Here is a 144,179-nt window from a genome sequence, read left to right on the forward strand (position 1 = left end):
TGGAATGGTCAGGGTTCTCTGGTTCAAATGAACCGATCATTAACTGGGAATGGTTATGTTCGGCTACTCGGGGACCGTTTGCAGCCATTCATGTACTTGATGTTCCCAAACAATGATGGAACTTCCGTGGATGATGATGCGCCATGTCACCGCACTACAGTTGATCGCGATTAGTTTGGGGAACATCATGGACGATACGAACGAATGATCTTGCATCCTGCCAGCGACTCTGCCTTTTGCCGAAAGACCAATTTGATGACTCATTTGATGTTCTACCCTTACAGCCCTCGCATTCTCCCAGTCAGCCAGAGAACTCAGCTCACAGAAAAAAATACAGTTATTACCACCGTATACAAATTAAATGGAGAAGTACTAATTACACTCATAATCGTTGGAGTTGGTTGCAGTTACTTACATACTTTCATACTTCGCTTGTAATTTGAATTGATTTAACAGTCTAATTTGAATGGTGGGTTATTAATCGGGTTGCGGAGCAGTTTTGGTAAAACTGTCCTGTAACACTGTAAAATAGCGATGGGTGAAGATATCTGTATATCTAAATATCTATTTTTTCGAGTAATATCGATATGAGTCTCCGATAGACACTACTGGCCATTAAAATTGCTACACCAAGAAGAAATGCAGATGATAAACGGGTATTCATTGGACAAATATATTATACTAGAACTGACATGTGATTACATTTTCACGCAATTTGGTTCATAGATCGTGAGAAATCAGTACGCAAAACAACCACCTCTGGCCGTAATAACGGCCTTGATACGCCTGGGCATTGAGTCAAACAGAGCTTGGATGGCGTGTACAGGCACAGCTGCCCATGCAGCTTCAACACGATACCACACTTCATCAAGAGTAGTGACTGACGTATTGTGACGAGCCAGTTGCTAGGTCACCATTTACCAGACGTTTTCAATTGGTGAGAGATCTGGAGAATGTGCTGGCCAGGGCAGCAGTCGAACATTTTCTGTATCCAGAAAGGCCCGTACAGGACCTGCAACATGCGGTCGTGCATTATCCTACTGAAATGTAGGGTTTCGCAGGGATCGAATGAAGGGTAGAGCCACGGTTCGTTTAACACATCTCAAATGTAACGTCCACTGTTCAAAGTGCCACCAATGCGAACAAGAGGTGACCGAGACGTGTAACCAATGGCACCCCGTACCATCACCCCGGGTGATACGCCAATATAGCGATGACGAATACACGCTTCCAATGTGCGTTCACCGTGATGTCGCCAAACACGGATGCGACCATCATGATGCTGTAAACAGAATCTGGATTCATCCGAAAAAATGACGTTTTGCCATTCGTGCACCCAGGTTCGTCGTTGAATTTACCATCGCAGGCGCTCCAGTCTGTGATGCATCGTCAAGGGTAACCGCAGCCTGGTCTTAGAGCTGATAGTCCATACTGCTGCAAACGCGGTCGAACTGTTCGTGCAGAGGGTTGTTGACTTGCAAACGTCCCCATCTGTTGACTCAGGGATCAAGACGTGGCTGCACGATCCGTTACAGCCATGCGGATAAGATGCCTGTCATCTCGACTGCTAGTGATACGAGGCCGTTGTGATCCAGCACGGCGTTTCGTATTACCCTCCTGAACCCACCGATTCCATATTCTGCTAACAGTCATTGGATCTCGACCAACGCGAGCAGCAATGTCGTGATAAGATAAATGGCAATCGCGATAGGCTACAATCCGACCTTTACCAAGTCGGAAACGTGACGTTACGCATTTCTCCTCCTTACACGAGGCATAACAACAACGTTTCACCAGGCAACGCCGATCAACTGCTGTTTGTGTATGAGAAATCGGCAGGAAACTTTCCTCATGTCAGCACGTTGTAGGTGTCGCCACCGGCGCAACCTTGTGTGAATGCTCTGAAAAGCTAATCATTTGCATATCACAGCATCTTCTTCCTGTCGGTTAAATTTCGCGTCTGTAGCACGTCATCTTCGTGGTGTAGCAATTTTAATGGCCAGTTGTGTACAAACTATCGACACATTGATTAATCCACATCAAATACTGAGCATCGAAAGTGATATTTTTATTATGTGTCTTTTCTTGACTCATAGACACTATAGGTCTCACCTGCAGTTTTTTTGCCCATTCCAGCTACTACCAGTTTTTGCAATCTTACGATGGGATTAATTAAATTTCATATTCAACATTAAAAATGAGCGCCATATTTCTACATTAGCGTATCTGTGCTACATGTTCATTAAAGCTTGTTACTTCTGTGTTTGATTTTTACCATTGCACATTATAGGTACAGGTGCAAAAAGCTCATGTTTGGTGAAAACACTGTATGAGGATGGTGGGTAACAGCAATCTCTGTTCCCAACTATGAGGCAGAATGTACACTCCTCTTACTCGTGAGTGCTTGGATCAAAAAAAGATAGACACTGTGTAAAAGTAACGTGGGCTCGGCTGAAAAATTACACAAATTAATGAACTGTTATTTGATGGAAAATGGATTCATGTTGCCTGAAATGTTTATGGTAAGCACAGTACCATGTGTACCGGTATGAAATGAGCGTTTTTTTTTGTGAAAATGAAACACTAATTTTGAATTGAAAAGTAAAACATTTTATTCAAAGTACTGACCATTGCTTTCTATACATTTTGACCACCTTTCTGGCAATTTGCGGACACCACGCCAATAAAAATGTTCGTCTTTTGAAGCAAACCAATCAGAAACCCAATTTTCGACTTCTTCGTAGGAATCGAAGTGTTCCTCAGCCAATGCGTGTCCCATTGATGAAAACAAATGGTAGTCGGAAGGGGTCAAGTCTGATAAATACGGCGGATGGGGTAGCAGCTCACAGCCAAGTGTTTTGATTGTATCCTGAACCAGTTTTGCTTTGTGTGCAGGTGCATTGTCGCGTAAAAAAATTACTTTGCCACGTCTTCTGGCCCATTCTGGTCTTTTTTCGATCAATACATAGTTCAGATTGATCATTTGTTGTCTGTAGCGATTAGTATTCGCAGTTTCACCGGGTTTTAGAAGCTCATGATACACCACACCTTTCTGATCCCACCAAACACAGAGCATTGTCTTCTTGCCGAATCGATCTGGTTTTGCAGTCGATGTTGATGGTTGTTCGGGATTAACCCATGATTTTCATTTAGGATTCTTAAAATATAACCATTTTTCATCGCCAGTAATAATTCGATGCAAAATTGATTTTCTATCGTTTCTTTGAAACAAAATTTGACAAATGGTTTTTCGGTTTTCCATCTGTCTTTCATTCAATTCATGTGGCATCCATTTTCCACACTTTTGGATCTTTCCTATAGCTTTCAAACGGTCAGAAATTGTTTGTTGTGCAACATTTAGCATTGCTGCCATTTGCTTCTGACTCAAAGTATCATCTTCATCCAATATTGCTTGCAATTCGGCGTCTTCGAACTTTTTTGGTGGTCTTCCATGTTGTTCATTTCTTACATCAAAATCATTATTTCGGAACCTTTGAAACCATCTTTTGCATGTTGCTTCTGATAGAGCATGATCACCATATGCCTCGACAAGCATTCGATGCGACTCTGCAGCATTTTTTTTTTCAAGTGAAAACAAAAAATTAATGCTTTCCGCAAATCATCAGTTTCTGGTACAAAATTCGACTTTGTTAACACGGTGAAAGCATATGATGTTGTTTGTTCCATGATTGATGTATACTAAATATCTTTGACAGATGTCATACCAACCAAACAAAACAAAAAGATTAAGGCTCATTCACAACAAATGTTCCTATCGACACATTTGTATCTTAACGCTCATTTCATACCGGTACAACTGGTATTTCATGTGCAGAATACGTATCAGAAGTGTTATTTCATGTGCAGAATATATATCAGAAGTGTTATTTCATGTGCAGAATATATATCAGAAGTGTTTCACTCCCGAGACTTCTCTCGCGTAGAAACACGCCAAAAATATCAATACTGAAAAATATCGTTATTTTTGTCTAGGAAGTATCGACGTCTTCTATGTCGATAAAATATGTATCGATATTTTTTGTAGAATCTGCGCATTTCTTAAGGAAACTGAGGGAATATGTGTAGAAATGTAAACATCTTTGCGAAAATCTACTAGAAGTGGGGGTCATACTCCCTCCCCGTCCCCATCGGATTCGCTGCTCGTTGTGGCTTGCACTCTCCACGCCCAGTGACCCCCGCCTTGTGCTAACTGAACCGAGCAGACAAACGACCACAGGGCGTTCAGGGGGCGTGGCGGCCTTGCTCAGAGGCCGGTCACTGCCAACCGGATACCACACACCGGCGCACCGCGCTCCGGAGCTGTGGCAACACTGCTATACTGGCGTGGCAATTCGTTCCGGCCTGGAACTCAGACTGTCAAAGAGGGGCTACGTGCAAGGATAACAATGTGGTCGACTAACAATATGTTCTACTTCTTTCTTTAGAGGTATGTTTTCTCACCAACTGTTTCGAAATGATAGACTTTCAAGCCTCCTCTAGGACGAAGTAGCTAGAGACAGAGCACTAGCTCATTTCGAGAAGGGTGGAGGAAGAGAGGGAAAATGTTCAAACGTTCAAATTTGTGTGAAATCTTTTGGGACTTCAAACGTTCAAATTTGTGTGAAATCTTTTGGGACTTAACTGCTAAGGTCATCAGTCCCTAAGCTTACACACTACTTAACCTAAATTATCCTTAGGACAAACACACACACCCATGCTCCAAGGGAGGACTCGAACCTCCGCCGGGACCAGCCGCGCAGTCCATGACTGCAGCGCCCGAGACCGCTCGGCTAATCCCGAGCGGCGAAGAGAGGGAAAGTGGCCTACTTTGACACAACCTTTGCGACGATCGCCAGATGATCAAGGAATACGATGGTAAACGTAAGTAGAGTTACACAAACATAAGTAGCGTTACAAAAGGTACGGAGTATATAGCGTCAGTCACCCAAAATTCGCTTTTGGCTCAGTTTATTGAGAGAGCTACCTCTGGTGGGTACGAATCATAAAGCGGCTTGCATCTTTTTATCAAAACAAGTGGAAGGGAATAAAAACACCCACGCCGAAAAAAGTGAAATAAGTCGAAAACCGCAATTTTTACTTTGTCATTGAGAAATAAGTGCAAAGTACCCCAACAAGCATGAGAAATGTAATGGAATTAACTACCAACAGTACTTAGTTGAAAGCTTACGCGAACTCGTACTATTTCAAAGTGAGTTTTGTAGAATTAATTTTTTAAGTCGAGTTTTCTCAATTACTGCGTTATTAAGTTATGTCGCTGTTCTCGCCGAGATTCAATACGCAGGAACACCTAATTTTAAAAAAATCGCCAGCAAACAAACATAGCAGTGTTATAACCTAACAAGGCGCTGCAGTCATGGACTGTGCGGCTGGTCCCGGCGGAGGTTCGAGTCCTCCCTCCCACAGAAATTAAAGTAAGCGATAAATCACAACCATATATTTGCAACAATTTAGATAATTTAAATACACTGCCAAGAAACACTACAGGTCTCCAAAGAATTTTGCTTTTGCTATGTAGACCACTGATGATGCAGTAAGGGTAGGTGAAACACCTTTCTTTATAAATAAAATAAACATGCTATTGCAAAAGGCGGAATTTTTCTTACCTACATGAGAAACATAAGTGAATGTTGGTCAACAGTTGAGTTGTCTTAGATTAACCAAAAATTCAGTCTCGAAAGTTTGACAATAATAGTTGGACTACAAACTCGTGTTACAATGGAACTAGCGTGAAATAACCGAGTGGAACTTATGTTTACATGGTCTTTCTCTAACATTCATGCTGTTCTTGATAGTTTCAGATATATTCGCAGTGGTTTTCATTACTATTCAAGTTCGTTAGGCAATGTTGGAAAACTTGAATTGGCACACACTGAAAGACAGAAAAGAATTACGCCGTGAAAGACCACTTATAAAGTTTCAAGAAACTTTTTTAGTGAAGAGTCTAGAGATATTCACCAGCTCGATATGTACCGCCTCCGTAGGGAGCCTGAATACAAGGAGAGTAACTACAGCAGACACACAGCTATTTACGTGCTTTTTTTTCCCAGAACGAAAAGGAAACATACCGTACCACGCAGTAACCTCTTTCATATACTTCCCAGCGGTTTACGGAGCATGTGTATGGGTGTAGACTTGGATACATAAATAGTAAAGAATGGATGTATTATTCGAAGTTATCAGTGCCTTTAGTAACTAAGTCACGTGGCAGGTAGACGCATCCAACAACAACCTTTTGTCGATTTGTAACCGCGATGATGCTTACCTCAGGTAATTTAAGGTTCTTGTCTACCGTTACAAATACAAAACTTTCCATCCTATGAAACCTGCATCAACGTTAACCAGCTTTTTGTCTTTCTCCATTCGTATATGGGGCAAGGATACAATGGCTCTCTATAGGCCTCAGTACGAATGCAATACTCTCTTAACTTATTCTCATCGTCATTTATGAGAGAACAGGATCGGAGCAGCAGAATGTTCGCAAGGACTTTCTCTAATAGCAATCCTCCGAACTTACGAACCTCGCCGTTCTTCCGAAGATTCCCATCTTTGCTGTTTCAACATACCTGTTAACTTTCAAGTAAGTTTTATCGACCTCTTAACATTCCTAGGAGTGCGTTGCTTAAATGTCTGTCGCCAAGACGACTTGAAAAGGACCCAAACGCTTCCACATCTTGCTATAATTCCCTGTCGTTGTTTGAAATAGCGTCTGCTTACGCCAGCCAGTGTTATGGATCCAGATACGCTGCTGGCCATTAAAACTGGAAGAGTAGCAAGTAAACAAGTTTTACTTAATGCGTGTGTGCATTATAGTAAGTGCTGTATCCACTTTGTAGTACATTCCCCCACACATGCTACAGGCCGTACAGTCAGCTACCCCGGCAGAAGGAATTGCGTAAACGGCTCTCATCAAAATAGAGACATATTCCTTGTTTGTCCTGGGTTGTTTACCATGGCGTTATATGTTACCATGTGAACCCCGCCGACAGGCAGCGTGTCTGTTGCAGCAGAGAACACTGTCGCCAGGACACTATTTTGCGATGCCATGTCACGTGTCCTGGCAGCACCACACAGATGTCCATCTGCTCCCAACGATTCAGGCCGCCGCTGAACCGTTCGATGTCAGTTACGCCCCACGCATCAAGTCGTCAGCACCAGCCTCCTCCTGGTCGCATCAGCATTTCAGTTCTAACACTAGCAGCTGGCAGTACCAGCAGTTTGGTCACAGTGCTCCACGTCGGCAGATCCGGTTCATTTTGTGCTGGTCTGCACCAGCAGCTCATCAACCATCATATGCGGGCAGTACTGTAGCAGTAACATCCGTGGCCTTCGAACCGCTACCTACCACGATTCTGGGGATTATTGTGTAGGCACATCGCAAACAATATCACAGGAGAAATATTTCTGTTGTATGTAGTTGTGCGGATATTCATCCTAGGTGTGAGGTAACGGGCGAGTTGAGACGCCCTAAAAAAGTTCGGAGTTGCCATGGCCGCGCCGGGGCCGCTCGGCAGGCCGTAGCTCGTCAGTAGCCGTGTGGTGCCAAACCTTAGCCGGAGCAAGAGGTGTAACCCCAGCGCGTGGTCCAGGCCAACCGCATGGCTGGGAATTTCATGTTGACGCTGTGACGAGGACTGTGCTTTGTGTCAATGAAGGAGATTTTTATGCCGGGAGTGCCGAAGATGGCGGACTTTGTGAAACCATAATGGCAGAAATTTCACAGTTCATGTAAAAATTAATAATGGCCAGAGGAATCGTGTTACCTTAAAAAGAAACATGTACATTACCATTATTTGCACGACGATTCTGATGCTGTAATCAGTTCTTCAATATCTTTCTTAGTTTAAAGTTTAGTATCTGACTGTAAATTATACAAGTAACACCCAGCAACGAATTTCCAAAATCTAAACAGTTCATCCGATTTTGTCGATCGACATGTCTTTAGAAAACGAATAGTATAAACCGAAATTAGTATGACCTAGAGGCATTAACTTGAATAGTACATGGGTTATTGGAGGTCAAAGTGGCTGATTACATTTGATCACATCAGGCCGTAAGTAACCCACAGTTACACGAAAAAACGGTAGCAGTATGCTTATCAATATATTTATTCGTCTATGTCTCTGTTTCTATCCGATATATACTATTCATGAAGAAATTGGTTAAATATTTACTGTGTTTTAGAAAACACAGTAACATTAGGCTACTAGCCTACCTTTTGTTTCTATTCCTTTCATATATGTTTATTTGATTTGTTTATGTATTTAATAATGTGTGTTAGAGAAATTTTATGGTCCAGCTGTAGGAATATTTATTTAATTTCAAGTTATTTAAATGTAAATCCAGTATTTCGTATGTGTTTCAATATGTTTGTGAGTGTGTGTTGGCTTGAAGACATGGTGGGAGCGCTCTAGCCAGTCACATTGCTCCTTAGTGGGGAGACTGGATGGAAGTGCTGGACAGGGAGTGCTGGGGGATGAGGCGCGACGGAGAGTCACGGTAAAGACTTGGAGAGTGGAGGAGTTTGCCCATGGTCGCGGGAGATAGAAATATTTTGTAATGCCGTCTTGTGCACTTGTGAGACTTCCGTGGCTTCTGCAGCGAAGACGTAGTATGCGTTTAGAAGGTAATATCTCGCGAGCTATGTTGTTGTTCATAAATAATTACGTGAAGTAAGAATCTATTGTTTCCCTGTTATTCAACTTATATTTTATTTAATTGCTGGACCATCGACACCAATAAGTGTTTGCAGTAATGAACGGTATTCTTAAAGGTACTTCTGCTATCGTACTCATCATTTAAAGTCGTTAAAAATAGTACCTGCAGATTTTATCTAATTGCAATCTTTCGTTCATAAATTTATATGTTACATTAAAAATTCGCAATTGCCGAGTGATAGGAACCTTCGACCATTCGATTCATGTGTATATTCATATTATATACTGTAGACTCAGCGGTATTTGGCTTGTAATGCGGTAACTACATATCCCAGCCCCTAGGCAACGAAACCAACCAAAACTTTTAATATTTCAATTCTGACTCTGAGGGTACGTAGTTGAGGGCCACCATCACCTCATTTTCTATTTGAACGCCCGTACAGGACATTATAATTGAGTTTCGTTTTGTTAAAATGATCACTCCTCAGTACGAGTATACTTTAGGAGGAACAGAAGTGAGTAAATTTACAGTTTTCTTTTTAGCGGCATAGGTGGTGCGAAATTTGAGTTACCACCTCTCCTAGCGACAGTGGCTCTAATACGGGTGGTCATTGGTCTATTGACACTCGGTCAACATGGATTTAGAAAACATCGTTCTTGTGAAATACAACTAGCTCTTTACTCACACGAAGTGTTGATTGCTGTTGACAAAGGATTTAAAATTCATTCCGTATTTCTAGATTTCCAGAAGGCTTTTGACACTGTACCACACAAGCGGCTTGTAGTGAAATTGCGTGCTTACGGAATATCGTCTCTGTCATGTGACTGGATTCGTGATTTCCTGTCAGAGAGGTCACAGTTCGTAGTAATTGACGGAAAGTCATCGAGTAAAACAGAAGTGCTTTCTGGCGTTACTCAAGATAGTGTTATATGTCCTTTGCTGTTCCTCATCCAAATAAACGATTTAGGATACAATCTGAGCAGCCGTCTTAGGTTGTTTGCTTATGACGCTGTCGTTTATGGACTAGTAAAGTCATCAGAAGATTAAAAACAAATTGCGAAACGATTTAGAAAAGATATCTTCGTGGCGCGAAGATTGAGAATTGACCCTAAATAACGAAAAATGTGAGGTCATCCACATGAGTGCTAAAAGGAATCCGTAAAAATTCGATTACACTTGTTTTGTATGAGTCAAATCTGAAGGCCGTAATTTCAAGTAAATACCTAGGAATTAGAATTGCGAGCAATTTATATTGGAAGCAACACATTGAAAATGCTGCGGGGAAGGCTAACCAAAGTCTGCGTTTTATTGGCAGGACCCTTAGAAAATGTAACATATCTAGTAAAGAGGCTGCCTGCACTACGCTTGTCCGTCCTGTTTTAGAATACTGCTGCGCGGTGTGGGATCCTTATCAGATAGGATTGACGGAGTATATCGAGAAAATTCAAAGATGGCAGCATGTTTTGTATTATCGCGAAATGGGGGAGAGAGTGTCACTGAAATGATACAGGATTTGCTGTGGATATTATTAAAAGAAAGATGTTTTTGGTTACGGCGTAATCTTCTCACGAAATTTCAATCACCAGCTTTCTCCCCCGAATGCGAAAATATTTTGTTGACGCCGACCTACATAGGGAGAAACGATCACCAAAATAAAATACGGCAGTTTACCAAAATCTGCGATACTATATTTTTCCGAAATATCCATTCTACCTGCTGTTATAAAGTACAGGGTTCATGTCTACTGGACTAACACGGCTTACTAAACTGTTAACGCAAATTCTATACTTCGATAACGATTGAGAAATATGAAGCTGGTATCTGTACAGATACCGGGACTCGAACCCGAATTTCCTGCTTATTGCGAGCGGTCGCTTAACATTTCGAATAGCCGAACAAGCTTCCCATTTGTAGCTTACTACACACTAGCGTCCCCTGTCAGGTATGGGGCCTGTGAGACGATGACGAATGCGTTCTGGCAGCGTTGGTTTTTCTCGAAACCTTCACAAGTGGACACAAGTGGACACCCCTACATTGAACCAGGACGCGTCTGGAAAAGACAGTGTGGTGTCATTCCTGTAGTCATTGTTGGACTGTGAGTGCACATCTCTCCACTGTTGTGTCAGGGGAGCCTCAAAAATGGTCGGGGTGCTGACAGTCCTTGGTGCTCCAGAAGTCGCCCTTCTGTCGATGTGGATACTTTTCTTGCTGCAAACAAGCCCATTTCTTGACTCCAAGTGCATGACGTAACTGTACGATCATGTATGGCTGAGCGAATAATGTGGCTGTCCTCTCGAGCGCTAGTCGTGTGTGGCCGTTGAGGCCTAGTATATCGTTCAGTATAGTACTCTTGAACTTATTCATTCCATATTCTCATGAGAGTCGTGGGATTCTGACTAAAGCGTGCAGCAATAACGCAAAACGATAAACCACAATCTCGACAAGTCACGCTCTTGCTACTGTCGATTTCTGAGCTGGTGGACATTTCTCCTTACAACAAACCGACAATCAAATGCGACTCGGAATGAGAAACTCGCTGCGTAATCTTTCCTAGTACATAGACTGTAGGTGGTTTCACAACAAAACATGTATATTGTGCAACACAAAGGACCACATTTTTGAGAACCAGTAATTATCTCCCATAGTGACGTGGAGCTTTGAAATTTGTCTCAAAGGCACCTATAACCTTCCTCCATAATGGTGCAAAATAGTGGCGCCCTGAGATGTCAGCCTCGGGCTCGGCATCGCTCCATACAGCTAGGTGTCGGCACATGCAAGAAAAGGCCAGAGTTCAGAAGTCCATGTCAGGTGTACGATGGGCTACTGATGTCACTTTGGCACCAAATTTCACCAGAATTCTGTCCAACGTAACGGTGAATGTTTCACATGATGGACAGGTCGTCGCACATTCTCTAATCCACATTTCATTCATCTTTTGACACATCCACAATGGAAGTCAGAAGCACGACGCCAGTGTTGCAGTCGCACAGTTTTCTTTTGGTTGGTCGAGGAAAACATCTCAGACACGTTCAAAAATGGTTCAAATGGCTCTGAGCACTATGGGACTTAACATCTATGGTCATCAGTCCCCTAGAACTTAGAACTACTTAAACCTAACTAACCTAAGGATATCACACAACACCCAGTCATCTCTCAGACACGTCACTGGTGATAATCGATAGACAAAGCTTCAGGGGCTGGCAGAAAAGACGTAAATGGGGCAGTGATACCCACACATATCGCAGTCGAAAACAATTCACAGTACGATGCGCAGCAGGACGACGTTCTTGACAATCTTTGACGCTGCTAGCAACCCCTGTCGTTTGAGACCCTTCTGTAAGGACACTGTGGATCAGCGACACCACTGAACTTGAACACACCGCTCTGGAGTGCAATGGGACTGCAATTTTTGCTCTGATTTACAGAGTGGAACCACTAGGAATCGTTCAAAACCAGTCGACGAAATTTGAAAGCGGTCCGGCGCAATAAAGGGTGTTTACACTTTTTCAGCCCTCCTGTGGCGTGATTATGGAGGGTTTCAACGTTGACTCATGCGTGAATAAACGACAAAGTTTCCCTCTAAGACCCCCAGATTGGCAACACCCTCAGTGCCAACCACCTACCTTTGTTGCGCACTTTAGAAATGTACCTGTATTGAGATAACCTGTGCCAGGAGTCCTGCGAGCCTGCAGGCAGGCTACACTGCTGCTCTTGCGCCTGCTAGCAGTCTGCAATTGCCTAGGCCTCCATCACAGATTTTCTGTGCAGGTATGTTTCTAAAGTGCTCAACGAAGGCAGGCAGGTGGCCCGAACATGTTTTCAAAGTGAGTCTCAGAGGGACCCTTTTCCATTTTGGTCACGTAAGTGACTATGTCGCTAACCCCCATCACCTCCCCCCCCCCCCCCCCCCTCCGCCCCAGTGATCATACCACAGGAGGGCGCGAAACAGTAAGGCTGAAAAAGCATAAACAGCGTTTGCAGCGTCGGATCACATGTGCAGGGAGGAGACCCCCCAAGAGGGATCATTGCTGATAAAATTTTATTAAATAATTTTTCCATTCATAGTGTACGGCCGTAGCCGGCTTGGGCATACTGTGGTGGAAGGTGCTGGCCGGAAGACCGTGGTCGGCACATTCCTGCCACGTGCTCCTCGGTCAGACTCTATGTAGTCCCACGGGTTGGTTGCGCTGACGAGGGTACGCTACTAGCAAGGCGCGTTGGCGGAATCAACCATCCAATCAGAGACCAGTCGTGTGATCACGTGGGGACGCGGCCGGGAGCGGCGAGGGCGGCTTGGAAACAGCTCCGCCGCCTTATTAGCTCCAGACCTCGGTCCCGAGTAGTCGTTCCTCTAGCCTCTGCCTCTCTCCTTAAACCTACTGATGAACAGACGGCAACCCCTCTTGGAGCTGATCGGCCCTACGTAGGCACCCATGTACCATCGTTACATGAATAAACAGGGTCAATTCAAACTTCATTACTTTTCATTTTCATTTCCTGACCTCTATCCTGACGAACACACAATCAAATTTCATCGAATGGTTCTGAACGGCCCAAAGTTGTTCCACCTGTCTATCAGAGCAGAAACCGCAGTCACGCTATGCTCCAAAGAGGTGTTATCACATTCAGTGCTTTGACTGGCCCATAATGTCCTTAAAAGAAGCTTTGAAGCGTCCGTGGGTTGTCAGCAGTGTCAATAGTTTTCGAGTACTGGTCCCGTTGCTCATGGCACTGCGAACTGTCGTTTTCGACCGGAAATGTGTGGGAATCAACGCTCCAAGGGAAGGGGTCATTTCATTGACACTATTTGTGCCACCTCATGAGGTCTTTTCGTGGCGATACTAAGCGTTGGTATGTCTCAAATGTGTTCCTTGGCCACCCTTAAGAAAACCGCGCGATTTCAACGCTGGACGTCGCGATTCCGACCTCCAGCACGGAGGCGCCAAAAGAAGGCATGAAACGTGAGCAGGATGAGGTGCGACGACTACCCCATCGTGTGTCACACCCAAGGTTGCGTTGAGCAGAATTTTGTTGAAATTTGGTTCCAATGCGACATCATTAACACAACTACCAGGTCATAAGAACTTCCGAGCTGAGGCTTTTTTTTTCCACAAGTGTCGACACCATGCTGTCTGATGTGTCGCCCAGCCCATGAGTGACGTCACAGGGCGCCATGCTTTTGAACCATTACAGAGGAAGGCTATAGGCATCTGGGAGCCAAATTTCAATCTATGTGTCGCAATGGGAGACCCTTCGAAAAACTGATCCTTCAGTTTTGTTGCACATTGTAGAATGCCTTACACCAGTTTGGAGGTTGGCGCATGCCGTATCCATGGTGTTGCAGTTATAGTGGTGAGCAGAGCATTAATCGACCCGCATATTTACGATTTCTGACACTAGTGTATCAGTCCCGTACTCTGGATCGCACGTTAACTGGCAGTCACGTTTGGATAATTATTAACTGTCAAGGAGAAGCAACAGCAGCAATCTATCTACATTTGCAACCTACTACATGGTACATGCAATGTAGTGGAGGGGTGGTTTTAGTGATGATTCAGAAATTGGGAAGCATACTGCCATGTCATTGTTCAGCATTGAAGTTACGGAAAAACGATAAAATTGCTAAAATTGATCGCAATATCGACTGTGGCGCTTATTACAATACGTCGTCACATATCAACAGTATATTTTCCATCCCATCTGTCCACTGGTACATTGTTGATTACTACATAATGACTGGCTCATGTCAATTGTTTGAGGTGGAGAGTCTTGTTGGGAGAAGCATCTTCTGCGTGAAACAGTGATCATGTACAAGACTGCAATATATGGGATCAATCAAAATTGAACACCTAGACATCTGCTACCATGTCACTGTGGATGATGAGTTTAAATGTTGAGGTCATAAACCACCTTCAGGGAGCAGTTTAGCATGCCCCACAATGCCAAAAACTCTTCCAGTTTCTAAATATTGAGACGTCTTCCACATTTTTGTCAATGATAAGCACCACCTCTGTCTTTCATTTCAACCATTATGTGTGTTGTGGGAGCAGCATAGGTTACACCATGCAATATCCGGCTTTTTGTGAGAGTCAATCGATCGAAATGTCTCAATGTCGGTTTAGCACCTGACCTCTGCGTCGTGGTGAAAAAAAAAAAAACAGACTCTGCGGCAGGGTATGTAGCTGCAATGACACAGTGCTTGGATGTGTTATAGCAGAAAAAACAATACATCAAACTGTTTACGAAAGAACAACACAGGGACCCTCTCCTGTGATTGATAGTATGTGGGATATGGTCCTTCTACACTACAGACGACGATACTTTACACCGATCTGTGCAAGTGACTTTGATCACAGGCCATCTGCTCCAGTGGATTGACATCTGTATATTAAATAGGATCACCACATACGCTCGATGCCAGAATGCAACAGTACTTGTTTTCGATATACTGGATGAGAGGGACGCAGTGATATCTTATCAAGTACTGTACCGGCTGATGTTAGCGGGGTTTTTATAGTTCATGATGTTTCTCTGTTTGAAGGTACAAAATAACGGGGATATAGACAATTTTTGGATGACAGACATAAATTCACCCTGAGCGATTCAGATCTTCTTCGGACTGTAGTGCCTATATGGAGTTTGGAGACACACCACACTGCAATAGCAAAATCCTCATCCTTCTCTCAGTTCCTGTATGATGTGTAGTCTTTCTAAGTTTCCTGGTAAGAAAGACCACCAAAACTACTCATACTGTCTTTCCTACTACCTCGTGTTGCAGGAGAATACTTCGTTTGGCATTGGCTTTACACACTGTACACGGTTGCTGGAGCTACGACAATATGTTCCCATTTCTGCCGAGTGGCTTCCCTGTCACTACTTCAGGTGATAGTACTACACAAATACCGGCCTTTAAATTACCAGATGCTTGCTGCAAAAGGTCGCTTATGTCGAAGGTAGTTACATAACGGATCTGGAGAGCCGGTTTTCATTGAGGAATCTGAGTAGTAGCCCATATACCGATGCTGCAGTTAACGTGGAGGAGAAAAACCACTCAATTACGAGACGAACTGGGCGCTCTGTCAGTGAATGGAACTACAAGAACACTGGAACATTAAAAGCTTTGCTTCATTAAGAACTTCCCAAGGATTTATAGACTACGACTGTCAGTGTAGAGGCACGTTTGACCAGTAGAACAAAGTTCGTTATACAGGATGGCGAATGTTCCGTTGTCAATTGTGCGAGTGTGGCTTGTCCGTTCTTTATTTTATTTCGTTTTACTTTTTTTTTATTGTGAGCTGAGTTGTAGACCTGTTGCTTAATGATTCGACTGCACTATACAATAGTATTATATATCTTTCGTAACGTAGTTACAGGATTGTTTTAACTGTAGCTCATGAATAGATGATGTGCAAGAAAGGACGCTGATTCTGTCCAATGACATTCGTTGATCTTGTGTCCGCCTCCGTAGCGTAGCGGTAGGGCTACCGCCTATCACGCAGGGGGCCAGGGTTCGCTTCCCGGCAGGGGAGTGAGTGTTGTGTGTTTTTCAACATCATTTTCATTATCATTGACTCGCAAGTCGCCGAAGTGGCGTCAACTAAAAGGGACTTGCAATACGGCGGCCGAACTCCCCGAATGGGGCCTCCCGGGCATTAATGCCAAACGATCATTTCATTTTTTGTTGACCTTTTTGCGTATGGTTGTGAGCAACGTTTTTGGGATCACGGTGTGTGTGCTTGAAAGAAGATTTTTTTTGTTCCGATTTATTAACCAGTTGCAGATATTGTTTTAATGATCGACTGCATTGTACAGTTAATTTGTAACATAGATGATAACATTTTAACCAATATTCCTTCCTCTTTAGATTTTACTACATAATGTCCGATATAGTCTCTTGCTTTTTGAGATATATTTCTTCTAAATTCTGCGGCAAAATTCTGCACATTTTATTAAAAAGAATGTATGTATTGAGGATACGTGAACTGATGTTCAGAAGTGACATCTAGCGTGCGAGAATGCAAGCATGTCCGTCGTCGCCGGACAGCAGCATGGTTAGTTTTCTTAAAGCGTCCACGTGTATGGCGTAATGAAGTCCACGGTAAGCTACTTAAAATTTGCTATTTTTTGACGTAGCTTGTGTGTTTATTGAATGTGATTGTGCCATCAAAACACGCAGTGACACGAACTGTGTAGCAAACTGCGTCTACTCAGGTAAGGAAATGTAGTCATGTTCGCTCATACTGAATTATAATTCTGTAGTTTACGTAATTTGGAAACATTAAGTTACCTCTGTGTGATTATGTGTAGGTCCGAAGATGGTAATCTTTGTCCGAAATTAATAACGTGATTTATAAACATAGAGTGTCCGTGACTGCATTTATAACGTAAGTTCATATGTGTGTTAAATCTTATGGGACTTAACTGTTAAGGTCATCAGTCCCTAAGCTTACACACTACTTAACCTAAATCATCCTAAGGACAAACACACACACCCATGCCCGAGGGAAGACTCGAACCTCCGCCGGGACCAGCCGCACAGTCCATGACTGCAGCGCCTGAGACCGCTCGGCTAATCCCGCGCGGCAACAACGTAAGTGTTCTATATGTTTTCGATATTTAATGTTCGCAAATTCCCGTTACAAACTTTAGTACTTGTAGAGGGAAGTAAGTACATAATATTTTGAACAGGAACCCATCTCCGGAAGCATACCGTTTCCATTCTACGACGGTTTCAATTCAGAGCTCTAAATCGTCCACGTGTGCTGACGGAAAAAGTCTCAGTTGCTTATGCTAGTCTACAATAGCGTAGTTAGGGTGACGTGTGCGACGTCAGACGGTCACCTGATACCACTTAACGTCTGCCTTGCTGTGAGACCACCGCACTTCTCACGTGCGCTTCGGAGACGTCTCAGAAGGCGATAAGGTGAAAGAGGGGCAGGCCGAGGTGGTTCAACCGCTTGGCCGCCGTGATCGTCGGCTTAAACTCCTACGTAAAGTTTAATTTACGAGAATCCTTAAGAGAAGATCCACTGGCACGAATTCTGGTCGCTGCACTAGAAAGTGAAGAGACACCAGGTGAGATGGAGAGTGTGTACCACAATTTGATTTGTAGGTACAATGTCGGTAACAACTTTGATGGTCGCCACATCGAGCCGCTGTTGTAATGCGTCAGTACTGTTCTGTACGTACAATATACTGGGTTCTTCTTTGCTCTGGAATAATGTAAACACTAATGTTTAAGTGTTAATACAAACAAATGCGCTTAAGTGGTAAATGGATGTTTCGTAATGTTTCCTTTCGTATAGTAACTGTACTGACAAGGGAACCTCCCCATGACACCACCCTCAGATTTCGTTATAAGTTGGCACAGTGGATAGGCCTTGAAAAACTGAACACAGATCAATCGAGAAAACGGGAGGAAGTTGTGTGGAACTATGAAAAAATAAGCAAAATATACAAACTGAGTAGTCCATATGCAAGATAGGCAACATCAAGGACTATGTCAGCTCAGGAGCGCCGTGGACCCGTGGTTAGCGTGAGCAGCTGCGGAACGAGAGGTCCTTGGTTCAAGTCTTCCTCGAGTGAAAAGGTTAATTTTTTATTTTCAGTTTATGTGACAAACTCTTATGTTTTAATCACTTTTTTGGGAGTGATTATTACATCCACAAGAAAACCTAAATCGGGCAAGGTAGAAGAATCATTTTACCCATTCGCCAAGTGTACAAGTGTGGGTCGACAACATATTCCTGTCATGTGACGCGCATGCCATCACCAGTGTCGTATAGAATGTATCAGATGTGTTTTCCTGTGGAGGAATCGGTTGACCTATGACTTTGCGACCAAATGTTTTCGGTTCCCATTGGAGAGGCACGTCCTTTCGTCTACTAATCGCACGGTTTTGCGGTGCGGTCGCAAAACACAGCCACTAAACTCATCACAGTGAACACAGACGTCAATGAACGAACGGACAGATCATAACTTTGCGAAAATAAAGAAAGAAAACTTTTCACTCGAGGAAAGACTTGAACCAAGGATCTCTCGTTCCACAGCTGCTCACGCTAACCACGGGACCACGGCGCTCCTGAGCTCACACTGTCCTTGATGTTGTCTATCTTGCACATGGACTACTCAGTTTGTATATTTTGCTTATTTTTTCATAGTTCCACACAACTTCTTCCTGTTTTCTCGATTGATCTGCGTTCCGATTTTCAAGGCCTATCCACCGTGCCAACTTATAACTAAATCTGAGGGGGGTGCGATGGGGAGGTTCCCTTGTGAGACACGTCTAATTCAGTTCCCCAGGCAGAAGTGCGTGAGTTAAACATCTGAACTGAAACTGTCTTGGAAGGGAAACGGCACTTTCGGACATGGGTTCCTAATCAAAATATTATGCACTCGCTGCTCTCTACAAGTCTTAGATGTTTGTAAAGGGAATTTCCTAAGACCCCGTAGATGAATGAGTTATTAGATGGGAGCAACAGTTGGACGATAGTAAGCAAAGGGAGACTTGGATATTATTTCCGCTCGGTGTAGTGACAGATGACTCTTCTTAAATGTGGATAGATGTAAGCTAATGCCTATAACAAAGAAAAAGAATCAGAGTATCTGAGTACAAGATTAATGGTGAACATTTTGAGCTCGTCACATCATATGAGATATTCCTGGGTAATACTGAGAAGCGATATGAAATGCGTCGGCCACTTAAAATAAGCACATGTTGGACAAAATGAAACTATCCCGGAAAATATTTCGCCTTAACGTAGCCAACCCGACTTTCATCATCTGCTCTGGGATGCGAATGATGTAAATTTGGTTGCCTATTTTAGGGCGAGTTAAACATTTTCCGGGCCAGTGTATTATGTAAGGCGAATAGAAGACCTAGACTGAATGGGTCCGAGAAAGTAAAGAAGATAAAGTACAAGACACAGGGGTGATCAATGTCGGAGTATTGTTCCAGGTTTGAAAACCTTATGAAGCAGGCATGACAATAAAACATCTAACAATGATCACAAATGTGCTGTTAGGATCGTGACAGGTCGTTATAAATTCATGCTTGGGGTACTTAAATGGGAACAATTATAAAACTGACAGTGTAGTTCTTGCGGAAAACTGTTGGATAAATTTAGGAGAAGACTGTGCGACCATTATGCTACCAACAACATATCCCGCACACCGATCAAGCTCTGACTGAACAGAGATATGTAAAACTGTGATGGAACTAGACGGGCGTAGGTGATACCATCTATCCTTAGACACTTGTACATTTCGAGGTCATGGCTGGAAAAGTAAGTACATTTGACATGTAATCGATAGTGGTGCATTTTATCGCCAGAACACCAAATGAAGTACATGATCTCATTGATTATGCCACCCTTGTGTGAAAGTCAATTGTCTTGTTGAGAAGTATAATGTCAAGGCGGAAGAAAAGAGCGATGAATGCATAAAATTGCACGTTATCTTCTGTGTTATTGACAATTACCAGATTTTTTGGGGGGGAGGGGGTGAAGGGGGGGGGGGGGAGGGCGGCTATCGTCTCGCATATACACTCCTGGACATTGAAATAAGAACACCGTGAATTCATTGTCCCAGGAAGGGGAAACTTTATTGACACATTCCTGGGGTCAGATACATCACATGATCACACTGACAGAAACACAGGCACATAGACACAGGCAACAGAGCATGCACAATGTCGGCACTAGTACAGTGTATATCCACCTTTCGCAGCAATGCAGGCTGCTATTCTCCCATGGAGGCGATCGTAGAGATGCTGGATGTAGTCCTGTGGAACGGCTTGCCATGCCATTTCCACCTGGTGCCTCAGTTGGACCAGCGTTCGTGCTGGACGTGCAGACCGCGTGAGACGACGCTTCATCCAGTCCCAAACATGCTCAATGGGGGACAGATCCGGAGATCTTGCTGGCCAGGGTAGTTGACTTACACCTTCTCGAGCACGTTGGGTGGCACGGGATACATGCGGACGTGCATTGTCCTGTTGGAACAGCAAGTTCCCTTGCCGGTCTAGGAATGGTAGAACGATGGGTTCGATGACGGTTTGGATGTACCGTGCACTATTCAGTGTCCCCTTGACGATCACCGGTGGTGTACGGCCAGTGTAGGAGATCGCTCCCCACACCATGATGCCGGGTGTTGGCCCTGTGTGCCTCGGTCGTATGCAGTCCTGATTGTGGCGCTCACCTGCACGGCGCCAAACACGCATACGACCATCATTGGCACCAAGGCAGAAGCGACTCTCATCGCTGAAGACGACACGTCTCCATTCGTCCCTCCATTCACGCCTGTCGCGACACCACTGGAGGCGGGCTGCACGATGTTGGGGCGTGAGCGGAAGACGGCCTAACGGTGTGCGGGACCGTAGCCCAGCTTCATGGAGACGGTTGCGAATGGTCCTCGCCGATACCCCAGGAGCAACAGTGTCCCTAATTTGCTGGGAAGTGGCGGTGCGGTCCCCTACGGCACTGCGTAGGATCCTACGGTCTTGGCGTGCATCCGTGCGTCGCTGCGGTCCAGTCCCAGGTCGACGGGCACGTGCACCTTCCGCCGACCACTGGCGACAACATCGATGTACTGTGGATACCTCACGCCCCACGTGTTGAGCAATTCGGCGGTACGTCCACCCGGCCTCCCGCATGCCCACTATACGCCCTCGCTCAAAGTCCGTCAACTGCACATACGGTTCACGTCCACGCTGTCGCGGCATGCTACCAGTGTTAAAGACTGCGATGGAGCTCCGTATGCCACGGCAAACTGGCTGACACTGACGGCGGCGGTGCACAAATGCTGCGGAGCTAGCGCCATTCGACGGCCAACACCGCGGCTCCTGGTGTGTCCGCTGTGCCGTGCGTGTGATCATTGCTTGTACAGCCCTCTCGCAGTGTCCGGAGCAAGTATGGTGGGTCTGACACACCGGTGTCAATGTGTTCTTTTTTCCATTTCCAGGAGTGTAGTATCGATACTATGTTTACAGAGCAGACACTGAACACGCTTTTTCATGAAAGACTGTATGTCTTCTATCGAAGTGATTCAACAAGAAATTGAGGTTGAAGCAGGGGACTTAGGGAAGGCAGTGAAAGGTGTGGACGGGGCCTAACCAGTTACCGTTGGGTGCACAGTAAACAGGTACACTTTATTTAAGGAAATAACTTTTTAAAAATAATCAGTTTTTTAAAAGAATGACTGTAACACAAGCTGCACTGACGGCTGAAGGCCTTATTACGAAAGAATTAAAAATTATTTGTCGGCTGAAGGCCACAAGCAATAGGAATAATTTAAACAAAATATTATTTTTAAACAATTGACACAATCAGAGCAAATAAAAAAGGGAGTGATCCAGACAGTGCTCCAAGGATCGACCTGAGAAAAAGTCCCTACAAGTGCGTAAGCGGTGAGACAAGCAGCCAAGAGTTATGCTCACTTAACGGGATGGCAACTCAAACTAGGGACAGCTTAAACGCCGACCAACCCTCTTACCACATCCACCTAACATCTGATAACCAGTACAATGATGGAATAATTCAGGCGAGGGCGAAGTGACAGACAGCACTGCGTCTGCACAACCCGGCTTTTAAAACACCGAAAGGCAGAAGGAACCACTCCGCAAATGCAGTACGTAGACAGCGTTAAAATAAATATCATTCAAAGACACTAATACACACGGACCCGCGAAAACAATTCCACCACCAATCCAACAATGCTAAAACCAGTCACCGTGGAACAACAAGCACGAGCCACAAGTCGACACAAACACATAAGGCCCTGATGCGGTCGGGAGACCAAATACACGTCGTCCAATGAGACGACCGACCGAACGACCAACCAACGGTCGTTACCGCTCAAGTCAGGCAAGGGAAAGGTGCCGGAATGAATCGTCGACTGACAGTTTATTGCCATGAGGTCACTTCCACACACACACACACACAAGTGGTGGTTGTACTACTCGAACATAACGATCCATTCAACTTAAGCTCGCTGAATCCGGACCACATCCTTCCATCGCACAGTGCATGTATGGCCAGCTGTCCCGGCGAGTACTGGCGCTGTGCAGACCTCACTGCTTCTCCGTCCTAAGCGAACTGCCTGACACACGACGACCCGGAAATACTAGAGGTCGCTCCACAGATACTACCACAGTACTTGCTATCGATAAGCGCTGCTGCTGCCACTGACGCACAGACAAAGCGAGCAAACGTAGTGGCGCCAGTGAACAAACTAAGAAAACGAGAGGTGACAGTCCCAATACACGACGCCAACCTGTCAATGGCACCAAGGCAAGCCGGAGCGCGGCTCAGTGAGTCATCTGTTCCCACGGTCCAGGCACGATGTTGTCATGTCCGCTGTAACCGGTATACTGTCAGTGACGTTTGGTCCAAAAAGGAGTCGCATGCTGTGTGGCTGCATTTGACTTTTGTTACACTGTGCAGAAAACAACGCGCCTCGAAACAGCTACGTCTTCTCCAGCATTATTATTTTTGAAACTTCCTGGCAGATTAAAACTGTGTGCCGGACCGAGACTCGAATTCGGGACCTTTGCCTTTCGCGGGCAAGTGTTCTACCAACTGAGCTACCCAAGTATGACTCAGGCCCCGTCCTCACAGCTTCACTTCGGCCAGTACCTAGTCTCCTACCTTATTATTTTCCATTTACGCTAAAATGGTCATCTATTCTTGTTGAAAGAGTGGTCAAGTTTTCGTTTTCTGTAGAGGACATGACATCCTCCATGTTGCTATGTAATGACGAATCATATGAAGAACACAAATTTTAACCAAGTGTCACCAAATTTGACAATGGCAATATTCGGGAGCGGAAACGTGAATATGAAGACAGCAGTTAACTAGTGTTCACTTTCTGTTGCGCTTTGTAAGACTCACTATTTCTCACAATACGACAAAAATGTCCCATTTATTAAGACTGCTAACAATTTTCTTCAGTAAGAGTAAATGCTGACGATTAGATGGATAGACAGGATAACAAATTAGCAGGAGTTTTATCCAACTGGAGGAAAAAAACATTTGTGGCAGAACTTGATAGGACACGTTTCGAGGCATCGAGGGACAATCGGTTTGGTAACGGAGGTAAGGATGAGGAGATTAGTGTTTAACGTGTCGTCGACAACGCGGTCATTGGAGACGGAGCACAAGCTCGGGTTAGGGAAGGATAGGGAAGGAAAGCGGCCGTGCCCTTTCGAAGGAAGCATCGCGGCATTTGACTTAAGCGATTTAGGGAAATCACGGAAGACCTAAATCAGGATGGTCGGACGCGGGTTTGAACAGTCGTCCTCCCGAATGCGAGTCCAGTGTGCTAACCACTGCGCTACCCTCTTGGTAAATGAGGTAAATGTGGGCATTACAAATTGTCGTCGGAGACCAAGACTTGGATACAATAACCGGCTTCAAATGGATGTAGGTTGCAGTATTTGCGTATGTAGTGATGAAGAGGCATGTACAGTAAATGCATTAACAGTTACGGTGATAACTTTTTAATTAGGGAGCAGTTTACTTACTTCCCTGTTTCCTTGAGTGCCTCTTGTATAATTGCGGAGCTTCTGAGGTTTAGACAGCTGTGGTGCCGGTGGTAGGGACAATCCTGTATTTTAGGAAAGATGGTACATTTGGGTATTAATCTGTTTCCTAGAAAAAAGGAAATTTTGTCGTAATTTGGCTAAAAGAACGGATTGGTTTGTGGGACGCGTCATGAGGCATCAAGTTATGCTCAATTTGTCAATGGAGGAAAGTGCAGGGAGTAAATATAGTAGAGGGAGAGTTGAGGCGTAAGTACACTGTAAGTAGATTAAAGTGGATGTAGGCTTGTATAGGATAGACTAGCGTGGTGAACTGCATCAAACCAGCCTTTGCAACGAAGACAACAACAAAAACAACGACACATTATTATAATAGGCTATGACTAATATTTTTATTTATCTTTAATCTAGGGTTGAATCTCAAAATGGTCTATACCTCTTTCAACAGTTAACACATCATGATCTAGACTATTCAGTTCATAAAAGTGCTATTAACTTCTTATCCAGTGCGAGCTCTATAGATGCCAACAGACGGAAAACCGACTAAAAAGGAATCTATTGTGGAAACAGGAGCTGCACTCCACCAGATTAATTGGAAAGGCTTTTACTTTACGAGACTGGCACTCGACCAGAACGCAGACCGTTTTAGGTTGTGGCGGAAGGTTCTATTCATTCTTGACAGCGTCTCCACCTCAATGAGTCACAATGAGTCACAGTTTTTCACTCCTCATTTTGCCGCAGTGTGGCAGAATCCGATGGAGTCACCCAATTGGTAGACCGTTCCGTTCGCTGGCAACCATTCTCCGTCACGTTCCGCGTTTCACGAGTTCCGGGCGTTTACGTTGTTTCCATTCGACAATGAGTCACTTTTCTCCACTGCACTGACCCAACAACAGATATTCACTGTGTTATGCGCATCGTAAGCCACATTTTTTTCTTTGTTTATCTCTTATTGAACCCGATGGCAAACACTGATTTTAATTTTACCAATTTTCGGTTTCATTATTGATCTACAACCATCTGCATCTGTATGTTTTGAGGCTTCGTAAGGTGGTCGGTTCACAGTGGACATCACTGAATGGACTGTCAAGACACTCCACAATGAATTTTAAATGGCGGTATTCGCACTGGCCGTCAACCGAACGTGACGGAACGGAACATCACCGTTAAAGCTTCTCGCGAAGAAGGTTTTGATAGTCGCTTTGCGGGGTGGGTGTGACTGGAAAGCTGCATGTATTACAACATTAGAACTAACGAAGTGACTACTCTGAATTGTGTTTTACGTGCAGACGATGTCACGATTTTAACAGGGAAATGGAACGATGTGCAAGAAGGTATTTACCTTCTAAGAAAAATAACCGCAGGACTACAATATGACTATATGCACAGAGAAAGCATCGTGGAAAACGAATATAGTGGTGAACAATACAGTAGTAGAACAGATAGCAGTGTTAATTACCTGGGATGTGATGTCACATGCGAATACGATAAAAATATACGAGGGTCAGTCAGAACATAATACCTCCTTTCATTTTTTATTTTAATTTTATAAGAAGAGTAAATGCCACCAACAGCGAATAATAGCTAAAATTTTTCCGATTATATTGTCGCTTTTCAATATGATTACCATTTTATCCAGTTTCTTCCACCTGTGCGGTAAAAATCATGGTCCTGCTTCCTCAACCACAGGCGCACTGAATTTTCAGTGCCGTAATTCTTTTTTCCAAATTCGCCATTAACACTAAATATAGATCGACCATTAATTGCAAAATTGGGCATATTTATATGAAGGCTATAGGCATCATCGCAGGCGGGCGGTGAGGGGGGGTGTCGTGTCCTCTCCAATATTTTTTTGAAAAATGTAAATTTTTTGAAACTTAATTGACGTAAAATGGCATCATTAAACGAATATATCCAAGCTTAACTAATTACATACACCAAGGCTCTCGTGCAATTAGAATTAATGGTTTGCAGGATTTACTAATGTACCAGTAAGTCAAATTCACTTAAATTATTCACTAGAAAGACAATATTCTGAACTGTGTTGGTACGACCACGAGTGATGAAGGAGGGGTGCAGATAAGCACAAATCTGTACGAATCTGTAAGTTTGTGGGAGGGGTGGCCAGGGGATAGATGGCTAACAAGTGTAAGCCACGCAACAATCAGTTACAGCCCAGGCACGAACTAACACGTTTTAAGAGTTTTAAGTATCATTGAAATACGTGGTCTGAGGCATCCAGAATGCCCCAAATAGTGGCTTTACGTCCTAAGTTTTTTTAATGGGGTCTACCATTCAGACCCGCGTGCGATCTCTACCCCCATCTCAACCCCCCTCCCCCTACCCCCACCCCACACACACACAATCTAGTGCTGGTGACGGAGGTGGTAAGGACAACAGAGCATTGGAACACCTCACACCGAAAACGTCACCAGTAAATGGCATAATGCACGTACTTAAAAAACAAATAATTTCCGAAACGTGTCGCGCAAGAGATACATAAAAAGAAAATTATTACTGGTAAAAGAAAGTTATTTTATATCCCAAATCATTAATAAATAAGCATACTACTTTCGTCCAGAACATCAGTTACGAATTTTGCTTCAAATGAGCTTCAGTAAAGTACTGCAATTGCTAACTTCTTAATTCTGATGGTATATTTCGACGTCCTTTATCATCATTCGATAACCGAAGCGAAATGACATTACATTGACGTTTCTTCCAGTGTGAACACGCCTTGAATTGGTGAAGTCGCATTCCCTTCCGGTCCATTGATGTCGAGTATGAAGCAACTGACAGCCTGTCGATCAGTGTTGAATGTGGTAATTTTAACAATTAAATAAATGATTTTCGTCCGGTTATATAAAGGAAGAAAATATATTTTTTCGATTATGGTAGTATCCAAAAAGATAGTTATCTCCTATTCCACAAAACAACTAACTTATACTAACACTTCGAAAATACCGTCGTCAGCCTGCTTAGCTGGGTGGTAACGTGCTTGCCTCCCATGCAGCGGGCCCGGCTTCGATTCCCGGCCGGGTTAGGGATTTTCTCTGCTCGTGGCCTGGGTGTTGTGTTGTCCTCATCATCATTTCATCCTCATCACCGGCACGCAAGTCACCCAATGTGGCGTCGACTGAAATAAGACTTGTACTCGGCGGCCAAACGTCTCCGGACGGGGCCTCCTGGCCAACAATGCCACACGATCATTTCATTTCCGAAAATACCGGTGACTAAATTATAGAGAAAAAAGTTTATTCCTGATAGATTGTAACGGCTTGAAGCAATGGAGACCACCTCCTCACCTATGTATAAGGGTTTAGGTGAAAACAGCTAATTTACTAGCTACATTTTGCTAAAATCGTCTACACATGTGATGCACGTTTTAAAATTACAAATTGAAGTTGTTGTGGTCTTCAGTTTGATGACTGGTTTGATGCAGCTCCCCACGCTATGCTGATCTGTGCAAGACTTCTCATCTCTGAATAACCACCGCAGTCTACATCCATTTGAATTTGCTTACTCTGTTCATTTCTTAGTTTCGCTCGACAATTTTTGCCCCCGCCCCACTCTCCCCTGCTTTACCAAATTGACCTTATTTAATGTCTCAAAATGTGTGTCATCGCATCCCTTTTTGAATAAAATGCTGCCACAAATTTCTTTTTCACCCCGTTCGATTCAGTAAATACGTATTATTTGCTCTGTGTACCCATCCAGTCTTCAGCATTCGTCTGTAGCAGCTCATTTAAAGAGCTATTTTCTTCGTGTCTGAATCGTTTATCGTCAATATTTCACTTGCGTACAAGGCTACAATTCACTTAGTATCACCTTGATTTGCTTAGATTTCATACCATTATCCTTTTACTTTCATTAATGTTCGTATGATGCTCTTTTTAAGACGCTATTCATTCCGTTCAATTGTTTCTCCAATTTATTTGCCGACTCTGATAGAACATTCAAATTCTTATTTCTTCTCCCCTGACTTTAATTCTGTTTCTAAATAACTCCTTGATTTTTTTTATATTCGTTGCTCACCATGCATTCTAAATAACGCAGGGGATAGCCCACAGTCCTGTCTCACTCGCTTCTCAACCACCACCACCGGCATTCTTTCATGCTCTTCGATTCTTAAAACTGCAGTCGTGTTTCTGTAAAAGTTGCAGAGACGTTTTCGATCCCTTAATTTTATCCCTGTTAGCTTCAGAATTTCAAAGCTTGTGTTCCAGTCAACAGTGTCAAAATCATTAGGTGATTCTAGAAATGCTACAAACATAGATGTGACTTTCTTCCGTCTGTCTTCTAAGAAAGAGTGGTAATAATTCGTGATGGATGTTTAAAGATCCGACACGTGTTGCGGGACATGAGGATAAAATAGACTGCTAACTAATATTTTCTGGAATGAGATTTTCACTCTGCTGTGGAGTGTGTGCTGATATGAAACTTCCTGGCAGGTTAAAACTGTGCCTGCCCGAGACTCGAACTCGGGACCTTTGCCTGTCGCGAGCAAGTGCTCTACCAACTGAACTACCCCAGCACTACTTACGCCCCGCCCTCACAGCTTTCATATCAGCGCACACTCCGCTGCAGAGTGAAAATCTCATTCTGGAAACATTCCCCAGGCTGTGGCTAAGCCATGTCTCCGCAATATCCTTTCTTTCAGGAGTGCTAGTTCTGCAATGTTCGCAGGAGAGCTTCTGTAAAGTTTGGAAGGTAGGAGACGAGATACTGGCAGAAGTAAAGCTGTGAGGACGGGGCGTGAGTCGTACTTGGGTAGCTCAGTTGGTGCCGGCACGGTAGCTCAGCGTGTTCGGTCAGAGGGCTAGCTGCCCTCTGTAATAAAAAAAACTGAGTTAATGGATCAACAACGAACTGAAACGGGTGTCTTTCGACGTCCGCCCAGAGCAAATACAACGAACGAAAACGAACAAAATGAGATTAAAAAAAAAAGTTGGTAGAGCACTTGCTCGCGAAAGGCAAAGGTCCAGAGTTCGAGTCTCGGTCCGGCACACAGTTTTAATCTGCCCGGAAGTTTAATATTTTCTGTTTCAATACGGTCATACACAGCACACTACTACGTCCAGTGGTTAAAAATAGCCTATAGAGAAGTGACGCATTCTCCTAACGGCTGAGCAAAGAAGTTTGCGCATGCATTTCACGTGGCTGGAACGTCTCCTTGGAATCTGGGCAGTGATACTCGGACTTAGCTATATGTAGCAGCATTCGGAATGCAGCCTCTGATGTGGTAACCGTTACTTCACACAAGGTCGCCACTGCCTCTGAACCTGACATGCAATCCCGTGCGCAAATATTACGATGGATGTTACTCACTCTAGACAGCTGTGCCATAACTGCTACCGGCAGCGTGACAATAAGTCCGACAAACACACAGCTATCCGTCTCGCTCTCTCTCTCTCTCTCTGACTTGCGCACTACGTGACTTGCAAACACACGCGCTTGAAGGACAGCAGTCCATCGCAAACGCTGATAGAGGGACTCCGAGCTGCTGGTCTGTCACGCATTATCGGGGGCTACTAGACTAGACCCACTATTGCATCAAGCTCCAAATTGTTCTCGAGTGAACACGCAACTGCAGTCTGTAAGAAGGTGTCAGCGCATCTCAAATCACTACAGATATAAAAAAAAGTATTTCTCCTTGAGTTCAAAAAGAAACTCATAGACTCATTAGTACTTACCATCCTGACTAAGGTGATATTTTTATTCAAGCACTCTCCTATGATTGCTCACACCGGATTTAATTGTCAGTAAGCGCTTGTGTGCATATACATTTGCGACGTTCGTTTTTTACCATCATATCACTTCTGTCTACAAATACACTGGTTTCCAAAATTAAAGCAACAAACCGAAATTTTGCAAGGTTGCGTTTATTTTGCCACAAAACATTACAAATAGGTGATGGTAAAGTAGAAATACACTCCTGGAAATTGAAATAAGAACACCGTGAATTCATTGTCCCAGGAAGGGGAAACTTTATTGACACATTCCTGGGGTCAGATACATCACATGATCACACTGACAGAACCACAGGCACATAGACACAGGCAACAGAGCATGCACAATGTCGGCACTAGTATAGTGTATATCCACCTTTCGCAGTAATGCAGGCTGCTATTCTCCCATGGAGACGATCGTAGAGATGCTGGATGTAGTCCTGTGGAACGGCTTGCCATGCCATTTCCACCTGGCGCCTCAGTTGGACCAGCGTTCGTGCTGGACGTGCAGACCGCGTGAGACGACGCTTCATCCAGTCCCAAACATGCTCAATGGGGGACAGATCCGGAGATCTTACTGGCCAGGGTAGTTGACTTACACCTTCTAGAGCACGTTGGGTGGCACGGGATACATGCGGACGTGCATTGTCCTGTTGGAACAGCAAGTTCCCTTGCCGGTCTAGGAATGGGAGAACGATGGGTTCGATGACGGTTTGGATGTACCGTGCACTATTCAGTGTCCCCTCGACGATCACCAGTGGTGTACGGCCAGTGTAGGAGATCGCTCCCCACACCATGATGCCGGGTGTTGGCCCTGTGTGCCTCGGTCGTATGCAGTCCTGATTGTGGCGCTCACCTGCACGGCGCCAAACACGCATACGACCATCATTGGCACCAAGGCAGAAGCGACTCTCATCGCTGAAGACGACACGTCTCCATTCGTCCCTCCATTCACGCCTGTCGCGACACCACTGGAGGCGGGCTGCACGATGTTGGGGCGTGAGCGGAAGACGGCCTAACGGTGTGCGGGACCGTAGCCCAGCTTCATGGAGACGGTTGCGAATGGTCCTCGCCGATACCCCAGGAGCAACAGTGTCCCTAATTTGCTGGGAAGTGGCGGTGCGGTCCCCTACGGCACTGCGTAGGATCCTACGGTCTTGGCGTGCATCCGTGCGTCGCTGCGGTCCGGTCCCAGGTCGACGGGCACGTGCACCTTCCGCCGACCACTGGCGACAACATCGATGTACTGTGGAGACCTCACGCCCCACGTGTTGAGCAATTCGGCGGTACGTCCACCCGGCCTCCCGCATGCCCACTATACGCCCTCGCTCAAAGTCCGTCAACTGCACATACGGTTCACGTCCACGCTGTCGCGGCATGCTACCAGTATTAAAGACTGCGATGGAGCTCCGTATGCCACGGCAAACTGGCTGACACTGACGGCGGCGGTGCACAAATGCTGCGCAGCTAGCGCCATTCGACGGCCAACACCGCGGTTCCTGGTGTGTCCGCTGTGCCGTGCGTGTGATCATTGCTTGTACAGCCCTCTCGCAGTGTCCGGAGCAAGTATGGTGGGTCTGACACACCGGTATCAATGTGTTCTTTTTTCCATTTCCAGGAGTGTAGTATAAAGAATACGGAACGTAAACAACTGCAACATGCATCACGGTAGACAAAAATGTCCTTCGTTTTATCCAACTTAACGGATTTGCACATACATTCCGACGACTGGTTAACGCGCTCAGTATAGGCTGTGAGCACCTCTGGCAGCCACAGAGGCCGGACAAACGACGGGAATGCTGTGAATGATGTCATCAGTCTCATGTTGAGGCAATAACTTCCACAGTTCCTGCAGCGCTACTCTCAAGTCTTTGAGAATGGTTGTTAGATGCTGACGTGATGCAACGTATGACCCTAATGCATCCCAGATGCGCTCTATGGGGTTCAAATCGGGAGAGCGAGCAGGCCACGTCAGGCGTGCAATATCTTCCGTGCCGGCCGCGGTGGCCGTGCGGTTCTGGCGCTGCAGTCCGGAACCGCGGGACTGCTACGGTCGCAGGTTCGAATCCTGCCTCGGACATGGGTGTGTGTGATGTCCTTAGGTTAGTTAGGTTTAATTAGTTCCAAGTTCTAGGGGACTTATGACCTAAGATGTTGAGTCCCATAGTGCTCAGAGCCATTTGAGCCAATATCTTCCGTTCCCAAGAAAACATCAACCACGTGTACTCTGAGGTCGGGCATTATTGTCTAGCAATGCGAAGTTGTGAGGTACCGGGGCTAGCAGTGTATTTAACACTAAATTATTCTAGCATCTACACATGTAAATGATGCTCTAAGCCCCCCCTATTCTAACTCAGACTTTTGCTATTGCACATGGATTTAAAAAAATACGCGAACTGACTGTAATCAACCCTGCCAGTGGAGTAGAAAAGAGTTTGGCACCTGCAATAATTTAATTTGATAAATAAGTTTAATAAACGAAGGTTTCATTAACGTAGTGAGAAATGATAGGGTTGCTCTACCGATTAACAGAATGAAAGTTCTGTCCAAAATAACAATATGATTTATTAAGACTAAACACAAAATAATAAACAAAAACACATGAAACATTTACAATACATCAAATTGGCTCAAATAGGATACTCAAACAAACGCTGTGAAGGTGAAGTTGTGCCTAAACTAGATTGTGAGAATTATGACGAAGTGGTATGTGGAGCCAATTCCTTGCCACTCAAATCTTAAGAGAGACACACAGCTAACCCAACATTAATTGCTGCTACATTAGTGAGAACTCAGACGATGAACACCCAAGACAGAACAAAGTTAGAGAAAGACGAACAGGCGCGCTCTGCTTAGCTCTGATTATCACCTAGGAAAATCCCTATCTGCCGGTGCTGCGGACATACATTACCAAACTGTCTTCTTAACTGCAAGAACACGATCTGGTGTACTGGAAGCGATGGCTGGTTGCTTCGACGTCCCGTCGTGGTGATGATAATGTCGCGAGTATAGCCCGAAACTAATTATCCTGGTCTGGTTGTTCCAGACTAAAGACTTCCTAGCAATACAAATGCGCCTCTGAGGGAGACGAAGAAGGCTCGCCACACAATCACTGATGGTACAGTGATTGATTTTAACAAGCGAAGTCACCCAGTAACTCCGATACAGTCAACATTAGCCAAAACTGCTCAAGACAGACAACATAGGCCTCTTGTACACAGAACGCTCAATTGCCAACTGTACTCGGAAAGTTACGTTGAAGTTGAAACTTCAGCAACTTCGTCAAACAGTTACAATTAAATAAAAGTATATTAGGCAGCCCACGGAAGGCAGGCTGACCCGAGCTGCGAGAGGTCAGTCCTGTAACCTACTTCGACCGAAAGGCGAGAGACGACCACTAGAGCACCCGTACAGGCCGAACACAGAACATTCCCGCCCCCACGACAGTGGCCGTGGTTAAACGTTCCAATCAGCAACTCGAAAACCGGCGGAAAATTCCACTCTACTGCCGGAGCACTACCATTCCACCAATGGAGATTCTTGGCGCCAATTTCTGCGCTGATATTGCTACGTCACGGAGCTATGCCCTGAGCAAGCCAATCACAGTTACTATTTTGCAGAATTTTCCCGCCACAACCGCCTGGGTCCACAAGTCACTCCCACGCCTCGCTGGTAGCCCGCCAGAAAGTGTTTTCGCTAATTTTCTGCGAAGTAACGGAACCTCTAGCCCAGCTGCTACTTCAAGCCCCTGCGGGCATGTCTCTTGACAATGTCGGCGTCTGGAAAGCATTCACTCGACTCCCTCACACCCGTCGGCTTAACCCTCTCGAGATCAGCAGAGCCCGCCTGTCACCGGATCACCTGGGTGACGAGAGACGCTGCGTGGGAAGTTCGCGTGTGAAGGAATAGCAACTTTTCACCGCATGCAATTAGAGAGGAAAATCGTAAGATAGAAATATGAGAGGGGGCTCATGCCACCTCTCAAAGTCTGGGCCCTCAGCACCTCGTAACAACCGCACATGAGGTCCCAAAATCTCGTCACGATACCTGTCAGCAGTTAAACCTTGGCGATATAAACGTACAGTCTCATGAGGAGGTATTCGAGCGCTCAACGTAATTCTTGCCCATAACAGTAGGGACCCTCCTCGATATTGGTCTTTGCACACTGTTTGTGTCCGTAAATCGTGTTTCATGTTCCCTCCAGATGCGAATCCTTCGAGAATCACTGTCCAGACTAAATCGGGACTCATCTGTGAACAGAACACGGGCTCACTGTTCGACCGTCCAGGTGGCGTGTTGAGGGCTCCACTCTAAACATTCCCTTCTGTGAAGCGTCGGTTGCACACATGCAGCAGGTCTCCGACAACATAGGCCATTCTGTTGAAGCCGTCTGCACACCGTTTGCCTCGATACAACACGTCCAGTGGGCGCTGCGAGGTCAAATGCCAGTTGCCGTGCAGTACTAAGGCGGTACTGTCGTGCCCTCACGCCAAACAACGGTCCTCTCTTTCTGATGTCACGCGTGGTCAGCCCCGCCCTGATCTTCGGGATACAGTTTCGATCTCTACAAACTGTCGCCTCATCCGAAAAACAACAAAACGATTCACATTAAGCCATTGGACCACGTCAGTTTGCGACTGTCTTCTTTACATTCTTTCTACGGCCCCCCCACCACAGAGAGTCTGGTAGGCCACTTTATAAAAAGGGAGAAAGGGATCGTGTAGATAATTTTAGAACTATTTCTATGCCATCAATGTTTGCAAAAGTTATTGAAAAGGCAATGTATGTAAGGATAATTGATCATTTTATATCACACGATTTACTATCAAATGTACAGTTCGGCTTTAGAAGTCGTTTAACAATTGAAAATGCTATATTCTCTTTTCTCTGTAAGGTACTGGATGGGTTAAACAAACAGTGTCGAACGCTAGGCATATTGTTTTTATTTAACTAAGGCGTTTGACTGTGTTGATTACAAAATATTGCTCCAGTAGTTGGACCATTACGAAATATGGGGAGTAGCTCACAATTGGTTCACCTCTTACTTTGGCAACAGAAAGCAAAAGGTCATTATTCACAATGCTGACAACGGCTGTGATGTGGGATCTGAGTGGGGTACTGTCAAGTGGGGGGTACCCCAGGGATCAGTGTTGGGGCCACTCCTGTTCCTTATTTATATAAATGATATGCCCTCCAGTGTTACGGGTAACTCCAAAATGTTTCTGTTTGCTGATGACACTAGCTTGGTAGTAAAGGATGTTGTGTGCAACATTGGCTCGGTTTCAAATATTGCAGTACTTGACCTCAATTCATGGCTTGTAGAAAATAAACTAACGCTAAATCGCAGTAAGACTCAGTTTTTACAGTTTCTAACAAACAATTCAACAAGAACTGACGTTTTAATTTCACAGAATGGGCATATGATTAGTGAAACTGAACAGTTCAAATTTTTAGGTGTTCAGATAGATAGTAAGCTATCGTGGAAAGCCTACATTCAGGATCTTGTTCAAAGACTTAATACTCCCATTTTTACTATTCGAACGGTATCAGAAGTGAGTGACAGTTCGACCCGAAAATTAGTCTACTTTGCTTATTTTCATTCGCTATTGTCGTATGGTATTATATTTTGGGGTAACTCCTCTCATTACAAAAGGATATTCTTGGCTCAGAAACGAGCGGTTCGGGCAATAAGTGGTGTTACTTCACGAACCTCTTGTCGACCACTGTTCACGAGTCTGGGTATTTTGACATTGGCCTTATTGTCGTTTTTTGTTACCAATATTAGTTTATTCCCAAGAATAAGCAGCTTTTACTCGGTTAATACTCGGCAGAAATCAAAACTGCATTTGGATCGGACTTCCTTACCTTTTGTGCAAAAAGGTGTGCAGTATACTGCTGCATCCATTTTCAATAAGCTGCCACTCGAATTCAAAAATCTTATCAGTAATCTTCGCGCTTTCAAATCGAAACTGAAGAGTTTCCTCATGGGTCGCTCCTTCTATTCTGTCGAGGAGTTCCTTGAAAAGTTAAGCTGGTTTTTGTTGTATTGCTGACAGCGTCTACTTAAACTTATGGACTGACTTTTTTAAGGTTCATGAACATTTATTTTTATCTGTTATTACGTTTATGTTGTACTTTCATGTCCTGACACGTTCCATGACCTTGAAGATTTGCTCCTCATTTCGGTCCTACGGAACTTGACGAGTAAATAAAAAATTGTTACCCGTGGTCTAGGGGTAGCGTCTTTGATTCATAATCAAAACGTCTTCGGTCTCGGATTCGATCCCCGCCACCGCCTAAATTTTGATAAATAATCAGCATTGGCGGCCGAAGACTTCCGGCATAAGAAGCCAGCCTCATTCTGCCAACGGCCTTGTCAAAGAGGGCGGAGGAGCGGATAGAGGTTCAGGGCACTCTCTTGTCCTAGGGGTGGGAAATTGCCCCCAAAAAGCGGAAGAATCAGCAATGATCAACGACATGAGGATGCAGAAGGCAATGGAAACCACTGCATTAAAGATACGTAACGTGTATCCACAGGACATGTGGCATGTAATTGAAGAAGTGTCTTGATGATCTCTCCGTTGGCAAAAGATTCCGGAATAGTCCCCCATTCGGATCTCCGGGAGGGGACTGCCAAGGGGGAGGTTACCATGAGAAAAAGATTGAATAATCTACGAAAGGATAACGTTCTACGAGTCGGGGCGTGGAATGTCAGAAGCTTGAACGTGGTAGGGAAACTAGAAAACCTGTAAATGGAAATGCAAAGGCTCAATATAGATATAGTAGTGGTCACTGAAGTGAAGTGGAAGGAAGACAAGGATTTCTGGTCAGATGAGTATCGGGTAATGTCAACAGCAGCAGAAAATGGTATAACAGGTGTAGGATTCGTTATGAATAGGAAGGTAGGGCAGAGGGTGTGTTACTGTGAACAGTTCAGTGACCGGGTTGTTCTAATCAGAATCGACAGCGGACCAACACCGACAACGATAGTTCAGGTATACATGCCGACGTCGCAAGCTGAAGATGAACACATAGAGAAAGTGTATGAGGATATTGAAAGGGTAATGCAGTATGTAAAGGAGGACGAAAATCTAATAGTCATGGGCGACTGGAATGCAGTTGTAGGGGAAGGAGTAGAAGGAAAGGTTACAGGAGAATATGGGCTTGGGACAAGGAATGAAAGAGGAGAAAGACTAATTGAGTTCTGTACCAAGTTTCAGCTAGTAATAGCGAATACCCTGTTCAACAATCACAAGAGGAGGAGGTATACTTGGAAAAGGCCGGGAGATACGGGAAGATTTCAATTAAATTACATCATGATCAGACAGAGATTCCGAAATCAAATACTGGATTGTAAGGCGTACCCAGGAGCAGATATAGACTCAGATCACAATATAGTAGTGATGAAGAGTAGGCTGAAGTTCAAGACATTAGTCAGGAAGAATCAATACGCAAAGAAGTGGGATACGGAAGTACTAGGGAATGACGAGATACGTTTGAAGTTCTCTAACGCTATAGATACAGCAATAAGGAATAGCGCAGTTGGCAGTACAGTGGAAGAGGAATGGACATCTCTAAAAAGGGCCATCACAGAGGTTGGGAAGGAAAACATAGGTACAAAGAAGGTAGCTGCGAAGAAACCATGGGTAACAGAAGAAATACTTCAGTTGATTGATGAAAGGAGGAAGTACAAACATGTTCCGGGAAAATCAGGAATACAAAATGGTTCAAATGGCTCTGAGCACTATGGGACTTAACTGCTACGGTCATCAGTCCCCTAGAACTTAGAACTACTTAAACCTAACTAACCTAAGGACAGCACACAACACCCAGCCATCACTCAGGAATACACAAATACAAGTCGCTGAGGAGTGAAATAAATAGGAAGTGCAGGGAAGCTAAGACGAAATGGCTGCAGGAAAAATGTGAAGACATCGAAAAAGATATGATTGTCGGAAGGACAGACTCAGCATACAGGAAAGTCAAAACAACCTTTGGTGACATTAAAAGCAACGGTGGTAACATTAAGAGTGCAAAGGGAATTCCACTGTTAAATGCAGAGGAGAGAGCAGATAGGTGGAAAGAATACATTGAAAGCCTCTATGAGAGTGAAGATTTGTCTGATGTGATAGAAGAAGAAACAGGAGTCGATTTAGAAGAGATGGGTGATCCAGTATTAGAATCGGAATTTAAAAGAGCTTTGGAGGACTTACGGTCAAATAAGGCAGAAGGGATAGATAACATTCCATCAGAATTTCTAAAATCATTGGGGGAAGTGGCAACAAAACGACTATTCACGTTGGTGTGTAGAATATACACTCCTGGAAATTGAAATAAGAACACCGTGAATTCATTGTCCCAGGAAGGGGAAACTTTATTGACACATTCCTAGGGTCAGATACATCACATGATCACACTGACAGAACCACAGGCACATAGACACAGGCAACAGAGCATGCACAATGTCGGCACTAGTACAGTGTATATCCACCTTTCGCAGCAATGCAGGCTGCTATTCTCCCATGGAGACGATCGTAGAGATGCTGGATGTAGTCCTGTGGAACGGCTTGCCATGCCATTTCCACCTGGCGCCTCAGTTGGACCAGCGTTCGTGCTGGACGTGCAGACCGCGTGAGACGACGCTTCATCCAGTCCCAAACATGCTCAATGGGGGACAGATCCGGACATCTTGCTGGCCAGGGTAGTTGACTTATACCTTCTAGAGCACGTTGGGTGGCACGGGATACATGCGGACGTGCATTGTCCTGTTGGAACAGCAAGTTCCCTTGCCGGTCTAGGAATGGTAGAACGATGGGTTCGATGACGGTTTGGATGTACCGTGCACTATTCAGTGTCCCCTCGACGATCACCAGTGGTGTACGGCCAGTGTAGGAGATCGCTCCCCACACCATGATGCCGGGTGTTGGCCCTGTGTGCCTCGGTCGTATGCAGTCCTGATTGTGGCGCTCACCTGCACGGCGCCAAACACGCATACGACCATCATTGGCACCAAGGCAGAAGCGACTCTCATCGCTGAAGACGACACGTCTCCATTCGTCCCCTCCATTCACGCCTGTCGCGACACCACTGGAGGCGGGCTGCACGATGTTGGGGCGTGAGCGGAAGACGGCCTAACGGTGTGCGGGACCGTAGCCCCGCTTCATGGAGACGGTTGCGAATGGTCCTCGCCGATACCCCAGGAGCAACAGTGTCCCTAATTTGCTGGGAAGTGGCGGTGCGGTCCCCTACGGCACTGCGTAGGATCCTACGGTCTTGGCGTGCATCCGTGCGTCGCTGCGGTCCGGTCCCAGGTCGACGGGCACGTGCACCTTCCGCCGACCACTGGCGACAACATCGATGTACTGTGGAGACCTCACGCCCCACGTGTTGAGCAATTCGGCGGTACGTCCACCCGGGCTCCCGCATGCCCACTATACGCCCTCGCTCAAAGTCCGTCAACTGCACATACGGTTCACGTCCACGCTGTCGCGGCATGCTACCAGTGTTAAAGACTGCGATGGAGCTCCGTATGCCACGGCAAACTGGCTGACACTGACGGCGGCGGTGCACAAATGCTGCGCAGCTAGCGCCATTCGACGGCCAACACCGCGGTTCCTGGTGTGTCCGCTGTGCCGTGCGTGTGATCATTGCTTGTACAGCCCTATCGCAGTGTCCGGAGCAAGTATGGTGGGTCTGACACACCGGTGTCAATGTGTTCTTTTTTCCATTTCCAGGAGTGTATGAGTCTGGCGATATACCATCTGACTTTCGGAAAAGCATCATCCACACAATTCCGAAGACGGCAAGAGCTGACAAGTGCGAGAATTATCGCACAATCAGCTTAACAGCTCATGCATCGAAGCTGCTTACAAGAATAATATACAGAAGAATGGAAAAGAAAATTGAGAATGCGCTAGGTGACGATCAGTTTGGCTTTAGGAGAAGTAAAGGGACGAGAGAGGCAATTCTGACGTTACGGCTAATAATGGAAGCAAGGCTAAAGAAAAATCAAGACACTTTCATAGGATTTGTCGACCTGGAAAAAGCGTTCGACAATATAAAATGGTGCCAGCTGTTCGAGATTCTGAAAAAAGTAGGGGTAAGCTATAGGGAGAGACGGGTCATATACAATATGTACAACAACCAAGAGGGAATAATAAGAGTGAACGATCAAGAACGAAGTGCTCGTATTAAGAAGGGTGTAAGACAAGGCTGTAGCCTTTCGCCCCTACTCTTCAATCTGTACATCGAGGAAGCAATGATGGAAATAAAAGAAAGGTTCAGGAGTGGAATTAAAATACAAGGTGAAAGGATATCAATGATACGATTCGCTGATGGATTGCTATCCTGAGTGAAAGGGAAGAAGAATTAAATGATCTGCTGAACGGAATGAACAGTCTAATGAGTACACAGTATGGTTTGAGAGTAAATCGGAGAAAGACGAAGGTAATGAGAAGTAGTAGAACTGAGAACAGCGAGAAACTTAACATCAGGATTGATGGTCACGAAGTCAATGAAGTTAAGGAATTCTGCTACCTAGGCAGTAAAATAACCAATGACGGACGGAGCAAGGAGGACATCAAAAGCAGACTCGCTATGGCAAAAAAGGCATTTCTGGCCAAGAGTAGTCTACTAATATCAAATACCGGCCTTAATTTGAGGAAGAAATTTCTGAGGATGTACGTCTGGAGTACAGCATTGTATGGTAGTGAAACATGGACTGTGGGAAAACCGGAACAGAAGAGAATCGAAGCATTTGAGATGTGGTGCTATAGACGAATGTTGAAAATTAGGTGAACTGATAAGGTAAGGAATGAGGAGGTTCTACGCAGAATCGGAGAGGAAAGGAATATGTGGAAAACACTGATAAGGAGAAGGGACAGGATGATAGGACATCTGCTAAGACATGAGGGAATTACTTCCATGGTACTAGAGGGAGCTGTAGAGGGCAAAAACTGTAGAGGAAGACAGAGATTGGAATACGTCAAGCAAATAATTGAGGATGTAGGTTGCAAGTGCTACTCTGAGATGAAGAGATTAGCACAGGAAAGGAATTCGTGGCGGGCCGCATCAAACCAGTCAGTAGACTGATGACCAAAATAAATAAATCAATAAATAAATAGGCGTCTTCTCTGTGCCTTACTGCACCGTCTGTGACTGTGTACACAGCGATTGTGGATGTGTGACTACTCGCCAAACACTATCCTGTTTGGTAGGTGCCCGGACGCCATCGCTGGCGTAGTTATCCGTTGACCGGAATGCGATCTACCGTGCAGAACGCGATCGCACGGACATCTATTAACAATTTGTATGACTATATCGTGACACAGGATGGGGAAAGAGATGTTTGTTGCTTTAATTTTGCACACTGGTGTAATTACCATGACTGCGCGCAGATAAGCATAGAGACTATCATATGCTCTGTTTGCCCTACATTGTGTTCAGTCATTGTAATTTCCGTTACTTATCTACAACTCTAATAATGCTATCTGAAAAGCAAAAGCTCGTTCTCAGCAAAGAAAAATCGTCCCTATACTACTAACAGACCCAACCATCTTCTCAAAATCATTTGCTATGCCAGGATCCCGACTTTCTCAAAATATCAGAGAAATTAAACTCGTTTCAAATTCCAGAAGACTGTTAATGGACCCCATTCTGTTGCAATAGTTACCTGCTTCACATACTTGTTCTGCAGCTCATTTTGATCACTCACTCACGCCTCCTTTCCCTCCTTCTCTTAGTATGCAAAATTTTCTGTTGAATCAGCGTTTGAAGTGAATGTCATCACATCACGATGGTCACCAGGACAACTTCTGTCTCTTTCGCATCGGGGTATTTTTCAAGGGAAGAAAGTCGTCAAACGTTAACGAATGTTCTAGAATATTCTCGAAAGTTGTAGAATACAACTTGGGAACGGCTCATATCGCACTGATCCGCAGCCATGCAAAATTGTCTTAACCGACAATTTGCGCAGCGTAGTAAACTCAGAGGAACAATTCAAGGAAAAAGTGTATCCGCTTATAGAGGGAAATTACGTCAACAGTGAATGGTCGTGTCTGCCACCAGTTTTAGAAAAAAAAAAGATGCAGTTCAGCAACCAGAACAGTAAATATGGAATGTGACATCAGGCGAAGAAAAAAAATTTAAATGATTTGGTGCAATATGAATCAAATCGAAAGTGTAAACTTGCCAATGGAATTCTGAAAAATCAATAAATATTTCCGGCATGCAAAAAGCTTCGAAACGACGTCATAGACGCAGAAACATTAGCTCTAAAACGAAAACCGAAGTCAGGTCGGTATTCATAGCATGAATTCCATTCATTTCAACAATCTTTCGCCGGCCGGTGTGGCCGTGCGGTTAAAGGTGCTTCAGTCTGGAACCGCGTGACCGCTACGGCCGCAGGTTCGAATCCTGCCTCGGGCATGGATGTGTGTGATGTCCTTAGGTTAGTTAGGTTTAATTAGTTCTAAGTTCTAGGCGACTGATGACCTCAGAAGTTGAGTCGCATAGTGCTCCGAGCCATTTGAACCATTTGAACAATCTTTCCATTTATTTTTGAATGGTTCCAGTTCACGGTGACATTAGCGTACACTTTGACTATCAATAAAAATGAAGGACAAACATTTCAATGTTGCGAAGGGAATTTAGCAGAATCTTGTTTCTCGCACACACAGCTACAATGTACATTGTGTGTATACTTTCTGTACAACCACAACACTTATTCGTCTCTATAATCACAAACGACTCACTAAATATTACGTAAATTCGAGTGGCTTCAAACATTTAAAACATATTAGTCAAAATTACGCAAAAACTACATAAATATTTAATGACGAACTCTTTTTAAGTTAATAGGTGTCACAAATTATAGAAATAACATTAAATATTTTCTTATTTTTCTGTTTTTGTTTATTTTTTCCAGTGTTCAAAGCTACAGGCTGGTCGGGATCACTTTGAACATGGAATTATTTCCGTATTATCTCCAAGTCCTATCTACTGTTGTTCAATAACACTTCTCTCATAAACAGGGGCGTCCTTTGTTTTGTATGAACGCAGTTTCCGAAGTAATTTGTTTAACGGTTATGTGTACTACTACTTCTTCTTTCCTTTCATAACATAAAAATAGTTTACGCCCTTTGTCATTTCGAAAAAAGTGTGGTAGTTGAATCTTACAAATCGGAACTTACAGAATCAATTTCAGTTATATTGTTAAGGGTCATACAAAAAAAGATATCAAAAACTATTTAAAAAACCAGCCATAAAACTTTGCAGGAAATAATGATTTAACAAAACCAAAAGACAGTCGTTCTCTTTGCTCTACTTGAGGCTCAGGAAAAAATCTTAAAAAAAAAAAAATAAAAAGGCTCTAAGCACTATGGGACTTAACATCTGAGATCTCAGTCCCCTAGAATTTGAAATACCCGAACCTAACTAACCTAAGGACATCACACACATCCATGTCCGAGGCAGGATTCGAACCTGTGACCGTAGCAGCAGCGCGGTTCCGAACTTAAGCGCCTACAACCGCTCGGCCACAGCGGCCGGCAAAAACTCTACATTGTCAACTTTTATAACACTTTGTGTATCAGATACGTCAATCAAAACACAAAAACACTTTTATTTGATTCCAGCTTTGGATGACACTTCCTCAATAATTTAATTTCAACTTAACTAGTAATAGTCTACCATCACCTGCCAGCTGATGCGTCAGAGAGCAAATGCCCATGTTCAAAGTCAGCTTGCTAAAGATAAACCTATGAATGTTAACATCAAAGAATGAACGGAATTTCTCAGGCTTTCAGTAAAATCAAATTTAGATCTACGCTTTGCCACAAAAATCTCATTTATTATTCCTGAACCTGAATTACTTCTTGTATGTTGGAAATATTTTCAGGGTTGGAAAAAAAAAAATCCTGTTTCGAGAATTTTTTTGTTGGCAGACGGGATGTTATCGTTTTGACACACAGTTTGAAAGTATCGATTATTTTCTATTTTAAAAGCGTGTTCAGTTAATTTGTTATTCAAACAACACAGGGCAATAATGAGTTTAAAAAGTTGCTAAGTCACCTCACTGTTCAAGCAGACGTCATTTTACGACCTTCATTTTATGGTTGCTTATAACAATATGCTTTGAATAAATTAGATGCTATACCAATGAGATGATTAATTACACTTTCTCCAAGTCAGAAAATAAGTGGAAAAAGACCAAGTAAAGTGGGTCCTTGGCAGTTAAAAAAGTAAATAAATAAATCCCTAACTACAGTTAAAGAGGAAATCGAAATCAGTAACTATTTTTTATGTTTACTAGTATCTTCATAACTTCAGATAGTGTGTATGAATTTACTTTGGCCACAGTAGATGCGTTGCCCATATCTTGGTCAGGTCTTTCGCAGCGTGTGCAGCTGGGCAGAAATAGCATTTTGTCGGGTGATCTGCATTCCGCTCAACTTGACAAGCGCTCAATATCGACTACACTGTTGCAGCCTGTGATGTTGTCATAAGAAGATTTCCCAGCCATCTGGAAACACGTAGAGATAGTGCCAGACAGTGACCCATGCAGGTCTTCCCAAACCATTATGACTCGTTTTAGCCTGCTCGCCAGGCGGTAATGCGCAATGCAGGTGCCGGTTACAGGTTTCACAAGATTTACGGTCTGACAGAACAGGAGGGTGCATATTTTTACTGAGACAAGTAAAGTAAACGTCAGTCAGATGTGGAAAGATTATGCTGTATACATACAATGAGTTCACTTTATCTGAACATATTGAAATACTTCGACAACAAAAAATTTGAACCTAAAAATTTCTAACTAAACTTTGTTCTTCTCGGAGGAGGACATCCAAAGATACCGAATTCAACCCCCCCCACCCCCACCCAACCGTGTGTGTGTGTGTGGGGGGGGGGGGGGGGGGAGTGACTGTGAAATCTGAAGTGTGAACTCCCATTTTTTATTGCAGTTTCGAGTTCTATGGAAAAAAATATATAATTTTTGACTGATACATTTTTTTTTCGTTACGTCACAGATGGCGCTATAGACGGAAAAATCAAATGGGTGGAAAATCTTGTTTCAAAATGCTATCCAATGACACGTTTGATTATTTCATTACTTTTAATCGGACTGTACTGCCTATTATGATAAGTAGTAGTTCGCTACACGGCAACAGTAGCGCGTCGAGCACTCCCCTTTTTGTTTTGTCAGAGGAATGCAACGTTGAGAACCAGGTTTCCCGTTCAAAGTTATGAAATGATTGTCTGCCCTACTCTTGGAGGATGGAAGTGAGGGGTTAATTAAAGTGTCATTGGATAGCATTTTACCCATTTCGATTTTTCCGATTAGCGCGCCATCTGTCGCGAACCGAGAAAAATGCTTCAGCAAAACTTATGTATTTTTTCCGTGGAATCCTAATCTGCAATAAAAAAGGGTGTTCCTATTTAAGATTTCAAAGTTGCTTCCACGACCCTACATACGGAGTCCGGAGTGGCCGAGCGGTTCTATGCGTTACAGTCCGGAACCACTCGACCGCTACGGTAGCAGGTTCGAATCCTGCCTCGGGCATGGATGTGTGTGATGTACTTATGTTAGTTAGGTTTTCAGTAGTTGTAAGTTCTAGGGGACTGATGACCTCAGCAGTTAAGTCCCATACTGGTCAGAGCCATTTGAGCCATACGGAGTGTAGTGGGCGGTGGAGTCTGGTATCACTGGATGTCCCCCTCCTAGGTGAACAAATTTTAGCCATAAATTGTTTGGATCCGATTTGTAGATTTCGAGATATTTCAATGTCTTCAGATAAATTGAAAATTGAACCCCCCCCCCCCCCCCACACACACACACTCACACACACGTGTGTGTGTGTGTTGGGGGGGGGGGGAGTTATCGTGGGGAAAGAGGGGATTACTCTAAATCAACAAAACTTTATAACAAATAATTCGATTACCGAGATAACTAAAGCCAGCTAGTCAGTCGAATGCAATGACGCGGAATGCGAAAATTTTGCAGAACACTATAGGAGACTGATATTCGTTCATGGGACACTTTTCTGCTACCTCTATTCTGAGATGTCTTAAGAGTGCAAACAATGACTGTCGTACTCTATCCATATTCATCCCGATATTCCAACGTACCTATGATCCGAATGAGAGTATGGGAAACAGCAGGGAGGACAGGACAAATGGAAAGACAGGGAACAAGTTGGTTGTTGAACTACAGAAGTATTAACCGTGATTGGAGATCGAGGTAGAAGAAGAAGAAAACTGAAGGAGCAAATACACACTGACCAATATGCCACAGGTCGATGGCATAGAGGGATACTGAGTAGCCACACACACCTTCCTAAATGCCTTAACATAATATTAAGATATAAAAAATAACTTTCATGTACACATATAAACAACCGAAAAAAAACGCATACATATTTATATAAATATGCAAAGCAAGAGAGAGAGAGAACACAATTGATCCATCGTTAAGTTTACGAGTACATTAACAAGTAAAAAAAAGACACGCTGTTACTACAGAAATCACTTCCAATTCTTCTAAGACATATATGTATTTAGTGCCAGACGAGTAGTGCTGTTCCACAGCAGTTAGTCTACGAAATATGAAAACTGCGTAACAAAAAGTTCTTGACACGAAAATGTGTCGATGTTTTATATGTGAAGTGAATGTGTGAAGTCTAGCATATGAGCATGTGGAAGGAAACGCAGACTTTCGCCGGAGGAACGAACGGTTGTAATTAGTAATTAATGTGTGTGAAAATATGACTTGGACTGTTTCCTAATCTGTAAATATCACATAAAAAAACAAAACTGTGTTATTCTAGATTAAAACCTCTGAAGATGCCTTAATGTAAAAGGAGCAAATGAAATAAATTGCAGCAAGAAAAAGGCGTTAGAATTTGTAAAACGAATATACACTACTGGCCACTAAAATTGCTACACCAAGAAGAAATGCAGATGATAAACGGGTATTCATTGGACAAATATATTATACTAGAACTGACATGTGATTACATTTTCACAAAATTTGGGTTCATAGCTCCTGAGAAATCAGTACGCAGAACAACCACCTCTGGCCGTAATAACGGCCTTGATACGCCTGGGCATTGAGTCAAACAGAGCTTGGATGGCGTGTTCAGGTACAGCTGCCTATGCAGCTTCAACACGATACCACAGTTCATCAAGAGTAGTGACTGGCGTATTGTGACGAGCCAGTTGCTCGGCAACCATTGACCAGACGTTTTCAGTTAGTGAGAGATCTGGAGAATGTGCTGGCCAGGGCAGCAGTCCAACATTTTCTGTATCCAGAAAGGCCCGTACAGGACCTGCAACATGCGGTCGTGCATTATCCTGCTGAAATGTAAGGTTTCGCAGGGATTGAATGAAGGGTAGAGCCACGGGTCGTAACACAACTGAAATGTAACGTCCACTGTTCAAAGTGCTGTCAATGCGAACAAGAGGTGACCGAGACGTGTAACCAATGGCACCCATACCATCACGCCGGGTGATACGCCAGTATGGCGATGACGAATACACGCTTCCAATGTGCGTTCACCGCGATGTCGCCAAACACGGATGCGACCATCATGATGCTGTAAACAGAACCTGGATTCGTCCGAAAAAATGACGTTTTGCCATTCGTGTACCCAGGTTCGTCGTTGAGTACACCATCGCAGGCGCTCATGTCTATGATGCAGCGTCAAGGGTAACCGCAGCCACGGTCTCCGAGCTGATAGTTCATGCTGCTGCAAACATCGTCGAACTGTTCGTGCAGATGGTTGTTGTCTTGCAAACGTCCCCGTCTGTTGACTCAGGGATCGAGACGTGGCTGCACGATCCGTTACAGCCATGCTCATAAGATGCCTGTCGTCTCGACTGCTAGTGATACGAGGCCGTTGGGATCCAGCACGACGTTCAGTATTACCCTCCTGAACCCACCGATTCCATATTCTGCTAACAGTCATTGGATCTCGACCAACGCGAGCAGCAATGTCGCGATACGATAAACCGCAATCGCGATAGACTACAATCCGACCTTTATCAAAGTCGTAAACGTGATGGTGCGCATTTCTCCTTCTTACACGAGGCATCACAATAACGTTTCATCATGCAACGCAGGTCAACTGCTGTTTGTGTATGAGAAATCGGTTGTAAACTTTCCTCATGTCAGCACATTGTAGGTATCGGTACCGGCGCCAACCTTGTGTGAATGCTCTGAAAAGCTAATCATTTGCATATCACAGCATCTTCTTCCTGTCGGTTAAATTTCGCGTCTGTAGCACGTCATCTTCGTGGTGTAGCAATTTTAATGGCCAGTAGTGTATATAGGAAACGGTTAGAGTGTCACCAGTGTAATAAATTAGAGAAGACGGTACTGAAGATTTAGGCAGACAGCGGGAGAGATGGAGAAAAATGATGAGGTAGAAAAAAACGAAATTCATTCCCAGAGGTCGACTGCGTCGTATGTTTGTTAGGCACCATTGCTTTTGAATACGTGTCCCTTTTCATGTCTCCACCACAGAAAAATGATGCAGTCACCTGCTAGCGGAGCGGATAAACTATACGTGGTAGCGCCAAGCCACCGCGAATCTTGGCCAGACGTGTGACGTCGCCAAGTAACGCCTCGTCGCTACGTGGTTCCGCCAGGACGGCGGCCAGGGCTATTCGGGGCTGGGATGGGAGCTCGTGACACTCGTGTGTCCTCGCGCTCACCGGTGTGCGCCAGCTGAGGCGGGACGATGGCGCCGAGAATAGAGCGCGCTAACCGCCGCCACCTGGCGGTGACGTCACGCCGCCAGTCGTCGAACTGCAGGGATCTGCGCGCAGCGCACGGGGAGGACGGAAGCTTAGGGTCACAATTCTCGACGACGAAGTGGTCGCTAGAGCCGAAGCTCAAGCCCACGTTAGGAATGGAGAAGGAAATAGACCGTGTCCTTTGCTAAAGAGCCACCCCAGCATTCGCTTACGTGACTTAGCGAACCTATGGAAAATACACTGCCGGAAAAACATTGGTACACCTAGAAACACGGTGTCGATTTTGATTCGATGACGGCATAGTAGATGTACTGATAATGGTTTCAGCGTCGTCTGCCAACAGATACACTTCTGCCCATTAAAATTGCTACACCACGAAGTTGTGCTACAGAAGCGAAATTTAACCGACAGGAAGAAGATGCTGTGATATGCAAATGATTAGCTTTTCAGAGCATTCACACAAGGTTGGCGCCGGTACCGATACCTAAAATGTGCTGACATGAGGAAAGTTTACAACCGATTGGCGACACCTAAAACGTGCTGACACGAGGAAAGTTTCCAACCGATTTCTCATATACAAACAGTAGTTCACCGGCGTTGCCTGGTGAAACGTTGTTGTGATGCCTCGTGTAATGAGGAGAAATGCGTACCTTCACGTTCCCGACTTTGATAAAGGTCGGATTGTAGCCTATCGCGATTGCGGTTTATCGTATCGCGACATCGCTGCTCGCGTTGGTCGATATCCAATGACTGTAAGCAGAATATGGAATCGGTGGGTTCAGGAGGGTAATACGGAACGCCGTGCTGGATCCCAACGGCCTCGTATCACTAGCAGTCGAGATGACAGGCATCTTATCTGCATGGCTGAAACGGATCGTGCAGCCACGTCTCGATCCCTGAGTCAACAGATGGGGACGTTTGCAAGACACCAACCATCTGCACGAACAGTTCGACGACGTTTGCAGCAGCATGGACTATCAGTTCGGAGACCATGCCAGCGGTTACCCTTGACGCCGCATCACAGACAGGAGCGCCTGCGATGGTGTACTCAACGACGAACCTGGGTACACGAATGGCAAAACGTCATTTTTTCGGACGAATCCAGGTTCTGTTTACAGCATCATGATGGTCGCGTCCGTGTTTGGCGAAATCGCGGTGAACGCACATTGGAAGCGTGTATTCGTCATCGCCATACTGGCGTATCACCCGGCGTGATGGTATGGGGGTTTTGCGTCTCGGCCCCCTCTTGTTCGCATGGACGGCACTTTGAACAGTGGACGTTACATTTCAGACGTGTTACGACCCGTGGCTCTACCCTTCATTCGATCCCTGCGGAACCCTACATTTCAGCAGGATAATGCATGTTGCAGGTCCTGTACGGGCCTTTCTGGATATAGAAAATGTTCGACTGCTGCCCTGGCCAGCAGATTCTCCAGATCTCTCACCAATTGAAAACGTCTGGTCAGTGGTGGCCGAGCAACTGGCTCGTCACAATACGCCAGTCACTACTCTTGATGAACTGTGGTATCGTGTTGCAGCTGCATGGGCAGCTGTACCTGTACTCGCTATCCAAGCTCTGTTGGACTCAATGCCCAGGCGTATCAAGGTCGTTATTACGGCCAGAGGTGGTTGTACTGAGTACTGATTTCTCAGGATCTATGCACCCAAATTGCGTGAAAATGTAGTCACATGTCAGTTCTAGTATAATATATTTGTCCAATGAATACGCGTTTATCATCTGCATTTCTTCTTGGTGTAGCAGTTTTAATGGCCAGTAGTGTAGCATAGTGCCATAGCTACCAGAGCGCCTTCTGTATCAAGCCTTTGATAAAGAATTCTCACAGCCAGAAAGGCTTAGTGTGGTGCAGACGTCTAAAACAGGCAGGTAGTCCTGCCATGGGGACGCACTCGTGCCCCCTATAGCCAACTGAGCGAATTTGAAAGGGATTAAATTGTGGCTTTGCGTGTGACGGGTGGTCTTCCCGGAAAATTGCAAGACAAGTTGGACCGTTGCGTCAGTGTGCAGTGTGGTCACGTACATATTCTCACACCCGTAGACGAGGTCTGGATGTCCACGGATGACCGAGACTCGCCTGGATCGTCGTGTTGGAAGGGCAGTAGCACTGGCAGATTCTATGGCTGCCACAGCACAGGAAAGAGGGTTTCTGAGGCCTGACACGTCAACACGAACTGTTGCGAACCGATTGTTAGCAGTGGGACTGCGTGCACGCACATCTCTTGCCCGTCTTCCACTCTTGCCACAGCATCGACGTGCACGGCTCGAGTGGTGACGTCAGACGATCACTTGCAAGATGGAATGACGCGTCGTGGTCTTCAGCGATGAAAGCAGATTCTGCCTGTACACAAGTGATGGTCGTTTGTACATACTACCTGCTGAGCGCTGTCACGTAGAGTACATTCGTCCAAAGATACACTGGCTCCACCCCAGGCTTTGTTGTCTTGGGTGCGATAAGTTACAACTCTCCTCCAACATTGGTGTTTCTGGAGAGGACGCTAATCAGCAATCGAAACATGCAGACTGTTAGACCGTTCTTTTGCCGTTCTTGCAAGAGGAAGGTGATGTTGTAAGAGGGTAATACTCTCTCACACACTGCCCTTGAAACTAAATGTGCTCTGCAAGGCTTGCAGCAACTTCCCTGACCAACACGATCTTCTGACTTGTCCCCAAACGAGCACGCGGGGGTATGATGGGACGAGAAGTGACTCGTGCAACTCACCAACAAACAACTCTTAGAGAACTGCGTGAATAGGTCGAGCAGCGGTGGCACGACGTATCTCTGGATAGTATTCGCCATCTGTACGATAGACTGGATGCCACGGTCAGCGCCAGTATTGCAGCCCGTAGAGGCTACGCCACGTACTAACATGGGTGTTTCAGCATGGGTAGATACCTAGTACCACAGCACCGCTTGTGCTACTGATCTGTAAATGTAATCATTCCATGTACCCCATACGCACTGTTGCAGCAATAAATCTTCAGTGAATTGGAAGCTTCTGAAAGGGAGTACTAATTTTTTTTCCAGCGGAGTATCAGTATACACAGGTGAGCCTAAGCACTATGACTACTGGCTAACGCGATACTGAACGCAACACGTTGCGAGCAGATGACGCGGTAAGGAAAGTATTTAAGCGAAGCAAAGGCGAATGTGGAATTCTTCAGTGAACTATATAGACTTAAGATGGGGAAATCCGATGACAAACTACTTTGACAAATGATAGAACGCTATGGCCCGCCATCTGGGAATTAGTCTCTCGGTACAGTCTGGAGCCGAGCGACCGCTACGGTCGCAGGTTCGAATCCTGCCTCGGGCATGGATGTGTGTGATGTCCTTAGGTTAGTTAGGTTTAATTAGTTCCAAGTTCTAGACGACTGATGACCTCAGAATTTAAGTCTCTCGGAAAGGGTGCTGCTGTTGTGAGCATCCACGTAAAGTGGTTGAAACCAGGAGTAGGCGACAAAGTGATGGACGTCAGCTTCTTGTCACAGAATTTGGAGGTCAGATGTTGCCTGTTCTGAAAAGCAGGATAGGCGGCGATCTGTAACACATTTGGCGGAAAGCGCTGGAGCAAGAACTTTTCCGAACTCATCGTTCACCACTCATTATTGAATAACGGGGTCTGTAGCAGATGACCTCTGACACATTTCCATGTTTACCCAACGAAATCGTCAATTACGATTGCAGGGGGCAGATGATACAAACATGAAAACAAGTATAGCCTTAGAAAGGATGGTTAATGAAATTTTCATAGACATAAATAAAGGATTACTAGCCAGTTATCTGTCACTAAACGTTGAAAAAACGTTCTTCAGGGTGAGTAACTAACTATTGCCACCAAGAATAACTCCGAAAGTATGATAGTAGCTGAAAAGACAAATGTTGCATAGGACAACGGGACCCACAATGTGACGTTGATTTTTTGTTGCTAGGTGGGTCGCGTCAGAGATATGAAGGTCAACTTTGTTTTTTAAATGGGATGCTATAGTTTGGTACTTATTTTCTGATAGCTGCTATCGAGACGAATCCAATGATGTGTAACAATGTCTTTGAAGGTCAAAAAGGTGGCAAGAACATGCATTTACAGAAAGTGTTTGAAGTGATGACCGTTGGTATCAATGCAGTGCTGCAATTTTCTTATCATGGACTGAGTGGTATTGCTTATCACATCGGCACTTATCGAAGCATATGCTCTGACAATTCCCTCTCGCATATCTTAAGGTGTAGTTGGGACGTCTTTATAAGCAATGCCGGCCGCGGTGGTCTCGCGGTTCTAGGCGCGCAGTCCGGAACCGCGCGACTGCTACGGTCGCAGGTTCGAATCCTGCCTCGGGCATGGGTGTGTGTGATGTCCTTAGGTTAGTTAGGTTTAAGTAGTTCTAAGTTCTAGGGGACTGATGACCACAGCTGTTAAGTCCCATAGTGCTCAGAGCCATTTATAAGCAATGTCTTTTACGAATTCCCGCAAGAAAAAAACCACAGGCGTCAAGTCTGGCGAACGAGCCGGCCACGACACATCTCCTCCGCGTCCAACCCAACGATTTGGGAATTGTCTCTGCAACTCATTTCTAGCCGCCAGCGAAAAATGTGCCGGACACCCATCATGTTAATGCCACATTCTGTTCCTTGTTTCTAAAGGCACTTCTTCCAATAACAGATCTAATGTTTCTTGCAGGAATGTGGTGTACTCCCACCATTAAGATTTCCTTCGATGAAACAGGGGCCTATAATTCTGTCCTCCAGAATCCCACACCATTCATTCACCGACCACGGTTTTTGGTGTTCAACTTGCCGCAGTGAACATGGATTTTCAGTTGCCCAATAATGCATGTTATGCAAATTAACATTAACATTCTTTGTGAATGTTGCCTCGTCAGTGGATAAAATCAAATTAATAAATGTGTCATCTCTCTGAATCTGAAGTTTAGCCCATCGGCAGAACTCAATGCGACGCATACAATCGGTAATTCTTGGTGGAGACTTATATGGTAAGGATAATATTTATGGGGATGCAGAGCACGAGCAATATTACTGTGGCTCGTGCTAAATTCCTTTACGATTTGACGCGATCGAACACAAGGATCTCGAACCACAGTGGCAAAACTACCAATTTCCGTTTCCTCGTTAGTAACTTTCCTTTGCCGGATATTTCCGATGCGTTAAAGATTCTGTTGTTCAGTTTATCATACACACATTTAAATGTACGAGGTGTAGGGTGAATACGTTGAGGATATCTTTCAGCGTATAAGTCACTAGCTCTCACTGAATTTCGTTGGCGTTCTCCGCAAATGAGAAGAATGTCGACTTGTTCTTCGAAGGAATACATCATTTAAATTCGCCTGATTCGACGATACTAGTCTTACCGTTCCTATTAGTGTTGTATTGCGAAACCGTCAAATGGTGTTTACAAGTCAATGGCACGTTAGATGGATACGCCGTATTCGGCGAATAGTTACTATTTGCACGATATACGAGACAGAATTGTCAGAGCATGTGCTTCGATGAGTGCCGAAATGATAAGGAATACCACTCAATCCATGATAAGAAGATTGCAACACTGCATTGATACCAATGGTCATCACTTCGTACAAATTCTGTAAATGGACGTTCATGGCACCTTTTTGACCTTCGTTGACCTTCAAAGACCTTACTGTTACAAATCGCTGGATTCGTCTCGATGGCCGCTATCAGAAAATAAGTACCAAACTATGGAATCCCATTTAAAAAAACAATGTTGACCTTCATATCCTTGACGCGACCCCACCTAGCAACATAAAACCAACGTCATATTATGGCACCCGTTGTCCCATGCAACATTTGTGCCACAAACTTTTCAGCTACTGTCATACTTATTCTAGGTGGCAATAGATAGTTACTCACCCTGTATATGTAGCTGAGAACTTCCAAAAGTTTTTCTGTCAGGATATGACGACAAGCAGACAGAAGAAACTGATATTGCTAAATTCTTGGAATTAAAGCTCGATAATAAATTTAACTGAGAGGATCATAACACAGAACTACTGAAGCGCCCTAACAAATCTGTTTGCTATGCGAATGTTATCAGACATTCATGATATAAAAATAAAAAAGGTAGCGTGATATGCTTCCTTTCATTTCAAAGTATCATACGGGACTATTTTTTGGGGTAACTCATTAAGGGAAGCTAAAGTTTTCCGAGCCCAAAAACGTTCAATACGAATTATTTGTGGTCTGACCTCAAGAACATCCTGCAGACGGCTGTTTAAGGAACTGGAGATACTAACTACTGCTTCGCAATAAATTTATTCCTTAATGGAATTTTCATTAAAATATATCTTTTTTTTTTTTTCAAACCAACTGCTCAGTTCATGAAATCAATACTAGAAATAAGAATGACTTTCAAAAAGATTTAAAGTCACTTACTTTGTTTCAGAAAGGTGTCCGCTAATCAGGAATGCACATTTTCAATGACATGCCAGCAGCTTTAAGAAGTTTAACTAATAGCAAAGTTCGGTTTGAGAAGTCTGAAGGATTTATGGGTTGTCTACTCCTACTACTCCATTGATGAATTTCTTAGCAGAGCCGACTGATGCGTGTATGTTATTACGTTATCACATAATGTGAATATTGCGTACAATCTGACTTCTGTACAATTTTTGTCCACTAGAGTGTATATTTTTTTATTTGGTGATGCGTGGCTACAATAACCTAAGAATTATTGAACATTTAATATTTGATGGCAAGCTTTATATCCTCCTAAACGTAAATATGCATAAGATTTTTTTTGACCGATTCCACATTTACAAGGGCAATATAATTTGGGATTTGTGGAAGATGCATTAGCATATTTGTTCTTGTTTTGTAAATATTTGTTGTTTATCCTTGTTTTCTAACATGGTCCACATCCCAGACGATCTGCTCACTATGGATCAATTGGAACGAAAAGTACATCTAATTACCAAGATTGGAGCGTAAGTCGATGGAAACGGGTCACCTTGTCGGATGTATCAGGTTGTTTGACACTTTGACACACCAGGCCGATAATCGTATTCAGATACACTGTCATCCCGGCGAACTGCTGCACAAAGCGTCACGAAGGATGTCCGTGGCGAGGGGGTAGGGGGTGGGGGGGGGGGGGGGTAGGAGACGTAGCAACTATGCGGGGGGGTAGGGCAGTACTACTCTGTGGACTTCATGAAGATTATTGCAGACCACATTCACCCCGTCATGCGTGATGTCTTCCCAAACGGCTATGACAACTTCTAGCAGGGGAGCTCTTCATGATGATGATGATGATGATGATGTTTGATTTATGGGCCTCTCAACTGCGTGGTTATCAGCGCCCGTACAAATTCCCAACCTTTATTCAGTCCAAACTCGCCACTTTCATGAATGATGATGAAATGATAGGGACAACACAAACACCCAGTCATCTCGAGGCAGGTGAAAACCCCTGACCCCAAAGGGAATCGAACCCGGGACCCTGTGCTCGGGAAGAGAGAACGCGACCGCGAGACCACGAGCTTCGGACTGTTTCTCTTCATGTCGCTTTGCCAGAGTCTTACTGCAGTATTTCGAGGGTATAACAACTCATGATAAATAATTAATACATCTGTTCATTAATTAGTGAACCTATCATAATCAACCGAGAAAAACAGTGACCATACCACCTGACGCCACTTTTCAACATCTTCTCTTTCGCAGCTGCACTTCATTCCGTCAGCCAAACCTCTTCCTAATAATATTGATGCTCTAATAGAATTATGGCAACACGAATACTTGAGTTCCTTAGCAACAACATGTACTTATTGTAAGTGGCTGCTAAACCAAATAATTACTATTAAACTCGTGCACTGATCTAGAAATACGAGGCTTGTCCAGAAAGTAAGTTCCGATCAGTCGCGGAATGGAAACTACATTGAAAATCAGAAACCTTTTATTTGGGACAGTTGGCTCCACCTTCCAGCTACTTCTCTACATAGTCGCCGCTCCAGCTACGACACCTTAGCGTCGTTATACCAACTTTCCAATACACTCGTCATACAAGGCAGCCGCCTTTGCCTCCCGCCAATTCTCTACGCTCATCTATAGCTCCTTGTCTGTGCGAAAATGTTGTCTTCATAGCCAGTAGTTAATGTGAGCAGAGATGAAACACAGAGAGAGCCAGTTACCGGCTGTAGTGCGGGTAATAAAACACTTCCCATCGAAAACGCTGCAGGAGCATTTTCATTGCCCCTGCAGATTGCGACCGAGAATTGTCACCAAGTAGGAACCGTATGACAGTTCTGTAATGTGGGTTGCATAACATCAGGCGTGGTGGGAGACACTATTTTATACGCATCTTTGTGTGCTCACCACGCGCCCAGAACTGAAAAGAGCGAACTGATGCAACCGACAGGGATACTAGAGACACTGTCGAACACATATGTGCCACTTCCTGGCAGATTAAAACTGTGTGCCCGACCGAGACTCGAACTCGGGACCTTTGCCTTTCGCGGGCAAGTGCTCTACCAACTGAGCTACCGAAGCACGACTCACGCCCGGTACTCACAGCTTTACTTCTGCCAGTACCTCGTCTCCTACCTTCCAAACGAGACGAGGTACTGGCAGAAGTAAAGCTGTGAGTACCGGGTGTGAGTCGTGCTTCGGTAGCTCAGTTGGTAGAGCACTTGCCCGCGAAAGGCAAAGGTCCCGAGTTCGAGTCTCGGTCGGGCACACAGTTTTAATCTGCCAGGAAGTTTCATATCAGCGCACACTCAGCTGCAGAGTGAAAATCTCATTCAGGAAACATAAGTGCCAAGCTGTATTAGATTTTCACAGTAGTTTTCATTTATTGTGAGCAGAGATGAAACACAGAGAGAGCCAGTTACCGGCTGTAGCGCGGGTAATAAAACACTTCCCATCGAAAACGCTGCAGGAGCATTTTCATTGCCCCTGCAGATTGCGACCGAGAATTGTCATCAAGTAGGAACTGTATGACAGTGCTCATTTCTTGACCGATCGCAACTTACTTTCCGAATATCCCTCGTACACTGAAGTGACCAAATTCATGGGATAACTCCTAATATCGTGCCTTCTTTTTTCCGATGTACAGCAGCAACTCGACATGTCAGGGACTCAACAAGCCGTTGGAAGCCCTGTGCAGAAATATTGAACCATGGTGCGTCTATAGCCGTCCGTAATTGCGAAAGTGTTGCCAATGCACGATTTTGTACACCAACTGACTTCTCGATAAATATTCGATGGGATTCATGACGGGCGCTCGAAATGTCCAGAATGTTCCTCAAACAAATCGCGAACAACTGTGATCCAGCGACGTAGCGCATTCTAATCCATAAAAATTCCACCGTTGTTTGGAGACATGAAGTCCGTGAATAGCTGCAGATGGTCTCCAAGTACCCGAACATAACCATTTGCAGTCAATGATCGGTTCAGTTGGAATACAGAGCCCATTCCACTCAACGTAAACACAGCTCTCACCATTATGGAGCCACCGCCAGCTTAAACAAGGCCTTGTTGACAACTTGAGTTCTGGCTTCGTGGGGTCAGCGCCACACTCTAACGCTACCATCAGCTCTTAGCAAATGAAATCTGGACTCATCTGACCAGACCATTGTTTTCCAGTCGTCTAGGGTCCTACCGAGATGGTCACTAGCCCAGATGAGAACCTGTAGGCGACGTCGTGCTATTACCGAAGGCATTGGCGTCGGTCGTCTGCTGCCACAGCCCATTAATGCAACATTTCGTCACACTGTCCTAACAGATACGTTCTTTGTACATCCCACATTGATTGCTATAGTTATTTCACGCAGTGCTGCTTGTCTGTTAGTACCGACAGCTCTACTGAAAGGACGCTGCCCGCAGTTGTTAAGTGAAGGCCGTCGGGCACTGCATTGTCTGAAATGAGAAGTAATGCCTGAAGTTTTTTTCGGCACGCTCTTGATACTGTGGATCTCGGAATATTGAATTCCCGAACGATTTCCGGAATGGAATGTCCCAAGCGTCTAACTCTAACTACCATTCCACGCTCAAAGTCTCCCCTTCGTGCGGGGATAATCACGCCGGAGACCTTTTCACATGAATCAGCTAACTACAAATGACAGCTCCGCTTGTGTACGCGATACTAACGCCACCTGTATGTGGGCATATCGCTATCCCACGGCTGTCATCGCAGTGTGCTGTAACTGTATATTAATAAATAAATAAATTGGCTTGCTGCTATAATGACGTTATCTACCAGTATTTGAACAGAGATTTAAGTTAAATGAAACATCGACTGAAATTAAAATACTGATTCTAGCCTTAAATACTTTTTCATAATTAAATAATAAAATCTCGTTACATTTTTCTTTTGCTGACAATTCTGTTTTTAAAATGTTTTCTAAATCCTCCTCTGAAGTTCTTAGAAAATACTCATAAGAGACTCAAAAATGTTCATTTTACTCTGACCTACAACATATTGTCATTTGTACAATTAAGCTCATAGTGTTTCTTTCCTCATTACTCCAGGCGAGTCTCTGAAAGGTTATGCCGGTAGCGTTTAATGTCTCTAAATCAGAGAGCGCCTGAAGTATTTGTAGTGTATGTATTATAAAAAAGTCCTTTAGAATCTTAACTGCGCACTCGTATACACTCTTAGCTGCGTGGTCAGCAGGGCTGGTCAGTCAGAGGACCCGGCTTCAATTCCTGGCACTGCCAGGTATTTTTCCTTGTTGGGAGGGCTGGAAAGCGTGCACTAAGCTTCACGGTGCTAACTGGGCAGCCGCTTGAGTGAGAAGTAGCGGTTCAAAAATGGTTCAAATGGCTCTGAGCACAATGGGACTTAACTTCTGAGGTCATCAGTCCCGTAGAACTTAGAACTACTTAAACCTAACTAACCTAAGGATATCACACACATCCATGCCCGAGGCAGGATTCGAACCTGTGACAGTAGCGGTCTTGCGATTCCAGACTGTAGCGCTTAGAACCGCTCGGCCGCTCCGGCCGGCAGAAGTAGCGGTTCCAGGTCACGAAAACTGACAACGACCGGGAGACGGTGTGCCCATCCAATCGCATTCAGTGACGCCATTGACAGAGGATGATACGGCGGTCGGTCGGTATGGGCCACCCGGGGTCTATGGACGGAGTTCTACGGGCCGACCGGAGCCCGGTATTCTTGCGACCATACATTCTTGTGACCACCGCTGCCAACAGTCATGTACAGTGGCTACATTCTTGCCAAGTCTTTCTACGATACCGCAGAAGGAACATCCAGTTTCTCGTAGCCCTATTACGCGACCTCATTCAAACACAGTGCCACTCTTACGAGACTAGCGCGAATTTTGAATAGACATCATCTTGTAGATATAGAAACACGCCCACCAACTACCGTTTATGCCGCACACGACCATCAACTACCGGTTATGTCGCACACGCCCACCAACTACCGTTTATGTCGCACAACTCCTCCTTGGTGTAGCGATTTTTTTTCCGTTCCTGTGTTATTATTTCCACTACAGAAATGTCCACCGCCAAGAGAACGAATATGCGTCTCTTGACTTTTTAATTTTCAACCAGAACATATAGATTGATTATGAGTTATTTTTAACCTAGATGAATTCACCTGTCGTTTTTCAACATGGACGAAAGTCCAGGAGTGTTTCCTGCATTTTTCGAGGGTCATTTGGGCTGTGGTTGCACTGCTATTCAACAGCTTACAAATGACGAAGATCAGAATTTCTCCGCTCCACTTCGCGTTAGGGATTTGAATCGATAATTAGCGTCTGGCGTCTCTGTGCATAAAGCTATCACCGGCGGACCGTGGTGCATCTCCGGGCTGATGTTGGGCCAGATAGTGAGGCGATAGCACAAGTTAACTCGAGTGAGACTTAAAGAAAATCAGCTCCAGTCTTAAACTATGATGTCAGATAGGTGGGGTGAATTGTTTAAACTTTCGGCAGCGGGACTAGCTCGGGGCACGCAGTGGGTAACGTCGGAGGGGAACCCACTAGCCATCTTGATTTCTGCACTTGGGACAAGTGATCTGAGTGAATAATAGCTGGGGGAAAACATGTTGTTTTTCATGTCTCTGAAAATAGATCAGCAGACAGATTATAGCTGTCCGCAACAAAGACACCACACATATAAATACAGGGTGTTACAAAAAAGTACGGCCAAACTTTCAGGAAACATTCCTCACACACAAAGAAAGAAAATATGTTATGTGGACATGTGTCCGGAAACGCTTACTTTCCATGTTATTTTATTACTTCTCTTCAAATCACATTAATCATGGAATGAAAACACACAGCAACAGAACGTACCAGCGTGACTTCAGACACTTTGTTACAGGAAATGTTCAAAATGTCCTCCGTTAGCGAGGATACATGCATCCACCCTCCGTCGCATGGAATCCCTGATGCGCTGATGCAGCCCTGGAGAATGGCGTATTGTATCACAGCCGTCCACAATACGAGCACGAAGAGTCTCTACATTTGGTACCGGGGTTGCGTAGACAAGAGCTTTCAAATGCCCCCATAAATGAAAGTCAAGAGGGTTGAAGTCAGGAGAGCGTGGAGGCCATGGTCACCGACTCTGTTGTTGAGAAGCGTACGAACACTTCGACTGAAATGTGCAGGAGCTCCATCGTGCATGAACCACATGTTGTGTCGTACTTGTAAAGGCACATGTTCTAGCAGCACAGGTAGAGTATCCCGTATGAAATCATGATAACGTGCTCCATTGAGCGTGGGTGGAAGAACATGGGGCCCAATCAAGACATCACCAACAATGCCTGCCCAAACGTTCACAGAAAATCTGTGTTGATGACGTGATTGCACAATTGCGTGCAGATTCTCGTCAGCCCACACATGTGAAAATTTACAATTTGATCACGTTGGAATGAAGCCTCATCCGTAAAGAGAACATTTGCAGTGAAATGAGGATTGACACTTGTTGGATGAACCATTCGCAGAAGTGTACCCGTGGAGGCCAATCAGTAGCCACACGACATTTCCATTTATCAGCTGCTGATAGTGCCTGCACACGCTGTACATGGTACGGAAACAACTGGTTCTCCCGTAGCACTCTCCATAAAGTGACGTGGTCAACGTTACCTTATACAGCAGCAACTTCTCTGACGCTGACATTAGGGTTATCGTCAACTGCACGAAGAATTGCCGCGTCCATTGCAGATTTCCGCGTCTTCCTAGGTCTTCCCTAGTCGCGAGTCATAGGCTGGAATGTTCCGTGCTCCCTAAGACGCCGATCAATTGCTTCGAACGTCTTCCTGTCGGGACACCGTTCTGGAAATCTGTCTCGATACAAACGTACCGCGCCAGGGCTATTGCCCCGTGCTAATCCATGCATCAAATGGGCACCTGCCAACTCCGCATTTGTAAACATTGCACTGACTGCAAAACCATGTTCGTGATGAACACTAACCTGTTGAGGCTACGTACTGATGTGCTTGATGCTAGTACTGTAGAGCAATGAGTCGCATGTCAACACAAGCACCGAAGTCAACATTACCTTCCTTCAATTGGGCCAACTGGCGGTGAATCGAGGAAGTACAGTACATAGTGACGAAACTAAAATGAGCTCTAACATGGAAATTAAGCGTTTCCGGACACATGTCCACATAACATCTTTTCTTTATTTGTGTGTGAGGAATGTTTCCTGAAAGTTTGGCCGTACCTTTTGTAACACCCTGTATATGCGTCTTGATGGTAAATATTGATACCTTCGGTGCGGAAGCACTCTTCATTCGACCTCTTGTTGGGATCAGGTGAAACTGCGAGGAATGAGGATAATGGACAAGGGAAACTACATATAGAACGTGTGACATATAAGAATGTTTATAAGAAGCGCACTCACCATCCGACTCAACGTGAAGCGGTACTTCGTACCTTGGTTCACAGGGCGTACGTAATCTCGGACCCTGAGACTTTGTCAGCAAAGTTAGCCCATCTCGAAGTCGCCTTTCGTCAGAATGGTCATAGTGAGAGAGGTTGGACAAGCGTTGCGCTATGACCAGCTGTGCACTGGGTGAGCGATGATAATACGGAGTTGGCACCAAAGTCTACGTCCTTTTTTCCAGACACAGTGAGCATTTCGAACAGGATTGGTCAAATTTTGCGGAAAGGATCCTTTTATGTTCCGCAAAGGATGACCTTGGTTTGCGTAACGCTCGTGTCCCTCGTATTCCTCGCAATTGAGGCAGGTCACATATTCGTGAGGCTATCAGGACGCTGGACGACCGATGTACTGAGCATAAGTGACACACACACGTGCAACACACGAGCACGTCTGCCATTGCAGAACAATGGCATAGGTCGTCCTATGGAATATAACACGGAGATTCTGGTATGCACTTCCAGCTATTGGGACAGTGTTATTAAGGGAGATGTTGAAATGAAATCAGAGAGTAATCTTATAAATAGAGATGATGATTTTTGTTTAAATTATACGTGGAATCCTGCTCTCTCACTTGTCAGAAAACAGAGGGACAGAGATTATGCTACCTCACCTATTCGTTATTAATTTTATCGTCGATAACTTCTGTCGTCGGTCATCATAGGTTTGTGATGGCGCTAGTGGTTACTGTGTGTGTGTGTGTGTGTGTGTGTGTGTGTGTGTTAGAGTGAGAGAGAGAGAGAGAGAGAGAGAGACATGGAGAGAGAGAGAGAGAGAGAGAGAGAGAGACAGAGAGAGAGAGAGTTTTGTTGTTACGGAGTTTCTTGAAAACTGAAGTTTTAAATTCACTTGCACAGAGCTTACTTCCTGCAGTTGTACGCTGAAAATGGCAGGGTGTGCTCCTGTCGAAATATCGGCGGTTGTCGACGTCATCACCCGGGTGCATTCCCATAAGCTTTTTGGAACTATAAAGTAACTGGCGAAGGAAGCTGCTGTATTTGGTGCTTATTTTGATATCCAGCTTTCACAGGCCTCTAACATCTAGTAGAACTTGCAGTCTGGCCCCAATGGGAAGAAGAATGAGAAATATCAAAAGTAAATAAAGGAAAGTATTATGGATGCCTTCAACCGCACGTATACGCAGAGCTCTCTCTACTATCACTTGGGGGAGATTCAGTCAAGGCAGCTTGCATCGGTTAAAAAAATAAAAAAAATACTTTAAAAAAACCAGACACTTGTGATTGAACCAGTTCAGACATAGACGATATTAACCATTTAATCTTCGCTTATTCCAAGTTTCAGCAATACAATTTCTCTCAGAATCGAGAAAATTTTACGTACCATTGCACTACAGTCATTACTGGTCATCTCGTAAAGATGACAAGACAGTTCCTAGACGTCTGATAACATTTATTTCAATTAGAAAATGAAATCTGACCGCTCACCTACAGGGAGGGTGCAAACATCGTTTGTAGCTGTTAATTACAGAATCCTATGTATATTAAAGAGCTACGACTTTATAAGACAATTTGTAACCACTTTTTGTAATAAAAAATTTGATTTTTACTTCTGTGCTTAGAAATGAAGCTTTTCCTTTTTTCAGAGCTGAGGAAATATTATTTAATTACTTTAAAATAAGTTCACTTCTATATTAGAAAATATTAAAATTACTTTTCTAATTATTGATGGTTAAATAGTGTAATCGCTGAAGGCTACATAGTGTAACTGGTGATAGTATGTAGTGTATTCGTGCTGATTGCCAAATAACAAATAAATAAATAAATAAATAAATCAGAGTACAGTAGATCTCAGGAAGACGTTATTCACTCTAGCGCCGAAGGACGAGTAAGTACCGACTTGATGAAGTAAGAGCATTGTGACCACTTGGTCTCAGGACGTGGGAACGGAAAACAAACAGGTCCGGAAGTCAGGTCAGGGTACAGCGGCCTTATACCGTCGAAGCCTACATAATCAGAGGAAGATTTCTCCGCTAGGGCCGTACGGACACTATCGATTTGGAGAGCCAGGATAAGTTACTGCGGCAGAAACCACTGCGAGGCAGTTTTGGACGGAGGCAGCAATGTACAAACGCTACCTAATTGATGCACATTCTAATTACTGCACGCGCTACCTGAATGATGACGCACAGCTCAATTACTGCACAAACCATATGAAAGAAGACATGTGGAAAACTGCGAAAATGCAGGGCAACTGCTTCCTATTGGCACGAAAATTTAGCAATTTGCTGAGAGTTTCGAATAACTGCCTCTACAGTTTCAGGTGCACTTCGTAGCTTCTTCCGTTTTGAAGATAGTCACGCCATTTCGGTACTGATGTTTTACATTCGCACTTCGTAGCTACTTCCGTTTCGAAGATAGTCACGCCATTTCGGTACTGATGTTTTACATTCCGGTCTTGTGTAGCCTGCAATAATTGTAACAACTACTGAAGTGTTCTGTTATCGGTATTTTCATTCGTGTCTGTGTCATCAATATATTAAAACACAAAGAAGAAATAACACAATGCATAAGACAATTGCTTAACGTAAACATGTCTGGGTATGTGATGTGCATGGAAGATTACACCATTGATGACCAAAAGCTAGTAACTTTGACAGTAGTCAGACCATTGAGCAAAAAACTGGACCACGTTCCGCTTCATTGTTTTTGTATTACGCGTTGCTTCTTGCACCCGAGCCGGCCGGAGTGGCCGAGCGGTTATAGGCGCTATCGTCTGGAACCGCACGACCCCTACGGTCGCAGATTCGAATCCTGCCTCGGGCATGGATTTGTGTGATGTCCTTAGGTTAGTTCGGTTTAAGTAGTAGGGGACTGATGACCTCAGAAATTAAGTCCCATAGTGCTCAGAGCCATTTGAACCATTTCTTGCAGCCGAAATAGAGACCTGTGAGGCAAACTATAAGACGGTCCATGTTTTGATGTATGTATGTTGCTACCATCTTTTACCAGGTTTGTCTGCTTCTAACAGGTGAGATCTCTCTGTTTGTTAGTCTAGTGGAGCTAGCCCATTGAGTGTGGAATGTTGCAGAATGTGATTTGCAGTTTCACATGTGCAGGATTTCTGTAGTGGGTAAAACTAAGAAGAACATACAGCTGTAAGTGTATCAAATCAATGATGAATAAATACATTGCATTCGATTTGCTGGTGATGTGGTAGACTTAGCAGATTCTACGTATTAAAAATTTTGTCTGACGTCTTGGTCAACTAAAATCTGAAAATAATCACAAACAAGACTAAAATAATGGTGAAAGATAAACTTAACAGACAAGTAACGGCAGCAGTAAGCAGAAAATAAAATGGTACTGCTACTTGGGAAGTAGAATAACAGATGGCAACAGAAGTATAACGGACATTAAAAGAAGAACTGCAACGGCTGAACGAGCGATCAGAAATAAACGTAATTTAACTACCTTAATATATACCGAAAGTAAATTCTCAACACCAATAAATAATTAATATTGGGTAATGAATTTTCGGGAATACATTTCTTTAGGTAATTTACTTCAGTGATTAACGTTGCAAGATCACAGATTAGTGTAAGCAGAAGAGAAGCCACTGTTAATGTGAAATGCTGGTACATTAATAACCATTGTAACCACCAGAATGGTGAATGCGAGCACGCAAAAGTGCTTGCATTGTATCGCACAAGTGCTAGGTGTCAGTATTTGGGATGGAATTCCAATCATATTGCACTTTGTCGATCAGTACAGGGGCAGTCAATGCTGGCTGCGGACGACGCTGAAGTAGTCGTCCGATGATGTCTACATCTCTACATCTACATCTACGTGATTACTCTGCAATTCACGATAAAGTGCCTGGCAGAAGGTTCAATGAACCACCTTCAAGCTGTCTCTCTACCGTTCCATTCTCGACGGGCGCGCGGGAAAAACGAGCACTTAAATTTATCTGTGCGAGCCCTGATTTCTCTTATTTCAATGTGATGATCATTTTTCCCTATGTAGGTGGGTGCCAACAGAATGTTTTCGCAATCGGAGGAGAAAACTGGTGATTGAAATTTCATGAGAAGATCTCGTCGCAACGAAAAACGCCTTTGTTTTAATGATTGCCACTCCAATTCACGTATCATGTCTGTGACACTATCTCCCGTATTTCGCGATAATACAGAACGAGCTGCCCTTCATTGTACTTTTTCGATGTCATTCGTCAGTCCTACCTGATGCGGACCCCACATCGCACAGCAGTACTCCAGAATAGGGTGGACAAGCGTGATGTAAGCAGTCTCTTTAGTAGATCTGTTGCACCTTCTAAGTGTTCTGCCAATGAATGGCAGTCTTTGGTTTGCTCTACCCACTAGATCATCTATGCGATTGTTCCAATTTAGGTTATTTGTAATAGTAATCCCTAAATATTTAGTTGAATTTACAGCCTTTAAACTTGTTTGACTGATCGCATAATCGAAATTTAGTGGATTTATTTTATTACTCATGTGAATAACTTCACAATTTTCTTTATTCAGGGGCAATTGCCGCTTTTCGTATCGTACCATACAGATATCGTATCTAAATCACGAATCCAGTCGCAAAACTGAGACGATATTCTACAGGCACGCAGTTTGGTTAGAAGACGCTTGTGAGGAACGGTGTCGACAACCTTCTGGAAATCTAAAAATTTCTGTTGATAGCACTCATTACTTCATGAGTGTAAAGAGCTTGTTGTGTTTCCCAAGAACGATATTTTCTGAATCCGTGCTGACTATGTGTCAATATATCGTTTTCTTCAAGGTACTTCATAATGTTCGAATACAGTATATGTTCCAAAACCCTACTGCAAATCGACGTTAGTGATATGGGCCTGTAATTCAACGGATTACACCTACTTCCCTTTTTGGGTATTGGTGTGACTTGAGCAATTTTCCAGTCTTTAGGTACGGATCTCTCGGTGAGTGAGCGGTTGTATATAATTGCTAAATATGGAGCTCTTGTATCAACATACCCTTAGAGGAACCTGACTGGTATACAATCTGGACCGGAAGCCTTGCCGTTATTAAGTGATTTAAGCTGCTTTGCTACACCGAGAATATCTACTTCTAAGTTTCTCATGTTGGCAGTTGTTCTTGATTGGAATTCAGGAATATTTACTTCGTCTTCTTTGGTGAAGGAGTTTCGGAAATCCGTGTTTAATAACTCTGCTTTAGTGGCACTGTCATCAGTGACTTCACCATTGTTAATCGCGCAGTGATTGTATTGATTGCGTGGTGTGCTTTATGTATGACCAGGATCACTTTCGGTTTTCTGCCAGATTTCGTGACAGTTTCTTTATGGAAATTATTAAAAGCATCTCGCATTGAAGTACGCGGTATATTTCGATCTTCTGTAAAGCTTTGCCAGTCTTGGGGATTTTGGGTTCTTTTAAATTTGAGAATTTGAAGCCATTTTGTGTTTTGTGTACCGTGGGGGATCAGTACCATCACTTATTAATTTATGTGGTATATATCTCTCAATTGCTGTCGATACTATCTCTTCGAAATAATTGCACAACTTTTCTACGCTTATATGATCAGATCGGAAGGAGTAAAGACTATCTGCTAAGATGGCATTAAGAGCATTTTTATTAGCTTTTTTAAATATACTTTGCGTTTCTTTTTGATGGTTGCAGGTGCTACGGCATTCAGCCTAGCACCAACTGCCTTGTGGTCGCTAATCCCTATATTCGTCATGATACTCACTATTAGTCCAGGATTATTTGTTGCTAAGAGGTCAAGTACAATTTCGGATGTCCCATACGTGCTCGATTGGACACAGATCTGGTGATCGGGCAGGCCAATATGTAGACGAGCATTATCCTGTTGGAAAACACCACGTGCAGTGCTCTTCATGGCAGTACAACAGTCGAGTCACCAGACTGACGTACAATTTTGCAGTCAGGGTGCGTGGCATAACAACGATACAAAATAGCACCCCAGACCATAACTCCATGTGTAGGCCCAGTGTGTCTAGCCCGCAGATAGGTGGGTTGCAGGCCCTCGACTGGCCTCTTTAGACACGGCCATCACTGGCGCCGAGGCAGAACCAGCTTTCATCAGAAAACGCAACAGACCTCCACCCAGCCCTCCAATTAGCTCTCGCTCACACCGCAGAAGTAAAGTGCCTTGGCTTGGGGTCAGTGTTATGCACGCTACAGTGCTGTCCTTGAAGTAACCGATTTCTAAAATTTCATTGTGTCACTGTGGTGCCAAATGGTGCTCGAATTGCTGCTGCTGACGCAGTACGATGCGCCACAGCCACACGCCGAACACGACATTCTTCCCTCTCGGTAGTGCCACGAGGTCGTCAGAATCCCGGTCCTCTTGCAACCGTATCTTCACGTGACCACAGCTGCCAGCAGGCATGTGGAGTGGTTACATTTATGCCAAGTCTTTCTGCAATCTCGCCGAAGGAACATTCAGCTTCTCGTATCGCTGTCACACGACCTCGTTCTAACTCTGTGAGCTGTTGATAATGACGTCTTTGTCGTCTTAAAGGCATTCTTGACTAACATCAATTCAGTAGCCCAATCTCAAAGGTAACTATCACGTATGACCGTTACAGGGTGTATTTAAAGCAAACCTGATTTCCACATTCACAGCGGCGCTTCTACTACCACTATTATGTGATCAGCGTGAAGTTTGAACAGACCTCATGTCTCAAACGTAGAAACACGTCTACCAACTTCCGTTTATCTCGCACAGCTAATTCTTGGCGTAGGATCCAATTCATAAAAATATTTATTTGAAACATTTTAAGCTACGATTGTGCAGGGTGGACTCTGGGGAAGTAATACAGGAAAAAAAAATAAAAGTAATAGAAATGTGGATATGGAGGGAGGCCACAAAAATATCAAGGACTGAAAAAAAATCTAATGGGCAAATACTAAAATAGAGGAAAGGTCACTGGTTAACATGATACAGAGAAGGAAGTTCGACATAACAGCTCTTTTTCTTATTTATTTATTTTTTATTTTAAAGCGTTAGTCGGTAATTCATGGGAAAGAAATCAGGCGCAGATCCATATGACAAGAAAAAATAATAGTCATATGGCATGATTGGCTGGGAGTCCATCAAGAGGGATGTTCAGCCGCCTGATTTAAGTTTTTCAATTGGACGTGACTGAAGCGCCCCTAACCTATCCCAGCAATCGTACTGGGTAAAGCGGACTTACAGAACAAAGTGGAATCGTGATCACATATCGTTCCTGACATGACTTCAAATCACTGAGAGGTTTTATTTATTCGTATGGCTAGGGTCCCCGTCGGGCAGACCGTTCGCTGGGTGCCGGTCTTTCAATTTGACGCTACTTCGGCGACCCGCAGTCGATGAGAATGATAGGATGATGATGATGACAGCACAACACCCGGTCCCTGGGCGGAGAAAATTCCCCTACCCAGCCGGGAATCGAGCCCGGGTCCAGTTACGCTGACCATTCATCTACCATGGGCGGACACAGAGAGGTGAATGTTCGGGTAAAGTCAGAGTGAAAAACTTCAACGTGTGAACAGGATTCGATCCCACGACATTTCGTTTTCCAGGTAAATATTTTATCACTACCACTGTCAGAATGTGGAATGAACTCCAATAACTACATGGTCGTCTGAAACCAAACACCCTGTAACGATCGTTGGAAGCGTTCACGCTCATGTTCCAACGGACAGATGGCCTTTGGCATGTACAGTGTGAAATGTCTGAAACCAAACCCCAGTAATGGTCGTTGGAAGGGTTCACGTTCATGTTCCAATGGATATATGGCCGTTGGCATGTACGGCGTGAAACGTCTGAAACCAAACACCGTGTAATGATCGTTGGAAGCGTTCACGCTCATGCTCCAACGGAAGGATGGCCTTTGGCATGTACGGCGTGAAACGTCTGAAACCAAACCCCAGTAATGATCGTTGGAAAGGTTCACGTTCATGCTCCAATGGACAGATGGCCTTTGGCATGTACGGCGTGAAACGTCTGAAACCAAACACCCTGTAATGATCGTTGGAAGGGCTCACGCTGATGCTCCAACGGACAGAAGGCCGTTGGCAAGTACAGCGTGAATCGTCTGAAACCAAACACCCTGTAATGTTCGCTGGAAGGGCTCACGCGCATGCTCCAATGGACAGATGGCCTTTGGCATGTACGGCGTGAAACGTCTGAAACCAAACACCCTGTAATGATCGTTGGAAGGGCTCACGCTGATGCTCCAACGGACAGAAGGCCGTTGGCAAGTACAGCGTGAATCGTCTGAAACCAAACACCCTGTAATGTTCGCTGGAAGGGCTCACGCGCATGCTCCAATGGACAGATGGCCTTTGGCATGTAGAGCGTGAAACATCTGAAACCAAACCCCAGTAATGATCGTTGGAAAGGCTCACGCTCATGTTCCAATGGACAGATGGCCGTTGGCATGTACGGCGTGAAACGTCTGAAACCAAACACCCTGTAAAGATCGTTGGAAGCGTTCACGCTCATGCTCCAAGGGACAGATGGCCGTTGGCATGTACGGCGTGAAACATCTGAAACTAAACACCCTGTAAAAATCGTTGGAAGGGCTCACGCACATGCTCCAACGGACAGATGGCCATTGGCATGTACGGTGTGAAACGTCTGATACGAAACACCCTGTAACGATCGTTGGAAACGTTCACGCTCATGCTCCAACAGACAGACGGCCGTTGGCAAGTACGGCGTGAAACGTCTGAAACGAAACCCCAGTAATGATTGTTGGAAGGGTTCACGCTCATGTTCCAATGGACAGATGGCCGTTGGCATGTATGGAGTGAAACGTCTGAACCAAACACCCTGTAACGCTCGTTGAAAGCGTTCACGCTCATGCCCCAATGGACAGATGGCCGTTGGGAAGTACGGCGTGAAACGTCTAAAACCAAACTCCCTGTAATGATAGTTGGAAGCACTCCTCTCATGCTCTAACAGACAGATGGCCGTTGGCAAGTACGGCGTGAAACGTCTGAAACCAAACCCCAGTAATGATTGTTGGAGGGGCTCACGCTGATGCTCCAACGGACAGATGGCCGTTGGCATGTTCAGCGTGAAACGTCTGAAACCAAACACCCTGTAATGACAGTTGTAATCGTTCACGCTCATGCTCCAATGGACAGATGGCCATTGGCATGTACGGCGTGAAACGTCTGAAACCAAACACCCTGTAATGATGATTGGAAGGGTTCACGATCATGCTCCAATGGACAGATAGCCGTTGGCATGTACGGCGTGATACGTCTGAAACTAAACACCCTGTAATGATCGTTGGATGCGTTCACGCTCATGCTCCAATGGACAGATGGCCTTTGGCATGTACGGCGTGAAACGTCTGAAACCAAACCCCAGTAATGATCATTGGAAGGGTTCACGCTCATGCTCCAACGGATAGATAGCTATTGGCATGTACAGTGTGAAATGTCTGAAACCAAACACCCTGTAACGATCGTTGGAAGCGTTCACGCTCATGTTCCAACGGACAGATGGCCTTTGGCATGTACAGTGTGAAATGTCTGAAACCAAACCCCAGTAATGATCGTTGGAAGGGTTCACGTTCATGTTCCAATGGATATATGGCCGTTGGCATGTACGGCGTGAAACGTCTGAAACCAAACACCGTGTAATGATCGTTGGAAGCGTTCACGCTCATGCTCCAACGGACAAATGGCCTTTGGCAAGTACGGCGTGAAACGTCTGAAACGAAACCCCAGTAATGATCGTTGGAAGAGTTCACGCTCATGTTTCAATGGACGGATGGCCGTTGGCATGTATGGCGTGAAACGTCTGAACCAAACACCCTGTAACGCTCGTTGGAAGAGTTCACGCTCATGCTCCAATGGACAGATGGCCGTTGGGAAGTACGGTGTGAACGTCTAAAACCAAACGCCCTGTAATGATAGTTGGAAGGACTCCGCTCATGCTCCAACAGACAGATGGTCGTTGGGATGTACGGCGTGAAACGTCTGAAACCAAACACCCTGTAATGATTGTTGAAAGGGTTCACGTTCACGCTCCAACGGACAGATGGGCGTTGGCATGTTCAGCGTGAAACGTCTGAAACCAAACACCCTGTAATGATAGTTTTAATCGTTCACGCTCATGCTCCAATGGACAGATGGCCGTTGGTATGTACGGCGTGAAACGTCTGAAACCAAACACCCTCTAATGATGATTGGAAGGGTTCACGCTCATGCTCCAATGGACAGATAGCCGTTGGCATGTACGGCGTGAAACGTCTGAAACTAAACACCCTGTAATGATCGTTGGATGCGTTCACGCTCATGCTCCAATGGACAGATGGCCTTTGGCATGTACGGCGTGAAACGTCTGAAACCAAACCCCTGTAATGACCGTTGGAAGGGTTCACACTCATGCTCCAACAGACAGATGGCCGTTGGTAAGTACAGCGTGAAAGGTCTGAAACCAAACCCCAGTAATGATTGTTGGAGGGGCTCACGCTGATGCTCCAATGGACAGATGGATGTTGGCATGTATGGCGTGAAACGTCTGAAAGCAAACACCCTATAACGATCGTTGGAAGCGTTCACGCTCATGCTCCAATGGACGGATGGCCTTTGGCATGTACGGTGTGAAACATCTGAAACCAAACCCCAGTAATGATCTTTGGAAGGGTTCACGCTCATGTTCCAATGGACAGATGGCCGTTGGCATGTACGGCGTGAAACGTATGAAACCAAACACCGTGTAACGATCGTTGGAAGCGTTCACGCTCATGCTCCAACGGACAAATGGCCTTTGGCAAGTACGGCGTGAAACGTCTGAAACCAAACCCCAGTAATGATCATTGGAAGGGTTCACGCTCATGTTCCAATGGACAGATGGCCGTTGGCATGTACGGCGTGAAACGTCTGAAACCAAACACCGTGTAACGATCGTTGGAAGCGTTCACGCTCATGCTCCAACGGACAAATGGCCTTTGGCAAGTACGGCGTGAAACGTCTGAAACCAAACCCCAGTAATGATCATTGGAAGGGTTCACGCTCATGCTCCAACGAATAGGTGGCTACTGGCAAGTACACTGTGAAATGTCTGAAACCAAACACGCTCATGCTCCAACAGACAGATGGCCGTTGGCATGTATGGCGTGAAACGTCTGAAACCAAACACCCTGTAACGATCGTTGGAAGCGTTCACGCTCATGCTCTAATGGACAGATAGTTGTTGGCATGTACGGAGTCAAACGTCTGAAACCAAACCCCTGTAATGACCATTGGAAGGGTTCACGCTCATGCTCCAACAGACAGATGGCCGTTGGTAAGTACGGCGTGAAACATCTGAAACCAAACACCCTGTAATGATAGTTGGAAGGACTCCGCTCATGCTCCAACGGACAGATGGTCGTTGGCATGTACGGCGTGAAACGTCTGAAACCAAACAACTTGTAATATCGTTGAAGGGATTGATGCGCATGCTCCAATGGACAGATGACTGTTGGCACGTACGGCGTGAAACGTCTGAAGCGAAACACCCTGTAATGATAGTTGGAAGGACTCCGCTCATGCTCCAATGGACAGATGGTCGTTGGCATGTACAGCCTGAAACGTGTGAAACCAAACCCCAGTAATGATCGTAGGAAGGGTTCACGCTCATGTTCCAACGGACAGATGGCGTTGGCATGTACGGGGTGAAACGTCTGAAACCAAACCCCTGTAATGATCGTTGGAAGGGTTCACGCTCATGCTCCAACCGACAGATGGCCGTTGGGAAGTACGGCGTGAAACGTCTGAAACCAAACACCCTGTATTGATAGTTGGAATCGTTCACGCTAATGCTCCAACGGACAGATGACCATTGGCACGTATGGCTTGAAATGTGTGAAAGTAAACGCCCTGCAACAACTGGCGGAAAGGTCCAGGTCGTAGGACATTCCCGGTTATCTCTTCATTCTGGAACGCACAGAGGATCAAGACAAGTATGAATCTATCCTTGGGGATGTGTGTCCCCATATGCAGTTTGTTTTTCTTCGGCACGATGGCATCTACCAGCAGGACAATGCAACGTGTCACACATCTCGCAGTGTACGTGCGTGGGTCGAAGAGCACCGTGATGAGTTCCCCTGGCCACCAAACTCTACGGATTTAAATCAGGTCGAGAACTTGTGGGGCCACCTCGATTCGGCTGTTCGCACCATGCATCCTCAGCCGACAAGCCTAGCGCAGCTGGACATGACACTGGAGTCGGCATGGCTCCAGATGCCTGTCGGTATCTTCCAGGACCTCAACGACTCTCTTGCTGCATGTCCCACAGCGTTCCGCGCTACAAGATATCAGTATTCAGGCCCTTGACTTGTGGTCACGTCAATGTGATAGGACGGTGTGGAGCCAAATGCTAAAGATGGCGAGGGATAGAGAATAATGACTACGTCAACAAGGCGTTGCCTTTACTGTCTTGCGATGATTCCGATACGTAGATTCAGATATTAACTGTTTCCGGGTTGCTGTCCACAGGAACACGTGCAGAGTAACATGCTGTGTTATCGATCGTCGTTTGTTGCGTGGGCACTGATTAATTTGATTGACTGTCAAGGATTAGCTTAGTAAAACTTAAAGATATTACAAATAATCGCCGGCATCATGTGGATAGTCACAAATCTAATCGTTTTCCTGTAGCGGCTAAGCTCGCGTTACCACCGAATGACTGACGACTGTGATTGGTGTGAGATAGGATCGGGAAAGTACACACAGTACTCAGACAGCTTTCGTGTCCTGTAACATACCAAGAAAATGCGAGAGAATAAGCAGGTGATAACATCTGAAAATTTTTTCTGCCTCGAATTTCTATCAACCATTGCACATCTGAAAACCGGGGTGAAAATTTACGTTACACTCGTTCGCTTTGTTTTCACGAAATCAGTAACACTGCTCACATCTGTCACCGAGTGCAAACAAGGCAGCAAATAACTCCCACAACACAATCTACAAACCACATTCAAGTCTGAAATACTCCAACAGTGTTAGCCACAGTAATAATTGTAAATAGCAACAGTGTCTTATGAACTGATTCCCGACAAATGCAATTCCACATTGTGTATAAGAAATGAATTTTAGAGGTACATAGAGCGGCGGAGCGTTTTATAACTTCTCATCCCGAACACTTCATGTACGTCAATAGGTTTCTTGTTGTCTGCCCCTTCGCTCAGGGTTGATAGCTGCTGGTTCACTCGACAAAAGCAGTGTTAAAGAAAAATCGACTAAACACCTACAAATCAAATGCCGTGTAACTCACGCTTGGAGAACCATATGAAAGCTCATAAAATTATCGGGCCTACGGGATCCTAAATAACTTGCTTGAAAATTCAAAGCTCAACTAATTAATCACTTGCAGATCGTGTTGTTCTCAAATCCGTATTGAATGTCGAACTAGATGCCTCCTCACGAAAGCAGCCAGTAGTTTATCAGTCCGACCCCGAATGAATTTATTGTCTCAACAGTCGCTGACCCACAACTTATCGCTAGTTACTACATCAAGTCATTCTTATAAAATAGGCTCGCCATAATATCCCGAATCCTTCACGAAACAACACGCGGAGTTTAAGAATGACAAGAAAGTAGTCCGCAACTCGTGGTCGTGCGGTAGCGTTCTCGCTTCCCACGCCCGGGTTCGATTCCCGGCGGGGTCAAGGATTTTCTCTGCCTCGTGATGACTGGGTGTTGTGTGATGTCCTTAGGTTGGTTAGGTTTAAGTAGTTCTAAGTTCTAGGCGACTGATGACCGTAGATGTTAAGTCCCATAGTGCTCAGAGCCATTTTTTTTTTGACAAGAAAGTTCACACGCAATTAAGTTCCAAATTAATCCACTTAAAAATGTCAAAGTTTCACTAAAATGTTTAGTACTATAGCCGCTTTACAACTTCGATACGAGAACCGATAAAATGTAAGATTCGCTTCATCTTGGCACATATTTGTGCAACTCCGTAAAACACTTCTCGAGCGATTCCTGGAGATTCGGGACTGTAGCACAAAGCACTACACAAAGCATGGGGAAATGCTTAATTCCTAATGGCTGATGATTTAGACAATAATAGGATGAGCTGGAGCAGACCTATTCTCGCCCTAATTCCTAAGTCATCCAGTAGAATCGCAGGAAGCAATTTATAAAAGAAATCCTGAATTTAGAAAACCAAGGTTAATATAAACGAAGTAAAATACGAATTATTCTTAGAAATGAAATACTAACTGACTTAATACCCAACTTCTCTTTTGGCAGCTTATATATAAAAGCTAGCACGCTATGACACGCATTACATGCATCAAATGATTCCTGACTGCACAAGAATTTTCCCACACATACATTTTATGCAGTTTCCAATTTTAAAAAAATGTAACTTCCACACTTTCTGTATGTTCTCCGTACACTGTCTCAGTCCCTCAAAAATATTTACGTAACAAAACGTAACGAAAACTAATTTTTGATGTAGTTAATGTTACGTGAGCAAGCTATTGTAATGAATATTCGAGAAAAAATAACTTCTATAAATTGAATATTTATTTATAGCTTCAACTGATATTATAAATGAGTATTTTACAATCCTCAGTTCAGTTTTGTAACAGCAAGTTATTATGTAGAAAAGTATTGAAGATACTGAAGTGAGATTTTTACAGTATAGTTATAACTTCTTTAGATTCATAGGCAGTGTGAATAATGATCGTATGCACGCCGCAGGCAAGCGTTTTGCCCCAGAGGCCAGCTTTTCTCCCGGCTGCATGACAAGACACACTTTAGATTGCTTATGTCACTGCAATGTGAACAGACTCGGAATAATTTGCTACGTTACAGTAACAGGAACAGTCATACAATTCTAATTATCACCTAAATAAATCAAGTATCGACCTTGAGACTTGGTGATGGTGTTCTCCAATATTGAAATTGCAATGAAATCCACACCTTTAGCTACATGCAGGCGTTGATAAATTTCAATGAGGACAGCTGAAAATGTGTGCCCCGACCGGGACTCGAACCCGGGATCTCTTGCTTACATGGCAGATGCTATATCCAACTGAGCCACCGAGGACAAACAGGACAGAGCGACTGCAGGGCCTTATCTCTGGCACGCTTCCCGTGAGACCCACACTTCCAACTACTGTCCACACACTACATTTGTAGTTCGTCCCTCAATGGAACACGGTTTTCATAACGATTGATTTGAAAATTACCTCGTCGCCGCTGTGGAAATGTCTGCCACTCAATGCTTTCTTTATCCGAGGAACGAGCAAGAAGCAAGAAATCGCTGGATGTCATGACAGGAGAATACGGAAGGTTGCTGAAGCGGAAGAGGTGTGTGAGGGTGAGGAAATACGGGTCCTTCAAATTAATATCGGGGTTTGGGTCTTTTATGGCCTTCATTACATTCAATTTACAATTAGAAACAGTACATCAAATGAAATAGCAACTCAAACAGTTTTTATTTCGAGAGCTCAACGTGAGATCATTCGTCACACGGCACACACAAAGTCGATATGCGAGTTTTGCCCAAACTTTGATCAGTGTGTCTGAAGTAACTGTTGCAACAACTGCTTCACTCCTGTTTCTGAAATCGGATAGATCAGCTGGTAGCGGAGGCATATTATGGACCCCTCCCCCCCCCCTCTCCCAAGCGAAAAATCGCAAGGCGTCAGATCGGGTGAACGTGGAGTGACCTCCAGAGCATTCTCACTTAGATGAAATGTCAATACATAACTGAAGACGACAAAATCCAGAAAATCTTCATCGTCTTGCAGTGACATTTCCTTTCCAAAGCTGGCACGTAAACCGTAGTCTGTAGTCATTAGATCTTGTAAGAGCTACAGACGGTAAGGACTAGTTGTAAGCGTCTCCTCAAATGTCTCCACACAGACGCCAGTGGAGTTACTAATTTACGACTCGTCATGCGAACTGATTTCTTGAGGCGACGTGTGAAAGATTCTCTCACTCGTTCAACACGTTTCACTCTTGGTCGTTCCGAACTGTTTCCCTTTGCAAAGACAGCCAGTGTCATGTGAACCTGGCTTCGCTACCAGCTGTTCCACCGGACTGAACAAGAGTGACTGAAGCAGTTGTTACAGCAGTTGCTTCAAACAGACTAATCAAGGTTTGGGAAGAACTCGCCTGTTGACCCGATGTGTGCCATGTGTGTGGTTCTTACACTGAACACTTACAACTATAGCTATTGATCTTTCATGTGATGTATTATTTATAACTATAAATTAAATGTAATAAATGCTACAGAGCCGTGAAGCATCGGTATTCATTTTGAGACACCCGGTATTTGATAGCCCAGAGAAGGAGCATGCATCGCTGTGCACTGTGCAGATCGAGTTGAAGCGTTTGCTTGGAGGAAAAACACCCTCCTTTGCAAACCTTCCCGCGACACTTTCGCTTGAAAGTATCCTGTGTCAGACGGTGTCGCTATTGTGCTGTTTTTACGGTTTGCTCCTTCCGAGCTCAGTGCGTTAACACCGTACCGAGGCAGATACAAAAAAAGCACAGCAACACTGTGTTTTTTCGGCGGTAGTGAATCCTTGTCTAGGTCGTTTGCTAGCACTCAGCAGTCGTCCATGGTCATTTGGCGGCCAAAGAAATCGTTTGGATTGCCCTGACACGGCTACATCTACATTTACGTGACTGCTCTGCAATTCACACTTAAGTGCCTGGCAGAGGTTTCTTCGAACTACCTTCAGACTATTTCTTTAACGCTCCGGCTCCGGCGCATGGGAAAAATAAACACTTAAATCTTTCCGTACGAGCTCTGACTTCTCTTATTTTATTATTATAATCATTAATCCCTTTATAGGGCTCCAATAATAAAATATTTTCACACTCAGAAAATATCTGGGGCTTTATGGATAATTACGAGCAATTGCGAAACACAGCGATCTACATCTACACCTACATCTAAGTGGATACTCTGCAAATCGCACTTAAGTGCCTGGCAGAGGGTTCATCAAACAACCTTCACAATAATTGTCTATTATTCCAGTCTCGAACAGTGCGCGGAAAAATCGAACGCCTATATCTATCAGTGAGAGAACTCCGATTTCCCTTGTTATGGTGATCCTCTTCCCTGCGTAGCTCGACGTCAACAAAATATTTTCGGACTCGGAGAAGAAAGTTGGTGAACCAAATTTCGTGAGAAGATTCTGCCGCAACGAGAAACGCCTTTGTTTTAATGATGTTCACTCCAATTCCCGTATCATGTCAGTGACACTCTCTCCCATATTTCGCGATAATGGAAAACGTGCTGACCTTCTTTGAACTTTCTCGATGTACTCCGTTAATCCTACCCGGTAAGAATCCCAGACCGCGGAGCATTACTCCAAAATACGACGGACAAGCGTAGTGTTGGCAGTCTCTTTAGTATATCTGTTACATTTTCTATGTGTTCTGCCAATAAAACACAGTCTATGGTTTGTCTTCCCACAACACTTTCTGTGTGTTCTTTCCAATTTAAGTTTTTTGTGATTCTAATTCCTAGGTTTGCAGTTGAATTTACAGCCTGTAGATTTGACTGATTTATCGTGAAATCGAAGTTTATCGGATCCCTTTTAGCGCTCATGTGGATGACCTCACACTTTTCATTATTTAGGGTCATTTCCCAATGTTCTTATCATACAGATATATTTTCTAAATCGTTATGCAATTTGTTTCAATCTCCTGTTGACTTTACCAGACGATAAACGACAGCATCATCTGCAAACAACCTAAGACAGTTGCTCAGATTGTCTTGTAAACCATTTATATAGATAAGGAACAGGTCTATGAGCTTTGTCACGTTTGTCAAAATGCCGTGCTGGGTGATAAAAAATAATCTATACTGATCATCACTGTTTCTATTATCATCTCGACTGTGGCCCCACTTCTCTTGTAATTCCTAGTTCTACACTGCGTTCTGTTTCATTCAGGTTTGTTTGACGGCACTGGGAGTATTTTTTATTTTTTGAAATGCACTGCGAGTGTGAATTCCTTCAGTGATGCCATAGACAGGGATTCGTGTGACTATGCTGAATTACTTCGAGCAAATAATTAGAAAACCAACTCGTGAAGGTAACGTGTTAGGCGTCCTAGCAACAAACATACCTGAACTTATCGAATCAGTCAACTTATAGCAATGTATCAATGATCATAAGGCTGTCATAGGAACTATGACTACGGGTTTTACAAGGAATGTTAAGAAAGATAGGAAAGTATTTTGGCTTACCAAAAGTGACGGGAGACAAACTGCAGAGTATTTGAGTAGACAGCATCAAATACTCGGTGTTGAGGACGAAGATGTGGAGCACAAATGGAAAAAAAATCAAAAGCGTCGCCCAATGTGGATTACACAAGTATGTTCCAAGCAAGATCTTCAGGGATGTCAAAGACCCACCGTGGTTTAATAGCGGTGTTAGGAGACTGTTGCGTAAACATAGAGAGCTTCATCACAGACTGAAGAGAAGACAAAACCTAGCTGACAAATAAGAGCTGAACGAAGCGAAAGTGAGCACAAGGAGAGCAATGAGAGAAGCGTTCAATGACTTTGAAAGTAAAATTTTAACAACCGATCCAACTAAAAATCCTAAGAGTTTTCGTCTTACGTAAAGCAGTAAGAGGTTCGAAATCCTCTGTTCCTTCCCTCAGTGACCGATCGCGGAATAGGAAAGGAATTACGATAGGTTAGATGAAATACCTGTAAGATTCTACGTAGATTATGCAGAAGATCTTGCTCCGCTTCTAGCAGGAGTTAATCGTAGATCACTGGAGCAACGAAAGGTACCTAGCGACTGGAAAAAGCCGCAGGTCATTTTCGTTTTCATGAAGGGTCATAGAGCAGATGCACATAATTATAGACCTACATCGTTAACGTCAATCTGTGGTAGCATAACTATAAGATCGATGAAAAATTGCTGGAAACAGTATCGTAAAATGTCCAGGAGCAACTATCCAGAGCAACCTTAAGTGGAAGAACCACATAAAACAAACAGTGGCAAAAGATGGCAGACAGATTCACAGGAAGAATCTTAAGGTAATGCAACTCATCCAAGAAGGAAGTGTCCTACAAGGCGCTTGTTCCACTGATTCTTGAGTACTGTTCACCAGTCTGGAATCCATACCATGTAGGACTGGTAGAAAACAGAGAGAGAGAGAGAGAGAGAGAGAGAGAGATCCAACGAACAGCGGCGCATTTCGTCACAGAATCGTTTAGTCGGCGTGAGAACGTTACAGTGGCAGACGTTACAAGATAGGCGTTGTGCATCACGGAGAGGCTTATTATTGAAATTTCGAGAGAGCACTTCCGCTCACATACATCGTGCGAATAGACCACGACGAGACAAATCTGAGAAAATAGAGCTGATCCACAGACTTAACCGACAATCGTTCTTTCCACGCTCCATTTGCGAGTGGAGCAGGGAAGGAGGGATCAGTTAGTGGTACCAAAAGAGCCCCTCGCCACACACTGTTAGGTTGTTTGCGGAGTAGGGCGTAGCTGTAGATGGTACAATACTTTATACAAGAATTTGAAGAAGACTTCATTTGTGAGGATCAAACTTTTAGTCCTGCAATTATTTTTGTACTTAAATTTACACTCATGCTCATAAATTAAGGATAACTGCGGAATGTGGTGGCACTACACAAAACTGGCTTTAACAGCATAGGCACATAGGGAACACACACGACACAGATCTGTAAGCCCATGATATTGGTGATAAGTTGAGAAAACCGTCCGGAAATAAATGTGCTACAAAACGCCACTGTTTCCTGCGCATGTACCCCGACATCAATATGGGATATGATCACCATGCACACGTACACAGGCCGCACAACGGGTTGGCATACTCTGGATCACGTGGTTGGTCAGCTGCTGGGGTATAGCCTCCCATTCTTGCACCAGTGCCTCTCGGAGCTCCTGAAGTGTCCTAGGGGTTTGAAGACGTGCAGCTATACGTCGACCGAGAGCGTCCCAGACGTGCTCGATGGGGTTTAGATCTGGAGAACAGGCAGGCCACTCCATTCGCCTGATATCTTCTGTTTCAAGGTAGTCCTCCACGATGGCAGCTCGGTGGAGCCATGCGTTATCATCCATCAGGAGGAACGTGGGAACCACTGCACCCCTGATAAGGCGGACATACTGGTGCAATATGACGTTCCAATAATCCTACCTGTTACAGTTCCTCTGTCAAAGACATGCAGGGTGTACGTGCACCAACCATAATTACACCCCACACCATCAAATGGTTCAAATGGCTCCGAGCACTATGCGACTTAGCTTCTGAGGCCATCAGTCGCGTAGAACTTAGAACTACTTAAACCTAACTAACCTAAGGACATCACGCACATCCATGCCCGAGGCATAGCGGTCACGCGGTTCCAGACTGAAGCGCCTAGAACCGCACGGCCACACCGGCCGGCTCACACCATCAAACTACGACCTCCACATAGGTCCCTTTCAAGGACATTAAGGGGTTGGTACCTGGTTCCTGATTCACGCCAGATCAAAGCCCGGCGAGAATCACTGTTCAGACTATACCTGGACTCGTCCGTGAACATAACCTGGGACCACTGTTCAATGACCATGTACTGTGTTCATGACATCAGGCTTTACCGGCTCTCCTGTCACCATGGGTCAGGGGAATGCACCTTGCAAGTCTCCGGGCGAATAAACTATGTTTGTTAAGGGGTCTGTACACGGTGTGTCTGGAGACAACTGTTCCAGTGGCTGCGGTTAGGTCCCGAGTAAGGCTACCTGCAGTACTTCGTGGCCGTCTGCGGGCACTGATGATGAGATATCGGTCTTCTTGTGGTGTTGTACACTGTGGACGTCCCGTACTGTAGCGCCTGGACACGTTTCCTGTCTGCTGGAATTGTTGCCATAATCTTCAGATCACACTCTGTGACACACGAAGTGCCCGTGCTACGACCTGCTGTGTTTGACCAGCCTCCAGTCGCCCTAGTATTCTGCCCCTCATAACGTCATCAATATGTGTTCTTTGAGCCATTTTCAACACACAGTCACCATCAGCACTTCTGAAAACGTCTGCACACTTACTCGCTGCACCGTACTCTGACATGCACCAACACACCTCTGCGTATCTGGACTGCTGCCAGCGCCACCGTGCGACGACCGGAGGTCAAATGCACCGCATGGTCATACCCCGAGGTATTTTCAACCCGCAAACCGCCCATCAGAGCCTTGTTTCACCATGTATCAGCATTATCCTTAATTTATGAACATGAGTGTATTTTGCAATGTAAGCACTCTTTGTCAAACAGCTAGAAAACATCAAATGTAATTAAAAGAAATGTATATGCTGATATAAAATGAATACTCAATATTTTACATATAGGTACTGTGTTAACTTAGGGCTGGACACGACGTACAGTCTTTCTTTTGTGCACTCATGTTCCGAAGAAACAGAACATCTGGAACTACTGGAAATAGAACATTCATATTCGCAATACATATTGCCGGCCGCTGTGACCGAGCGGTTCTAGGTGCTTCAGTCAGCGACCACACTGCTGCTACGGTCGCAGGTTCGAATCCTGCCTCGGGCATGGATGTGTGTGATGCCTTAGGTGAGTTAGCTTTAAGCAGTTCTAAGTCTAGGGGACTGACGACCTCAGATGTTTAGTCCCATAGTTCTCAGAGCCATTTGAACCATTTTTTGCAACACATGTTCATTAGTATGTTCTGCAGAAATCATTGGCATTTCAGTCACCTTGGTTCAGCATGTGTTTTGTTGCTTAGTAGGCACAGGATCCGCCACGGGTCCTGCCTGGTAACTTGTTCGATGCGTGATGGCATCGACGCGTATAAGGGCAGAATGGCGTCCTGTGGTATAGCCTCCATGCTGTATTCGCCTGGTTGCAAAGTTCATCTGTGGTGGTTGGCCTCGGGTCACAGCGCTGTACCTATCGTTTCACAATATCCCACACATTTTCGATTGGCGACAAGTCTGTTGATCCAGCGGACCAGGACAAAAGGCTGACAGCCTGTGACAGCAAGAAGGCACAGTTGGTGCAGCAACATGTGGTCGTGCATTGTCTTACTGAAAAACGGCATCTGGATTTGTGCAGAAAGGGTATGGTTACAGGTCGCAGTAGGTCAATCACGTGGTCACACTGGTCACAGTGCCCTGGACACACACAGACTGTGATTTGTGGTTGTATCCAATAGCATTCCGTGCCGTACGGCCTTGAGTTGGCACTGATTGTCTTGCGCAAATGCAATCACTGTGATGCCGCTCCCTCTGTCTGTTGGGAACCTAATGGAGCATAATTTTCAAATAGAACAGAACCTGGATGCGTCCGAAAACACTATATGATGCTATTCCTGACCCCAGTGACACCGTTCCATACAATATTGCTGTCTAGCCTGTTTCTGCACATTCGTCAAAGGTAGGTGGAGAAGAGGACGCTGCGCACGTAATGGTTCAAATGGCACTGAGCACTATGGGACTTAACAGCTGAAGTCATCAGTCCCCTAGAACTTAGAACTACTTAAACCTAACTAACCTAAGGACATCACACACATCCATGCCCGAGGCAGGATTCGAACCTGCGACCGTAGCGGTCACGCGGCTCCAGACTGTAGCGCCTAGAACGGCTCGGCCACTCCTGCTGGCTGCGCACGTAATCCATGCCGTAATAAACGGCGACGACTGTCACCCCTGATAGCGTATCATGTATTACACTGTTCCACTATTACGCCAGAGCCAAGGACGACGCAGATCCGTCCTGCTGTGCCACCCGAATGACGTGTAGATCTTCTCGAGTTTGGTCTGGGAGGTGCGACAGGTCGTATTCTACGGCATTCCGTGTACTACTCTTCACACACCCGTTGCACTGCCCAAACCCTTCGTCCCACACGAGTAGCAATTTCCCGCATGGATGCGTCAAGTTCTGTTGCACCAGTAATGCGCCCTCTTTCAAACCTACTGTTTTGGCGGTACGGTTCGCGCATATATCTGTGCGAGGCATTCTGCTCGTCTGCTCGAGTCATATTAATCCATTACCTTCGGTTTATAGCGGCAACGAAAGCCGCAGGCACATTTTACCGGTAGGTGGTGTTGCACCGCGATATCTATGTTGATCTTGAATCCGGTAGACGATATGTTTCAAATGCTAATAATTTCTGCAGAACATACTAATGTACTTGTCCTATGAATATGAACGTCCTAGCTCTAGTCGTTCAAGGTGTTCTGTTTTTTCTGAACATGAGTGTATTTGTTTTAATGGTGAGAGATAATGTTAGCTTGAAACCGCGTTACGTTAATGGTGAGAGGGCAGAACATGGATAACGCTGAAAATAAAGTACAAATATGTGTGAATTCCTAAGGGATCAAATTGTTGAGCTCATCGGTCCCTAGACTAACACACTACTTTAAGTATTGGTTAAAAACAGTCTTAAATGGAATTTTATTTTTTTATTTTTCAACGACGCGTTTCGCCTTATTTAGGCATCTTCAGATTATCTTTTCTAGATGGACGCGAGAGTCACCAAGATCTGCATAACGCGTTCCCGTTCGCAGGAGCGAGTGAGATGGGGGCTCAGGTAGTAAGCATAATTCATTGTGCTTACTACCTAAGCCCCCATCTTGGTGCCTCTCGCGTCCATCTAGAAAAGATAACCTGAAGATGCCTAAATAAGGCGAAACGCGTCGTTGAAAAATAAATAACTAAAATTGCAATCAAGACTGTTTTTAACTAATACTGTTAAGCACTGGTTTGCTGTATGCCACATATGGATTGGAAGACACTACTTTAACTAACTTATGCTAAGACCAAAACACACACACACACACACACACACACACACACACACACACATGCCCGAGGGAGGACTCGAACCTCCTGTGGGAGGGGCCGCGCAATCCGTGACAGGGTATAACACTCAGCAGAGATCTTTCTGGTACAGGTCGGAGGAGGGTAGGGCCCCCTGCTGGCTCAGGAAGTGAAGAAGGGAAAGTCAGCGGTCCGTTCGGAGAAGAAGTCTGTGGTGGGACGGCGCAGTGCGGTGAGAGCGTGAAAACGGCGAACCGATCACGCCTCGTCACAGAGCAAATCCCCACAGGTGTCCCACAGATGCCGCGGCAGGCAGGCGTAAAAAGTCTGTCAGGCTAAAGGCAAAATCTAATCCAGCAGGTCTTGTGCTGAAGTTTGCAGGGAAAGGCAAGCTGGGAGTGTCTGGCAGGCACAGTACACTGGTCTGCAAACCTGAAGCACTAAACTAAGTTGCGGATAATGTGCCATTGGGATGCAACAAAGCTCTATGAAACTGCGACCATTCATAGAAAGAATTGCTACGGTATAGAACAAAAGATAACCGAAAGAAATAGGTAGGCGAAGGGTAGTGACTTATTCGATGACAACAATTATACTAAAGTCACCGCGATTTATGATGGTCCTCTGTATGTTCCAAAATATGGGACATGGTTTTTAATAATATGTGTGATCCCTACGGAAGGCATTGCGTGATCTGCTACCTGCTCCCATGCTAGCCACAATGTTCTTAAGGATCTCTTGTGGTAGGCTGTTCCTTGCTCCACCACCGCAACTGTCAATTGCTGGGTGATCGTTGGTGTATGTGGACATGGGGAATTTTTCTTTCTTCTGACTTATTTGATGCGGTCCACCACGAATTCCTCTCCTGTGCCAACTCCTTCACCTCAGAGTAGCACTTGCAACCTGCGTCCTCAATTATTTGCTGGACACTTTACAGTTCCGTGTAGTACCATGGAAGTCATTCCACGACGTCTTAACAGATATCCTATCATCGTGCCCCTTCATATTACTGTTTTCCATTTACTCATTTCCATGCCGATTCTGGGGAGAATCTCCTCATTTCTTACCTGATCAGCCCACCTAATTTTCAGTATTCTGTAGCATCACATTTCACACGCCTCGACCGTCTTCTGTTCCTGTTTTACCACAGTCCATGTTTCGGTACCCTACAGTCCTGTGCTCTAAACATACACTACTGGCCATTAAAATTGCTACACCAAGAAGAAATGCAGATGATAAACGGGTATTCATTGGACAAATATATTATACTAGAACTGACATGTGATTACATTTTCACGCAATTTGGGTGCATAGATCCTGAGAAATCAGTACCCAGAACAACCACCTCTGGCCGTAATAACCGCCTTCATACACCTGGGCATTGAGTCAAACAGAGCTTGGATGGCGTGTACAGGTACAGCTGCCTGTGCAGCTTCAACAGGATACCACAGTTCATCAAGAGTAGTGACTGGCGTATTGTGACGAGCCAGTTGCTCGGCCACCATTGACGAGACGTTTTCAGTTGGTGAGAGATCTGGAGAATGTGCTGGCCAGGGCAGCAGTCGAACATTTTCTGTATCCAGAAAGGCCCGTACAGGACCTGCAACTTGCGGTCGTGCATTATCCTGCTGAAATGTAGGGTTTCACAGGGATCGAATGAAGCGTAGAGCCACGGGTCGTAACACATCTGAAATGTAACGTCCAATGTTCAAAGTGCCGACAATGCGAACAAGAGGTGACCGAGACGTGTAACCAATGGCACCCCATACCATCACGCCAGGAATACACGCTTCCAATGTGCGTTCACCGCGATGTCGCCAAACACGGATGCGACCATAATTATGCTGTAAACAGAGCCTGGATTCATCCGAAAAAAATGACGTTTTGCCATTCGTGCACCAAGTCCGTCGTTGGGTACACTATCGCAGGCGCTCCTGTCTGTGATGCAGCGTCAAGGTTAACCGCAGCCATGGTCTACGAGCTGATAGTCCATGCTGCTGCAAACGTCGTCGACTGTTCGTGCAGATGGTTGTTGTCTTGTTGGAAACGTTCCCGTCTGTTGACTCAGAGATGGAGACGTGGCTGCACGATCCGTTACAGCCATGCTCATAAGATGCCTGTCGTCTCGACTGCTAGTGATACGAGGCCGTTGGGATCCAGCACGGCGTTCCGTATTACCCTCCTGAACCCACAGATTCCATATTCTGCTAACAGTCATTGGATCTCGACCAACGCGAGCAGCAATGTCGCGATACGATAAACCGCAATCGCGATAGGCTACAATCGGACCTTTATCAAAGTCGGAAACGTGATGGTACTCATTTCTCCTCCTTACACGAGGCATCACAACAACCTTTCACCAGGCAACGCCGGTCAACTGCTGTTTGTGTATGAGAAATCGGTTGGAAACTTTCCTCATGTCAGCACGTTGTAGGTGTCGCCACCGGCGCCAAACTTGTGTGAATGCTCTGAAAAGCAAATCATTTGCATATCACAGCATCTTCTTCCTGTCGGTTAAATTTCGCGTCTGTACCACGTCATCTTCGTGGTGTAGCAATTTTAATGGGCAGCGGTGTACGTATATGGGGTAGGATAACAGTGTCACAATAACTTTGACTGGAAAGTATACCGTGTTCAAAGATTTGGAGCTCAGTACGTCCACGCAACATTGTCCTCCACACACCTTACCACTTGGACCATCGAAACGATCGTGTTCGACAATGTTCCTGTGTGCATTACGTGTTCCAACTTCTCTCCAGACGATGGTATGTTCAGCATTATGGAACATGATTTTTTTTGTGATACAGGTTTTTGGGGTGTGGGAAGGTCTAATGTTGCACCGGTGTACTGGCCTCTAAATCTATGAACATAGTACATTCACGGGTCAGTGTTATTGTGACAGTGTACTTATTTTTTCAGGAATCCATTTGGCCCTGACTTCTTTTTTTGTGGATCACAATGCCCGACCGCAACGAACAGCATCGGAGGATACTTCAGTGAATGGGCTGGCCTGCTTGTCTCTCCCCTCCCCTCCGCCCCCCCCCCCCCCGGCCCGACTTAAATGTCATCCAGCACGTCATCACATGTGGGATGTGTTCGGCGAGGGGGGGGGGGGGGAGGGGGAATATTCCAACACGTTGACATGCACCAAAGGCCGTCTGGTCTGGCAGTTGTCAACTGCCCTGGTGGAGGAATCTAACGCTCGACGACAAGAACTCCTCAGTAACCTTGTGCACAGCATGGGAGCATATTGTAGAGCACCGTATAAGGAACCACGTTCCACCTTTTGTAATGTCCAGGAGACCGTCATTAATTACGATGGCTTCAGTGTAAGTAATGTCATTGAATAACAGTATCGTTCCTGCTCCCCTCACCGCATATTTCTTTCACTTACCTCCTATACTGCAGATTCAGAAGGATGTAGGCTGCAGTAGGTACTGGGAGATGAAGAAGCTTGCACAGGATAGAGTAGCATGGAGAGCTGCATCAAACCAGTCTCAGGACTGAAGACCACAACAACAACCTCCTGTACTATACAATACTGTAAAAGTTGCTTGTATGGTCCAAGTTTCGTTGAGCTGTGTTACTTGGCAGTGACAAATCAGGCGGAAGCTACTTTCGTGCCTCAGTTTTGCACACCAGTTTATTTTCACGGAAGAGGGGTAGTTAGTTATAAGGTTTTAATAAATAACTCGAAAAATGTAAGTTAGGAAATGAAATCTTTGTTTGTTTGCAGGTAAATGTCTCCATCTTTCGTATACACTGACATCCCTGAGCCACAGTACCGAAGCACGCCCCTAGAGGAGCGAAAACAAAATGGCGCAGGCCGTTAATAACATAGAATATCGTATAGTAATTCGTTTTCTGCATTTTAAGGCCAGCAACACAGTAACAGTCCATGCAGAGTGGCGGAACTGTAAAACAACAACGCATCATCGTATGAGACAGGAGTTAAGTGGCGCTCACTCCATCGGTGTGGTCAAATTAGTCTGCACGAGGCAATGTGATGGAACAAGTCTATATGAAGAAGAACGAAATGGCAGACCATCTCTCTGTGAAGAAGTGGGAGTCACAGGAGGAGTGCGGCGCTGGTGCTCGAAGATCGGAATGTCACAATCGGGGTGATAGAGGACAGAGTGAAAATTAACCATGGATCAGATTGCAACGTATTGCACTACGTTTTCAGCATCGTAAACCTGACACGGCGCCCTCTGCGTTCCGCAACTGCTACACTATTTCAAAAGGCCCGCCAAACCGGGAAAATGTTGTGTCACGGCAAAACAGTTGACATCTTAAGCCACCGAAACACCGTCGAAGATTGCTAGTTGTATCACTATGGTCCATAGGCCAAGTATCAACGTAGGTAGTGGAAAAATCTCGATTTATCACCGCCGAAGACCGAATCGTTACTAGACTGAGTATTTCGTTGGACTGCCATGGCGTGGTGCTAACAGATTATACTCGTAATGGCTAAACCGTTGTAGAAGCATACTGCTGAAATCTCGTGATGCGGTCATGGGAGGCTGTGGCTGCGGAACGTTCGGGGGGGGGGGGGGGGGGGGCGAAGAGAAGGGGAGCATTGCAAAGGGTGCTTAAGCCCCACGGCAACGCCTCAACCCGTTCATTGTGCGCTGGGCGCAGACACAAATATTGCTTCTCTGAGCTATCAGAGGTGATAACGAAAACCTTATGGTTGCCTGTCATAATGGCTTGCCATCATAACGGGAGTTTCTGACGATTATCAGAAGCGGCTGAGAACATCTTTAGAAATCATGTTTAGGGGAGAGCCGGGCAAAGAGGCTCCGGAGTTCAAAAATGGCTCTGAGCACTATGGGACTTAACATCTATCTGAGGTCATCAGTCCCCTAGGACATAGAACTACTTAAACCTAACTAACCTAAGGACATCACACACATCCATGCCCGAGGCAGGATTCGAACCTGCGACTGTAGCGGTCGCGTGGTTCCAGACTGTAGCGCCTAGAACCCCTCGGCCACTCCGGCGGCTTCCGGAGTCCCGGGAGCTATAAGCTCGCACCATCGCACGGGACACACCTCAACTTACTCCTCTCGGAGAGCCCAGTCGCCCCGTGAAGCCTAGCCTGTTTGTGTGCCGCTCCTCACAGTTATAATAATTTTTATGGATTTTAGTTATCCTCAACTAAAGAAAGTGGTCATTTATTTATTATTGAGAGGGAATGTCACTTACGTCATTTTTTCTGAAATTGTGATGGAAGTGTTATATCTTGACTTAATAATCGTAGTTTAGTTACTGAAAGTCCGGTCACGATCATGGAGGGTGTACTGCTTTTGTGTAAAGACGCCAATGCGGGCAAAGTGGCCATCTCAGGGATGGCTTCTGGCTGCTTCGCCCGCTGGCACCGATTGTGTTGGGGGAGTACGTAAAAGCAGCGGCCGAAAGGAGGGCTTCGCGGCAATACCCCCAGCAACTCCTTATAACAGTGACGTAGAAGCGGCAAATAAAGAAAGAGAACAAAATGAAAGTAAAAAGGATAAATGGAAAGTTTCAGAACAGAAGAAAGGCAGTAAAAGGAAAACTGCGAAGAGCAGGAAACGCAACTTTGAAAGAAATCTTTTGATGACAGTGATGAAGTCAGGAATTAAATCTACTGCGAAGAAAAATTTTCTAATTCATGGCCAGAAGAGCAGTGGTTTAAGTACAATTTATAATCCCTATGGGGCCGGCCGGAGTGGCCCAGCGGTTCCAGGCGCTACAGTCTGGAACCACGCGACCGCTACGGTCGCAGGTTCGAATCCTGCCTCGGGCGTGGATGTGTGTGATGTCCTTAGGTTAGTTAGGTTTAAGTAGTTTTAAATTCTAGGGGACTGATGACCTCAGAAGTTAAGTCCCACAGTGCTCAGAGCCATTTGAACTCCCTATGGGCCCACGAACTCTGTACAGGAGACATTTGTTTGTTAGAACTATAATTAGAAGTATGTTTCACAATAAAACATACTTAGTTCTTTGTTAAAATAATTTTATCTGTTATTTCTGAGTTTAAAGCTACGTGCCCACTTTGGCCATTCACGTCGGCAAAGAAATCATTTTGCCGCTTTGTGAAAATTTAATTGTTTAAAGTACTCAATTTAATCCTAAAGCAAAGTACTCCGTCTTCAGGCCACAAGTGCTCCATCGGGACGACCTGACCGCCGTATCATCCCCAGCTGAGGATGCGGATAGGAGGGGCGTGTGGTCAGCACACCACTCTCCCGGTCGTTATGATGGTTTTCTTTGACCGGATCCGCTACTATTCGGTCGAGTAGCTCCTCAATTGGCACCACGAGGCTGAGTGCACCCCGGAAAATGGCAACAGCGAAAGGTGGCCTGGATGGTCACCCATCCAAATGCCGGCCACGCCCGACAGAGCCTCACTTCGGTGATCTGACGGGAACCGGTGTATCCACTGCGGCAAGGCCGTTGCCGTAATTTAATCCTAAGGTGATTGACTACTTTGTATCATACTTCAGTAATTGTAGATTTTTATGCACTTCCGCCAATTACTACTCAGCTTAAAAAATAGGAATGCCTTAGACTGGCAACTTTTCCAGGCACTACCCTACCTAAAATGATATTTCTTAGAAGAAGGGAACAGCGCCTACTTGTCGTCACAGATTTCGCCCAAATTTAAGATCTATACAAGACTTGGTGAAAAATGAAAGTGACAGAGTTGGGAGTTCCAGGTGGGCAATTGATCCGAAAAAATACCATTTTTGGCGCGGGTCGAGTGTGAAATGAGTCATGTAATATGTAAGCATAACGTCCAGGCAGCGGTTGGCGCAGCGGAAAGAGTACAATATGGTAAACCGAGGGTTGTGGGGTCGAGTTCTTTATGCGGAAACCTTTTTTATTTTCAATTTTTGTGTTCCTTACACTGCAAATAAACCGAGATACTAGTCAATATAGTGAATTTATTAATATTTTCATAAAAGGTATGAAAAGGAAAAAAACAAAGGGGAATTGGCTCGTGAGTAGGCGCCAAAATATAGGAAATCGTCATTACTCCATCAAAGAACGGTCATATTATGACCAACTTCACACTTTTCTGACTGATGTGACGAAGTTTCATGTGGAGCAGAACAAATTCCTTCTGTTAACTGAGCCGTGGGGAGGACAAACACGTTCAAAACTATACCAGATTTTTCAAGACGAAAAAGGATTGCCAATTATGGAGCATTAAAGAGAGTACCTCCCTCCCTCCACAAATGCACTACCTAATGCGTCCCTGTGAAATCTGTTTTTATCGTCAGGTAAAGAATTTGTTCAAATGGGTTCAAAACTGCTCCTATGTCATCGAGAGAGAAAAAGAAAGAACATCCCGAGAAGACTGCATCAGACACATTTCGTTGCCAGTATTTGGGGAAATCATGCGTTACGCGTGGTTTGCTGCCAAACTGTACCATGAGAGAGAACCTTCTGTGAATTAGAACCAAAACTGATTTTCCACAGAAACTTTAAGACCACCCTCTAATTGTAAAAATACGGCGTTTATAACTTGTGCTGAATAACAAGAAAAGTACTGCTTTATCTGTTTTTACGACAAATATTACTTCAGCAATCCCCTACAATTTCTACCTAAAAAATAATAATCCCACGTTTTCGTTAACCTTTCCATTCGATGCATTTTATGAAAATATTAATAAATACAATATATTTAGAATTATTTCGCTTTATTTGCGGTTTAAGAAAAGTAAAAAATGCAAATAAAAGGAATTAAAAAATCTTCATAGGTTCACGATCACACGACCCTTGTATTACCGTCGTGTATTGCTTCCGCTCCGCCAACTACTGCATGGAAACTACATAAACATAAACAACGGCTCATGCATCGCGCGACCAGCTCCAAAACTGCTATTTTTTTCTAAACACTTTGCCAGCTGGCACCTCCACTTGTCTTACTTTCATGTCAGGCCAAGCTCTGCATACACCATAAATGTGGACGAAATCGGTGATGGCGACTAGGCGTGATCCCCTTGTAAGACAAATTCTGTTGTAACTATTCAGTTACTCTTAGCAATATTATGTTGTGCACAAAATTCTGTAGTGACCTGTCAGCTTCTGTATGGAACCTGCGGTTCTGTGACCCCTCTTTTAACCTTGACATATCTAGAACGGAATGACCTTCGTGCCAAGCAGCTTGGATTCTGAAAACATCGGGTATCCAAATTTTAACTCTCGCATTGCTCGAATGAGATCCTGAAAACCACGGAGCAAGGGAACCAGGTGTATGCAGTATTTCTTGACTTCAGGAAACCTTATTAACGCATATTAACAAAAGTGTGGTCATATAAGGTAACAAACAAAATTTGTAAGTAGGCTGAGGATTTTTTGGAAGGGTCGACGCAGCATGTTATTTTCGACGGAGATCATCAACAGATGTAGAAGTAATTTAAGGCGTGTCCCAGTGAAACAAACTCTGACCGACACTGTCCATGGTGTATATTAATATCGTGGCAAACAATGTCTTTCCGCAAATGACGAGGATATTTACAGTGAAGTGCTATCTGGAAAAAACTGTGCAAATATTGTGAAATATTGATAAGATTTCAAAGTCTTACCTTACCTTACCTTAAAGTAGTTCCTTGTGATTATTGTATCAGTGAGTTGCAACTGGATAAGGCAACTCATGCAAATACCTGAGCGGTTTTTTTCCACGTCACAATCACAGAATGTTGGGGTCCAAACTACAATGCGCTCACGGAAACTAATCAGTGTGATCTTACATATCGATGTGAAGTTAGTTCACAAAGTGGAGCACAAAGGAAGGATCTACATTTCTTGTGTGAAGCGTCAGACAATAGAATCGGGAATGTCACGTGCACAGGAAACAGTTCAGACAACAACACAAGACTGTTGAAGATTACATGGGTGGATCAAATAACTAATCAGGAGGCATTAAATGAATGTGAGGAAACAGATTCGTGGTACGACTCGACTAAAGGAACGCGTCGGTTGATAGGACATATCGTTAGATGCGAAGGAGCCGTCAGTTTGGCAATGCAGTGATGCGTGGGTGTTAAAATTTGTAGAGGGAAACACACTCTCGAACAAAGTAAGCAGGATCAAATGCATATAGGTTCCAGCACTCGTGCAGAGCTAAAGAAGCTTACATATGTTCGACAACTCAGTCTTAGGATTGAAAACCGTACTAACAATAACATGTTACTGAAAACTGCATAAATGACACAACATATTTGTGTAAATAAAATGACCGATATTTCCTTTTTTGTTTTTTTTATTGTCACGCAGGAGAAATTGCTTAAATTGGTGATATCATTTTATTTACAGTAATACATACATGTGTTTTCAAGCTGCCAGATGACCAGGCGACAGATTTTCACTATTATTACGCATGAGCACTCGCATTAACAACATGGCTGTATCACAGTCGCATTGGTTGCTTTTGGAATTGGCCAGTTTCTTTACCAAGACATTGTGGATCTCTCTGTAGTTAGGGTTTTCGAGTGCTAAATCAACAATTTTCTGGCTGTTTTTGTCAGGAACCCCAGTTTCAGTATTCCTACAACATTTGCCATAAGATATTGCCATAAACAATAATTAAAAAAATATGATCATGACCATATTTGTAATTAAGCTACAACATGCAGACGTTCTTAGTTTTGAGCCCTATCCTTCTCACATAAGGGACAAACATTTCAAACACTGAATCACCAGCACTCACAGATGTCGGCAAGGTGGTACAAAAGGGGCACTTGCCACCTCTTTAATCTGGGAACAGGCCTTTTATTCATTACAGTATTCTCACGAATTTCTAGCAACGATCATCATCAATTCTGTGGAACCGCTTGTTTAATACCGGTGAGCCAGACTATGAGTTTAACAACCGCTACATAGGTCTCTTGGGCTGGGGAAGTCCGCCCCATTAGCTGAATAGTCAGCGCATCTGACTGGTGTGCAGCGGGCCTGGCTTCGATTCTTGGTGGGGTCGGAGATTTTTCTCCACTCGGGGACTGGTCTTGTGTTGTCCTCATCGTCATTCCATCATCGTCACGCAAGTAGCCTAATGTTTCGTCAGCTGGAAAGACTTGCAACTCGGTGGCAGAACTTCTCCGCGTGGGGATATCCGGCCGTCAATGCCGTACGATCATTTCATTCCATTTAATTGGAGTTGGGAAATAATGTCGATTCCTAGATGCAATGGCGGTTTTGGTGCTCTTTTGTGGTTAAGATGCATGCGAGACTTTACAGTATAGTGCCGAAAGTGTTCAAATGGCTCTGAATACTATGGGACTTAACATCTGAGGTCATCAGTCCCCTAGACTTAGAACTACTTAAACCTAACTAACCTCAGGACCTCACACACATCCCTGCTCCAGGCAGGATGCGAACCTGTGACCGTAGCAGCCGCGTGGTTCCGGACTGAAGCGCCTAGAACTGCTCTGCCACAGTGGCCGGCCGCCGAAACAGTGTCCTCAATCTTTTCTCTGTCACTTCCTCATACTGCCCCTGTCGTACTCCAGTCTCCAGCGCATGGATTCCGACGCCAATTCCCAGAGCAACGTAAACGTCGAAGTAGTATATGTGGCCTTCATCCGTCCTCCGAATTCCATTAGCTTCACTGCGAAATGACAACAGTAGTTTCCTGTGGACGAAGGAGACCCGTTATGGCTTGGTAAAAATACGTACAGTTCTATACGACAGAGCTACTGTAGCTGTTTTTGAAGAGCACTGTACATTTATACTTAATCATGAGAGCTAAATATATCAGTCGTAAAAAAAGGTGATATCGTTTTCTACCATAGAAGAAAATAGTCTAAAATTTCAAGGTCAGAAAGACGTTCCCTCCAGGGACTGGGATCTTCTCAAGCTCCATGTTGTACAACGCAATGCCAAATATAGTCATAAAACTATAGATTTTGTAGTGCAGTTGGCCTGCCTGCTCGATAATGTGCCAACTTGAAGAAAGGAGGACTGCCTTGGTTCAGTCCTAGGCTGTTAAAACTCGATTCTACTAGCCAATTTGAGGTTAGTAGTGGGAGATTTCCCACATTCATTAAGTCGAATCCTGGTTCTGGGTTACGCTTTTTCCAGTTAACTCAGAAACAATTAGCTTCCGAAACATATTTCATTCAACTTCAGTAACATCAGTTAACATTTAAAATAGAAAGCTGAGAAGTAATGCCATAAATCCATTAACGATATCAGATATGAAGTTTCGTAACCAAACAAATAACTATAAGCATAGATGTCAACAAAGTTGAATGAGTGTGTTTTAATGTTTGTGCTCTGTTTCTTCACGTTGTGAACATAAATGAACACTTTTTGTTCGTTATTTCTGTTGACATCCAACAGGATGTCCTCAGTCAGTCTGAATTTTTATGTTTCACATTTTTAAATTGTGTCTGCCTAACGTTATACTGGAATATACGATGCCCCAGAAGGAACCGTCAACATTCAAGGGTATTACAGGAACGATCATTTGAAACAAAAAAGTCGATTAAACATGGGCTCTAAACTACATACCTTAAGAGCTCAGAGTACTTGTTCAGTAGAACAGATGAGTTTCACAGTAACAAAGATGAACAAGTGCTCATATCTCTTAAGGTATGCAGTTTTGTTTCAATGTCCACTGGACATTTTTTTCTTGTTTTGATCCATTCTACCACCTCTCATAATATGGAAAGCAAAGAGGCTGCAGTAGGAAAGATTCGTTTCAGAGTAATGAAGATGAAGTACTCCTCAGAGTTCCTAAGATACGTGGTGTAAACCCGATAATTACTAGAGTTTCTTTTTATTTGCTTCGAATTATCGTTCGTGTCATATCGCTGAATACTGACCATCCCTCATAGGAATAAATTCCAAAGATAAATTATTATATAAATGGTTCAAATGGCTCTAAGTACCATGTGACTTAACATCTGAGGTCATCAGTCCCCTAGACTTAGAACTACTTAAACCTAACTAACCTAAGGACACCACACACATTCATGCCCGAGGCAGGATTTGAACCTACGGCAGTAGCAGCAGCGCGGTTCCTGACTGAAGTGCCTAGAACCGCTCGCCCACAGCGGTCGGCTATATATATAAATCTTTTGAGTGTTTACTACGTATATTTCATAAGTAAATGTGTGTCCTTCATGTGATCCTGCTTCATTTCAGATGGTTGAATATCGAAAGATTCCATACGCTACTGAAATATGCTTACCATTTAGGCATCAAAATTATCTGCCTTTAAAGTACTAAGTGAATAACTGTCAATCGTTTGGGTTATCGAACAGTTAGTTTTGTATACTCTCTTTTAAAGTAATGTTTTCAAACTCGCCGAAACAGCTATATAAAAAATAGCAATTTTAGATTTTTGCCCCCTCTCGGTTAAATTTCCGCTGACGTCCATGCCAGAAATCGTTAACAATAGGGCTGTAAAGTGATGACGCAATCTGGAACAGATGACGCACACTTTTATTTGCTATAATTGGACGGATATTCGTCTTAAAGCACGTCCACACGCAAGCACTCTCTCGTAATGAAGTGTGCAGTATATGCCCCTTGTGCAGAGATTCAGTAGATATAAAAGCCACTTCGCAAGGTACACGTGTGTGCGTATAATGAAACAGAAGCACGCAATGTTTACTTGGCCTCGCTCTGACATTGTCAGTAAAATGTCTCAGGCCTAGAGCACTAGACAAACACGAACAGACGTGGCGCAAGCGCCAGAGGTTGCGTGCCGTGTATTTTGCCTCGGGAGATTCCTGCGGCGTCCGCCTTAGCCACGCACACTTTTGGCCGAGTCCATTTCAATTACGTGCTGCCACAGAACTCCATCAATCTGCGTGAGTCCTATTTGTTCGCACTAGTTCCAAGAAAACCTGGTTTCTTCACAGTGCGTTACTACATCACAGAATGTAATTACGCACTATCCCAATTGACGTAAACTGAAAGTCCCTTAATTAATGCCTCTTCCGTCATGCAATCGTTTAAAGGCATCGTTAGAAGGCGTTGCTCAGGTATTAGTCACTGATCTTTCACGAGAATTGGTTAGTTCCTAATTACCTTACGACTGAGTGATGCAGAGATGCTCTAAGTTAACGGACTCATTTTTTGGGTGCTTCTACTCCTCGTTTGGTCATCCTTATTTGGATTTTCTGCAGTTTGCCTGAACGGCTTAAGGCAAACGCCGAGACACTTAGTTTAAAAAGGGACGCACGATTTCCGCTCTCGCCTGTCACGTAACCACTGCTCTGTCTCTAATGACATCTCGTCGAAAGCAATCCATTCCTTAATTGCGCCAAAATTGTCGTGAACATCTTTCCGTTTTAAAGTTCTTATTTTTATTTTCTCTATTATTTAATGAGCGCTTTACTAATGTGATTACGTATTATTATTAATTGATTTTTATTTATGGTTTGGTTTAGCGGTTCCTTTTTACTGTTTGCTCCTCTTACTTAAGTTGAGTCCTTTTAATTATGTTTGCGGTAGTTATGAAGTCTATATTGCTTACTGTTCTCCGTAAGTTAAAGAATACGGTAATACCATGTGCGTTTCGAAGCAACAGATCTCATTGCGTCTCGTTGCTCGAACTTCTCCACCTGAAATCGCTAACGATAATTTATCGCTCTACGGAAATCGGTCGGTACAGCCAAGTGCTATGCTGTGTCATGTGTATGGAATGTGGCGTCCAGCTTTATTTCGTGAAATTATGTAGGTCCTTGGAGAAATATTGTCGACGAATCCCAAAACCGTGGAAAACTGCAGGTCTGCGTCTTTATAATCACTGAATATTTCTTTTGAAATGATTAAGGGTTATGAACTCGACACACATGATACCATAAAACATAGACTACTGCCTTAATGGCGGCTTCCAACAATCTCTTCTCAATCCGACATAGATTATCTCTCTTCCAATGTCCAACATGGAATAATTCTCTCTTTGCCGTAGCTTAATACAGTCTGGATATCTTTGTTATCGAGTTCGCACGTAGATGCTTTAATTCCACGGAGTATTTATCTCTCGCGCAGATATTTTACATTTATCGTCATAATAGTCCGTCGCACTATATTTATAGGTTTTTGAATCACGAAACGCTATACCGTCCATCATTTTTAATTTCAGTCTTAACCTCCCTGGTAGTTGGAGTTACGGGGGGCGGATTTTTGTTCATTTATTTGGCCTTCCCCTGACACAATTTACGCAAGAAAACATACAGCGTGTTCGGAAATTCCCAATAGGAGCCCACGTCCGGAAATGTACCTTTTCCGTTCTACGATGGTTTGAATTCAGATTTTAGCTCATCCACTTTCGTTTGAGGAATTGCATTAAGAGTGACACAGAACAATTATCAGGCAACAATTCGAAAGGAAACATAATGAACCATCCATACATCACTTACGCACATTTGTTTGTATTAATATTCAAACATTACGTGTTTAAATTAATCAAGAACCAAAGATATTCGAATATACTGTACGTACGCAACAGTAGTGATGCATTATAACGGCGCCTCCATGTGGTGATCACCAAACTTGCTACAAACATTGTACCTACAAAGCATGTTCTGGTACATACTCTCCATCCCAGCTGGTGTCTCGCGTCTACTGCAGCGGCCAGATTTCCTGCCAGCAGATCTACCTCTGTCACTACAGGAGTCTCGTAAATTAAACTTTGCATGCGACCCCACATAAACTACACGTCATCCTGTCTACCCTATTGCATTATATTGTTATTTTCATTGTATTTTATGGTTTCATAGAGAAGACTAGCATGTAATCTTGGTTTTCATATGGTGCATTGAAATGTCCATTGAAAGTAAACGTGCCTTGTGTGTGTTTTGTCGTGTGGTTGCAGGTTCGTTCGCCAAGCTCCCCAGCGTCTCTCCAACTCGTTGACGACGTAGTCTAGCTGAAACTTTCTATAGTAAGTAGAATGACTAAAAGAGTGATACTTACATTCGAGTCTCTCCTGTTTATTTATCACAGATGAGCACTCGTTTATTTCGTCCTTGAGTACAACTTTTACTATCGAGTTGTAACACGTAATATTCACAAGTTCCCTTCGTCTTTATCAGAGCAAGAACAAAGTTGGAGTCATTAACATTACATTCAACAACAGAGATAATAAAAATCAGAGATAATGCAACGATAATGTTCGTTTTTATTATGCAAGGAGTAACGCCTTTGGTTCCTACATACAGCACAGTATCTGACAGTTATTTCCATAATAAAATGTGATATTAAAGAATAACTGGACAAGCAAGTCTGAGACTTTTCTCTGTCCCTCAGAAGACGTGGACGCGTTACACATCTGAATTGAAACCGTCGTAGAACGGAAATGGTACGTTTTCGGACATGGGTTCCTGTTCAAAATATTATGTACTCATTCCTGCACTGGCGTAAGCTGTCGCCAGCATACCGGTCGGCAAAGATGTAGCAAGAAGAACGATAGTAGGCGCTGGATAAAGCGCGCCTATCAGGAGAGAGGCCAAAGACAGACTCACAAGCAACACGCCGCCAACGCTGTCTCGGACGCAAGTATTTAGATCGCCGCTGCGGACTGAGGGCTCAGGCTCAGTGTCAGTGTCAGTCTGTCACTACCTCAGTCTCAGGCAGTATCGCAGTCGCTCAGTCGCTAGTCCAGTCACTGATGCACCAACTCGCATTCTAGTTTGGCATCTGTCATTCATCACATAGTGGGACTTGTACTTCACCAGCAGTGAGGCTAACGTGGACTATAAGTCAAGAGCTTGTACCACAACACATGGACTCTTAAAGAACTCTGTTAATACATGTGTGCAGGTGTGTTGTAGAAAGAGGATACCGGCCACTAAACAACATCTTCTCCCTGGATTCCGATGGTACAAGACTCAACAATGGCTACGAGGATACTACAACTCCCCTCTACAAGTCCTAGAATTTCCGAACACCCTGTATGTGTTGCTGTTCTAGCCCTCGTTGTTCACTTAGACACGAACACACACACACCCACACACACACACACACACACACACACACACACACACACACAAACTTTGCCCACTGCCTGCCACGAGATAGAATGCCTTCTAGTGGCATTGTGCACTCCTGACGCGATAAAGAAAGTAGCGGTGCAGAGACGAATGGGGAATCATTCTAGCAATGACACGAACTGCAAACAGGAAAGTCCACTCGGAAAGCAACTTTAAAAAAGGGTAGGTGCCCTGCTGCTGGGAACCAGCATATCGAAAACGTGCTACTGTCGTGAGCATATATGTAAAGTAGTTGAAGGACAGAGAAACCACGAGTAGGAGACAAGATGTTGGACGTCCACGTTTCATCACAGGGCGTGGAGATCGGCGGCTTGCCCGCTCTGTGAAGTAGGAGAGGCACCGTTCTGTGGCAGATCGAACGACAGAGTACGACGCTGATGCAGGCACAAGGGTTTCAGGGCACTCCGTTGAACATGGGGCTCTGAAGCAGACGACTTATACCTGTTCATATGTTGACGGAATTACGTCGTCAACTGCAACTGCAGTCGGCACGGGATCGTCAGGACTGGATCGTGGATGAGTATAAGCATCTGATGAATCAGGTTTCTGCAACACTCATACTCATAAACTAAGGATAATTGCAGAATGTCTGGAAACACATGCGCTTCAAAACGCCACTCTTTTTTGCGCATGTACCCCGACATCAACATGGGATATGATCACCATGTGCACGTACACAGACCGCACAACGGGTTGGCATACTCTGTATTAGGTGGTCGAGCAGCTGCTGAGGTATAACCTCCCATTCTTGCACCAGTGCCTGCCGGAGCTCCTGAAGTGTCGTAGGGATTTGAAGACATGCAGCGATACGTCGACCGAGTGTATCCCAGACGTGCTCTATGGGGTTTAGGTCTGGAGAACAGGCAGAGCACTCCATTCGCCTCATATCTTCTGTTTCAAGGTACTCCTCCACGATGGCAGCTCGGTGGGGCCGTGCTTTATCATCCATCAGGAGGAAGGTGGGACCTACTGCAACCCAGAAAAGACGGACACACTGGTGCAAAATGACGTCCCGATACACCTGAACTGTTACAGTTCCTCTGTCAAAGATATGCAGGGGTGTACGTGCACCAATCGTAATCCCACCCCTCTCAAGGACATTAAGGGGTTGGTACCTGGTTCCTGATTCACACCAGATGAGAACACGGCGAGAATCACTGTTCAGACTATACCTGGACTCGTCCGCGAACATAAGCTGGGACCACTGTTCAATGACCATATACTGCGTTCTTGACACCAGGCTTTACGGGCTCTCCTATGACCAGGAGTCATTGGAATGCACCTGGAAGGTCTCTAGGTGAATAAACCTTGTCTGTTCAGTCATCTGTACACGGTGTCTCTGGGGATAACTGTTCCAGTGGCTGCGGTAAGGTTCTGAGCAAGGCTACCTGCAGTACTCCGCGGCCGTCTGCGGGGACTATGGTGAGATAACGATCTTCTTGTGGTGTTGTACACTGTGGACGTCTCGTACTGTAGCGCCTGGACACGTTTCCTGTCTGCTGGAATCGTTACCATAATCTTGAGATCTCACTTTGTGGCACACGGAGGGCCCGTGCAACGACCTGCTGTGTTTGACCGGCCTCCAGTCGCCCTTGTATGCTACCACTCATAACGTCATCAGTATGTGTTCTTTGACCCATTTTCAGCACACAGTCACCATTAGCACGTCTGAAAACGTCTGCACACTTACTCGCTGCACCGTACTCTGACATGCACCAACACACCTCTGCATATGTGGACTGCTGCCAGCGCCACCGTGCGACGACTGCAGATCAAATACACCGCATGGTCATACCCCGAGGTGATTAAAACCCGCAAACCGCCCACCAGAGCGTTGTTTCACCATGTATCAGCAATGTATCAGCATTATCCTTTATTTAGGAGCATGAGTGTATTTCATGACGACGGTCGTGCACGGATACGCCCTCATCGATGTGAACGGCTGCTCTAAATATGCATCACGACAGTCTTGGACGACGAGAACATTATAGGGGACAACCTGCACCCCTTCATGCTTGATGCCTGCCCTGACGGCGATGGCGTCTTCCAGCAGAATACTGTCAGAATCGTGCTACAATGGTTTCAGGAGCATGATAGAGAAATCAGGTTGATTTCTTAGCCACGAAGTTCGCTTTTTGTGACCTCGAAGGAACACATGTGCGACACTACCGGGCGCCAGCTCTGCTCCCATAAACCTTTAATGTACGGGAACTCCGTGACCTGTGTGTAGACTCCCGGTGCGACATGCTTCCAGAAATCCACAAATGCTTATCGAATCCATGCCACGCGGAATCACTGTCGTATTGCGTTCCAAAGATGGACAAACACTTTAATAAGATGGCGGTCACGATTTTGTGTCTCATCGCTGTATTGGAACTGCTGTTAAAATCGAGGCAAGAATTTACTGCAAATGTACTTATTTACTCGTGAAGAGTTCAGATCTGTTATAGTTTCAGTACATATATTTCGGCTACTAATTTTGATGTCCTTAGATTAGTTAGGTTTAATTAGTTCTAAGTTCTAGGCGACTGATGACCTCCGAAGTTAAGTTGCATAGTGCTCAGAGCCATTTGAACTATTTTTGAACTAGTTTCGAAACGACTTGTTCAGTCACAAGTCTGAGTCAGTCGGTTTGTTCTGAAAGGTTTTTCAGGTACCGCTACTAGTCACAAAATTTGTTGACTACTAAATTATTCATTTAGCCACATTTTTCGACGTGATACCTCTTCATCGGGCTATAGTGGCATTACAAAAAACATTCAACATGAGTGTATACAGATACTAAAGTTTCTTTACATGAGTGCTGTGATCATTCCATAGTAGAGTGAGAGAGAGAGAGAGAGAGAGAGAGAGAGAGAGAGAGAGAGAGAAGGTGAAACTTCCCCTTTGTATGTAAAGAATGACAGTGCTGGAAGAACTCTTAACGTCATTTGATTTTCAAAGCGCTGAGCAAAACTGAACGTACTCAGACGGTTCTCTCTTTACTTATTCTGATCATCACTAAACTGACATACAATATTTTTAGCGCAACGCAATCTGACTTTCAATAATCCCTGCAAAAGTGTGGCCTTGACTAACAATAACCTATACCTTTCATGAATGACTTACCTCACAAAAATCTTCGTTACTCGAACTACTGCAATACAGCGAGCGCCAATACTGCCAGCTAAATAAAAGATTCTAACTACTGAAGGCACTAACTACTGATAGGCACAGTAAGCAAATGAAAGCTTTTGATAGAGAACAAACAATGTATTTCAAAAGTCATAATATTTATGTATAATTTGTGACATCCAGTCTTACAAATTTCCTTTTTCTGACGGACAGACATCCAGATCGTCCACTCATAGTAACCTCTCAATACTCTGGCATCTCTCCTCCCACATCCACCACTGCTGGCGGCTCACCTCCAACTGCCCAAGGAACATAGCAACTGCCCAACGCTACGCTAGCGAATATTCCAACAGTGAGTCCAACCAGCCACAGACTGCACACAGCGCAGTCAGCGATTATCATACAGAGCACTACGTGGCGATACCAACATAAAAACCTAAACACCCTACTTACATAGAAAAACCTAAACAGCCTACTTACGAAGGATAACCAAGTGTGAGGCGATGTCGTTTTGTACATTCGTCTGCTGTTCACATAAGTGATTGTTTCATAAAACTTCTTATGTGAGTAGCAGACGAACATGCGAAATGACATCGCCTCATACTAGGTTGTAATCTCTCTCCACAGGATCACCAAGTGAGCGGTAGATCTGGGGAGTGAGAAACAGAGCGATATCAGCGTGTTGCATGTACACTGATGAGCCAGAAGATGATGACCATCTGTTTAATAGCTTGTTTGTCCGTCTTTGGTGCGAAATACATAACTTATTCTGTGTATCAGCTTGTTGGTAGTTTTGTCGAAGTATGTGGCATTCGATGTCTACACACAGGTCGTATAATTCACGTAAATAAGGGTTGCTGATTTGCGTACGCGGTGATGGCGCCCGATAGCGACGCAAATGGGTTCCACAGAATTTACATCAGGCGAATTTGGTCGCGGAGACGCCGACGTGAGCTCACTATAATGCTCCTCAAACCACTATAGCGAGGTTCTGGCGCCGAGACATGGGCAATTATACTGCTGAAAGATGACACCGCAGTCGGGAAAGACATCAAGCATAAAAGGATGCAGGCGATTCGCAGCTGACAGCCTATCTTCGATTACAACCGCAGGTCCCACGCAAACGCAGGAGAATATTTCCCGTAGCACAATACTGCTCCCACCCACCTGCTTCCGTCGTGCGATGCACTTTTCGAGCCGCCGTTCACCACGATGACAGCGTTTGTGGAGACAACCACCGACCTAGTGTAGCGAAAATATGATTCATCCGAAGAGCCGACACTTTCAGTGATCGACGATCGCATCCCGATGGTACCGTGCTCACTGCAATCGTAACTACGTCGTTAGGACAACATGTGAATATGTAGGGGTGGTCTGCTGCGGAGCATCATGTTCAACAATGTGCGATGAACGGTGTGCTCCGAAACACTTGTGCGTCCGCCAACATTGTGCACATCCGACAGAGATGCTACAGATCACCTTCTGTCCTGCTTTGCGGAGCAGACAAGCCTCCGAACCCCAAGTTCTGTGAAGAGTTGTGGACGTCTAACCATTTAGCGCCTAATGGTAGTTTCCCTGCCCTTCTATCTCTTTCCGGTGATGCTCACGACAGTAGCACGTGAACAATGGATACCTTCGCCATTTTCGAGATACTCGTTCACAGGCTCAGTCTCTGGGTAATAATAATCGGCCATTTGTCAAAGTCGCTTATCTCATTGGATTTCCCCATTTGCAGCCCGTATCTTGGCTAGGGTGATCCTCCGCCCGAGTCTGTACCGCTTACATACTTTTGTTAACGCGTCACGTGGCCGCAAAGCCACCAGGCGACATCCAAGATCGCGGTGGTCAGTAATAATAATGTTTTGGCTTATCATTGTATGTTGGACATATAATACAATGCTTCGATAAACGGTAAGACCAAAACACCCGATCCCCTCGACATTTGGGACAGAGCTCAAGTTATGTTGTGTAAACGTTCACTTTTGGTTACTAATTGTACGTATTTCTCGGCAGACATCCCACGGAGCTCTTGGCCGGAACTTGAATCGTTGATGTTCCTACCTTCCTTGTGCAAGTTAGAACTCAATTCTTTGTACGGGCATGATGCAAAACTGGTTTCTATGTTGCGCGACTCACTTTCGAAGCTAGCAGCAAGAAGAAAGTACACGCTGATTAGGAAAATATTTAATTCACCGCGGCATGAACAAAGCTATAAGTCTGCTCTGGACGCAGTTCAATGTTGCTTTCTGGCCGTGTCATCTCGGTTGTGTGCAAGATAAATTGACAAGTTGAATATTTTGAATTCGTTCGAATTGTAACGAAGCATACTTTTGGAGAGCAGAACGCTTCACACCCGGTTACGAACTCATGCACAATCTCCATTCTAAGATAAGCAATCGAAATTCGGTAATTCTATTTACATGACTTCTCTTCTTCAAGAGAAGTCACCATAATAACAGCTAAGTGAAAGTTAGTACATGGGTGTGATCATAAAACGACGGAAACATTAACTCATTTTCCCGACAAAAACAAAACAAAAAAAAATGCTTTTATTGCCACATCACAGACGCAAACGTCAGATTTTTTTCAATACGGTCCTCTTTCGAAGAAGAAATATCGTATGTTGTTGTAGTTGAAACATCCCCTTAGAAAAATTAAGAATGACAGTGCTGGTAAACCTCTTACGTTATTTTATTTTCAAACAGATGAGCAAAACTGAACGCTCTCAGACATTTCTCTCTTTACTTATTCTGATCAACACTAAACTGACAGACAATATTTCTTTTAGCGGAACGCATTCTGACTTTCACTAATCCCTACAAAACAATGGCCCTGACTAACAATAACCTATACCTTTCATGAATCACTTACCTCACAAAACCCTTCGCTACTCAAACTACTGCAATACAGCGTAAGCGAATACTGCCAACTAAATAAAAGATTCTAAGTACTGAAGGCACTAACTACTGATAGGCATAGTTAGCAAATGAAAGATTTTGATGGAGAACAAACAATGTATTTACCTTAATAGTGTTCAAAAGTCATAATATATATATATCAGTTCATGACATCCAGTCATACAAATTTCCTTTTTCTGACGGACACACGTCTAGATCGTCCTCTCTCAAAACTCTGCCATCTCTCTTCCCACATCCACCACTGCTGGCGGCTCACCTCCAACTGCGCGACGCTAAGCGCTCTTCACATCCAACTGCCCAACACTACAATAGTGAATATTCCAACAATGCCAACCAGCCACAGACTGCATACAGTCAGTGATTTTTGATACAGAGCGCTACGCGGCGTTACCAACATAAAAACCTAAACAGCCTACTTACATAGACTTCACTACAAAGACTGGTTTGATGCAATTCTCTGTGATACTCTATCCTCTGCGAGCATCTCCGAATAACTTCCACAGCCTACATCCTTCAGTATCTGCTTATTGCATTCATCTCTTGGCCTCTTTTACGATTTCCTCTCCCCACCCCACACCCCTATGCTCACACTTCTCTCATACCAAATTGGTGATCCCTTGATGTCTCAGATTGTGTCCTACCAACCGAGCCCTTCTTTTAGTCGTGTCCCCAATACAATTTAGTACCTCCTTATTAGTTACGCAGTCTGCCCGTCTAACCTACAGCATTCTTCTGTAGCTCCACATTTCAAAAGCCTCTGTTCGGAAACTCTTTCTCGTTCATGTTTCTTTTCCTTATGTAGGTACGCTGGATACAAATACCTTAAGAAAAGACTTCCTAAGAAAAAACTTTAATTAAACAAAAATTCTTGAACAGGAAGTAGTGGATTGCAAAATTGTGCAAATACTTAGGCTTCGAGCAAAGTTATTGGATGTAAAAGAAAATACTAGTCATAAAAGCAGTCAGGAACAGCAATATATCTTATTGATGAAATTCTGGGTTTATATTCTCTTCGATTTCAAGGGATATGTTGCAGTCAAATGCAATTTCGAGAAATTAATTAATTTTGGATCTGTTTACATTTATTTTACGATTATTCATGTCTCTCGGTATTTTATTAACGCTTTGGATGCTAAAATAAAATAGTTATTTCCTAAATTAAGCAGCAGAAGAATTAAAACCAAACAATTTTATGCACATTTATGCGGGGGGCATGGATGATCGGCAGGAAGGGAGGGAGGGGGGTAGACGGAACAGGATTCTGAAATTGTCATTTTCGACGTAAATGAGTGGTGAACTGGTCAGGTTTCAGATGTGGCATACCACAAGAACAGAATTTTACAGTTGAGACAGAAAGCTTGTTATATTCCGGAGAACTGATGGTTATCCATGGTGCGTTAGTAATCAGTAATGGATAAAAACGAAGTAATGTAGGAACACTTGTATGTCTTCAAGTGTCTGACGGTAACAATTTCCAAAGCAGTGAGTGTCGCGATTGCATATGTTACACTATGCTAATACTGAAGATAAGCCTACGCAGGGTATTTATTGCCCTGATAACACCCTAAGTTTTACGTAGGTCGCAGTAATTCATTGTGTTACGCTGTGATCTTGGCAGGTACGTTGACGCCGCGCTTCCACGGAACGCTGACTTGGTTCCAGTAACAGCATGCTTGCTCGAGCGGGAATAGTGGAGCAAGGCGCGGCCTTCGTTGCATTACCATTCCCAAATGCCCTTAAGAGTCACAGTCTAAGCAAAGAAGTGCACGTCAAAAGAGCGGAACATGAAAGACCTATTTCAATGTTACGACAACATATTAATGGCATTTTGTTCGCGCCCCGTCCACTTCGGAAGCTCACTACCCCCCACCCCTCCCCACCCCCCTCCCACCCTCCCCCTCCCCCCAAATCTTATGGGAACGTAACCAACATAAAATAAGCTTCTGAGTCTGATAAACGTGTACATCATGTTTAACGTCAAAGGAAGAAACTACATCTTTCTTCCTCTTCATTTGATGGAGTAGGCTTACAGCCTGTTCCACCTTCACTGAAGACATCTGTTCCTCGGTCGTCCTACATCTCTCTTTTCTTTCGGTTTTTGTTTTATAGTTAATTGCTTCTTTAAATAATCTGTCTGCCCTCATTCTGTTCATATGATGTTTCCGTTTTATGTTGCTTTGCTCTATTTCTTTTCATTTGTACAGTATAAATCAAGTTCTTCCCTTATATTTTATAATATTGCTTTGTATTTTCTTCTCTGATAGTACATCTTTTAACTTTCCTACAAAAATTCATTTCAGCCGACTATATGCTTCTCTTGTCTTTCGTAGTTGTCTAAGATTCGGTTGCACATCTTATAACAGGAGCAGAAATTACTTTGTCTATTAGAACGTCGTTTTTATATTCAGATGTTACACCGCAGCCTAACAGCAACCTGTGCTATTGATTGTTCATCTAGCACTGTTTTGGAGCGTACTGAAAATCTCTCGAAGTAGGGCATTACTCTAGTTTTTTACTGAAATTTTTATAATTATTACGTATTTGATTTAAGCGATCTATTGCAAACTGGAGGGGTCATTTTCTGTCTTCTTAATAACCCTTTGTTCATTGGCAAATCTATGTGTGTGTGTGTGTGTGTGTGTGTGTGTGTGTGTGTGTGTGGGTGGGTGGGTGGGTGGGTGGGTGGGTGGGAGTGTGGGTGGGTGGATGTTATGGTACTAATCTGACACCTTGTTTAACTTCCTGTTCCCATTGTACAACTACGTCTTTTGACTATATAATAATATAGTACCTTCTTGGCTTCCCCCTTGTCGCAATCATCTGATGATCTATATTGGTCCACTATTCATCGAGTGTTTGAGAATGACATCGCTTAGGGTCTTCCAACAAACAGTACACATAATTTCTTATCTTTCCGAAACGTTTTCTCGTTGATAACCCCCATAAAATAAGTTAGTCTTTTACTATATTTTTGCTATTCATGTAGTAAAACGTGTGACGTAATTAAGATGCCCATTCTGAACCCTTTGATAGCGATGAGTATCGATATTTCCACTTGTAAGTAGAAAAATCCGTATAAACAACTACTTTCACTAAAATTCATTGTTTCACGCAAAACTATATATATATTATTTGATTAAGATCATTTGGAAGTTTTAAGATGAAAAATCTGAAAATTTATTTTCTCTAAGTTTTACTAAATATGTTAATTGAAACGTCTTTCATAACGATGTAAATCATTTAAAACTCTTTGCTTCAATTGTTATAACTATCCTTCTTCTCGTGGAGATATGGTGTGAAGTGTTGTATAATGGAGTGAAGTCGCATTTGAGTTGTCGCGGAAGGCCGACGTGTTTGGTTGGAATTTGCAACTCGAAGCAGCAAATGGATGTCACATTTTGTAAAGCCTGATATTTGAAGAGTTCAAAATGCAAAGAGCTGAAAGTGTAGACATTTCGTAGTCGAGGATTCACCAAGCATTCATAATCTTGAAATCAGTATAGTTTCTTCGTACGATCAGCACATGCGGACATCATCGAACACCGAAGAGAAGACAACGAAGCCAGATGCAGGACAATCAGCTAACCAACAAGTTATACTTTAGTAAAGTGAACGTTTCTTTCAATGACAGTTCCGTTCAGTGTTCAAAGGTGTGTGAAATCTTATGGAACTTAACTGCTAAGATCATCAGTCCCTAAGCTTACACACTACTTAACTTAAATTATCCTAAGGACAAACACACACATCCATGCCCGAGGGAGGACTCGAACTTCCGCCGGGACCAGCCGCACAGTCCATGACTGCAGCGCCTGAGACCGCTCAGCTAATCGCGCGCGGCTCCGTTCAGTGGATCCGTCATTTTATAGACTTAACGAACTTCAGCATCAGCCATAACGTTTCTATTTATTACTTCATTACTACTCTCTTCGCAAGACGTTTTACAGACAGTATTCCACATATATTTCAATCTACTGGTAAAATCGTATCACTGTACAACACATTGTTCAGGAGACATGATGTCTTAGCCATTGGCAAACGTGAGAAGCTAGCTTTCCTTTAAACGAGGGTCAAATTACCTGAACCAGAGTCAGTCAACCTGGTCCCTTGCAGCTTTATTGGTGGGTCGTAGGCTGCAGATGTTTTGAGGACATTTTCATCAAATTTTCATACAATTTTGGCCTCAAGTACTTCGTAAGCAGTCATTGTTATATGCTTTAACTTGCTGTAACTCTGCTTTATAAACATTTTAAAGCAAAATTATTTTTCTACTTTATAAACCGCCGTTCTCGTGCTCGAGTTGCCGATTAGATAATTTTACTAGTAATAGCTATAAAAAAGTGGGTGGTACGTAAAGAAAGTTGACTATCCCGCATCTGGACTATATTGAGTGACTTCCAACGAACCTTACAAATAATATGAAATATACTCTATACGGTTTTGACATTTTTATTAGATTATGGGTTAATAATCTGGAACTAATAAAACCAAAATTATTACGGTTTTGTTTCTTCAGCCATAAAGCACCTGATTAATGCCATGTATTTAATAGATTCAATTCGTTTGCGAAGTAATCAGATGCTTGAAGCTGTTTTATGCATGGGAATTCGATTCTTTAGAAAATCTGCGGTGGCAGGGTGGAGGGTTGGTAGTTTCTCTAAACGCTTAAACGCTCTGAGGGGTTCCAAATGTTTATCACTCATCTTCGGGTACTGCTCCGTACTTTTTCTTTGTTACGGTAATTACACACTTATTTAGTTGTCACTGGTCAGTCAGCGGGCTGTATTGCTCCCGCCAACAGCAGACCAATGGCAGCTGTAACGGCATTATCCACTCCCACGGTATTGTCACTTCTGCAGCGTATAGCGTTGTGCAAGCCAGTTCTCGTTTAGGACAATTTTCCCGACATGAAAATTTCGCCTAGTATAAGAGAAAACCTAACTCCGGTGGCCAAATTAAAATTAAGAATAAATTTCTGACGTTCTCAGTGACATGGCAGAGAGCTATAACACAGGTGGATTTTAAATCTCTTTACGTGATATCAGTTGGAAATAAGAGACTTTCTGTGATTGCCGAGAGAGGAAGGTTGCAGACTTTCGTGTATACAACAATATCACCGGCGAGTAATCTGATAGTGTTACTCATGCCATCTGATAAATCTTTGCCGCGCGGGATTAGCCGAGCGGTATAAGGCGCTGCAGTCATGGACTGTGCGGCTGGTCCCGGCGGAGGTTCGAGTCCTCCCTCGGGCATGGGTGTGTGTGTGTGTGTGCGTGTTTGTCCTTAGGATAATTTAGGTTAAGTAGAGTGTAAGCTTAGGTACTGATGACCTTAGCAGTTAAGTCCCCTAAGATTTCACACACATTTGAACATCTGATGAATCGATCATGTGTACGGATAACGGTCGCGATCCTATTGCATTGTCTTTGGACAAAACCATAACTATTTTTTTTTTACAATAATCGCTCTCTAAAAGTGTTTGAAATTTGCACACAGTCTCGATCCCAGCAGTTCCTTGCGCTGCAATAAGCAGCACTATTCGTGAGTGAGAAGACGAGACCTGTAATTGAAGTTTCTTGATGCATCAACCCTGTCCTATCAACCGATCCCTTTTCTTAATCACAATGTTCCATAAATTTATTTTCTCTTCAATTAAATTCAGTATTTCCTCGTCTGTCCACCTAATCTTCGGCATTCTTCTGTAGCAACACATTTCAAACTTTTGTTTTCCCTCATAGTCTGAATTTTTTGTCGTTCTCGTTTCACTTCCCTGCAAGGCTGCGTTCCAAATACCTTCAGAAAAGATTTGCTAACACTTAGATTAATACTGGCTTTTACCAATTCTCTTTTATCAGAAACGCTTTTATGGCTATTGCCAGCATGCGCTTTATACTGGTCTGGTCAGCATCAATTACTTTGATCCTCGCGTTATAAAACTAGTGTACCACTTTTAGAGTTATGTTTTCTAAAACAATGCCTTTTCATCGTCTGACTTTCATTATCCTTGTTTTACTTTCACAGATATCCATCTTATAGCATTTTTCAAGACTCTACTGTCCATTAGATTCATATGTAAGTCCTTTGTCGTCTCTGACAAACCCCAACCTTCGAATCCCTTCCAAAATGTCTCCTTGGTCTCCTTTACTGCTTCCTCAGTGTACAGCCTGAATAGCATCGGGAGAGGCTACAACCTTACCTTCAACTGCTGCTTCCCTTTCAAGCCTTTCCACCCCCACAACTGCGGTTTGGTTTTTGTACAATTTGTAGATAGATGTTATTTGCTCTTGCTGCCTGTCGGTAAGCGTTGGAGCTATCATATTCTGTGTTTGCTCTGTCGTCTTCTCAGTCTCTGCACTCCTTATTTATCTTCAACTCTTACACTACTATATGTACCGCATAGCAGAAATACTAGTTCCCAACAAAGTAAAAACCTCTGTAGCTATAGCTATGTCTTCCTTATATTTGCGTGGAGCCCACACTTTTTGCCGGCCGCGGTGGTCTAGCGGTTCTAGGCGCTCAGTCCGGAACCGCTGGACTGCTACGGTCGCAGGTTCGAATCCTGCCTCGGGCATGGATGTGTGTGATGTCCTTAGGTTAGTTAGGTTTAAGTAGTTCTAAGTTCTAGGGGACTGATGACCACAGATGTTAAGTCCCATAGTGCTCAGAGCCATTTGAACCCACACTTTTTTATCTCCCTCCATCCCCCACATCATTCTACCTTCCACTTGTCTACAGATTATTCTACTGAAAGTCTCTTTTTCTAAACAATATTATTGTTATTATTAATGCCTTTCATTATTATTACTAATACCTATTGTTATTGTTATCCGCCGTTATTATTTGTTTATTGTTTCACACTTAGAGTTTGGCAGAGGAAACACAGAACCACCTTCACGCTATTTCTCGGCTGTTCTACTCTAGAATAAATAAATAGCTAAAAGCTCTTGATTTCTCAAATTTCATAATGAAAATCATTTCTTATTATGTATATGGGAGTTAGCAAAATATATTCATACATATTCCTGACATCGCGCCGGAAGGAGCCGATTTGCTTTGTAATAAACTCAGAAGAAAAACTTCAAAAAACCAAGATCGTTGGTGAAGCATTTATTGCCAAATAAATTGTTTCTAGTGATCTTGGCTTTTTGACGATTTTCTTTCGAATTTGTCGAAATATATCGGTGTTCGAAGGAGGAAGTTAGTAACTGAAATTTCATGAAAAGATCTCATTACGACGAATTACAACGAAATACGCCATTGCTTCAACCATCACTGTTCAATACATCTACATCTACATCTATACTCCGCAAGCCACCTGACGGTGTGTGGCGGAGGGTACCTTGAATACCTCTATCGGTTCTCTCTTCTATTCCAGTCTCGTATTGTTCGTGGAAAGAAAGATTGTCGGTATGCCTCTGTGTGGGCTCTAATCTCTCTTATTTTATCCTCATGGTCTCTTCGCGAGATATACGTAGGAGGGAGCAGTTTACCGCTTGACTCCTCGGTGAAGGTATGTTCTCGAAACTTCAACAAAAGCCCGTACCGGGCTACTGAGCGTCTCTCTTGCAGAGTCTTTCACTGGAGTCTGTCTATCATCTCCGTAACACTTTCGCGATTACTAAATGATCCTGTAACGGAGCGCGCTGCTCTCCGTTGGATCTTCTCTATCTCTTCTATCAACCCTATCTGGTACAGATCCCACACTGGTGAGCAATATTCAAGCAGTGGGAGAACAAGTGTACTGTAACCTACTTCCTTTGTTTTCGGATTGCATTTCCTTAGGATTCTTCCAATGAATCTCAGTCTGGCATCTGCTTTACCGACGATCAACTTTATATGATCATTCCATTTTAAATCACTCCTAATGCGTACTCCCAGATAATTTATGGAATTAACTCTTTCCAGTTGCTGACCTGCTATATTGTAGCTAAATGATAAGGGATCTTTCTTTCTATGTATTCGCAGCACATTACACTTCTCTACATTGAGATTCAATTGCCATTCCCTGCACCATGCGTCATTTCGTTGCAGATCCTTCTGCATTTCAGTACAATTTTCCATTGTTGCAACCTCTCGATATACTACAGCACCATCCGCAAAAAGCCTCAGTGAACTTCTGATGTTACCCACAAGGTCATTTATGTATATTGTGAATAGCAACGGTCCTACGACACCCCCTGCGGCACACCTGTAATCACTCTTACTTCGGAAGACTTCTCTCCATTGAGAATGACATGCTGCGCTCTGTTATCTAGGAACTCTTCAATCCAATCACACAATTGGTCTGATAGCCCATATGCTCTTACTTTGTTGATTAAACGAATGTGGGAAACTGTATCATACGCCTTGCGGAAGTCAAGAAACACGGCATCTACTTGGGAACCCGTGTCTATGGCCCTCTGAGTCTCGTGGACGAATAGCACGAGCTGGGTTTCACACGATCGTCTTTTTCGAAACCCATGCTGATTCCTACAGAGTAGATTTGTAATCTCCAGAAAAGTCATTATACTCGAAAATAATACGTGTTCCGAAATTCTACAACTGATCGACGTTAGAGATTCTGCACATCTGTTCGACGTCCCTTCTTGAAAACGGTGATGACCTGTGCCCTTTTCCAATCTTTTGGAACGCTACGTTCTTCTAGAGACCTACGATACACCGTTGCAAGAAGGGGGGCAAGTTCCTTTGCGTACTCTGTATAAAATCGAATTGGTATCACATCAGGTCCAGCGGCTTTTCCTCTTTTGAGCGATTTTAGTTGTTTTTCTATCCCTCTGTCATCTGTTTCGATATCTACCATTTTGTCATGTGTGCGACGATCTAGAGAAGGAACTACAGTGAAGCTATCACTGAAGCAAATATCTACTACTACCAGTACTGCTGGCCCTTGTTATGATCACAACCGAGGTGGATTCTTCCTACATGTCGGCCTCGGGCCTGAAGACGGCGTAGTAAAACTCTGAAACTGGTTGCCAAATAAAAGAAGGTTGAAAATTTGGCGGCTGAAAGGTGTTTAATTTGACACCCTCTATCGAGCAGCCGAGTCCCGCAACCATCTCTAAAAAGATGGACATACAGAGATATTTTCTGAAGCTGTGCTGGCTATATGTCGGTAATCATTGTCTGCGAGGTATATCATAATGTTCAAACGCCGGCCGGAGTGGCCGTGCGGTTCTAGACGCTGCAGTCTGGAACCGAGCGACCGCTACGGTCGCAGGTTAAAATCCTGCCTCGGGCATGGATGTGTGTGATGTCCTTAGGTTAGTTAGGTTTAGTTAGTTCTTAGTTCTAGGCGACTGATGACCTCAGAAGTTAAGTCACGTAGTGCTCAGAGCCATTTGAACCATTTTTTTAATGCTCAAACACAGTATATTAATGTAGGGTCGTACTGCAAGTTGATGGTAGTGAAGTGGGTATCTGTTGTTCCTGGTTCAAATGGCTCTGAGCACTATGGGACTTAACATCTGTGGTTATCAGTCCCCTAGAACTTAGAACTACTTAAACCTAACTAACCTTAGGACATCACACACATCCATGCCCGAAGCAGGATTCGAACTTGCGACCGTAGCAGTCCCGCGGTTCCGGACTGCGCGCCCAGAACCACTAGACCACCGCGGCCGGACGTTGTTCCTGGCCCGATGAAAATAAATAAAGAAATAATCATATCTTTGGCCCGTCAAATTGAAAAGGGCTGTTGGCCTAAATTGGCTAATTGCGTTTAGAGATAACACGGATTTGAAAAAGACTTTCGAACCAAATCTGGAAAACATTCTTAGCTGTTAGCTTTGACTGTATGTTCTGCACAAGATGAGCATCCGATGCAAGCTTCGAACTGCATCCACTTCCCTATCAATTTCAAAGGAAGTCCATAGTAGGTGCGTAAGAAACTCATATCAGCACTCACCCCATTGTCGCGAGGAGCGCCGCCGCAACTGCACTCGAGTGGACGGCACCTGACCGACAGCACTGCGAACACCGGACAGCCGAACCGCTTCGCACGTGGCACAACAGCGAGCGAGGTAACCGCACCAGCGAGACACACACCAGGCCGTCTTGAGATCGCGTCGGCGACTGAATGGACCGCGAGGACGCGACGTGGTGTCGTGGTGTTCGAGAGTGAGCTGAACACTTTCTCACCCGGAACCGAATATGCACGGATGAACAAGCAGCGAAAGTGCCCTTCGGGCGGATGTCGTTTGCGACACGATCTTTTTATTCGGCCGGTCCGAAGAAACCGAAAGAATTCCAGCGCAAGCCGGTCGGCTGAACACAAGGTGGGAGTACTTGGCGCCGGGCGTGTTGCGCGATTTGCGCGCGCCCATTGCCGTCCTAGTTGGACGCCGGACTGTGATAGGGATGTTAATTAAGTGGGTCAGGAGCCCAAGGAGATTCGTTAGTCCTTCTCCTGGGGCAGGGTGTCGTCCAAGCGCATCGTGCCTCTCTTTGTTTTGATGCTTAACGACTGATTGACAGCGACGGCATTGCAAGTGCAGGCATTGGCCTACTTCTGTCAAGGATGGCACGACGAATCGCCTGCCTTCTTCAAGGAACCGAACCGTTATTCGTGTATAATTACATCGCGAAAGCACGAAACAGGTGAGATATGACGGGACAGGGGACAGAATACGACGGCTACCCTTATTTGTGAGGATGTCGTCTTTGTCTTCTTTTCCTGCTTACCTGGTCCCGTTTCTCATTGGGGTCGGCGGTATTATACAGGGTGGTTAGAAACAGTCTGAAAAGCTTGTAACTGTATTGCGGGGGAGGCCGTGCTGAGAAATAATTTTTAAGAAAAAAAATCGATACTTTGCGCCGTTTTCGAGTTCTGTAGCATTGAAGTTACGAGGGTGAGTCAAATGAAAACCTTAAATTTGTAATAACAAATCGAAATTTCGCTCCGTTATCCTGTAAGTTGGTAAGCGTGCTACAAACAGCGAGCAGAATGGACTGTAAGTGGTAGCATAGTGCAGATGCACACATACAGTCGCAGTGTCAGTATAAAGATGGCCGCCCCACTTGTGACTTGCACCAGGGAAGAACAGCGTTCTGTTATTCGGTTTTTGCATAGGGAAGGTGTGAAACCTATTGAAATTCATCGACGAATGAAGGTTCTGTACGGTCATGCATGTTTGTCACAGCAGCAAATATACGAATGGAGTAGGAAGTTCGCAAATGGGGTGACTTCAGTGGAAGATGCTCCTCGTCGAGGTCAGGCTTAACGAGTTGTGACTCTACAGAACAATGCTGCAGTTGAAGCCATAGTGAAGGAAAATCGCCAAGTGACACTGAATGACATTGAAACATGTTTACAGATTAGTCATGGGTCAGCACACCACATTGTGCATGATGTGCTCCAGTTTCACAAAGTGTCTGCAAGATGGGTGCCACGGCAGCTGACTCCTGAAATGAGAGAGCGTCGTGTTGATGCTTGTGAAGAACTTCTTCGGCGCTTTGAACGAGAAGGTGATGGCACACTGGGGACGAAACCTGGGTTCACTTCCACCAACCAGAAACGAAGAGAGCGAGCAAGGAATGGCGTCATTCCTCATCACCAAAACCAAAGAAGTATCGAACAGAACCATCAGCAGGGAAGGTTATGCTGACTCTCTGTTGGGACGAAAAAGGCGTCGATTTGGAGCATTACATGCCTAGAGGGACCACTGTCACCAGTGCACCATACACAGATCTCCTAAAAAATCATCTGCGGCCTGGAATCAAATCAAAGCGACGTGGATTGCTGTCAGCAGGTGTCCTTTTGCAACATGACAATCCAAGGCCCCACACTGCCTGTACAACAGTTGCAACAATCACAGACCTGCATTTTGAGTGTCTTCTTCATCCACCACACTCCCCAGAATTTGCCCCAAGGGATTTCCATATGTTTGGACCACTCAAAGACGCAATGGGAGGAAAGAAGTTCCGTTCTGATGAAGAGGTACGCCACGCGGTGCATGAGTGGTTGCGCGGACTACCAAAAGAATTTTTACTAAAGGAATTTATGCACTTTGTAAGCGCTGGAGGACTTGCATTGAGCGTGGGGAAGATTATGTTGAAAAGTGATACAGCTTTGTACCCCTCTTCTGCACAATAAAAAATATTTTAAAAAATATTTAAGGTTTTCATTTGACTCACCCTCGTAGCTTATCAGATCGTCACGTGCGCAAATTCAAGCACTTTCGCACTCTAGTGCGGCAGTGCACAGAAATCTGTGGGTGCCTGAGTTACCACTCGTTCAAAAGCTAATTACCAGTTAAAATGCGCCTTTTAGGAAGTGATAACTTTGAGGTAGGTGAGCAAAAGCTACTTTTGTTCTGTTTGCGGAAACAAAATGAGGCGCTCGTTTGACTACACTGTCGGGATATCTTCCATTGTACTAGAGAGAGCTGCAGAAGGTAAGAACTGTACGGAAAGGGAGAGACTGGAATACATCCAACGAATACAGCTGAGGACGTCGAGTGCAAGTGATACTCTGAGACGAAGAGGTTGGCACAGGAGAGAAAGTCATGGCCGGCAGCATTAAACCAGTCATAAAAAAAGATCTACCGTTATAAACATATTCTAAAAAAAATGGTGCAAATGGCTCTGAGCACTATGGGACTTAATTTCTGAGGTCATCAGTCCCATAGAACTGAGAACTACTTAAACCTAACTAACCTAAGGACGTCACATACATCCATGCCCGAGGCAGGATTCGAACCTGCGACCGTAGCGGTCGCGCGGTTCCGGACTGAAGCGCCTAGAACCGCTCGACTACAACGGCCGGCCCATATTCTGCAAACCTCTGTGAAGTGCGTGGCACAGGGTAATTCTCACTGTACCAGATATTACGGTTTCTTCATATTCCTTTCACGTATGGAGCGATGGATGAATATTTTATACGTGCTTCTGTGCGTGCTGTAATTAGTCTAATCCTCTCGACGTAATCCATGCCGGAGTGATACGTTAAGTGTTGTACTATATTGCTAGATTCATCACTTACAGTTGGTTCCTGAAATTTTCGAAACAGGCTTTCTCTGGATAGTTTGGATCTACACTCATGTTCATAAATTAAGGATGATGCTGATACAAGGTGAAACAATGCTCTGGTTGGCGGTTGCGGGTTTAAATCACTTCGGGGTATGACCATGCGGTGCATTAGACCTTCGATCGTCGCACGGTGGCGCTGGCAGCAGTCCACATACGCAGGGGTGTGTTGGTGCATGTCAGAGTACGGTGCAGCGAGTAAGTGTGCAGACGTTTTCAGAAGTGCTAATGGTGACTGTGTGTTGAAAATGGCTCAAAGAACACATATTGATGACGTTGTGAGAGCAGCATACTAGGGCGACTGGAGGCTGATCAAACACAGCAAGCAGATCGAAGCAAGAGCCCTCCGTGTAGCACAAAGTGTGATCTCACGATTATGGCAACGATTCCAGCAGACAGGAAACGTGTCCAGGCGCTACAGTACGGGACGTCCACAGTGTACAACACCGCAAGAAGACTGATATCTCACCATCAGTGCCCGCAGACTGCCACGGAATACTGCAAATAGCCTTGGTCTGGACCTTACCGCAGCCACTGGAACAGTTGTCTCTAGACACACAGTCTACAGACGGCTGAACAAACATAGTTTATCCGCCCGGAGACTTGCAAGGTGCATTCCACTGATCCATGGTGACAGGAGAGCCCGTAAAGCCTGGTGTCATGAACACAGTACATGGTCATTGAACAGTGGTCCCAGGTTATGTTCACGGACGAGTCCAGGTATAGTCTGAACAGTGATTCTCGCCGGGTTTTCATCTGGCGTGAACCAGGAACCAGATACCAACCCGTTAATGTCCTTGAATGTGACCTGTATGGAGATCGTGGTTTGATGGTGTGGGGTGGTATTTTGATTGGTGCACATGCATTCCTGCATGTCTTTGACAGGTGTGACAGAGGAAATGTAACAGGTCAGGTGTATCGGGACGTCATTTTGTACCAGTATGCCCGCCTTTTCACGGGTACAGTGGGTCCCACCTTCCCCCGGATGGATGATAACGCACGGCCGCACCGATCTGCCATAGTGGAGGAGTACCTTGAACAGGAGATATCAGGCGAATGGAGAGGCCTGCCTATTCTCCAGACCTAAACCCCATCGAGCACGTCGACGTATCGCTGCACCTCTTCAAACCCTTACGACACTTCAGGAGCTCCGACGGGCATTGGTGGAAGAATGGAAGGCTATAGCCTAGCAGCTGCTCGACCACCTGATCCAGAGTATGCCAACCCGTTGTGCGGCCTGTGTACCTGTGCATGGTGATCATATCCCATACTGATGTCGGAGTACATGCGCAGGAAACAGTGGCGTCTTGTAGCACATGTGTTTCGGGACGGTTTTCTCAACTTATCACCGATACCGTGGACTTACAGATCTGTGTGGTGTGTGTTCCCTATGTGCCTATGCTATTAGAGCCAGTTTTGTGTAGTGCCACGTTGTGTGGCATCACATTCTGCAATTACCCTTAATTTATGAGCATGAGTGTATTTTCAAGCGTCTGCCAGTTCAGGTTTTCGGCGTTTCCGTGACATTCTCCTACGGATCAATGAAACCTGTGACCATTCGTGCTGCCCTTCTTTCTATACATCCTCTGTTATTCCTGTTTGGTACGGGTCTTGAGGAATATTCTGGGATGGGTCGTTCGAATGTCTTGTAAGTAACCTCCTTTTAGACGGATTTGCGTTTCCCTAGGATTCTACTAATCTACAGATGTCTGCCACCTGTTTTAACTACGACTGAGAATATGTGATTGTTCCAGTTCATATCCCTACTAACTGTTACACGCAGATATTTGCGCCGGCAGCGGTGGTCTAGCGGTTCTAGGCGCTCAGTCCGGAACCGCGGGACTGCTACGGTCGCAGGTTCGAATCCTGCCTCGGGCATGGATGTATGTGATGTCCCTAGGTTAGTTAGGTTTAAGTAGTTCTAAGTTCTAGGGGACTGATGACCACAGATGTTAAGTCCCATAGTGCTCAGAGCCATTTTGAACCCAGATATTTGCATCTGTCCACAGATTCTAATTCTTACTCATCGATTATGTAGTCATAGGATAGTACGTCGTTTCGTTTTATGATGTGCACAGTTTTACGCTTCTGAACATTTAAAGCAAATTGTCAATCTTTGCACCGTTTCCGAGTCTTATGAAGATCCGACTGAATATTTGCTTTTTTTTCGTACAGTACTTCATCGTACACTGCGCAACGGAATTAAAGCTGTCACTTTTTCAAAACAACGTACTTTTCTCCCATTGCGGCGTATAGAACTTTAACTCGAAGGTGTCCACAACCTTCCACTGTAATGGTGAAAACACGTGCCGCTCTGCGACGTCACGCTCGGGCTAGGCAACGCTTCAAATATCAAGGCGTCGACACATGCGAAAAACAAGACCACAGCTCAAAAGTTCATATGAGCAGTAAGGTGGATTAATGTCACTTTGGCACCAAGTTTCACCACAATTCTGCTCAGTGCCACAGTGAACGTGTCACTCGATGAGAAGGTCGTCACAGCCCTCTTACACACATTTCACCTCTTCTTTTGACGTCTCTGCGACGGAGGTCACAATAGCAACAGACAGTGTCGAAATCACGCGGTTTTCTTATGGCAGGCCGAGAAAAACATTTCAGACACTTCGCTGATCATAGTCGACTCGAAATGGTCTCAGTGGGTGGTATAAAGGGCGACAATGGAACCAACCCTTCCCTTGAGGCGTTGCTTAATATATATTTTTCTGTTGGAAACGACAGTTCTCAGTGCCACGAGCAACAGGAAGATGCACTTGATAACCTCTAACACTGCTGACATCCTCGGAAGCTTCAACCCTTTTATAAGGACACTGTGGGGCTGGCCGGCCGAAGTGGCCGTGCGGTTAAAGGCGCTGCAGTCTGGAACCGCAAGACCGCTACGGTCGCAGGTTCGAATCCTGCCTCGGGCATGGATGTTTGTGATGTCCTTAGATTAGTTAGGTTTAACTAGTTCTAAGTTCTAGGGGACTAATGACCTCAGCAGTTGAGTCCCATAGTGCTCAGAGCCATTTGAACATTTTGAACTGTGGGGCTGCATCCCGAAATAACGTGGTCACACCCCTTTGGAGTGCAGCGCGTCCCAATTTTTGCTCTGGTGTACGGGTTGGAACCACTAGGGAGAGTTGAAAACCATTCGACGAAATACGAACGTGATCCGAAGTATCAGAGTGTACTTACGATTTTTCAACCCTCCGGTTTTCCACCCTCCTTTGGCGTGATCACACAGGAGTGCAACATTAACAGGCGCGTGAATGAAACGGCGAAGGGTGACTATGACTCCTCAGTTCGGCAACACCCTCGATGCCACCCACGCGACTTCCTTCACCTCGCTAGAAATTTACCTTCAGAAATTTAGACAGCAAACCAGCCTGGCGGCTGCTCCAGCATCCGTGTTAGGCAACCCCTCGACACCCCTTTGATGCAGTTTGCCTACCTTCGCATAGGGATAGGAGGGCGGAAAGCAGGAGGGTCGAAAAGGTATAAGTACTCTTATGTGCTTCGGATCACGTTCGTATATCGTCGCACGTTGCAGATGACATTCTGTCAAAGCAACAGAAACGGGTACAAAAAAGAGCCGACCTGTAAAAATCCATTTTTACCAGCAACTTAATTTTCAGGTGAACAATCTAATTAAACTAAACAAAATTAGCTCCAAAACAGGTAAACGACCACGAACTTCGTGTGATGTTTTACAGAAATAAATTTGACACATAGAAAACGACACATAGGTGTCAAAACACCTCTGGGTAAATAAAAAAGAAATACATTGTGTTTTGCATAAGGTGGAGTTTAAAAAAAGCACCTATGTGCTTCGTGCTTTTAGATGTTTTAGGAATCCCTGATTTCAATCTATAGTTTTATAATACACTGCTGGTAACTAAAATTTCAACATAATTACTGATAATAAATATCGAAATTTTAGTTACTGTGCGTATACAGCATACTAGAAAAAAAAACACAAATTTTTAGCTGATTCGGGTGTGCAAAGGGTGCGAAATTTTAGTAATGGGCTGCCACCTCTAGGAGCAACAACGACTTCGACCCGGCTGGGCACTGAGTCAAGTTGAGCATGGATGACAGATAAGAGTTCATAAGTCGCAGTTGCTATCGACTGGTTACGTTCCTGTCTCTGAGCAACTCATTACGACTCGTTGCTAGTGGGTGAGAGATCTGGCGAATGTCTTGATCACGACAACAACTGAACGCCATCTGCACTGAGGTGGGCCACGGCAGCAAGCTCAGCATCCTGTCTCGCGGCATCGTCTTCAATCCGGACGAGTGGGAGCAGGACTCGTACACAAAAGAATCCATTTTAACATAGTTGTGTATATAGATAGATGATTCATCCCGGTAATCGAGAATCTCGACGATTTTTGCCTGTTATCGGTATAGGCAAGATATACACCATGTGATCAAAAGTATCCGGACACCTGGCTGAAAATGACTTACAAGTTCGTGGCGCCCTCCATCGGTAATTCTGGAATTCAATAAGGTGTTCACCCACCCTTAGCCTTGGTGGCATCTTCCACTCTCGCAGGCATACGTTCAATAAGGTGCTGGAAGGTTTCTTTGGGAATGGCAGCCAATTCTTCCCGGAGTGCTGCACTGAGGAGAGATATCGATGTCGGTCGCTGAGGCCTGGAACGAAGTCGGTGTTCAGATCAGGACTCTGTGCAGACCATTCCATTACAGGGATGTTATTGTCTTGTAACCACTCCGCCACAGGCTGTGCACTATGAACAGGTGCTCGATTGTGTTGAAAGATGCAATCGCCATTCCCGAATTTCTCTTCAACAGTGAGAAGCAGGCAGATGCTTAAAACATCAATGTAGGCCTGTGCTGTGATAGTGCCACGCAAAACAACATGGGGTGCAAGTCCCCTCCATGAAAAACACGACCACACCATAACACCACCGCCTGCGAATTTTATTGTCACTCGCCGTCAGATGACGTCCACTGGGCATTCCCCGTACCCACTCTCTGCAATCTGATCGCCACATTGTGTACCGTGATTTGTCACTCCACACAACGTTTTTCCACTCTTCAATCGTCCAATGTTTACGCTCCTTACACCAAGCAAGGCGCCATTGCATTTACCGGCGTGATGTGTGGCTTATGAGCAGCCGCTCGACCATGAAATCCAAGTTTTCTCACCTCCTGCCTAACTGTCATAGTACTTGCGGTGGATTCTGATGCAGTTTGGACTTCCTGTATTATGGTCTGGACAGATGTCTGCCTGTTACACATTACGATCTTCTTCAACTGTCGGCGGTCTCTGGCAGTCAACAGACGAGGTCGACCTGTACGCTTTTGTGCTATACGTGTCCCTTCACGTTTCCACTTCACTATTACATCGGAAACACTGGACCTAGTTATGTTTAGGAGTGTGAAAATGTCGCGCACAGACGTAAGACACAAGTGACACCCAATCATCTGACCACATTCGAAGTCCGAGAGCTCTGCAGAGCGCCTCGGTCTGCTCTCTCACGATGTCTAATGACTACTGAGGTCGCTGATATGGAGTACCTGGCAGTATGTGGCAGCACAAAGCAGTCAATATGTTTTTGCGGGTGTCCGGACACTTTTGATCACATAGTGTGTGTCTACCAATCCCCGAGAAAAGGGGTCTTAACAGGATAGACACTCGACTACCAAAGGACAAAAAAATGGTTCAAATGGCTCTGAGCACTATGGGACTCAACTGCTGTGGTCATAAGTCCCCTAGAACTTAGAACTACTTAAACCTAACTAATCTAAGGACATCACACACATCCATGCCCGAGGCAGGATTCGAACCTGCGACCGTAGCAGTCGTGCGGTTCCAGACTGTAACGCCGTTAACCGCTCGGCCACTCCGGCCGGCACCAAAGGACAAAAAATTTAATTGCAAATTATCAATTTTCGCGTTTCCCCCCTTATTTGCGCTGTGAGACCTTGCTAATTGCCAAATTTCTTTATTATAGGTCATCGAGAAGTACCCTATAGGTTTTGGTGAGCGACTTTGAGACTAACAAAATATATGACATAAATAGCCGTATCCCTTGATTTTTTACGCCACCAAGGGACCACAGATCTTAGTCTGTGATATAACTTTGAACGAGATACGTATACCCGTTTCTGACAAAAACGACTGTTAACAGACGCACAGAGCGAGAGATAGCTGCTCGGACAGTAAAATGATACTGTAGGGCTTCCTTTATTACCGATTGATGTACGGCACCCTAAAAGAACATCGCAGTCGCCTATAAGATAGGAGTGCTATGACACGAGCATAGAATTGTGAGATTTGGAAGATGGGAGAGAGGTAACGACGGATGATGAATTGTGAAGAAGTGTGACTCATACTTGGACAGCTCACTCGACAAGACCGTTGCCCATGAAATTCAAAGTCGGGGTTCGAGTCCCGGTTCATCGCTCAGTTTCAGTCTTCCAGGAAGTTTCGTAATCGTAGTTGTATGACATTGTAAACTGTTATTTATTAGGGTAATTTGCTTTATGCAACATCCACGACTGCGTGTTAGCGTCTTTCCCTGCCTGTGGCACGGAAGCGAAATGTGCATGTCGTTTGATATCATTGTGTTGTCAATGGCCTTGGCCTCTGTCCTCTACAGAGCTGCGTGCCAACCGAGGAGTGTCTTCAGCGGGTGGAGCAAAACACGAGCAATTTCCCTTCCCTCCGGCGCTACAATAAAGAGATTCTGCTTCGGAGCCAAGTTGGCCCCACCCCTATCACGTTGTCCTGCACGCTAGCATGATTTCCGTACGCTGGTAAGGCCGCAGCTGCCTGCAGCAGGCGAGCAAAGGCCTCAGGAGGCGCACACTCAGCGGGCAACCTAGCGCCAATGTGATCTCGCTGTATTCACGAACAGTGTGTTTTACCTACTGCATTAAAAACTACTAAAGACAGCGCGAATTGCTAGGATTAGTATTCGATGGATAGCACCGGATGGAGTCCTAAGTACCAAGGAAAACTTCTAACCCCGGTTAACTACATAGGATCCGACAGCTACGACAATGACTTGATGGCTTGCTGAGCATCAACACATCTCCATTGAACGCTGTGTACTGCTCTAGGGAGGATCCAATTTTTGATTTCCTCAAAAAATAAATTTTATCCCAAGTCTGGACAATACTCGTTTGCAGCAGTAGTCTTCAGTCCGAAAGCCGGTTTTGTGCAGCTCTTCTTGCAACTCCAACCTCTGCAATCCTCTTCATCTCCGAATAACTACTGCAACTTATATCCTTCTGAACCTGCTTACTGTGTTCATCTCTTAGTCTCCCCCTACGACTTTTAACTTCCTTTCCCCTCGACCCCTCCCTCCCCCCCCCCCCTAGATTTCCAAAACATTTTCAGATGTGTGTGAAATCTTATGGGACTCAACTGCTAAGGCCATCAGTCCCTAAGCTTACACAATACTTAACCTAAATTAGCCTAAGGATAAACACACACACCCATACCCGAGGGAGGACTCGAACCTCCGCCGGGATCAGCCCCACAGTCCATGACTGCAGCGCCTGAGACCGCTCGGCTAATCCCGCGCGGCCCCTACATTTTCCTCCAGTACAAAATTGGAGATCCGTTCATATTTCAGAATGTATCTTATCAACCGATCCCTTCTTGTAGTCAGGTTGCAGCACAAATTTCTTTTCTCCCCAGTTCTGTTCAGACCTTTGCATTTGTCACTTGATGTACCCTTTCAATCTTCAGCATTGTTCTGTAACACCACATTTGAAAAGCTTCCATTATCTTCTTATCTGAACTGTTTATCGTCAATGTTTCACTTCCATACATGCCTACACTCCATACCAATACTTTCAGAATGGACTTCCTCACACTTAAATCTATATTCGTTGTTAACAAATTTTTCTTCCGAAACACTTTTCTTGCCTTTGCCAGTCTGCGTTTGATTCCCTCTTTACTCTGGCCATCATCACTATTTCCCAAATAGTAAAACTCATCTACTACTTTGTCCTTGGGTTCCTGTACTGCATGTGCAACGTACAGAATTGAATAACATAGGGAATAGGCCAGACACTGTCTCACTCCCTTCGCAACCACTGTTCCCCTTTCATGCCTCTGGACTTTTGTAACTGCCGTCTGATATCTATCTTGGTTGTAAATACCCTTTCGGTTCCTGTATTTTACTCCTGTTATCTGCAGAATTTCAAAGACTGTATTCAGTCAACATCGTCAAAAGCTTTCTGAGTCTACAAGTGCTATAGAGTTAAGCCGGCCGGCCGGCCGGTCTAGCCAGTCTAGGCGCTTCAGTCTGGAACCGCGCGACCACTACGGTCGCAGGTTCGAATCCTGCCTAGGTCATGGATGTGTGTGATGTCCTTAAGTTAGTTAGGTTTAAGTAGTTCTAAGTTCTAGGGGACTGATGACCTCCGATGTTAAGTCCCATTGTGCTTAGAGCCATTTGACCCATTTATGTCTTGATAAACAAAGTCTCCATGGCATTTGTTTAACGTTAATGTGGTGTGACGTGCTTGTCTGTCCTTAACCTGTCGTCTAAGATAAGTCGCAGGGTTAGAACTTCCTCGCGTGTCCCTACATTTCTCCGGAATCCATACTGATCTTCCCCGAGGTCGTCTTCCATGAGTTTTTCCATTCTTCTGTAAAGAATTCGAGTTATTATTTTGAAACCATGACTTGTTAAACAGATAGTTTTGTAATATTCACACCTCTCAACACTTTCTCTCTTTCGAATTAGAATTATTATACTCCTCAAGTTATGCCAGTCTCATACGTCTTGCACACCAGATGGAAGAGTTATGTCGTGGCTGGCTCTCCTAAGGCTATCAGTAGTTTTGATGGATGTTGTCTACTCCAGCGACCTTGTTCCGACTTACGTCTTTCAGTGCTCTGTGAAATACTTCTCGCAGTAAAATACCTTCCATCTCATCTTCATCTACATCCTCTTCCATTTCTATAATACTGCTTTCGAATTCATGTTCCTTGTACAGACCTTACAGGGAGATAAATCTGGCGAATACAGTTCTGAGTATTTAAAAACTCAGCTCACGCTACTTTTCTGGCACAACCTTCAATGTGTGACCTTGCGCATGATCCCGGTATAGCGTCCCCAGTGCTATATTACGAAAAGACTTAAAAACGGCATTTATAAAGAAGAGACATTTAAAAATTGAATATTATATATATATTTTATAATGTACCCGTAAAATAATAATTTCTCTGTGTAAGTTTCGAGTGCAATGAAATATAACAAAATGATCTAAAGAGACGACAAGATACGCTCATTTGTTAATTTTTTAGTCGTTTTCACTTCTTCTCTTGTCTTGATTGCATGTAGGCGGACATCTTGCGTGTGCTGGCAAATGTAAGCATATTTGTACGAATTAAGCAGATAATACTGTATATTGATTTAATATTATTGTGCACTTTTAATCTGTAAGAGGTGATCCCGATTTCATGCCCGCCTTCCTTGAATTAACCTGCATTCAAGTAATTTACAGTTCAACAATCGCAGCGGCCGATGCAGTCAACGACGCCATTACGTGGTGATATTGACTTATAAAAAATTAGCGGAAGCGAAAAACTCGCCCGCTATTAACATAATATTCATTTTTCTCCACAGCCGCACGAAGTTGCAGAAAATACGTAGCTTTAAGATTCTTATTTTCAGTACCATAGCCGAGAGCCAGAGCCAGGACTCCGACTACAATACAATGGTTAACGGAGGTAAGAAAAAATACTCTCGCGCTTGTGTGGGCCGCAATTGTAATTAATAACTAAAGATTTTTTGCATTAAAGTGAACTGACTAGCCGAGGAAATTAATATGAAAAGTCTATTCCATTGTTCAACTTACATGCTAATGTTTTAAGATTCAGCGTGTCTAACATTCATTAACGTAACAAATAATATAAGATTAATATTGTTAAAAATGAGAACTTCACAAAAGCATTTAATCGTAAATCAAAATTGAATGAAATATCTTTTATTAAGGCCCACCACGTAAGTCGGCAACAATCAAAATAATAATAATAATAATAATAGGATATTAAATTACGACGGCCGACGGACGCGAGACCGGTAAAGGAGCTAAATTTTTTCTCGTGCAAAGCTTGGTTGCTTCTGCTTCAGCTCACTATGCAAACTGTCTGATAACATGGATTAATATGGGCTAATCACTGCTTTACCCTTTTTTTTTCAAATAGCCAAACGTGATAGCCGTGAATGCGAAATACAGTCCCGTCAGTGTCACGCCTTTTCAACCGTTTTTGCTTTTTTCAGCGCACTGTCAGCTCCATCGGCCCACTGATCGGACTGCAATTTTCTCTGCGGTGTATAGCGGTTCAATTTAAATTTTTTGATCATCAGTCATCTTGCTGGCGGGGCCGCATCTTGCCAAGGTTGTTGCGACTGAGCTGCGGAAGTTTCGCTGGGAAGCCCTCACACATCCTCCAAGCAGTCCCTATCTCTCCTCACGTGATTTTCACATGTCTGGAGCCCTGAAGAGCGACACTGGTGGCTGTCTGTTTGCTTCAGACGAAGAACTGCACGCGTGGGTACAATCATTTTTCAGTAGGCAACTACAAACATCTTTCTGTGAGTATAAGTATATTATGGGATAAGATGATTACTTTTGAAATAATAAACAAAATAAAATTATTTTTTGCCATCTGTCACGTTTTCGTTTGCCTGCTTCCTTATGTAAAACAGCTTCAAACTTTTATTTGATAAAACATGGAATGTTAAGTAAGTGAAAACTCTATGGTTGAAGACAAAAATCAATAATTATGTTGGTTTTATTGGTTTCGGATTATCCACCTATATACTTTCCTGAGAAGCTAGTTTTCTCCTAAACTATTTGACATGCAATGACATAAATTTGCAGGTAAATTCAGCAGCAGGATACTGTCAGCTGAATGTGTTGCGAATAGAGTTAGTAGTGAAGAAATGAGAGATTAAAACATATTTGAAACTGAACTACTTCTGCATGAATAACGAACATTTGGTAAGTGTTAAACTGTATTTCTTTCATTGATTTGTGGGGCTGTAAGTGAGGAATAGATTCGAAAGGCTCGCAATTATGTTTAAATTTGTTTGAAGGCAATAAGTACTCTCATTCTCAAATATTGAATGAATGTAGGCTGGGTAATATGCGCGCCGTGAGTAATACCGCCTGATGACATACACAATTTTTAACCTTAGTACGTGACTTATTCCGTGAAACCTTTGAGGTAACGCTTTATTACTTAATGAGTAGTTTATGAAAGCATCGTAAATTTTAAAATGCGATGTATCAGATATTTAAATTATTTGAAGTACAAGGCCCCAGGAGTAGACAACATTCCATTAGAACTACTGGCAGCCTTGGGAGAGCCAGGCCTAACAAAACTCTACCATCTAGTGAGCAAGATGTATGAGACAGGCGAAATACCCTCAGACTTCAAGAAGAATATAATAAATCCAATCGCAAAGAAAGCAGGTGTTGACAGATGTGAAAATTACCGAACTGTCATTTTAATAAGCCACGGCTGCAAAATACTAACACGAGTTCTTTACAGACGAATGGGAAAACTGGTATAAGCTGACCTCGGGGAAGATCAGTTTGGATTCCGAAGAAATGTTGGAACACATGAGCCAATGCTGAACCTACGACGTATCTTAGAAAATAGATTAAGGAAAGGCAAACCTACGTTTCTAGCATTTGTAGACTTAGAGAAAGCTTTTGACAATGTTGACTGCAATACTCTCTTTCAAATTCTGAAGGTGGCAGGGGTAAAATACAGGGAGCGAAAGGCTATTTACAATTTGTATAGAAACCAGATGGCAATATTAAGAGTCGAGGGCCATGAAAGGGAAGCAGTGGTTGGGAAGAGAGTGAGACAGGGTTGTAGCCTATCCCCGATATTATTCAATCTGTATATTGAGCAAGCAGTAAAGGAAACAAATCAAAAATTCGGAGTAGGAATTAAAATCCATGGAGAAGAACTAAAAACTTTGAGGTTCGCCGATGACATTGTAATTCTGCCAGAGACAGCAAAGGACCTGGAAGAGCAGCCGAACGGAATGGACAGTGTCTCGAAAGCAGGATATAAGATGGACATCAACAAAAGCGAAACGAGGATAATGGAATGTAGTCAAATTAAATCGGGTGATGCTGCGGGAATTAAATTAGGAAATGAGACGCTTAAAGTAGTAAATGAGTTTTGCTATTTGAGGAGCAAAATAACTGATGATGGTCGAAGCAGAGAGGATATAAAATGTAGACTGGCAATGGAAAGGAAAGCGTTTCTGAGGAAGAGAAATTTGTTAACATCGAGTATAGATTTGTCAGGAAGTCGTTACTGAAAGTATTTGTATGGAGTGTAGCCATGTATGGAAGTGAAACGTGGATGATAAATATTTTGTATAAAAAGAGAATAGGAGCTTTCGAAATGTGGTGCTACAGAAGAATGCTGAAGATTAGATGGGTAGATCACATAACTAATGAGAAGGTATTGAATAGAAGAGAGGTATTGAATAGAGAAGAGAAATTTGTGGCACAAGTTCACTAGAAGAAGGGGTCGGTTGGTAGGGCATATTCTGAGGCATCAGGGATCACCAATTTAGTATTGGAGGACAGCATAAAGGGTAAAAATCGTAGAGGGAGACCAAGAGATGCCGTGGCTGGTTGCTGTCCTAACACCATCAACATTTATCTTAAAACAACAGCCACGGTCTCCATCATGTCATCATATGACAAAATTGCATTAAGCGACAAATAGGGTTTTAAAAGTTTTTTTTTGTTTTTTTATTTATCAAACCACGACCGGTTTTGCATTTCTTACTGGGGCCACGTTTTGTATATGTTATTTGTTCGCTTCTGTATATTTCTAAACCAGAAATTCAGATTTTTATTGCAGCAGTAAGTAAGACAGGCAATTTGAAACTGGAACTGCGTGACAATTTTAGCTGTTTACTAATATAGATGAACAATACATGATATTATTCAATAAGTATTGAAAATGAGGTGGGAAGGCGTCCAGCAAAGCATACTCCACCTGGATTTAGAAACAAACTGACAGAATGGCTAAAGAGATAAAATATTTGGTGTCATGTCACAGGCAAATTCCTTATATCACACGCCTCGGAGACTAAGTGAAATCCAATCATTTGACTCCCATGTGCCACCGCTGCTCATCAGCTCTCAGCAAGTGTCGTTGTTGTATAACTTCGTAATATCGACACAGAATAGACTAACATCTGAACATGGTCTGAAACTGACAACTCGAATAGTTTAATAAGCTGGTACGTTCCTGCCGCAGTACTGAAACGATTGTAACTACACGGTCCAGTTATATTAACGGACCACCGCCTATTTTCGACGTCAACGTGCAATTAACACCTGCAGATGGCACATGGCGGCACTAGCAGCGGAGGGTATACAAAAGCATGTCGGGGGAATGCGGAAAACAGTACGGTAGTTTGAAATGATAATTAAATCAAGACCCTACCCTGCCGACAGCAGTGGATATACATCAACGGGAAAAATTGAAAATGTGTGCCCCGACCGGGACTGGAGCCTGGAATCTCCTGCTTACATGGCAGACGCTCTATCAAGCTGAGCCACTGAGGGCTCTTTCTTCAGGTCTCCAGACACGTTAAAATCACGTGGGGAAAGATCGGGACTGTATGGAGGATGTGTGGGGGCTTCCCTGCGAAACTTCTGCAGCTCAGTCTCAACAACCTTGGCAACATGCGGCCCCGCCAGCAAGATGACTAATGATCAAAAAATTAAAATTGAGCCGCTATACACCGCAGAGAAAATAGTGTGACTGCAGGGACTCATCACTTGCATGCTCCCCGTGAGACCCACATTCCCAACTTAACGTCCACACACTACATTCGTAGTGCCCCTGCCCATTATACTCATTACTCGCGGCAGACAATCTTACCGAGTCCGGACATGTCCGAAAGAACAGGGGCACTACGAATGTAATGTGTGGACATTAAGTGGGCAAAGTGGGTCTCACGGGGAGCATGCAAGGGATGAGTCCCTGCAGTCGCACTGTTCTTGCCCTCGGTGGCTCAGATGGGTAGAGCGTCTGCCATGTAAGGAGGAGATCCCGGATTCGAATCCCGGTCGGGGCTCACATTTTCAGCTGTCCCCACTGATGTATATCAATGCCTGTTGGCAGCGTAGGTTCTTGATTTAATTATCATTTCATTCTAGACGCTGCATGGTCACCGATGGTATCTGTTATGTCCGAAAGAACAGATACCATCTTATATAGTTAAGGGTAACCGACCATTGACCTTTTTCCGTGCTGATACACGCGTATTGCCCGCACTCTTACGGGACTCGGTAAGATTGGTCTGCCGCGAGTAATGAGTATAATGGGCAGGGGCACTACGAATGTAGTGTGTGGACATTAAGTTGGGAATGTGGGTCTCACGGGTAGCGTGCAAGGGATGAGTCCCTGCAGTCGGACTGTTCTCTGTGCGCTCGGTGGCTTAGATGGATAGAGCGTCTGCCATGTAAGAGGGCGATTCCGGTTTCGAGTCCAGGTCGGAGTACAGATTTTCAGCTGTCCCCACTGATGTATATCAACGCCTGTCTGCAGCGTAGGGTCTTGATTTAGTTATCATTTCATTCTAGAGCTCTACATGGTCACCGATGGTATCTGTTCTTTCAGACATGTCCGAAAGAACAGATACCATCTTCATATAGTACAGTAGTTGTCATAATGCGGAAACGGAGAGATTAATCGAACGTCGATAACGGTATCATCATTGGCTTTCGGCTCAAGGATGGAAATATTTCCGAAACAGCAAAGTTTCTAAACTGTTCGTGTGCCGCCATAGTCAAAGTATAACAGGCATTGCAAAACGTTGCTATCCAAACCCAGCGCCGAGGCGACTATGGTGCACCAGGGTCCATAGGTGACAGGGGTGAATGATGGCTACAGAGATGTGTGAGGGTGAATAGATGTTCAACTGTTTAGCAACTAACGCCTAGATGAACCAAGGAGATACCAACTCCTCAACGACCGTTCAGCGAACGTTACTGCGTACGGGTCCCTGCAGCAGCCACCTGGTTCATGAACCCATGCTGACTCCAGTTAGATCGGCGAAGAAGGTTTGAAATTGCGCAGCAGTACCGCAACTGGCCATCCACTGAGTACCGACAAGCGCCATTTTCAGATGGACAACATTTAAGCTCCATCAGATAGAAGACCATTGGTGTATACAGGGTGAAATATCTTAATATAAACACATTGCAACAACATTGTGGTCTCAGGAATGATTTCGTGAGATTAATCATTTGAAATTAAGAGTTATTGGCACACTTAAAATTTCTATTATTAATTACGCAATCCTGTACTCTTTACTATGTTTATTTCTGATTTCATTTATGAAATAATAATAGAAATCAATAATGTAACGAAAACTAGTAGAAATCCATTTGTTATCAAAAATTGTAAGCCCTTTGGAATACGTAAGTGAAACTGAAACGTCCCCTTAGAACAATTATACAGGACTGTGCTTAACCTGACACACAATATTTTTAGCACAACGCAATCTGACTTTCAAAAATCCCTACAAAAGAATGGCCCTGACTAGCATTAACCTATACGTTTCACAAATCACTTACCTCCCAAAAATCTTGGTTACTCGAACTACTGCAATACAGCGAGCACCACTACTGCCAGCTAAATAATAGATTCAAACTACGGAAGGCATTAACTACTGATGGGGATAGTTAGCAAATGAAAGATATTAATAGAGAACAAACAATGTATTTACCTTGATAGTCATAATATATATAGCAGTTCACGACAAATTACAAAACTTCGCCATCTCTCTCCCCACATCCACCACTGCTGGCGGCTCACCTCCAACTGCGCAACGCTACGCGCTGTTCACATCCAGCTGCCGCTGCCCAACACTACAATGGCGAGTATTACAACAATGCAAAGCAGCCACAGACTGCACACAGCACAGCCAGTGATTTTCACACAGAGGTGGCGTTACCAATAAAAAAAACCTAAACAGCCTACTTACATAGCCCCCATGCTCCCCACAAAAAATTTTACAAATTGGTTTGGGCAGTGGCCAATACAGATTTGAAAAATTTTTTCATAATTACAATAACAAAGATATCAAATGCACACACTTATTGATACAATGTTGGTCAAAAGCTAAAATTTTCTCACAGTCCATAAAGACAGTCCTGATCATTCATCATAATAGTAATTACAGTTTTTTTCACAAAGTCTCATTAGTAAAAGCAATTGCACACAGAAGTAGTGGATTTCCATGCAGTCTTGAAGATGTAGTGTTGTCCTTCCAATGGAAAGACAGCGCTAACGCTTGACATGCAGACAGGTAATGGGTCACAACAGAGCAAACCCACAACAGAGTCATTTGAAGTTTTGAAGAATATCGTTTGGTAGGTCATCACAGAGCAGACCCACTGCAGTCCTGGTAGAGATTACGGTATTGGTGGGCCACTAGAGGTGCAGACCCACTGCAGTCCTTGTAGAGATTGTGGTATTGGTGGGCCACCAGAGGTGCAGACCCACTGCAGTACTGTAGTCCTTGTAGAAATATTGGTATTGGTGAGTCAGCAAAGACGCAGACCCACTGTAGTCCTTGTAGAGATGGCCAGCAGCCATCTGTTGCAAATGTGCAGGTGCACAATCACCATCGAAGAGTCTTGCGGACAATATAGCTAGTCCATAAACCACCACTTGTGTACTCACAAAACTTTTTGGAATGTCCTTAGAACCAGCAATGCTGTTATCCAGTCCCTTGCTGAATTATTAACACACGTGCAAACACTAACAGTCCCTACTTCTCACATATTGTCCATATACTATGACCAACAAAAACGTGTCCAGTGAAATGTAACTTACAAGTTACTTAATTTGATGAACTAGTGTCAATTACAATTTTATAACATAAGAATACAATAACAAAGATACAGAAAACATCATTAAAATATAATAATACAGATAACATTTGTAGTAATACAGGCTTTACAAAAGAATCGAAATAACATATACATCAGTGTTACAGGAATTATAAGTACCTACATAAAAGATCAGAATAACTTTCGAAACATCAACTTCACATATGAGCATTAAAACAAAACAGAATAAATAATGTCTAAGCATCTTTACAAGATAAATAACATAGTATTTGAAAAATTCTACAACATAAATCTTATTAGCTAAACACATAAAGACAGGAAAAGCACAAATACACAAGGGAACACAAACACATAGTGGGATAACACAAGGAAAGGACAGGGTTTCTTTTACCGCAGTATTTTGCAAACAAAACTTTCTTTATTTCTCGGAGATCTCCCTTCATTCGTCATTATTCCCAAAAAGTCCTATCTATACCTGCTTTCTGTATTCTATTCATATTTCTTTCAAAATAATTATTTCTCAGTGTACAGTACTCATTTTGGCCCAAATATTTTTCATATAACTTCTCAATGCTTTTTTTCCAATTCATCGCAACTCATTCTGTTATAGTCTACCCCCTCTTAAGCTAACTTAAATCTACTGAGCTCAGATGCTAAACTAAGGGACGAGGCAATGCAGCAGCACAAAACAATTAACACAAACAGCAATGATAAAAAATACAAAAGGCAAAGCAAGCAGCATAAATTACAACTAATATAAGGCAATGAGCAGCAAACAAGAAAAATAAATCAGTAGTAAAACTGGTTTAACAGCGTAATACAAAGTCAAATTCAGTAACACTATGCCTGGCAAGCAGCAGCAGCAAGTGCTATAAACCTAAACATGACAAAGCTCAAGCAGAAAGAATATTACACTAAAAAATGGCCATGGCTAATACCTATGTCACATCTTAACACTATAGTGATGCATCACGAGAACTTACACCAGCAGATAAGTTACCAAATCGTAAAGAAATTATTTATGCAATTCCTGTGAGGGAAAATGTCTATTTATGTGCCCTCGTTTTCTTGGAAGTAGATCATAAATTTCTTATTGACTGGATCTGTAGGCATAAAATAACTATATTAGTACATATATTAAATTTTATTTTAACCAATGCTGCAGTGCAGCTAGAAACTAGATGTTAAAGAAAATGAGCAAATATGTACAAAGGAAGGCATGAAACATCATTCATTAGCCATATGGCATTTCATAAGGCAGTAAAAATTTTCTCAATTCTCGAGAAAGACGCTTGTCATAATCAGGGGTGCAGATGTAAGTATCTTTCCAAGTAATGAGCGTGTCGTATTTGCGGTGCTTTCTACAAGGAATGTCAATAGCGAGGATATGGCCTCCCTTTTTTTTTCTTTTCTACCTGTGCCTCTGAACAGGCCCTCACTAATGGCTTTTTTTTCAGGCGTCTGACACAGCTGGGTGCCCACAACGCCTTACGTGCAGGTGGTCCGTTAACTTTCTTACGGAAATATTTACGACAGCAGTTTCCGCTACAGTGACAGTCTCATATAAAAATATTTCACAGGTCAAGAATTTGGGTTACAAATCTGTAGAAACAAAATCCTATAAATATAACAGTGTCCAAAAAATATTCGCCAGCATTGTGATACATTCACGTATATACACACATTTCATAACTCTTAAAGTACGATTCTTGGTTTCCAACAACCTTTTCCACAAATCAGAGTCCCTAATCACTACTCATTATTCCTTACGTTATTCGTCGACACTTCTTCGGTATTTCATCATAAGAAATACGCAGCATAATCAAACTCCTCATATACGGTATCATCATCTTATTGATCATAAACATACCTCAACAGCATAATACACATCGTCGTTGTAATAATATCATAACATCTCAGTCAACTCTCAAAATCGTCGTAGCTTCCTCCAATAATTTCAAAACCTAAAAAAATTCTCTGCTCATGTCAAAAGTGTCATCTGCCTCAAACGCACTTTAAAAATCATGATCCCATACCAAATATCTCAAAGCTCTCATAGTATCACAATGGTTCCGAAAAAATATGAACATTCACAAAGTACAGCAAAATACAAGTTCATAAGTGTGAAGTTACCCAACTGTGTAATTGCGTAGACGTGTGTCACTGATGTAGTAAAAAAAATGTTTATCTCTCAGTTAAATGATCAGATATCTGTGTAATTTGTGTGTTAGAGAAATATGGTACCGATGTGTAAAGTTGTATAAGCAAATACCATATTAGCTATGGCTCCTTGTGCTTGCCAAACACATGGTACACAAAGTAAGCGTGTACCCCCCTGAGGATAAATGTAATTATACCGTCAGGTGTTACAGATTACAGCAATGGAATGAAATATATCACAGAAAAACCTTGTATCATTGTACTTCAAATATCTTAAAAAATAAATGTTTTAAGTACAAAATTAATCACTGAAATGCGTGTCCTGTAGCGCTAAATGTGCGTCTTGCTGTAAGATAATTCTGTGGAAGTGTCGTAATTATCGTCCTCTGAAAGCTAAGTTCTGCAGAAGTCAATGTACTTACCCCATCATAAACGAAAGTGAAATGATTTGTGTATAGATATCGTAGTTATTACATACATTACTGTGATCAAGAAAGTACTATACTGTGAAGTATTGTTGTGCTACGAAAAAGGCTCTCATGTTGTAGCTTATTACTAAAACATGGTTTGCTTTCCAGACGAATTCAGAAAAACTGTGCGGATATAAAACAGATACACCGCAAAAACAACATTGTAAATTGTCACTCATTAGTAGTGTCGTGATATAATCGTGTAGCTGTCAAATAAACTAACCACTGTGTCATCTGGTATCTCTCAGAAAGTACTCTAAATCCATAATGTTGTTTCAAGTAAACCAAAATGTTGCATTAAAATCTCATTAGCAGTACCAGTACATGTTCGAAGTATGTAAGCCTGATAGTCGTTACATAATCGTGTAACTAACAAGCAAGAATGTACAATAACAACACTGTGTCGTCTGTTCACTATAACAATGCATTCGTAATTTCTGTTTAAATAAGTTCTCTCGGTTCTTGACTGGATATTTAACTTCAAACATTGTTGCATGTTAACAGTTTCTTAAGTCTGACAAAACATACTAGTAATGTAAAGTGAAAAATTTTATGGCAAAGACTAAGTTAAAAGGCAGATTATCTTTCAATAAACGGTTTTACATTTGAAATGTGGTACAATCTTTTACTCTTCAAAGTACTCAGAGTTTCAGCTTGAACGCAATTATCATGCAGTATACGTCGGTAAAGAATACTGGAATTTTTCTCAAGGTTAGCTTCTATGTTATTTTTCTCTGAGCCAGCCGGCGCACGTGGGTGCCTGCGGCGCGAGTCATTGTCTGTCTCTTTGTTGGCGCGCGTTGTTATTGGGATTAGGAGACCTAACTTCTACAAATTCGCCTTGGCGAGAGGGCCCAGCTCTGTTAGAATCCCGCCAGTTCTGATGCAATTCAGGTCTGGCGTTACGATCATATCGTCTGTCGTCATGTCGGTAGATTCCATAGTTCCTTTCTTGTCGGTCACGTGGTGGATAATTTCTCCCTGAATTGTAACTGCGCGCTGGACCGTTGCATCTGATGTTATTCTGTCTCCCTTGATAATAATTACACTCCTGGAAATGGAAAAAAGAACACATTGACACCGGTGTGTCAGACCCACCATACTTGCTCCGGACACTGCGAGAGGGCTGTACAAGCAATGATCACACGCACGGCACAGCGGACACACCAGGAACCGCGGTGTCGGCCGTCGAATGGCGCTAGCTGCGCAGCATTTGTGCACCGCCGCCGTCAGTGTCAGCCAGTTTGCCGTGGCATACGGAGCTCCATCGCAGTCTTTAACACTGGTAGCATGCCGCGACAGCGTGGACGTGAACTGTATGTGCAGTTGACGGACGTTGAGCGAGGGCATATAGTGGGCATGCGGGAGGCCGGGTGGACGTACCGCCGAATTGCTCAACACGTGGGGCGTGAGGTCTCCACAGTACATCGATGTTGTCGCCAGTGGTCGGCGGAAGGTGCATGTGCCCGTCGACCTGGGACCGGACCGCAGCGATGCACGGATGCACGCCAAGACCGTAGGATCCTACGCAGTGCCGTAGGGGACCGCACCGCCACTTCCCAGCAAATTAGGGACACTGTTGCTCCTGGGGTATCGGCGAGGACCATTCGCAACCGTCTCCATGAAGCTGGGCTACGGTCCCGCACACCGTTAGGCCGTCTTCTGCTCACGCCCCAACATCGTGCAGCCCGCCTCCAGTGGTGTCGCGACAGGCGTGAATGGAGGGACGAATGGAGACGTGTCGTCTTCAGCGATGAGAGTCGCTTCTGCCTTGGTGCCAGTGATGGTCGTATGCGTGTTTGGCGCCGTGCAGGTGAGCGCCACAATCAGGACTGCATACGACCGAGGCACACAGGGCTAACACCCGGCATCATGGTGTGGGGAGCGATCTCTTACACTGGCCGTACACCACTGGTGATCGTCGAGGGGACACTTAATAGTGCACGGTACATCCAAACCGTCATCGAACCCATCATTCTACCATTCCTAGACCGGCAAGGGAACTTGCTGTTCCAACAGGACAATGCACGTCCGCATGTATCCCGTGCCACCCAACGTGCTCTAGAAGGTGTAAGTCAACTACCCTGGCCAGCAAGATCCCCGGATCTGTCCCCCATTGAGCATGTTTGGGACTGGATGAAGTGTCGTCTCACGCGGTCTGCACGTCCAGCACGAACGCTGCCCCAACTGAGGCGCCAGGTGGATATGGCATGGCAAGCCGTTCCACAGGACTACATCCAGCATCTCTACGGTCGTCTCCATGGGTGAATAGCAGCCTGCATTGCTGCGAAAGGTGGATATTCACTGTACTAGTGCCGACATTGTGCATGCTCTGTTGCCTGTGTCTATGTGCGTGTGGTTCTGTCAGTGTGATCATGTGATGTATCTGACCCCAGGAATGTGTCAATAAAGTTTCCCCTTCCTGGGACAATGAATTCACGGTGTTCTTATTTCAATTTCCAGGAGTGTATTTTGGTTCCCATATTGTCTGTTTCTCTGATTGTCTCTGTGATAGTCATTACCGCGGAGAGGTGATCTTTCCCTGTAATTATTACTACTCTGCCAACGGTTGTCGTACGGGTGGTGTCTATTTTGGTCACGATTTGCGTTGTAAGAATAGACCTGTCGTGTCCAGTTATTGTTTCTGTCGTCACGGAATTGTGACGGATGTGACCTGTAGTGATTGTTTTCCTGTTTTCGCATCCCGCGACTGTCTGTGTAAATTTCTAATTCTTGTAAGAGTCCCTGAAAAGCTTCAATGTCGTCTTTGCAACGTCCTGCCAAAATAATATGTCGTAAATGTTCAGGTAATTTGATTAAGCAAATGTGGATGAGTTCTGAAGGGCTGTATGGGTTTGAAAGATATTGATTCTTATGCAACATGTCTTCAAAATATTTGACAAGACTGGAAAATTGAGATTGTTCAAAACTCGGTCTTGTGTAGCTTGAGACCAATATGCTGAGAGGAAGGCATGATAAAATTCTCCTTCACTGTGGCAGTCGTGAATGACCGATCGCATTCTTACAGCTGGTTCATTCTCCAAGTAGCCACACATAAATTCTAAACTGTGCTCCAATGACCAGTTGGGAGGAAAACAATGAGAAAATTGATGTAGCCATGCTTGTGGATGAACGTCGTTGTCAGAATTCTTAAATGTTTTGAATTTACATGTAGTATTGAACAGCTTATAGTCAAAATCATCATGTCGGCGAGTCGCATGTCGGTCATTGTTACGTCGTGTCGGCGGTTCCATCTCA

The sequence above is a fragment of the Schistocerca americana genome, chromosome 2 (genome assembly GCF_021461395.2).
Source record: "Schistocerca americana isolate TAMUIC-IGC-003095 chromosome 2, iqSchAmer2.1, whole genome shotgun sequence".
NCBI lineage: Eukaryota > Metazoa > Arthropoda > Insecta > Orthoptera > Acrididae > Schistocerca > Schistocerca americana.